The 144,179-nt window shown below is 42.0% G+C and overlaps 4 protein-coding genes and 1 non-coding gene across 8 annotated transcripts in view; 2 read left to right on the forward strand and 3 right to left on the reverse strand.

Annotated features, from left to right (window-relative positions):
• Positions 1 to 11,369: 11,369 nt before the first annotated feature.
• On the forward strand, positions 11,370 to 24,725 carry LOC138981687 (uncharacterized). The gene is made up of 8 exons (XM_070354703.1): positions 11,370 to 11,720; positions 12,021 to 12,100; positions 12,720 to 12,792; positions 13,097 to 13,255; positions 13,654 to 13,806; positions 14,284 to 14,354; positions 15,093 to 15,168; positions 17,083 to 24,725. The coding sequence occupies exons 1-8, from the start codon at positions 11,426 to 11,428 to the stop codon at positions 18,672 to 18,674; spliced, it is 2,499 nt and encodes an 832-aa protein (XP_070210804.1). The 5' UTR covers positions 11,370 to 11,425; the 3' UTR covers positions 18,675 to 24,725.
• A 2,134-nt stretch (positions 24,726 to 26,859) lies between these two features.
• Positions 26,860 to 74,911, reverse strand: LOC138981686 (vacuolar protein sorting-associated protein 41 homolog). The gene is made up of 27 exons (XM_070354702.1): positions 74,777 to 74,911; positions 72,666 to 72,752; positions 72,396 to 72,491; positions 71,303 to 71,386; positions 70,669 to 70,743; positions 69,690 to 69,824; positions 66,765 to 66,887; positions 66,223 to 66,284; positions 65,611 to 65,692; positions 64,809 to 64,875; positions 64,285 to 64,382; positions 63,903 to 64,035; positions 63,386 to 63,501; positions 62,593 to 62,649; positions 54,090 to 54,233; positions 52,732 to 52,824; positions 49,704 to 49,831; positions 47,794 to 47,841; positions 47,114 to 47,252; positions 46,764 to 46,814; positions 46,159 to 46,351; positions 39,468 to 39,608; positions 38,223 to 38,359; positions 37,552 to 37,651; positions 29,309 to 29,353; positions 28,150 to 28,226; positions 26,860 to 27,633 (listed from the first exon to the last, which is right to left on the reverse strand). Exons 1-27 carry the CDS (start codon positions 74,870 to 74,872, stop codon positions 27,571 to 27,573), a joined length of 2,670 nt encoding a protein of 889 aa, XP_070210803.1. The 5' UTR covers positions 74,873 to 74,911; the 3' UTR covers positions 26,860 to 27,570.
• Positions 35,478 to 35,596, reverse strand: LOC138983408 (5S ribosomal RNA). Its single transcript, XR_011461144.1, has one exon. It is a non-coding gene; the product is annotated as a 5S ribosomal RNA (ribosomal RNA).
• Positions 74,912 to 75,176: 265 nt separating the features above from the next.
• On the forward strand, positions 75,177 to 112,177 carry LOC138981688 (POU domain, class 6, transcription factor 1-like). Of its 2 annotated transcripts, none has more exons than XM_070354705.1 (10): positions 75,177 to 75,342; positions 78,962 to 79,138; positions 98,161 to 98,365; positions 98,902 to 99,054; positions 99,680 to 99,826; positions 100,563 to 100,732; positions 102,015 to 102,210; positions 102,467 to 102,638; positions 103,200 to 103,420; positions 104,459 to 112,177. In XM_070354705.1, exons 2-10 carry the CDS (start codon positions 79,040 to 79,042, stop codon positions 104,581 to 104,583), a joined length of 1,488 nt encoding a protein of 495 aa, XP_070210806.1. In that variant the 5' UTR covers positions 75,177 to 75,342; positions 78,962 to 79,039; the 3' UTR covers positions 104,584 to 112,177. The 2 variants fall into 2 exon arrangements, with proteins under 2 accessions (XP_070210806.1, XP_070210805.1); XM_070354704.1 differs by having other exon boundaries at positions 75,179 to 75,342; positions 102,461 to 102,638.
• A 3,457-nt stretch (positions 112,178 to 115,634) lies between these two features.
• Positions 115,635 to 144,179, reverse strand: part of LOC138981689 (E3 ubiquitin-protein ligase HECW2-like) — a 41,757-nt gene continuing 13,212 nt past the window's right edge. The window contains exons 5-28 of one of the 3 annotated variants that reach the window (XM_070354708.1): positions 143,142 to 143,305; positions 139,481 to 139,629; positions 137,005 to 137,102; positions 134,658 to 136,604; positions 132,746 to 132,826; positions 131,937 to 132,087; positions 131,523 to 131,608; positions 130,743 to 130,891; positions 130,036 to 130,118; positions 129,491 to 129,593; positions 128,567 to 128,725; positions 127,966 to 128,017; positions 127,488 to 127,668; positions 127,104 to 127,216; positions 126,252 to 126,375; positions 123,998 to 124,111; positions 123,369 to 123,521; positions 122,725 to 122,823; positions 122,078 to 122,210; positions 121,240 to 121,386; positions 120,454 to 120,568; positions 119,554 to 119,639; positions 119,057 to 119,169; positions 115,635 to 118,073 (exon numbers count right to left, since the gene is read on the reverse strand). In XM_070354708.1, coding sequence (XP_070210809.1) covers positions 117,962 to 118,073; positions 119,057 to 119,169; positions 119,554 to 119,639; positions 120,454 to 120,568; positions 121,240 to 121,386; positions 122,078 to 122,210; positions 122,725 to 122,823; positions 123,369 to 123,521; positions 123,998 to 124,111; positions 126,252 to 126,375; positions 127,104 to 127,216; positions 127,488 to 127,668; positions 127,966 to 128,017; positions 128,567 to 128,725; positions 129,491 to 129,593; positions 130,036 to 130,118; positions 130,743 to 130,891; positions 131,523 to 131,608; positions 131,937 to 132,087; positions 132,746 to 132,826; positions 134,658 to 136,604; positions 137,005 to 137,102; positions 139,481 to 139,629; positions 143,142 to 143,305 — 4,712 coding nt within the window. In that variant the 3' untranslated portion in view covers positions 115,635 to 117,961. Of the gene's footprint in view, positions 118,074 to 119,056; positions 119,170 to 119,553; positions 119,640 to 120,453; positions 120,569 to 121,239; positions 121,387 to 122,077; positions 122,211 to 122,724; positions 122,824 to 123,368; positions 123,522 to 123,997; positions 124,112 to 126,251; positions 126,376 to 127,103; positions 127,217 to 127,487; positions 127,669 to 127,965; positions 128,018 to 128,566; positions 128,726 to 129,490; positions 129,594 to 130,035; positions 130,119 to 130,742; positions 130,892 to 131,522; positions 131,609 to 131,936; positions 132,088 to 132,745; positions 132,830 to 134,657; positions 136,605 to 137,004; positions 137,103 to 139,480; positions 139,630 to 143,141; positions 143,306 to 144,179 lie in introns of all 3 variants that reach the window. The other 2 variants (XM_070354707.1, XM_070354706.1) reach the window with 2 other exon arrangements.

The following is a 144,179-nucleotide window of genomic DNA, read 5'->3' on the forward strand; positions in this document are numbered from 1 at the left end:
GACTCAAGTAACAAATGTAAAATTTGTAGTAAAACTTGTTAACTGGGATCAAATGGTAATTATATCATGTCAGTGTATTGCACGTGATGTTGCTGCCCCTCTCACAATGTAATAATGCTACAAAACGCGAGCCAACTCAAAGAAGTCGAGTTCCGTTGCAGCGGGTGATGAGAGAGGCGCATGGTGTGTATCCGTTCAAGTCAAGGACAGACGTTGGGTTGCTTCACAATGCCGTGGAACAGGCAAGTCTTTGTTTTAGCAGCTGTCACGAAAAACAGAAAAGAAATTGATAGTAATGACACTGGATGGTTGGATGTATGACTGCGTGTGCGACTGCAACACAAGTGTTGAACCTATTGGATCTGACAGTGGGCTTGACAGAAATAATGAAGCTCTGCTCTCTGGGCAGCCTGGTATTCCACCGTTAAATTGCTCTGTGTGCATGCTCGGTGTCACACTGAAAAATACAGCCCACGTGTGTTCTTCTTTCCGTAACAAATTATTGTTCTTTGGTTGGGACAGGTGCTGACCAGACTACCTGTGCTGAGAGAAAGAGCCGCGCAGACCCAGCAGATGTTTTATATGAACACTCTGTCCCGACTGGCGAAACGACGAACAAATAAAACTAAGAAAAAATAATTGCTATCATTACTCCAGAGCTTATGAAAACAGGCCTCTAAATGAGGAAGGTTGTGCTGATATGCAAGATAAGAGGAACGTACGTTGTGCTGATATGCAAGATAAGAGGAAGGTAAAGCTGTGCTGATGACCCTCTTAGTAGGCCTAGAGGAGTTTTTCAACAAATTGTTGACAGGTTCCGATGTGGTATGTTTTAAGCCAAAGCTCAAAAATCGACATTTTCTTGGGGGGGGGGGGGGGGGGGGGACATTAGCGACTGTGTTTCTACCTTGGAAATTGACACTTTGTCATAAATGTTTTGATTTAAATGCTTTGATACATTTTGTAAATACCTTTTGAAACAGGGAGAACTACTAATTTAGAACAGTAAACAGCGGGGTTTCTGTTCTTTCAGAATACTTTTTCCTTGTTGTATGAGTTTTTGTAACCTTTCATTTGCCTTCAATTCTTTTTACATTTAGTCAAGTTTTGACTAAATGTTTTAACATAGAGGGGGGAATCGAGACGAGGGTCGTGGTGTATGTGTGTCTGTCTGTCTGTCTGTCTGTCTGTCTGTCTGTCTGTCTGTGTGTGTAGAGCGATTCAGACTAAACTACTGGACCGATCTTTATGAAATTTGACATGAGAGTTCCTGGGTATGATATCCTCAGACATTTTTTTCATTTTTTTGATAAATGTCTTTGATGACGTCATATCCGGCTTTTCGTGAAAGTTGAGGCGGCACTGTCACGCTCTCATTTTTCAACCAAATTGGTTGAAATTTTGGTCAAGTAATCTCCGACGAAGCCCGGACTTCGGTATTGCATTTCAGCTTGGTGGCTTAACAATTAATTGAATGACTTTGGTCATTAAAAATCTGAAAATTGTAAAAAAAAAAACCAATTTTATAAAACGATCCAAATTTACGTTCATCTTATTCTCCATCATTTTCTGATTCCAAAAACATATAAATATGTTATATTTGGATTAAAAACAAGCTCTGAAAATTAAAAATATAAAAATTATGATCAAAATTAAATTTTCGAAATCAATTTAAAAACACTTTCATCTTATTCCTTGTCGGTTCCTGATTCCAAAAACATATAGATATGATATGTTTGGATTGAAAACACGCTCAGAAAGTTAAAACGAAGAGAGGTACAGAAAAGCGTGCTATCCTTCTCAGCGCAACTACTACCCCGCTCTTCTTGTCAATTTCACTGCCTTTGCCATGAGCGGTGGACTGACGATGCTACGAGTATACGGTCTTGCTGCGTTGCATTGCGTTCAGTTTCATTCTGTGAGTTCGACAGCTACTTGACTAAATGTTGTATTTTCGCCTTACGCGACTTGTTTTTATTGGCTCACGAAGTGTAGCCTATGCGATCGTAACTTTGTCTGTCTGTGCGTTTGTGCGTGTGTGCGTGTGTGTGTGCGTGTGTGTGTGTGTACAGTGCATTTGAGAAAACAGCGAGATTTCTGTTCTTTCAAAACAATTGTCCCTTGTTGCATGTGTTTTTATAACGTTTAATATGTCTTTCATTCTTTTTATATTTAGTCAAGTTTTGACTAAATATTTTAACATCGAGGGGGAATCGAAACGAGGGTCGTGGTGTATGTGTGTGTGTGTGTATGTGTGTGTGTGTGTGCGTGCGTGCGTGTAGAGCGATTCAGACTAAACTACTGGACCGATCTTTATGAAATTTGACATGAGAGTTCCTGGGTATGATATCCCCATACGTTTTTTTCATTTTTTTGATAAATGTCTTTGATGACGTCATATCCGGCTTTTCGTGAAAGTTGAGGCGGCACTGTCACGCCCTCATTTTTTAACCAAATTGGTTGAAATTTTGGTCAAGTAATGTTCGACGAAGCCCGGACTTCGGTATTGCATTTCAGCTTGGTGGCTTAAAATTTGATTAATGACTTTGGTCATTAAAAATCTGAAAATTGTAAAAAAAAAAATTTTTATAAAACTATCCAAATTTACGTTCATCTTATTCTCCATCATTTGCTGATTCCAAAAACATATAAATATGTTATATTTGGATTAAAAACAAGCTCTGAAAATTAAAAATATAAAAATTATGATCAAAATGTTTTTTTCGAAATCAATTTAAAAACACTTTCATCTTATTCCTTGTCGGTTCCTGATTCCAAAAACATATAGATATGATATGTTTGGATTGAAAACACGCTCAGAAAGTTAAAACGAAGAGAGGTACAGAAAAGCGTGCTATCCTTCTCAGCGCAACTACTACCCCGCTCTTCTTGTCAATTTCACTGCCTTTGCCATGAGCGGTGGACTGACGATGCTACGAATATACGGTCTTGCTGCGTTGCATTGCGTTCAGTTTCATTCTGTGAGTTCGACAGCTACTTGACTAAATATTGTATTTTCGCCTTACGCGACTTGTTTATGCATCATTTTATTCCCGATTTTCTTGAAGCAACGTACGACAATACTGTAAAAACGCAACCGAGATATGTGCCTACAAAATAGTCCATGATTTTTCTTGTTCGTTTTTACGATCACATATTTGTACAGGGTTGTACATAGGATAAGACCATCTTTCCACTTCGACACATACCAACACCGAGAGCCTGCATGCATTATAGGTTATTTTCCTCATGTCAGTTGATAATTTATTTCAGCAAAAACATCCAACTCTGTAGAGACAGTATCCAGGCTGTAGGGTGTAGGTGTGTGTCTAGGGGAAGGATGCTGTTATCTGTAGAGTGTAGGTGTGTGTCTAGGGGAAGGATGCTGTTATCTGTAGAGTGTAGGTGTGTGTCTAGGGGAAGGATGCTGTTATCTGTAGAGTGTAGGTGTGTGTCTAGGGGAAGGATGCTGTTATCTGTAGAGTGTAGGTGTGTGTCTAGGGGAAGGATGCTGTTATCTGTAGAGTGTAGGTGTGTGTCTAGGGGAAGGATGCTGTTATCTGTAGAGTGTAGGTGTGTGTCCAGGGGAAGGATGCTGTTATCTGTAGAGTGTAGGTGTGTGTCCAGGGGAAGGATGCTGTTATCTGTAGAGTGTAGGTGTGTGTCTAGGGGAAGGATGCTGTTATCTGTAGAGTGTAGGTGTGTGTCTAGGGGAAGGATGCTGTTATCTGTAGAGTGTAGGTGTGTGTCCAGGGGAAGGATGCTGTTATCTGTAGAGTGTAGGTGTGTGTCTAGGGGAAGGATGCTGTTATCTGTAGAGTGTAGGTGTGTGTCTAGGGGAAGGATGCTGTTATCTGTAGAGTGTAGGTGTGTGTCTAGGGGAAGGATGTTTTTATCTGTAGAGTGTAGGTGTGTGTCTAGGGGAAGGATGCTGTTATCTGTAGAGTGTAGGTGTGTGTCTAGGGGAAGGATGCTGTTATCTGTAGAGTGTAGGTGTGTGTCTAGGGGAAGGATGCTGTTATCTGTAGAGTGTAGGTGTGTGTGTCTAGGGTAAGGATGCTGTTATCTGTAGAGTGTAGGTGTGTGTCCAGGGGAAGGATGCTGTTATCACGATGCATCAAATTCTTGGTTTTGGATGCATTAATTTCCTGCATCAGTTGATACGATCCGCGTTCCGTAGTTATCCAGTGTAAACGCCTGGACAGATCTGTGGCGATGTTAAAGATGGAAGGTGTCATTAATGTCGAGTCATGCAGTCTTGTACCTTTCATTAAAAGTTGTAAGTGGGCCCATCAATACACAGGTAACGGCCTACTTTACTGATGCTTGCTCACTTCGGAGTTTGTCTGCAAAGAAAAATGGGAACTTTGTCAGACAATGTGAACCTACAGAGCATGGGTTTTAAAGCTTATAGATTTTTTTCTTCTGAATATTAACCTTTTTTTTGTTTGATCGTCAATCAGTCCAGTCGACTGGATTTTTTTCAGTCCAGTCGACTGTATGTGTGATTTTTTTTTATGGCTTCACTATATTCCGTTACAAAGGAAACTGTTCACTGTACCATGTTTAAACCTTTTCCTGAATGCGTTTTACAATAAACATATTCTTTGATGAGAAAGGGTTCATTGTTTTCAAAATTGTGTAAACTCTGTACATAGTTATGTACGCTTGTGTGTGTGTGTGTGTGTGTGTGTGTGTGTGTGTGTGTGTGTGTGTGTGTGTGTGTTTTGTTAAATGAAGGGTGAATTTTGTTTTGTCTTCCTTTGTTTTGTATTGCCATTTTGAGTTATCATTGTTTACTTATACTACTGATTCTAAATGTTGTTTTGGCGCACACACACACTGGAAATACGGACGGAAACACAGAGACAGAGACACACTGTTCACACACACACACACACACACATACACACACACACGCGCGCGCGCACGCACGCACACACACACCTACACTACACACACACAGGTCAACCTGATTTCTTTGCACATTTTCTGCGTTGAACACAACCATGTCTACATTCAAGTAAAACTGATCAGAAAATGAAAAGAATGCAGTGAAACTTATTTTGGGTGTGTTATATCAATTTCACTCTCATGCAAAATGTTGAATAACAAAATAACCCATTTTTAATTCAGTGAAGCTTCACATGATGGAATCCCATTGATTGAAAAATGGCCCGGGGCGACCAATCTTTCTTTTTTTTCAAACAGACTCCATCGGAACAAAACTGAGAAAAACGTTTGGCGATATCATCCGTAAGAAGTCACATAGCATTTACAAAGATTCATAAACCTGTCCAGTAGTTTCAGTTATCGGAATCCTTGTACACACTGACACACTGGCCGCGTGACACGCACACACACTGGTGCACACACCGTCTTTGGTCACTCTCGTTACCAAGCCTACACGGCAAAAAACATACAGTCAAACTTTGACACATTTTATAACAGTGAACGTTACATTACATCAGAGACATTCTATCTATGTCTCTGATTACATTCAGTCAATGTTTGACTGTAATGTAACGTTTATAAACACGGAGTTCATTCACACGCGCTCGTGGCGCCTCCGCACGCACTTTGCAGGTTGCTCGCCCTGACGTGATTTATACGGTAATTAAAATCGGCTCAGACAGAATCATTCGGTCAAACGAGTATATGAACGTTAGACATCAGAAAAAGTCCAGTGTCGATGACTTAAAGTAAAGTTGTACGGTGACGATACATGTACAAATTATTTTTATAAGGATCTTTCGACTGAGCTGTCTTCAGTTCATTTCTGTGGCAAGGGCGACAACGCTTGAAGACACATTGTGAGTTTTGTTTGAAGATGGCTGCCGTAGGTAAGGACAGTGATTTCGCAATGTGTTTTGTTGGTTTGGTTTGCTTTTGAAAACATGTAGCGGATACATTCAAATACAATGACGTCATACAGACAAATTGTAGCGGTATTTCGTAAGGTTATGATATTTGAACGTCTATGACGAATATTCCGTTCACTTTTTTCACTCATCGTTGGCCTAGTGTTCGGAAGGCAGCCTCAACAAACGCATCCATTCTGGCTCGCATGACTGAGATACTTGTGAATTTTGCCGACTGAAATGTGTTAATCTCACAGGATTTTTGAAACAGATACAGTCAGTCGACTTTTATTGCTTCTGTTTGTCTGGACAGCAGTTTAATGTTGTGTGGCCTTGTAAACAGGTATGTACGTATGACTTCTATTCTGGAGGTTACGTTTTTTCATGTTCGAGGGACTTGTTTCCTATCTACAGTTTTTGACGTTTGGAAATAAACAAGTCCCACTATTAACCATCATGCTCTTTCAAAGTTTTCTGACTGTGATCAGCACCATTGTGGAGGTTCAGACAAAATAGTTTTTTTTTAACAGAGGTAAATAACTACTGAACTTTGAACTTTATTTATTTATCGAGGGTAGTCTAACAGAATAAGCAATGTATACATGCTTTTTTTCATCCGGCACTCGCCCATTGAGGGTAACTCGATTAATAACAAGAAGAAATAGAAGTTAAGTTAATTACAATATTATTTATATAATTAACATGTCAAAAATTTAAAAAGACTGACACAATTGAAGAGAGTTTGGGAAAATTAGGGTGTAACATGGAGAAAGTCAAACTGTTCCACCAATGGCATGAGAAAGTTAACGGTTGGAATCATTCTTAAGTTTCTGGGGATGTGAAGTGCATTGTGCACATTTGATATGTTAATTGTTGATTTCTTGTTATAAAACATGGAATGGTTATTTTATCTAATACCATTTAAAGCCATATGTACTCGATGACTATACACGCTAATTGCTTTACCAACAGCTGGAGACATGCTAAATTAAGTTCCCTGCAAAATATTGTGGTCTAGGACCCCTTCAATGTTGAGATATGTTAATTTTCATTTTGATCTGGATCGTCCTATTTATAGATTTGCCAACAGAGGTAGCGTTGACGCAAGGGAAATAACTCCGCGTCTTTGTTTACATCCAAAGTTTTTGAGACTCTAAAACAAGCTGTAATGCATGTATATGGTCCGCGCATTGCGACATATCGTCATTACATGGTCTTATGGTGCGTTTGACATCGATTATGGGCAAACTACACTTTGTAAACACGGGAGCGCGTACATATGCCTTTAAGCTATCTAAACAATTATAGGGACTTAACCCTCTTGGCACTGCATCAATTTAAAAGCGTACACCAAAAATTGGTGTAAAAATGAGACTGCAAAACTGAAAATGGGTACGGTTTGTTTTTAATTGCAAGTGGTCTCATGATAACTTTAAACACAGAAAACTATATATCATTGGAAAGAAGAATCGTGGCTCATCGTGCCAAGAGGGTTAAGGATTCAAAAACTTTTATGTCACGATCGATGACAAACTTGAACTTTGAATTGTACTTTAACTCTTACACATTCTAACATTGATGTGTAAAAATGCTATACAAAGCAAAACTTAAGTACCAAAAGCAATATATATGCCTATTATCCACATTTTAATGCTTGCAGTTATGTTGCTTGACAAACATTGTTTTGAATAAAAACATAGACATGATATCACCTTCAACTCTTCCATAAGACTGAAGTGGTATTGTGAGTAGAATGTTTATAGATCAATTATCATATGACTATTGAGTAATTTAAGTCAGAGGGCAAGCAGGTTTCACTCAAACTTGTCAAGGATGAATTCAGATTGTATAATATGTTTTTCAATATTAGTTTATGACATAGACCTGCAGTGGGAAAAAGGTCACTTGAATTTGACATCAGAAAAAATGATTTCTTTAAAATACATGTATCATATATCTATATATATATATACGACTTGTGTCTGGTGTCTGTGTGTGTGTGTGTCTGTGTGTGTGTGTTCGCGATGCACGGCCAAAGTTCTCGATGGATCTGCTTCAAATTTGGTGGGCATATTCAGGTAGACCCCGGACACAACCTGGTTGATGAGAATTTTCAACACGTGCTCTCTGCGCGCAGCGCTGAACCGATTTTGGTTTTTCTGTTCATGTTCCCAGATCCATTCCCAGTAACTCTTCCTTATCTTCTCCAGTGTTTTGCGTTTATCTCCCTTCCTTCGTGTGGCGTGAATCCATATTCCCGTTATTATTTTTAGAAGGTCACTGTCCACAACGCTTTTATCCCGGCGAAGCTGGATATTCCCGTTACTATTTTTAGAAGGTCACTGTCCACAATGCTTTCATCCCGGCTAAGCCGGGTATTCCTCTACTTCTTCCCGGCGAAGCCGGGTATCATTCAGCTCTACTTCTTCCTGGCGAAGCCGGCTACCCGGCGAAGCGGGTATTCATCTAGTATATATATATATACTAGAATGAATACCCGCTATGCCGGGTACCCGGCTTCGCCGGGAAGAAGTAGAGCCAAATACCCGGCTTCGCCGAATACCCGGCTTCACCGGGTACCCGGCTTTGCCAGGTGAGTGGCGCACCGTTTGCCGGGTGAGTGGCGCACCGTACGCGATTGAAGCCACACGAAGGAAGGGAGATAAACGCGCAAAACACTGGAGAAGATAAGGAGCGCTGTGGACAGTGACCTTCTAAAAATAGTAACGGGAATATGGATTGAGCGTTGTGGACAGTGACCTTCTAAAAATAGTAACGGGAATATGGATTGACGCCACACGAAGGAAGGGAGATAAACGCAAAACACTGGAGAAGATAAGGAAGAGTTACTGGGAATGGATGAACAGAAAAACCAAAATCGGTTCAGCGCTGAGAGCACGTGTTGAAAATTTTCATCGACCAGATTGTGTCCGGGGTGTACCTGAATATGCCCACCACATTTGAAGCAGATCCATCGAGAACTTTGGCCGTGCATCGCGAACACACACACACACACACACACACACACACACACACACACACACACACACACAGACAGACTGACACAAGTCGCATATATATATAGATATATAAAAGCATGAATTGATGTACATGTGTTTAAACTAGATTAGTCAGTCACATGTGTACATGTTCTGTCAAGCTTGCTCATCAGTGGTCTAGGTCATCGACCACCAGGATGCATCTAGTTCAGTCCTTGTTGATGTGTCGGCATGGTGATCAATTAAGCCTTAGTGGATATCTGTTGACTGACAGCATTGTGATGCGCCAGCAGAGTGCATCCGACATCAGGGAATGGATTTCTACAGCTATTTTTATAATGATTAAAAATGATTTCAGGTTTTGACCTGTGATAATATGATTTTAAATGAGATTTTTGTCCACTTTGATTCATAGGCTTTTTCTGATAGCTACCAGCTATAGATTATCGAACAAACGAGAGGTAATATTGTTACGAATAATGTTGTGCAGAAAAAGATAGTAGTAGCATGTTGAAATAGACAGGTGATTTTACATGAGTGGATGTAACATGTTATTTAAGACGGCTTTTTAGTGTACACAGAGCAAGTGCACACCTTCCCTGATTGTTCATTTCCCCTGAGGCAAGTCACAGTAAACACAAGTGAAGGGGAAAAATCAATATTCAGCAGCAGACAGGTTATGGCTTAAATCTAAAGGCTTCTTTGAACTGATGTAAAATTGAACAACTTTTGTTGTTGTTTGTTTGTTTGGTTGGTTGGTTTATTTAACAACTTTTTTGAGTCACTATATACAACACAGGCATATATCTGTGACCGCAATTCACGCAGAAGATTTGAATTATCGTTTTTGTTGTTGCTGCTAAATCCTTTGAGATTAGAATGTGGGCAGAGAGTTTTTGTAATCTGATTAGGTGAACCCAATAATCTGATCTCCTGTTTGCAGTTGTGTAATGTGATGTCATCATTATTTGTGGTTTTGCAGCTTGTTAGGTAAACACCTTGGTAGCCAAACATAATTTACGGTACATTGTATCAAAGTACTGTTGTGGTTTTGCAATGTGCTTGATATATCCCTTATTAGCTAAACATAGAATCAGTATCAGCACAGTGTGTAGGGTGTTATGTTTTCTTCTTTGAACATTGCAACACTTAAGTGTTTTGCAATGCTGAGTATATGAATGGTACTGGAGGGTAGCATTACATTTATTTATGGCCGGTTGCTCTTGCGTGATTTGGGTCAGTAATCAAGCAGAGCAAGGTAAGGAAGGCCAGAAGGGATGTAATGAGGTGTTCAGCACATTTAATGTCCAGGGTTGTGTTTCAACTTTCATTCAACATAAATGGCAGATGAAGAGAGTTTCAAAGTTGAGGTCAAGTAGTTGGGGACGAAAAAAAAAGGACTGAAGGAAAGATTTGAAATGTTTGCATTTACCTTAACAATAAGTTGAATAACACTAATGCACATTGTAATTCAATCAAGTTGGCGTTTTAATGAAACAGATCCTGTGATTGGTCAGGATGCCCCAACTCATTAAAAATTACCGGTCAATAATTGTCGATAACCACTCGCTAAAAAATCCATTAAAAACCTGCTGGCGAGGCGCATTGATACAGCCTCAACTAGTCTCGGTTAGCTTTGAGGGTCATTTTACAAGTAGGAAATATGAAGGCCAACGAAATACCGAGACCATAAGGTATGCGAAGTGATGATGTCGAATACGTGACGTAAGTTGATGCATGAATTCTTCCGGACTACGTCAGTCAATTCCAAAGATCGCTTTTGTGATGAAAAGAATTTGTTTTAGAGTTTGCTGTCCAGAAACCCGTCAAAAAAGAAGGGAAAATGTGTGTGAAAGAAAACAAAACAGGAGCAGAGTGATACGATAGTAATACAGAGACATATTTCTTGGGACTTGACCCTTGCAGGTAGGTGGACTGAAAGTAGTGTGTGAACAGAACAGAACCAATTCTGTCTGTTTACAACCGCATGAAAGCAGGAAAGAGATCGTCGTCAGATTGAATTACAATAACATTAACATGCTTCCATTTGAAACTTCGAGGTCTTCATCGTGGATTGACGCCCTCCCAAAGTCTAATTGAAGCCCTCCGTCGCTTCGCTCTGTCGGGCTTCAATTAGCTTTTGTCGGGCGTCAATCCCCGTTGAAGACCTCGAAGTTTCAAATGGAAGCATGTTAATGTGTAATTAAACACAGTTCAGGCTAGTATGACTATGATGATCACCATTCCTTTGTTTGTACATGTATTGCCTGTTTGTTTGTTTTGACATCACCCTGGATTTCTCTGTTGTTGTCAGTTAATTGGAGGGCATTGTTATATTTTGTTTCAGCTCAAAATGAAATTGTTGAGTTAAAGTGAAAGTTTATTAACTTAAAAGTCTGTAAAGTCTTGTTGGAAATGTGAAATATATTTTTGGATGTTTTTCAGTTTATTTGTTTAAGTTTTTGCTTGCTCTCTGTCAGTGTGGATTTAACTCTTGTGAGGCAGTCTGATGGGCATGCTACAGCACATTTTATTTAAAGCTCCAAAATTATTATCAAACTAAAGATGTGTTTTTTCTTCAGAAATCCAGTACAGAATGAGGCTCAAGGGTCGATTATGACAGTTGGAGAAATGAGAACGGTTACCACCAGTCCTTCTGACGACTGTCTTACCATATCTGCCTGCCAGTGGCATTCTGTGAAATCCCGTCGTTATAAAAAGCAGGATGGTCATGGAAATGGCTTTCAGCTACCAAGGTCCCGGCACAAACACAGTGCTTGTTGTGTTGGAGAGTACTTGTATGTACTCTGTGGCAAGGAGGGAACCTCCCCACTCAAGGATGTGTGGAAATTTCATGTCCGTGAGTACATTGTCAGATACATGTTTATGACTCTGCTGTAAGTATCGTTGAGTGAAGCTTATGTGATTGTTCAGCTATGCTTCTATTACATAAATTGTCGCTGTCAATCACATTGAAATGGGGATTGGTTACATATGCATATATGCTCTCATTGAAGTATGCACACATGCATGTACTGACACACACACACACAGACGGATATAAAGTGACACACTCGTTAAGACTGCATACAATCCCAGTTGAGGTAGTAATGATAGCTATGATGAACGTGAACTGATGGGTATTACTGTGACTGTGCAGGCAAACAGAACTGGGAGAGGATTGAACTGCGAGGGGGAAGTTTGCCTTTCCTTCAGGGTCACACTGCCGTGGCCCACAAGGTACACACACATTTATACTGGAACCCCCTTTTAAGACTGCCCCCACCCCACCCCCTCTCCCCATTAAGACTCTGCTTTCACAGATTTGTTTGTTCGTATAATGCTTGTACCTCATTAATATACCCTACGTATATTTCAAACTTTGGGCGATCCTAAAAGGGCTGTTCTGCCGTATATGTGTGTAAAGATTTAGATTGATGTCATCCTAATTGATTGATCTGACACTTGCTCTATCAGTTTTGCTGTGAACTAGATAATGAAGTGGTGAAAAATCCGGGTGATGGTTATGTGTAAGAGTTGAGGCTTAGAGGAGGAGTATCTGGTGAGATTGAGATCTTAATCATGCTGATGGAAATCGTGTTGTCCTATTTAAGTGAAGACTGAATAGGGAGCTAGGGGTGTGTGTGTGCTTGTGTGTGTGTTTGAGTGAGCAGAGAAAGAGAGTGTATATCTCTGTGCATCAGAGTGTAACTCCAGTTTACATCACTCTCTGCATCAACATAGCATTCAAACATGAGTACTGCAGTATTGATAGACCCTGTGGCACCTCGTCCTTTGCTAGATGTGTGGGTCATGTTTGCTAGAGTGTAACACTGAACAATGACACTGATATTTGCAGAGGCTGATACTGATATTTGGAGGAACTTTCAGTGATACGCTTGGCGACGTTCAGCTGTGGACATACAATACAGGTGACTGACTATATTGTGCTCCTTGTTTTTTTATTGGCTTGAAGTAGATGAGACAAACAGATATTCAGTTCAAGAGATGATAGGTTTCATTTATTACATTTAAACAACTGTTTCAGCACAAAATCTCTTCTGCATAGTTTCATGTATTTCAATCATGTGCAATACAAGTCTGACATTTTGTAAAACTTAGCAAGTGATAACAATAATAGAAGGCATAGACTTCTTAACTGTGAGCCTAATTAAACGTGCTTTGGTGCGTTCAGTTGTGGAATTGAATATTTCGTTATGTTTCCATTTCCAACAGATCTGTGTCACCTGAGGGAGGTGTGGATTGAGCCGGGGGAAGCACAACCCTTGTGTCGTCGTGACCACTCAGCTGTGGTCTACAACAACCTCATGTATGTCTATGGGGGCTTTGTCGACTCCGCTGGAGCCAACCAAGAAATGTGGGCCTTCAGCATTGGTAAGCCAGTGGGAGGTTCGCTGGCACAAGCTGCCTGTCTGTCTCTGCATGTATGGTTTTGCCTGTCTCTCTTTCGCTCTTTGTCTGTTACTCTCTCATTCTTTGTCTGTTACTCTCATTCTCTCTTCTTCCAGTGGAATGACAGTGTCTGTGGTGCCTGTGAGCAACAGAGGTCAAGAAAACAACAAGAAAGAAGACTGAGGGGTTTATGATTCAGGGAAAACTTTATAGTAGAATCAATATGTTAACCCATAAATCTGTGCACAAAAAGTTTCAATTGCTGCTGTTCAGTACTTTATGGTGCAGTGCTGAAAGTGATAGAGGTTGGGAGAGATGTGAGTAAAGAGAGGGAGAGTGTGACAGGATGAAAGTGTCAACTGGTTTGTGTTTTTCATCAGATGAAGAGGAATGGACAGAGCTGACGACTCTTGGTCGCAACTTGCCGGGCCGACGATACGGCCACTCAGCGGTGGTGGCGGACAACGCCATGTGGCTTTACGGGGGGATGGCTGGCCTTAGTCCCCGCTCTGACCTCTGGAAGTTCAGCTTTTGTGAGTCACATATTTTACTTTTGAATTTTCAGTCTTATCTTGCAGCATTTTTCTAAATAACCTTCTTTGAAGTAAACAAAGTAGTTTTTTTCTGCAGCAGAATTAGTTGCTGGGGCTTAGTGTTTGTCCTCAAATAGCCCAGTGACGAATGAAAGAATGTTGATGAGCAGTGTGAGGGTTGAGGGGGGGGGGGGGGGGGTGGATGGGGTGACTGTACTTTAATATTGAGGGGGGGATGGTGGAGGGAGAGGACTATTTTTTAAATTTGTTCATTTTGTAAATGAGATGTTTTTGTGATTGTCTCTCTTCACCACTCACACTGTGTGTTGTTCATGTTTTCCTTGTTTATTCATCCTTTGCTGGATAAAGCATAGAATGTAAGACTTAACACCCTAATTCCTCACATATGTTATTTTTAAAATTTGCTTGTTGATGCAACAGATATAGTAAAATGGTATTATGATGTTAACGTTGCAGTGTTGCACCTATGGAGCAAAGTGAAAGTTCTGGGGTCCCCTCCTTCACTGTCTGGGCACGCAGCCTGTGTGGTGAGTCCTATTGCTGGCACTGCTTTATAGATCACTGCAATGTTGCCTGGATTTAGTCATCCTTTCTGGACTTTTTTTTATCCGCAAAATTGAAATGACTTGAGGCGTTCAGACATAGCATTAGTCAACACAACGACATCACAGTACAATACTGCATTGTAGATGCAACACAAACAACACAATATAACTTAGCTAAGTTTTAAAGCTGGTCCCCTTTTGTGGAATCATTAGGCAAAATTTAGAGTTTCGTTTTTGCTGTGGAAATTGGGAATCATACAGACTATTTTAATAATTAATGTGTAGAGTTTCAAAACACTAACTTCAAAACATGTTAGAAACTGATCATGTTCAATTCATTTTAGCTGATCTCGACCCCACCATAACCTTGAAACTTGACTAAGGCCAATCAGACTTGCATCATGTGTGGACGTTGTCAGACGCTAGAAATGTGTGACGTTCCAAGGCTCTATTTCATAGGCATTTGAGAAAATGTCAACTTGTAATTATTGGGTCTATGAACTATAACGCTTGTTACAGGATACATGTAATTGTCATTTTCATCGCGTTGGTGGCAGATATGAAAATAGAATAACTTCCCCACGTGGCAGCTATGTTTGTGGATGGTGTTAGACACCGTGTTAGACACCATATATCAACAGAGGGCTGAGTTTTGCCGCTGGTGTTTATGACATAAATATTGACAGCATAACGATTGTGACACCATGATTTTTTCCTCAGATACATCGGCAGATGGTGGTTGTAGGAGGCAATTGCCAAGGAAAACCAGTCAGCGATGTGTGGTGCTTCAGTTTTGGTGAGGAAACTCTGCTGTATCTTACATTTCAAACAGATCTGTGATAAGATATCGGCCTCCTAATCAGAAGGTCGTGAGTTCAACTCCCGGCCGCGGTGGAGATCTTTCCGATCTCCCAGGCCAGCTTATGTGCAGACCCCCTTTCGTGTGTACACGCAAGCACAAGACCAAGTGCACACGGAAAAGATCCAGTAATCCGTGTCAGAGTTCGGTAGGTTACAGAAACATGAAAATACCCAGCATGCCTCCCCCGAAATCGGCGTATGCTGCCTTAACCTTCGCCGGCACTCGTTATCGACTACACACGGACGCACTCGTGGGTCCGTGCGGACCCAGAAGGGTGTTTGATTGCAAATATCTCCTAAACGAGTTGGAATTCTTTAATGAGCTTTTAGAAATGCCTCAGACACCTAAAAAGCTATCATCTCCTAAAAGCTCATTAAATTTCAGTGATAATTAATTGATTATACACGGTATTTGGAACAATTAAAATATTATGGGTCTGCATGGCCCCACGAGTGCCACGGAAGGGTTAGCACAATTTTCCTTCTTTGAGAAGTATGGGTCCGCACGGACCCACGAGTGCCTCGGAAGGGTATACACGCTTTTCCTTCTTTGAGAAGTATGGGTCTGCACGGCCCCACGAGTGCCTCGGAAGGGTATACACGCTTTTCCTTCTTTGAGAAGTATGGGTCTGCACGGCCCCACGAGTGCCTCGGAAGGGTATACACGCTTTTCCTTCTTTGAAAAGTATGGGTCCGCACGTCCCCACGAATGCTTCCGTGTGTAGTCTAAATTTGACCATTAATTAATTAATTAATTATCACTGAAATTTAATGAGCTTTTAGGAGATGATAGCTTGTTGGGTGTCTGAGGCATTTCTAAAAGCTCATTAAAAAATTCCAACTCGTTTAAGAGATATTTGCAATCAAACACCCTTCTGGGTCCGCACGGACCCACGAGTGCCGGCGAAGGTTAATGGCGGGGTAAAAACGGTCATACACGTAAAAATCCACTCGTGCAAAAACATGAGTGAACGTGCGAGTGTCAGCCCATGAAGGTAGAAGAAGAAGTATCTGAGATTCACTCTTGCTAATTGGTATGACAAGACTGTGTTGCGTAAACTGGGATCTGCCCTATTGATTCTTCTTCTTCTTCTTCTTCTGCGTTCGTGGGCTGAAACTCCCATGTACACTTGTGTTTTTTGCACGTGTGGAATTTTACATGTATGATCGTTTTTACTCCACCATTTAGGCAGCCATACGCCGCTTTCGGGGATGCATGCTTGGTATTTTCGTGTTTCTATAGCCCACCCAACTCTGACATGGATTACAAGATCTTTTTCGTGCGCACTTGGTCTTGTGCTTGCGTGTACACACGAAAGGGGATAAGGCACTAGCAGGTCTGTACATAAGTTGACCTGGGAGATCGGAAAAATATCCACCCTTAACCCACCAGACACGGCCGGGATTCGAACTCACGACCTTCCACTTGGGAGGCCGGCGTCTTATCCACAAGGCAACTGCGCCCGTCAATTTAAAAATGATTTAGAGGAAGAAAACACATGCCTTGGTGCACAGATCTGTCTGTTTACCTTTGGCTCAACAGTCAGACTTTGATAGCTGTTTACTTCTTCTGATAAAATTGATTTGTATCAGTCCTGTAAAGGGAGCTAGGGAGGGAGAGAGAGAGAGAGTGTGTGTGTGTATGTATGTGTGTGTGTGTGTGTACTTACGTAGAACTGAAGAGTGCAAACGAGTTGCATGGCTAGCCTCAGTCCAACCTGTGAGAAAGCTACCATTTTGTGTGGTCTATAAGTGCCCATTCAGAGCCCATGAAGTAATACTGCCTTACTTTATATTGCAGTTCAATCCGTGATTTATGTTGTTAGGTCTTATCTGTCATTTTCCCCAGGCACAAGCACCTGGCAGAAGTTGACCAGCTCAGGAACGACGTTGCTGCCTCGCCTCAGCTTCCACTCGTGTGTGTCTTCCCACCCCGTGCAGCCTGGGTCACAGCCCACCCGTGGTATGACCCTCTCCACTCCCCACCTCAAACCAACGGCCAAACATCAGCTTCACCCGGATCATTTGGTGGTCAGGCCTCGCTCTAGTCCTGCCATGGCCAAGGAGGACAGCCAGCAGGAGTCTATATGCATGAGCACCTTCAGGTCCAGTGGGGGGGACACTCAGGTCATGGTGCTGCGGGAAGGGGGAGGGGAGGAGGTGTTCACCTTGAATTCTGAGGGTGTGGGGGGTGATGGTGGGCGTGATCGCACGGACTCCTGTGACGGGCTGGATGCCAGGATTCATGTCAGCCACAAGGAACCCCTGGTGTCTGCAATCACACAAAAAAATGGAATCTACAACTCTTGTGGGCCTTCCCCTGAGAACAAACACGGATACTCTGTGCTTGAAGGAGATGAGTGTCGTGAGGATACACCTGCTGTGTTGAACATGCCTGTTGTCACTGCATCGTCATGTAGTTCACCACAATGTCTTCATGCCACATCTACGCCTCGTGACACTTCCACAAAATCTCATTTGATGGACCTCTCTGATTCTCCAGTTCTGAAGATCTCAACTCGCAGAAAATCTGCTGAGACTCAAAATTCATTCATGCATGATTTGTTGTTGGAAGATTTAGAGACAGTTGATGTAAGGGGTATAGATGAGCTGAGAATTTCTTACCCATCTAAAAATCCATTCCTTCCGCTTCCAAATTTTGTTTGTGATGAAAGCAGTGGTGGCTTTGTGGCAACGGGACAACAATGGAGTCCGTGTACACAACAGGAAGAGAGCCATGGTCAGTGGCACAAGCCTGGTATCCATCAACACTGGCACAGCAGTGACGTCTTTCAGCTGAAGGATTTTAGAATGGGGTCTGTTGATACCATCTCTGAGATTGGTATGCAGTCAGAGTTGGCTGCTGGTCTGGCAAATCAACATCCTGTAGCCAGTGTTAAATCCCAGTCACACATGAATAACGGGACTAGACTTCGATCTGATATATCTCAGTATCAGAAGGGCACCCCTTCCTGTGGAAACTCTGTGTGTCAGCGAAACCAACAGAATCTGAACAGAAGGTCTCTTCAGTTTCAAAACTACCCTTCCTCCCCTGACAGTGGTGTAGGTTCTTTTGAAACAGAGACCTCTTTCATCCAGAAGAGGATGGAAGAGACGCTCTCTCCTAAGCAAACCAACACATCAAAAACCAAGCCAGGGATCTCCATCACACCTGCTGGGGACAGTTCAGCAGCTCAAACTTTCTCAGGAAAACCTTTCACTACTGGTCAGAACCTGTTGACACTTCCAGACTCCGAGTGGACATCAGAAGCTACGGGAAATAGGGACAGGGAGGCGGGACACCGTGGCTTGGACCAGAAAAATATTTGTGAAGAAGTTGAAGTTGGTGAGCCCTTTGTACTGGTGATAGGGGGGCGTATGGAGGACCATGGAAGCGTGCACCCCAAACCAATTGCAGTGTGGAAAGGAGTGTTTCTTTGAGTTGCATCCCAAAACCCATTGAAGTGTGGGATGTTTTGCACCCTAACCCCATTGCACTTGCAGTGTGGAATAGAGAGTGTACTTTGAGCCCTGCATGATGGAGCATAGAAGTGTGCACCCAACACGTGTTTCTGTGAGGAATAGAGAGTGTACTTTGAGACTTGCATGGTGGAGCATAGAAGTGTGCACCCAACACGTGTTTCTTCGAGGAATAGAGAGTGTACTTTGAGCCCTGCACGGTGGAGCATAGAAGTGTGCACCCAACACGTGTTTCTTCGAGGAATAGAGAGTGTACTTTGAGCCCTGCACGGTGGAGCGTGCACCCAACACGTGTTTCTGTGAGGAATAGAGAGTGTACTTTGAGCCCTGCATGGTGGAGCATAGAAGTGTGCACCCAACACGTGTTTCTTCGAGGAATAGAGAGTGTACTTTGAGCCCTGCATGGTGGAGCATAGAAGTGTGCACCCAAAATGTGTTTCTGTGAGGAATAGAGGGTGTACTTTGAGCCCTGCATGATAGAGCATAGAAGTGTGCACCCAACACGTGTTTCTGTGAGGAAGGGTGTGTGCTTGGTATTGCAGCATTTCTTTCTTTGCCTGGCCTTCTGGCTGTCCATATCTGATCTCAAAAGACATTACATTTATGTTACTTTGTGGATTGGAATTCAGATTCTTCGTGTGTCATATTTATCTATTATGAGTCAGATATATCCTCTGTAATTGTGATATTAATGAATGTAGAGGAATTTTTACAAAATGCAGGTGATATTCAAAAAGACCTGCAGATCCAGATATTTTAAAAAGCCACTGCAGATCCGAATCAGGATTAAAATGAAAGGAAAGTGGCAAAATAGAATTTGTTTTCTTGTGATGCAGATAAAATCTTGTCATTTGCATATAATGGAAATAACAGGTTTGAGCTTTGTGGTTGAGAAATGTTTTGAAGAATAAGGAATGTTATGAAGGTGCTGGATGTCATGAAACAATATTGCAGTTTGTACTTGTTGTTAAAGACCTCGGACACCGATTGACCCCCCAAAAAGATGTTGCTAATACTTTGCCTGTGATATTTTCAGAGTGTGTTGAAACAAGTGTGACATAATTAGAGAAATCAATCAGACAGACTTTATGATACAGAATGTTGAATATGATGACACGCCCATCAAATGGGTATCTGACCAATCAATTACAATCACAGGACCTATTTTGCAAGTGGTGTAAATTCATGGCTTACGTTTGATGTATTAATGTGATTCTATTTGAATTATTGTAACTTATCTTTCCGAAATGGATGGAAATAACAGAATTACATGATGTTTTCACAGTCTAAAATTTGATCAGTTTCTCAATTCGCATGAACATATTTCCTGGAGCATCCGACCGATTTTAACAAAATAATTACACAATGCAGAGTTCACACAAGCACATGTATATATATATATATATATAAAAAAATTAAAAAACAATTGACCGTGTCATTCTTTCACAGACCTGCAAAACCTGCCATTACCCCCATGTTGAAAAATGGCATCAGAAGAGGTAAAAGGGATTGTACTCTGAAAAATATGCATGTTGAGTGATATGTAAGTGCTGTTTTAAAGTGTTCACAATCTGCCATGTCCAAAAATAGAAAGTATACTCAAGCCATACATGTTACAATAATTCAAATAGAAACACATCATTAAACCAGGGTTCGTACAGGTCATGGAAAACCTGGAAAGTCATGGAATTTGATTTTTAATTTTCCAGGCCTGGAAAGTCATGGAATTTCAATTCAAGTCATGGAAAGTCATGGAATTTAACAAAAATAAGAAGAAAAAAAATTAACCAAACAAACCTTGTAGTCTTTCTATGAAAGTAGTGATCCAGTGAACGATACCTTCTGCCTGTGCTCAAACTCAGTGCAAAGCAAGCCAGTGTCAAAACTGGCAGTGACAAGACGTAACAAGTTTGCGTGTTCGGAAATGGCGACCTGTGGATCTAGCCATGGAAAATGTTATTGAGGCTCATGGAAAGTCATGGAATTTTGTTTCTAAAAACCAGTGGGGACCCTGTTAAACGTAAACCAGGGATTTACACCACTTGCAAATTAGGTCTTGTGATTGTAATTGATTAGTCAGATACCCTATTCAATTATCTAACCCTCGTTTATATGATTCTTGGCATGTCATATTCAAAATTCTGTATCATAAAGTCAGTCTGGTACATTTCTCTCATTTTTTCACACTTGTTTTAACACACTCTGAAAATATCACAGACAAAATATATATACATGTATTAGAAAGCCAATTTGTTTGGTCAATTGCTGTTGTATGTTTTTACATTTTTGGTTGTGCAGCTTGCATAGAAATGTTTACAACTAAGCATAATGAAACTGATGGTTAACAGTGCTTGATCATAATCACTTAATATTGCTAAATTCCATCCAATTATTCTGTGTCCTGATAATGTCTTATACCCTGCAATTTTCAGGGAGAAGATTTCTTTTTGTCCAAAGCATCTTAATTCATACAGGACTTGTTAAGTGATAGTACATGTACTGTGTGGAAATAGTAACGCAGCTTCCAGATTTCCTGTCATTTTCTGTGAAGGATTTCGCAAACAAGGGACAAAACAGGGTGACAAGCCCGACATGATGCAGTACATTATTGTGTATGTGTCAAATCAACCTTTTGGATAGTGTTTGTGTTTAAATAAAAAGAAAACACACCAGTAACCAGGTTAGGTAAGTTTAAATCAATATTTCGGCATGTAACTGCCTTCTTCAGGATGGTGTTTGTGTGTGTATATGCGTGCATGTGTGTTTGAAAACAAACTCTTAGATAGTGTGTGAGTGTGTGTTTCAGTGTTGTGTGTGTGACTGGTGTTTGATTGATGGGATAGGGTGGATGGGTGAGAGTGGTGCTCCTGATATTTGTTATTTTTTGAAATTGTAGCCTACCATTGACTTGCTTCATGACATTTCAAGATCGATCATGATTTTCATTGACATAATAATTGGTCGCTTTTTCTGAATCAAAAGTCATGCAAGACACACAATATTTCCTGTGCCTGAACAGTACTAACTGGATGTATGTTGCTGCAGCATTACTTTGATGCAGGGTGTTTTTTTCCCTGTACTCTTCTATTGTTCAGAACAAATCATTTTGTATCATTTATAACGATTTGCTTGTAACTTTCTTTCACCAGTTGATATCTTTTGTTCATTTAATTTATTTTTGTGTGTTTAAATGAGCTGTTGTGATTATGTTATTTTTGTTAAATATTTTGAACATTGATTTTGTAATCATTTAGATTTTGTGATATTTGTCTCTTCAGCAAAGTGTTTTTTTACAGTGTGTGATGTCTGTACAATTTTAGACTAATCTGAATAATCAGGATGAGTCTAACTTAATGAGCACTGAGCGTCAAATGCAAATTGACCAAGTTTTAGACAGATATCTGGGAATAGATAAACAGCTCTGTACACAGAAGGTGTAGCTCTGTTTGCATTCCCAACATAACTGATACATGCATTTATGTATAATTATCGTCTTTCCTGAGCTCTGGACAGTGATTTTTTAACGTTTACACAATAAAAGAGTCATGTACTAACTTTTTGTGCCATTGAAATATTATCAGGACTTTTGGTTTTAGCTGGGCATACGCTTAAAATTGCATTTTGTGGCCCAAGAAACTGTTTTTATCTAACTAAACAGAGCCTCATTTCTGCATTTTTAAGATGTAGTACATACATTTGATAAGGTTTCCACATGAGTGACATTTGATGACATTGCATGAGGTACCAAGAGGGATGGATTCAATATTTGTTGTGCCAAACAAAAAGTGACCCCCCGCGGGTTAGGGGGAAGAATTTACCCGATGCTCCCCAGCATGTCGTAAGAGGCGACTAACGGATTCTGTTTCTCCTTTTACCCTTGTTAAGTGTTTCTTGTATAGAATATAGTAAAGATTTTAGTCAAGCAGTATGTAAGAAATGTTAAGTCCTTTGTACTGGAAACTTGCATTCTCCCAGTAAGGTCATATATTGTACTACGTTGCAAGCCCCTGGAGCAATTTTTTGATTAGTGCTTTTGTGAACAAGAAACAATTAACAAGTGGCTCTATCCCATCCCCCCCCTCCCCCCCCCCCTTTCCCCGTCGCGATATAACCTTGAACGGTTGAAAACGACGTTAAACACCAAATAAAGAAAGAAAGAAACAAAAAGTGACCTTTACTTACTGTACAGGTCAAACACAATAATTCCATTTTCACAGAAAGTGAGTACTTCAATAGCTCATTAAATTTTCCTCTCATAGTGATAAGAAGTCAGTAGTTTGAACCCAAAACCAAAATGTCACTGCCCACTGCTTGGGAAACGCACTACACTCCTATTTTTGTGATTGTGCACTAGTCAAATAGTTGCCAGTATGTTATGAATATGGTTCTTTTTCCTTTTTTTTCCATCTCTTGAAAATGTGATCGGATATTTTTAGAGGTTTGAACAAGTTTTTGTGTATGATTTGAAATAATTTTGTTGTTACATCCTGTTGCAGATTATTTTTCACTATTGTTTCTTTATTTTGTATTTATCATTCAATTCCCCTGAATCAATTTGCTATTCTGGACTTGCCTTAACTGCAAACCTGCATGGCTTTTGCTTTGCAAAAGTTTGTTTTGTTTTGTTGGATGTTCTTTGTTTGTTTGTTGAACATTTGACATTCGACCCTAATGTTTCGGCCAACATATTAAGGTATATTTGTGGTATCTATGGAATATAGCAACTCATTTTAGTTGTCGGGGGTATGTTCTTTTTATTGTTATTTTGGGTATTTCTGTCAGGAAACATTTGTTTTATGGTACTTTTTATGCTTTTTTGTGATAGAAAGTATTTTTTCTGCATTTCTACATTAATATTCCAAATATACTGTGATGTTCTTTCCTTTGTTGTTTTGAACTTAACATGTGCCAACAATTGGTATTCTAAATATATGCCTTCGATTTTGGTCTTTATTTTCTCATCCTTCTTGATTTTGATATTATCCCCTCAGAGTCCCATACCCCTTTTTGTGGGTTGTCGCTCAAATGTTCCTTGGATCACTTCTGTTTATGGTACAGTAATATTAGAACAAATACTTTCAAAGGTTGAGCAATTATTTTTTTGCTGCATCTCATCGTTTCTCATACTTGATGCTTGTTTGATTTTTGTTACAAGCAAGTTACACAGTGTAACTCCTTTAGATACATGGTGACATCCTGTTTTTAAACTAAATGGGTGGGCGGTTCAACTGATCTAATGATTTATACTTGTGTATCATTTAAGTGTTTCCGCACAGTAATCAGCGTACCATTTCTACTGTTGTCTACTTTCCTCAAACAAAAAGCACATTACCAAAGTTACAGTAAAAATTGATCTACTGTTTCAGATAAAGCACTTCATTTCAACTGCGTTAGCATTTTATTTCAAATGTATCCATTGTACTTGTTATAACAATGTGTAGTGCTGATGATGGCAACAGATTTAATTTAGATTACATTGTGCATCAATCAAATGATTAAATTGTAGCTGAATAAATCATTCACAAAAATTGAAATTGCGTAACGCTGTAATGCTGATATTGCTAGCATTTAAAGGAAGTAATATATGTAATACTTTTGTTATCATTTCAGTGTTTGGTCCAGTTTGTGTTTGTCTGGTAACTATAGCTTTGTTTCAATCTGAAATGGTCCCAAATGTGCCAGTTGCATGTATCCAACAAACTCTTTGCACAGCACACCTATGTAATCACTTCGGATAGAGTCACTGCTCCTGTTGCTATCCATGGAACACAATTTGCCTCATTTCCTTTTGAAAACTACATGTTTTTTGTGCGTTAAGCTAAATAGTATAAAGTTACATCTGCTGAGTGCAGGGCTCTGTCAAGTTAGCTTCAAGTAGAATCTGTTGAAATGCCTATACTTTAGAGGAAAAAATCAGTTGAGTATGTTTTTGCAAGGCAATATGTTGATGGATTTAGATTTAAGATTGTTTCTATTTATTGTTATTGATCATGAATAATAATAATAATATGAGATTCGTTTTCAGTGGGTGCAGATGCAGAAACAGCTGTAAAAAAACTAAACACATATATTTAGCTGTAGAACTTTGTGATGCGGCCAGTTATAGTAAAACCAGAGACAGTGTATGTATGTCTCTGGTAAAACCAAGTATATTCCCGCTACCGTTTGAAACAAAGAGTTTCATTTTTCATCAAATAGTTTTTATGCAGTGTACCGGAGACCTAGGACACCCCCCAAAATCAGATTCACAAAAGTAAATTTGCAGACACTAAAATACACAAAAAATCAAAATAAGCAAGAGTGACTCCGTTTTTGATTGCAAATTGAAGAACAACTCATTTTCTACCCACACAAATTGATTTGGTTCAGCTGTTGTGCCTAGCAGTGTTGTTTTGCCATTTTGAAGAAGACAGGTGTCAGCCGCAAAAGGCCTGTTTTGGCATCATTTCTTGTGGGTAAAAACCCTGTTGTTTTGGAATGGCTTAAAATTATTGTATTGCTTTTAAATTTGACATGAGTATTGATAACACACTTGCTAAACAGTGTGTAAAATATCATGGCGTTTTGATGAGTTTTTTGGACGTACTGGAACTTTTCAGAAAAGTTTGATTAAATTGTAATAACTTTTTACAGTATAGTTGCAAAAATTCAGCATTTTGCACACTTCAACACAAATGAATATTACAATTGGGAATCAATTTTGGTACAAAAGCAACAACGTGCTTGGGTGGTATGGAAATGTGAACGCGAAACAACAATTACAAAAAGCAGGTCTTCCAACATCAAAACCAAGTTCAGCGCTGCAGACTTAACTGGCACGTCACTCATAGCGATAAAAAGTGTGCCTGTTCAATCTGCTGCGCTGGACTGGGTTTTGATGTTGGAAGACCTGTTTTTCATAATCGTTGTTTAGCGTTCACATTTCCATACCACCCAAGCGCGTTGTTGCTTTTGTACCAAAATTGATCCCTAATTGTAAAATTCATTTGTGTTGAAGTGTGCAAAATGCTGAATTTTTGCAACTATACTGATAACAGTTATTACAGTTTAATCAAACTTTTCTGAAAAGTTCCAGTTCGTCCAAAAAACTCATCAAAACGCCATGATGTTTTACACACTGTTTAAAAGTGTGTTATCAATACTCACGTCAAATTTAAAAGCAATACAATAATTAGCCATTGCTAAACTATGGGTTTTTTACCCACATAGCCCACAAGAAATGACGCCAAAACAGGCCTTTTACGGCTTCTGACGAGGCTGACACCTGTCTTCTTCAAAATGGCAAAACAACACTGCCAGACACAACAGCTGAACCAAATCAATTTGTGTGGGTAGAAAATGAGCTGTTCTTCAATTTGCAATCAAAAACCTTTCTGGCAATATACTTGGTTTTACTATAACAAAGTTCTACAGCTAAATGTATGTGTTTAGTTTTTGATGGCGATTAGTGTAGAAGTGTGTCTGCGTGCTTGTACATGTGTGTGCGTGTGGGAAGAGAGTCTGTATACACCTTTTGTCGATTAGATGTAAAAATGTGTCTGGCAAGCACACAATTTTTGAGTCACTTGAGAAAAAGTGACTCTATGTAATCGGTCAGTGTTAGTCTGGCCGGCCGGCCGTCCGTCCGTAGACACCACCTTAACGTTGGACTTTTCTCGGAAACTATCAAAGCGATCGGGCTCATATTTTGTTTAGTCGTGACCTCCAATGACCTCTACACTTTAACGATGGTTTCGTTGACCTTTGACCTTTTTCAAGGTCACAGGTCAGCGTCAAAGGAAAAATTAGACATTTTATATCTTTGACAAAGTTCATCGGATGTGATTGAAACTTTGTAGGATTATTCTTTACATCAAAGTATTTACATCTGTAGCCTTTTACGAACGTTATCAGAAAAACAAGGGAGATAACTAGCCTTTTCTGTTCGGCAACACACAACTTAACGTTGGGCTTTTCTCGGAAACTATAAAAGTGACCGGGCTCAAATTTTATGTGAACGTGACTCATTGTGTTGTGAATAGCAATTTCTTCCTGTCCATCTGATGCCTCATATAATATTCAGAACTGCGAAAGTGACTCGATCGAGCGTTTGCTCTTCTTGTAGTTTCTTCTTTCACATTGACCCCCACATTCAAATGGCCCCATACAAACTCAGCATACTTTATTGATATGGCATCCACTCATATGCACTTTCTGAATCGTCCAACACAAATATAATGCATCTATCATTTTCCTCATGCATTAACTCCATTTTCAAATCATTAACCAAACTTACCACACACAAAAAGCTCCCGCAATGAAAAAGAAAGCAAAGTGTCAGCAATCAGCAATATTAATATACATATGCCAAGTTTGACATGACAGTTTACCACCTCAGCCACCTCTTGTAACAATACATGACCACAAAAGCAAAAATATACACATTAACAATTTCAAACTTTTGTTTCAAGTACATTGCTTAATTTCACACTGAACACAGTGTTGAAACCAAGAGCATGGGCATCATTAACTGATCATGGTTATGCTAGAAATCAAAGCCAGTAATGACTAGGTACACGTGTGGTCAACGAAATAATTCTGAATGGAATCATCCCAACAGAAAACATGAACACCACGAGTATTAAACACTTTCAACAGCATTATGTGTTTAGTTACATCCCAGTTTATTGAAATAACTGTTCAGAGCATTCAAAACAAAAATGCTGTACATATCACAAACTGTCAGGCAGAAATCAAAGCAGCCACACGAAAAAAGACAATTTGATAGCACTCTCTGTCAGAGCTTAGTGTTAAAAAGAACTGGTGAAATGTTGAGACACATCAATCAAGGATTCACATTTGATGGAGGCAGAATGTGTTACATAAAATGCTGGCCTGATCCTGGGCTTCTCTTCTGGCTACTGCAGATGGTGCAGGATGTCTGTCAACACATCAAAAAGAACTATATTTCACTACATAAATCAAAAGCAAAGTAGCATTAACAAAACAAGACTTCTATAACAAAAACATCCAAGTGTCAGTCTCATTCTATAGATCTACAATGAAGAGGCATTCAGACATAAACTTAACACGCCTGTTGCATTATAAGGTACAGTTTATTGATTGTGTACACCAGTATTCATGGTGGGCAACAAACTGTCATTTTATAGTCTACATAGTAAAGGGAAATAAAGAACATTCTGTCACAAAATGCATGTCAAAAAGTGAAGTAACATTCACATAATAAATACAGCCAAAAATCCATGTAAAATATAACCCCTACTACTACCCCTCCACTTTTCTTCTGAACCAAATGTCAAGAGTTTACGTGATGGCTACCACCTTGTTCCAAGCATGCAAACACACACAATCACACACGCACACATGACCGCACGCACGCACACACACATGCACGCACGCACAAGCACACACAACGGCAACATAAAACAGTACAGACCACAGAAACTGGTAGGCAGTCCTCATGGAATGTGTGACGGCAATGGAAGACGACAAGGTTACTAGCGAACCGCACATCTGAAACACACAGATACCTGTGCTAGGAACAACAAACAAGATACAGATAGGTGAAACCTGAACAAACGTGCACACCTTTATGCATTATCCCTTTTCCTCTCAGAGCGCCCAATATCGCCCGCTCAAGCTCCCATAGGCAGTTGCCTGAAACATCTGTCTTACACAATGCTACTATGATGCATAATTATCTGTTTCCGTTTCTACTGGCTTCATGCCCGATTTGAGCCTTTATTTATTTCAGAAATCTTGCGATATTTACTTTGCAACGATTTTTTTCATTTTGAAATATACCATGTTGGGAATGAACTCTGTCAGGTTTGTATGGGTTGTGAAGCAGAGAATACATACCCTTGCTTTTAGTATGGGTTGTGAAGCAGAGAATACATACCCTTGCTTTTAGTATGGGTTGTGAAGCAGAGAATACATACCCTTGCTTTTAGTCAGACAAATAATCCACACCAGCTCTTTTGTACATGTGTTTCAGACACACCCCTCACTAGTTTGTTTGTTTGTTTGTTTGCTTAACGCCCAGCCGACCACGAAGGGCCATATCAGGGCGGTGCTGCTTTGACATATAACGTGCGCCACACACAAGACAGAAGTCGCAGCACAGGCTTCATGTCTCACCCAGTCACATTATTCTGACACCGGACCAACCAGTCCTAGCACTAACCCCATAATGCCAGACGCCAGGCGGAGCAGCCACTAGATTGCCAATTTTAAAGTCTTAGGTATGACCCGGCCGGGGTTCGAACCCACGACCTCCCGATCACGGGGCGGACGCCTTACCACTAGGCCAACCGTGCCGGTCCCTCACTAGTGACTGGCCCGTTGATTGTTTGCCTCACTAAAAACAAGGGTATTCACTCTTTCACTACCCATACAAACCGGAATTATTTTCAGAATGTATCTATTGGCAGAGTTATTGTTCATGCAACAAGAGGGAAAGGGTTAAGATGTACAAACAATATTTTCATGAAACAGAAAGATTTTCCTTCAAATTTGGTTAATTAAGGAGGTAATCTCTCTTTTGTTTATTGTGCATGTACAGATTTAAGCGAAAGGAAGATAAGCACATTTACCTTGAACCAGCACCTGCTGTGCACACACTGGACAGGTCTGTGAATCTGAAAAAAAACAAGCGTACCTTCAGTCTACTGCATTACAATCTTCAGTGATGAAGGAGTCTAAATAGATTTAATACTTCAACTTGAGTGTGTGTGGAGTAAAACTGACACTTTGATCTCTTTTTCGTGACTGTCCTCTGTAAAATCACATTTACTTAAATATCTTAACACGTACATGTATTTACATATTTGCTGTTATGTTATACTTTTGGTAACAATACCAAAGCAAACAATTATAACAATGTTTCACTCTACATGAACAGAATCAGCAAAAATGTAAGGCTTCTTTTTAAGCCTACTGTCTATATGATACTTACCGAGACAGTACTATTCTTGCACATTATCTATTATAGGCCGAAAAAATTGGACAAAACGCTGCGTGGGTACAATTATCTCCCATAACCATGCGCCACCGTGGATCCCAAGCACTGTCCGAGTGCTTCCCCCTTACAGGATGTAGGTGGCGCGTCCTCTTTCTTTATGAGCTGCAGACCCTCAAAAAGCCCATAACATATCAAGAGGGGAGGCGGGAGGGAAACTCTAATAGTACTGTCTCGGTAAGTATCATATAGACAGTAGGCTTAAAAAGAAGCCTTACAGTCAATATAACACTTACCTCGACAGTACTATTCTTGCACAGAATACCAGAGTGGTGTGAGGGTGATATGTAGAGTATTAAACTCCTTAATCAAAATCACTTAAATCCAAGGATTAAGATACCCAGGCAATTTTCGAACAGTACTACCGTAAAAGAAAATATACCCAAGAAACATACCTTAGACTGACGTGACCATGCTGGCAACCACTGCTGTGTGGTGAACTCAATGTCAAAGTCCAGGCCACTCAAAGCTTGAATACCACTGAGTCTACGGCAAGTGGCTAAAGCGATGAGGAACAATTAGTCTTAAAAATCAGCAACTTGATACTGATGCCTGCCAGGGGTTCAAACTCATTGCTACGCAGGAGTTTGAGGACCAGAAAGACATCCCCCTTGGGAAATGAAACCCGAGGTTTAGACACCGCTGCATTGCTAATACCCGAAAGGACATTAGCGATGAGGGAGGACCTGATCAAGTGTTCAGGTCTGCGACCAGTAGCGGCCGCAATCGTGGAAGCGATGGCAGATCTGTATCCAAGAAGAGTCTTAGAAGAAAGACTCTTCTTTTGATACACTTCCACCAGGAAGTTGACCAAGTCCTGTGTTGAGGGATAAAGCGGCTTTATCCCCTTGGACAAGGCGAAGGTGGCCCAAGCTCTCCAGCGTAAGTCGTAGAGCTGATTAGTTGATCGCCTCTTAGCGTTCAAGGAAAACTCTACTGAACTCTTGTGCAATCCTAGTGCAAGCAGTTTGGAGCGCACAAGAGCCATGCGGTCAAGCACAGACTCTCTGGACGTGGATGAGGGAGGCATGATCGAGGCTGGAGCAGACCTCCCCCGTCCAGATCCAGAGGTAGAGGGTCTACGTGGGTGAGACCGCGAAGATCTGGAAACCACGGAGCTGTTGGCCAGTAAGGCGCGACCAAAATCAGTCTTGGTCGTTCCTGCAGATATTTTGCCAGCACCCTCGGAATCAGAGATGTCGGGGGATAGGCGTAAGCATCGAGGAGCCTCCACAAGAGAGTGAATGCGTCCAAGTGGAACGCATTCATGTCTCGAAAGGGGCTGACGTACCTGGGAAGCCGAGCGCTGAATCGAGTTGCGAACAGATCGATCAGAGGACGGTCCCACCTTGCCAACAGACGCTGTAGAACGTTGTGAGCGATGGTCCATTCTGTGGAGAGAACCTGATCGCCCCGACTGAGAATGTCGGCCAGGGCGTTCAGTTTCCCCGGAACGAACTGGACTGACATCCGGACCTGATTGGTCTGGCACCAGAGCAGAATCTCCTCCGCCAACAGGGAGAGGGACCGAGAATTGGTGCCCCCCTGGTGGCGAAGGTAAGCTAAGCATGTGGTGTTGTTGTCCCCGTTGAAAATCAGAGGGGCCAAGGACAGGACGAATGGGAGGGCCCGAAACTCGAACACTGTGCCCTCCCAAACGAACCGGAGCAGATGTCGGTACCCCGGGGCCACCAGGATGTGGAAGTAAGCATCCTGGAGGTCCCAGACATGGCCCAATCGTTTGGCCGGATGGCCAACCGGACCGACGAAGGGGTTTCCATCTTGAACTTGCACCTGTGAAGGTACAAGTTCAAGGTGGAGAGGTCCAACACCGGCCTGAACCGGCCGTCCTTTTTGGGGACGGTGAACAGGCGGGAGCAGAACCCCGGAGAAGGCTGAGAAAGGGGGTAGACCGCCTTCTTCTCGACCAACGAGTTCACCTCGTCCTGAAGAGCCTGCCATCTGGCAGGGTCTCGAGGAGGGGGGAATGTCAAGGGTAGAGCGGACAATGGAGTTGTGACGACAGCGGTAGAGAAAACCCCGACCACACCACCGTCAAGAAAAACTGGTTGGAGACCAGTCTGCCCCACATGCCGCGGGCCCGAAAAAGGAAACCGACAGACGAAAGAGGGGCAACTTGAGGGGGCATCAACGTAGGGCCGGGACTCACTGAAAATTCTGCTGGCGGGCAGGCGCAGGCTTGCGACCACCCCCCCTGGTGGTGCTGCTTCCCCTTACCTGTCTGAGCACCCTTCGTCTTGCTTGGGAACGCGACAGGCGCCTAAGAGGAGGAAGAAGGAGGCAGTGAAACTGGCTTCTTCTTCTTCTTCTGAGGCTGGGAGCTGGAGGTGACTGTAGCACTTCTCTTACTCCCCGCCGCCGTCGCCGAAGCAGCGAGGCCAACCATCAGAGAATCAGTGTTCCTCTGGCGTGTGGACTCCACCACAGAACGAACAGTGTCCGGATGAAAGAGGGAAGAAGGCTGAGGAAACGTGTTCCTCAGACTCTTCCTCATATCCGGAGGCACTATAGAAGTAGGCAGAAAATGATCACGGAACAGGGCCAATAAAGTGGACCCGTGTTCCAATGGCCAATTCTGCCGCAGACGTCACGCACGATCGCACGGCATGCAAAGCCCGATCCACTCGAACCGTGTCAAGGACCCGAGTGGAATCGGACTCTGCCCGATCGGGAGGGTCCAACAGTGTGGACAGCGTGCTCATCCATGTCAAGGCCTGTGATTGGGCCTCGACTGTGGAAGAAACGGTGGCCTCAAGAATGTGGAACGAAGCAGAGCTCAGTTCCACCTTCTTGACCGAAGGCACCTCCCCAACGAACACATCACCGTCAGCCCCACCCTAAACACTCAAAGTCTGGAAAGGGAGAGTTCGAGAGTCAAAGGGAAAAGGGAGGGACGAAACAGATTGGACACGAGGAAACAGTGGAGGTGCGCCTCCCGAAGGAAAGCATGGCACTGAACCCGCGTCATCCCGAGGAACACAGGTCGCGTTTGCACGTGAATCTGTACTCCTCAGGCGATGTGCTGCCGCTTCCACCGTGGCACTAAGACTAGGGTGGAACGCGAATTGCCGGCGGCCGGATCGTTCATAAAACGAGCCGCCGGCAGACGCGGCGTGAGCCTCCCGCGCCCGGGCCGAAGCGGACTCAAAGGACGAGAGGGCGTCTCAGGGAAGGACGTCCTGAAACTGTTCAAACGTCCTTCTAGCTGTGCGAGGGCGAGCCTCCTGCCTCTCGTCCTCAGACCCCGGGTCCACGTCCTGTGTGTCAACACTAGACGACAGACGCTTAAGAGAGGCATCCGTGACGTCAAGACGCCGCGTGATGTCTGTCATGTACTGTTGGAAAGTACGAAGTATAGCTTCGGAAGTTCCATCAGAAACCGGCAAGGGTAGAGGATCAGTGTTAACCTCAGGGCGACCCTGATCCTCCTCCCTATCGTCCTCCGACTCACTCTCCTCTTCACTTCCCGACAACTCCTCAAAAGCAGGAGTGTAGGGAGCTTGAGGGGGAAGAGCCGAAAGCGATGAAGCAGGCTGTGAAGAAACGCCCACAGAAGCAAGAGGCCTCGAAGACCCCTGCCCCAAAGACGAAACGTCTCCAGCAGCCGAAGGGGGAGAAAAACAACAAACCTGGGACTGTTGGGTCAGCCCAGCCAACGAACCCCCGCCATTTATAGACTGAACAGGAACCCATCGGGTCTGATCAGAAAAGAAATGGTCCGGTCCGGTCGGGGGTGCCGATCCGGTCCGGTAGGGTGGTCCGGTGTTCCGGTCCGGTGGTCCGGTCCGGTCCCGTACCATCCGGAGGTCCCGTTCGGCACCGAACCATCGTACCCACAGAAGTGTTCGGGTGGTTAGGTCCAGACGTGGACATACCGTACCATCCGGACCCGTAGGTCCGGTGGTCCGGTATGGTCCGGTTCGGTGCCAGACCATCCAGACCAACAGAGGCGGTCGGGTGGTCCGGCACCGGACCATCCGGACCCGTAGGTCCGGTACCATCCGGAGGTCCCGTTCGGCACCGAACCATCCGTACCCACAGAAGTGTTCGGGTGGTTCGGTCCGGACGTGGACATACCGTACCATCCGGACCCGTAGGTCCGGTTCGGTGCCAGACCATCCGGACCAACAGAGGTGGTCGGGTGGTCCGATCCGGTCCGGTAGGGTGGTCCGGTGTTCCGGTCCGGTGGTCCGGTCCGGTCCCGTACCATCCGGAGGTCCCGTTCGGCACCGAACCATCCGTACCCACAGAAGTGTTCGGATGGTTCGGTCCGGACGTGGACATACCGTACCATCCGGACCCGTAAGTCCGGTGGTCCGGTATGGTCCGGTTCGGTGCCAGACCATCCGGACCAACAGAGGTGGTCGGGTGGTCCGGTCCGGACCGGACCACCGGTCCAGTACCGGACCATCCGGACCCGTAGGTCCGGTCCGGTCCCGTACCATCCGGAGGTCCTGTTCGGCACCGAACCACCCGTACCCACAGAAGTGTTCGGGTGGTTCGGTCCGGACGTGGACATACCGTACCATCCGGACCCGTAGGTCCGGTGGTCCGGTTCGGTGCCAGACCATCCGGACCAACAGAGGTGGTCGGGTGGTCCGGACCGATCCGGTAGGGTGGTCCGGTGTTCCGGTCCGGTGGTCCGGTACGGTCCCGTACCATCCGGAGGTCCCGTACGGCACCGAACCATCCATACCCACAGAAGTGTTCGGGTGGCTCGGTCCGGACGTGGACATACCGTACCATCCGGACACGTAGGTCCGGTGGTCCGGTATGGTCCGGTTCGGTGCCAGACCATCCGGACCAACAGAGGTGGTCGGGTGGTCCGGTTCGGACCGGACCACTGGTCCGGTACCGGACCATCCGAACCCGTAGGTTCGGTCCGGTCACGTACCATCCGGAGGTCCCGTTCGGCACCGAACCATCCGTACCCACAGAAGTGTTCGGGTGGCTCGGTCCGGACGTGGACATACCGTACCATCCGGACCCGTAGGTCCGGTATGGTCCGGTTCGGCCCCGACCGGACCACTGGTCCGGTACCGTACCATCCGGACCCGTAGGTCCGGGGGTCCGGCAAGGGCCAGAGGTACTGTCCCGCACCGGACCCTAAGGTCCGGTACGGTCCCGTACCATGGGTCCCGTCCGGACCAAACCCGGAGGTCAAGTCCAGTCGGGTGGGTCCGGTTCGATCCCGACCCGTAAGCCTGGAACGTTCCGGACCCTTGGTCCGGACCATCCGTCACCCGAACACCAGACGCTAAGGAATGGCGTGGGGTCAAGACGGTCCGGTCGGAGGTGTCGGTCTGAGCAACAGAAACAATGTTCCCGTCGCCCTGACCATTCGACAGAAGTACCACGTTCTGTCGAACACCTCCACGTCCAGTAACTAGTCGGCCGGAGCGTTTCAAGAGGGACAGCCACCAGTCACACGGACGTCAGAGGGAACCGTAGTAGCAGTGGTCGTAGGCACGAAGCCTGAAAACCCCTGCCCCCACAGGACCGCCCTGAACGGGGTCAATTCGCATCCCAACCCCAGCGGGGAGGGAATTCAGAGACCCCGTCATCTCCTCCGATCTCCCCCCCCAGGAGGCCGAAACTACTGTCGAAACAGCAGCAGACGACCCAGCGAGGGAGTTCAGAGGAGGACCCGTGTCCCTCCTGGCTTCCACAGCGGTGGAAACCGAGGAGGGCACAGGAGAGGCACCGGAAAAGGAAGATTTTAATGCCAACTGCACCCGGTGTTCCCAGGCGGTCACCCATCCAAGTACTAACCGGGCCCGACGTTGCTTAACTTCGGTGATCGGACGAGAACCGGTGTTTTCAACGTGGTATGGCCGTTGGCTGTCAAAACCTGAGTCTCTCCAGTAGCCCCTAGATCGGATTCACCAACCCCCAAAGAGGGTTGGGAATCGACCTGCCCCCGGATTCGAGCCAGGGAGGAGAAGGAAACCTTCCCCCCAGGCTTGAAACCGGGAGGAGCTGAAGCCTGAGACTGAGGGCCGGACAACGGCGTCGAAGGGGGGGAAGCCTGTTCCACTGAAGGAGAAGGAGAAAGAAGCTTTTTCTTTCCCCTCGACCTTCCCCGAACCTTCGACGGCGCAGCCCCGCCCGAAGTCCCAGGCTCAAGCCCAGCCTGTTTGAGCAAGCTCGCATTGAGCTTGCTCAAACAGGCTTTCTCCGCCCTCCCTCGCCGCAAACGCAAAGCGTTTGGGGAGGGAGAGTCGGAGCGCCGAAAGGTCCCCTTCTCCGTGCGCAAAACATGACGCCGGGCGCCCGGAGAAGGGTTGCCCCCGGCAGACTCTGGTTCCGTAGAACCAGAGCCCAAAACAGGACGAGACATCCTACCTCGCCCTGTACGTACCCTTAAAGACCGAGAATTAACAAAATTCAAAGAAAATTTAGGTCAATACTCAAGTGAATGCGGCGAAACGAGAAGCAGACGACCGGTCACCACGAAGTAGGACGGGAGGCACGCCGAGTCCGCCACACAACAACGGAGGCACAAGTTGAAGGAAACACAACGTAGCCTCAAGCCAGAAGTGGAATAACACACAATAATCCAACAGGTGATAATCCACACAGAAAAGAAGCCTCTTAGTCCAAAATAATCCGGGAGCGTAGCAGAAACACAGCCTACTGACACGCGCGAAAAAAGAAAGAGGACGCGCCACCTACATCCTGTAAGGGGGAAGCACTCGGACAGTGCTTGGGATCCACGGTGGCGCATGGTTATGGGAGATAATTGTACCCACGCAGTGTTTTGTCCAATTTTTTCGGCCTATAATAGATAATGTGCAAGAATAGTACTGTCGAGGTAAGTGTTATATTGACGGACACCACGCTTTGGGCGTAAGTTTGAATATGCCAACCTAACTGTTTAAAGGATTATTATTGGTTCCAAAACAATGATCTGCAAATATTGAGGCCATTCATCGTTTTCGAAGATGCATTTGAGTCAAAGCACGATAAACCAATGCCCAGTGGTGGTAATATAACAGCAAAGTTTATTAGAAAATGTTTAGTTGATCTTGATGTCCAGATTCCGAGTGCCTGTGATTTTTGGAAACGAAAACATAATGTAGATTTGGATAAGAGAAACTGGTTACTGGCCGTTAACAGCACAAAAGAAGAAAGATTACGTCTGCTGCACTGGAAACTATTACATAGAATATATCCAACCAATATTTTATTAAACAAAATGGGATTACGAACATCGAATAAGTGTGAAGTTTGTAATGAATTAGACACCCTTGAACATTTCTTTTTTAGTTGCCAAGAGGTGATGAAGGGTTGGAAAATATGTAAAGATTTTGTGTATAAGAAAATACATGTTGCCATCATTTTGAATGAAGAAAATGTATTTTTGGGTTATTTTAGGGAAAGTTTGAAAAGTGATTATATTTACTTTGTGAATTATTGTATTTTAATTACCAAAATGACCATTGGAAAATTTAGATATGGGAAAAAGTTAGATTTGGGTGTATTATTGGAAACTGAGCTGAACATTAGGAATAAATTTATGTTATGATTACTTTTATGTATTTATTTATTTAAACATATTAGTTTACTGATAAGGTTTATTGATATAAAAATGTACACATTTGACAGAGAAAAGAAAAGACCTATGAAGAAGGTTTGCTCCAAGCCACAAAAAAACAAAAAACAAAAAAAAATGATAAGGCAAAAAAGTAATTGTAGTAGCAAACCTGCATGCAACTGAGGTTTAAAAAAAAAAGAAAAAAGAAAGAAAAAAAAAAAGAAAAAAAAAAGGAGTATTATTGGTAACGCTAAACATACCTTCCAAAAAGATGGCTTTTCTTTGTGTTTTAACCAGGCGCTCCAACAGGTTGAAGCTGTCCGCCACCAGAATTTTGCGACAGCCCTCTCTCAAGGAAATCTGGTTGGAAAATAAAACAAGGATCTGCATTTGCATTATCATTCATCACAAGAAACCATGAAACACAAAGTGCCCAAACAAGCAAATGCTCAGACAACCCTTGCTCTTCCCCAAGATCTTATCTTGACACATTGCTTCGTGCACTAATAACAAAGGGAGAGACATTCCAAGTGCAGCGTAAGCTAGTCAATAGTCCTTTTCCATGAAGCGCCTCTATGGCCTGACCTATGCATGTACACAGTTTTAGAAACAGTGTCAAGTTCATCACACTTTCCATACACAAATATATGCCCTTTGAACATTTAAGAAACAATAACAATAACAAAACAGTTCTTGTCCTGTTAGAAGAAACAAATTGAACACCCAAAGGTGAGTGTTCATCTTTTCATCGTCATCATTATCTGTCTGTTGTGCATCTCGTTCATCCCCTTTATAGATGCATAGATCAGGGTTATAGTGAATGTTAAGTTTTGTCAATGATTAACGTTCCCCAAGCTAACATTTCTTGATGTTTGTAGCTTTAGACCATATTTGTCACCACACCTTTCTAGCTGAGGTGACACACACTGACCTGCAGGTTGTAGTCCTGCAGAATCTTGACCAGGGAGTCCCGCAGACCTGGGATGCTCAGCTTGTTCTGAATGCGGCTGATGATCTTGATGGGGTCGATGTCAGCTCCCACGTTGTGCAACAGTGCCGTGATGAAGTCTGAATAAAAGACATCATTCATCATAGGAGGGGGCAGATAACTCAGTCGGTAGTGGAACTGACTTTGAAACATAATTATTGTGTCTACATGGGCCACATGAACTTGGGCAGGGAAATAGCTCAGTGGGTAGCGTCGCTGGCTTCAAACCCAGTTTTTGCCATCAGCGTGAGTTCGATCCTAATGTTCGGCGAGGGATTTATATTCCCAGAGTCTTCTTCTTCTTCTTCGTTCATGGGCTGAAACTCCCATGTTCACTCATGTTTTTGCACGAGTGGGTTTTCACGTGTATGACTGTTTTTACCCCACCATTCAGGCAGCCATACGCTGCTTTCACGGACAGCATGCTGGGTATTTTTGTGTTTCTATAACCCACCGAACTCTGACATGAATTCCAGGATCTTTTCCGTGCGCACTTGGTCTTGTGCTTGCATGTACACACAAAGGGGGATAAGGCACTAGCAGGTCTGCACATACGTTAACCTGGGAGATCGGAAACATCTCCTCCCTTTACCCACAAGGCGCGGCCAGGAATCGAAGCTGCGACCTTCTCCATAGGAGGCCGATGTCTTATCAACTCGGCCAATGCGCCCGTTATTTCCCAGAGTCAACTTTGTGCAGACTCTCCTCGGTGTCTGAACACCCCTGTGTGCATGCATGCGCATGATAAAGAACCCAAGTTCACAGCACAAGTCTTGGGGCTTGGAAACATCTATAATGAGCATGCAGGAAAAAGAAAGAGAAAAAAATGGGTAATGTCTTAGTAAGAAAGCAGCTTGAATTTCCACGAGGGCAACCTCACAGGACTACATGAAATCTTATCCTTATGAGTGCATTTCAGTAACACTTACAGTCAGGCAACTCTCAAACTAAATGTGGAGAAACTTTCACATCAACCCCAAACCTGAAAGTGGACAAACTCATTTCAGCCACTCTTAAAAAGTATATCTAGGTGTACATACATTTTTTTTTTTACATTCTCCAAATATCTCAAAATTAAATCCCAAAATTAAGACAAAAAACAGATAGCTAGCAAAAGGCAGACGACAGAAAGCAAATCAAATCAAACAAAAGGAACAAAACAAAATGAAGATGCAGCAGAAAACTCACTGGGTTTGTCCATGGAGTATGTGATGAGGTTTTCCCACAGTTCTTCGTCGTTCTGTTCCTTGCAGAACTCGATAGCATGGTTGACATCTCCCAGCCCCTCCATGATCATCTTCAGTGCCTGTATCAGGTTCCCCATGCGACCTGTAAAACAACGACATGATGTTATTTTCCCTGCAGAGGCTGATAACAAATAAACTGGATAAACTAGTGACCTTTTTAGGCATTTACAGACCTGCCAACCCTTGTAAAGCCTCAAGTGTAGCAATTTCGATTTTTGTGTGGAATTTTCAGCGTAGCAAATGGTGTTCAAGTGTAACATTTTTCTCACATTTATTCCCACATCTGCATTTATATATAGAGAATACTACATGGCTTGCTGTGTCGTACCAGATTTACACGAGTTGTTTTTTTAAATATTGAACTGCGAGCGAAAGCGAGCTGTTCACTATTTGAAAAAGCAACGAGTGTAAATCTGGTACGACACAGCAAGCCATGTAGTATTCTGTTTATCCTACATACTGTACTTACGTGTATGAACCTCGATCTCTTCTGACGCCTCGTGCAATCTATTACGTCAAAGCAAAGAATCGTCACTCTGAAAGTGTGGCGTGACGTGTTAGTTCTAAAGATTCATCGAGGGTAATTAGCGAGCGCAATTTTTGTTTCTATAATGACGTTTGTCTCGGTGACTTTGGCATCATAAGCAGTGGAAAAACAGGTCCCTGCCAGACTTGCTTGACATGACCTCATTTACATGATATACACACGTGTGATTTGAACGATTATTATCTCACGGGTGTCTCTCTCACGTATGTAGGATAAATATATTTGTCAGTAAGTACTGGTGTCACATGACTGATGTGAACCAGTTGATTGGCTAATGGCGATGCGCTAAAACTGTTAGCGCACTCTTGGCGCTAACTTTTCCACAGAGCGTATTCTTCCGCCGTTTGCTAAGTGAGACTGTACTCTCATCCTCAGAATTAATAAATGACATGTAGCTTATATTCTCCACAATACCAAATGACCATAAATTTTCTGCTTCTCAATTAAAGCAGAAGTGTTTTTTTTCTGACAGATTGCATGTGCCTGTGCCACAGTTGCCACTGATCTAAAAATAGAACCCGCTGTGTCTAATTTTTCAGTTTCGACTTGCGAAGATTCTTCTCATAATTATGCCGTGCTAGTGGCATGTAGCTTATTATCCACATTACGAAATGATGAGTTAGTCAATCAATCAATCAATCAATATGAGGCTTATATCGCGCGTATTCCGTGGGTACAGTTCTAAGCGCAGGGATTTATTTATTTATATTTTTTATTTTTTCTATTTTATGCAATTTATATCGCGCACATATTCAAGGCGCAGGGATTTATTTATGCCGTGTGAGATGGAATTTTTTTACACAATACATCACGCATTCACATTGGCCAGCAGATCGCAGCCATTTCGGCGCATATCCTACTTTTCACGGCCTATTACAGTAGAACCCCTTATTTACGACTTTGGAAAAACCTTGAAAATTAGGTCGTAAAAAGGGGGGGTCTTAAAATGGGGGTTTGAGTTTGTGGCCCGGGCGGTCATGAATTTGGTTGCAGTGTACGTACTGTCATGTTTACACACAAACACACAGTTGCAGTTTACTGTCATATCAACACACACACACACACACACCCAAACACATTACAGCAGAACAACTTTAACTCAAATTTCAAAGAAAATTTACTCATGGCGTAATGCTCGCTCCCCGCTGAGTGAAGCACATTTGACATTGTGGCGCAACCAGTAAAATCCGAATGTCCTAACTCGATAGAAAGCATAACGACTTTTCTCCCGAATTATCTTTCCGCTCACATGAATGTTTCTTCGCCTTGCATCGCTAAACTTGTCCCATACACGATCGTTGAGGTTTTAGCACAGGCACCTCTCTTTGCGTACTTTCGCTTCACTGTCCTTCTCGCCATCTCGATAACACTGAGTCCTTATCATTGACGATACACAGGATTTGCGTCTTCCCGACTCCTAAGGAAGTCGCCGCGGATTGCCATTTCGCTCGATTAGCGATTACTTTATTAGCTCTCTACTCAAGAGTCGGCGCTTTTCTCTTTCTTTCGCGAATCTTCGTTTGTCAACAAGTCGTCGTGACAAGATAGCGTACAGAGGAAAACCGGATGTATTAGGATCTTGCGCGTGCGAGATTTCGGTTTTTTTTTCTTTCTCACGGTAGTTGCACGAGAGCCGCCATGTTGTGTTTTCGTCTGCTCGACTGAAAATGCGCGAAAGTCGTAATTCATCCCCAAAAGCTCGGTCGTAAGTCGCGTTTTGGGGTGAGTCGTTCACTGGGGGTTCATTATATAGTAGAACGCATCCGTGGTAGAAAAATCAGTCGTAAAAAGGGGGTGGTCGTAAACCGGGGGGTCGTTAAGGGGGAGTACTACTGTATTCAAAGTCACATGGGTATTTTGGTGGACATTTTTATCTATGCCTATACAATTTTGCCAGGAAAGACCCTTTTGTCAATCGTGGGATCTTTAACGTGCACACCCCAATGTAGTGTACACGAAGGGACCTCGGTTTTTCGTCTCATCCGAAAGACTAGCACTTGAACTCACCACCTAGGTTAGGAAAGGGGGGAGAAAATTGCTAACGCCCTGACCCAGGGTCGAACTCGCAACCTCTCGCTTCCGAGCGCAAGTGCGTTACCACTCGGCCACCCAGTTAGTATACAATTCCCAGTAGCTAACAGAAAACACAAGTGTTATTCCGATAACGTACCAGCTAGATCAGCATTTGGAATATACGTAGCAGACTACACTGAAATACGACTGCATCAGTTCAGTAAATGAATGGTTTCCGAATTATTATTTCAAGGCAAGAACAATCGGAATCGAAAACGTGTAGGGTTTAGAACGTTCTTACCATATATAAGACTTATTACCAGCCTGCCTCATGCGTGCAGACTCAGTGCAACGTGACGAGCAATTTTTGTTTTTGAAATGAGACTGCAGACGCAGTGGTTCGATTGCCACAGCCTAGCAGACGACATAAACCCCGCTCAGCAAATTAACATGTTGGGCAAATGTGAACGATAAAATGATGGGGATATTATACGTGTAGGGTTCAGAGCATTCTTACCGTTCATATTTAGTACCAGACTCCCCGATGAGTGAAGATACCACACGAGAAACATGCCACATTTATTTTGAAAATGTGCTAACCGTCGACCTTGGGGTTAGCCAATTCAAGGGGAGTCACTCTGCACAGTCAATCCGTCGAAGCTCGACTGGAGGTTTCGAATCGCAAATAACTAAGAACACAGTCCTTTCTCCGAGTTCAAATGAGGTCTCTCTGAAAGATCATCACTGTTTAGCTTAACGCTACACTGGAATTTACCAACAGAAATTAAAACAAGAGTTTGCGTGTGACGAAAGCACGACACACTTGAGACAGCCCACACAAAAGTAGATCTTCCACGACCTGACCACACAGTTATGCCTATTCAAATGCGCGTAGCAAAATGTGCGTGTTGTATCTTCTTTTTTCTCTGGCGGTACCGACAACATCGTTATTGAAACAATCCCAGTGCACTAAGGGATTTATAGAGCAAATCTCGAAAATAATTATTGAACTCAGCGATTTATTGTTTATCTCGATTTGCTCTATAAATCCCTTAACGCACTGGGTTGTCTCAATAACTTATATATGCCACCTTGCACAAGAATCGACACTTTTAATCAAGTTTCATAAGAAAGCAGGATCATAAAATGCCCATTTGAGAGTTTCTGGTGTGCCACTTTTCAGAGTAGACTATGTTTTATACTCCATTGTGTGACCGCCACACGGAGTGGGAAGCAGAAATGAGTACCAGTACTCACAAAAAAGAGGGAACTGTTGCATGCTTGTCATTATACTGGTTTCAACGAAGTAGTCTTTAGCTTGCCGTAGCAGCGTAGCAATTGCTCTTAAAACGTAGCATGCTACGCTGAAAGCATAGCAGGTGGCAGCTCTGCATTAAGTAGCTTTGGTGAAAACAAGGCCTTATTTTTTGTAAGGTCTTCTTTGGGGGATTTTTGACCCTTTATGCCAACCATACAGACCACTCTCATCTGAACAAAACAAGATCACTCTCAATGAACAAGGCCACTCTCAACAAACAAACAAAAAAGGCTCAACAACACTGACAAATGATTAAAGGACCCTAACAGGCTTTTTTTAGTGTCAAAAACACGTTCATTTGCGTTTTGGCGTGACTTAGGTAAACCAGGCATATGCATGCCGTAGGAAATTGTTTTCTCACCTTCCCTCACAGGGTTTAGTTTATTTCGGAATCGTGTTGGCGCCATAATCCGACAAATTTCGTGGCTGAAGCGAAGCGTTTTAAAGTAATTTTTTTTTACAAATCACGTTATTTACAAAGCACGTTAATGCTCCCAATAATTATTTGCTTGTCATCTCCAAAGTCAAGGCACAAAAACAAAATCCCTTGACTTTTGGGGTAGCGCGACTGTTTATGTTTAGAATTTTTTTTTCTTCATTTTTTCGTTATTAGATTGTCCCGTCGCTGGGAAATTCGGGTCACTTCCTCCCAGTGGAAAACTAGCAGCAACAGAGTCGCGCTACCCCATAGTCAAGGGATCTATGATATTTTTTTTTCTTTTCTTTATTGTCCCATCGCTGGGAAATTCGGGTCGCTTCCTCCTGGTGGAAAGCTAGCAACAACAGAGTCGCGCTACCCCATAGTCAATGAATCTATTAGATTTGTTTTCATTTCTTTGTTGTCCCAACACAGTCCACAACTTGGACACATACCACAACTTGGACACATTACCACGTCTTGGACACACCACAACTTGGACACATACCCCAACTTGGACACATACCACAACTTGGACACATTACCACATCTTGGACACATACCACAACTTGGACACATACCACAACTTGGACACATTACCACATCTTGGACACATTACCACATCTTGGACACATACCACAACTTGGACACATACCACATCTTGGACACATACCACAACTTGGACACATTCCACAACTTGGACACATTCCACAACTTGGACCACAAGCGCGACTCTGTTGCTGCTAGCCTTTAACTGGGAGGAAGCGATCCGAATTCGCCAGCGATATAGGACAATAAAGAAATGAAAAAAGAAAGAAAAACAAATCTAATGGATCCCTTGACTGGGGTAGCGCGATCGACTCTGTTGCTGTTAGCTTTCCACTGGGAGGAAGCGATCCGAATTTCTCAGCGATGGGACAATAGGCTGAATAGAGAAATGAATTTTTTATTTTTTATTTTAACATTTTTACAAATCGCGGTTTTAGGTTCGACGTAATTTGTAAAATATGTTTAAATTTTAACAAATCACGGGTTTGGTGTCATTGTGTAGACATACAGGCTGGGGGAGTGGCTTTGGAGCCGGCGAGCAGATAGCTGTACTGTATCAGCGTCTGTTGCTAGAGATCGTTCTTACTGCGGTGTCCAAGTTGAGACGGAAGTGTCCCATCTATCTGGGTTGATAATCGGGGATTAATGTAGAGTTGTATCCTCTTAGTCAGGTTTGAGGCACAAAGTTTACGAGGAAAAACCATTCTCTCTCAAGGGTGGAAGTCAAATGTCTGCCAGACTCAGCAAATAGATTAGGCAGCCCATGATCACTGTTGAGATTGTAGTTGAAGTTCTATCGGATTTGTTGTTGGTTATGTTGTTGAAGACGTATATGTTCTCGAATTTGAGTTGATGTTGTTGTTGTTGTCGTCGTCGTAGATGAAATCAAGGTTGTTACGTGTCAAATCAATCGTGTTCCACCTACTGTTTATCAGTGTAAAGCTGTTGTTGGTGGTGTTGTTGACATTGTAGTTGTTCTTGGTTTTTGAGTTGTTGTCAGTGTTGTTGTCGTCGTTGTAGTTGTTGCCCAATGTTGTACTGTGTTGTGGTTGTTGTTGTTTTTGTTATTGTTGATACAGTTTCGCTGGTTTCTCAACAATGCTGTTGTGGTTGTAGTTGTTGAGGTTGTTGTTATTGTTGATGTAGTTTCGCTGGTTTCTCAACAATGGTGTTGTTGTTATTGTTATTGTTATTGTTGATGGAGTTTCGCTGGTTTCTCACACAATGGTGTTGTTGTTGTTGTTGTTATTGTTATTGTTGATGTAGTTTCGCTGGTTTCTCAACAATAGTGTTGTTGTTGTTGTTGTTGTTGTTGTTGTTGTTGTTGTTGTTGTTGTTGTTTCTTTGTTTTTGGGTCCAGCCGATTCATTTTCACAGCCCATTCCTGCTTGAGCCTTGAGTCGGATGGAAACAAATGAAAACTCAAGCCTGAGTCCTTTTTTTGCAACTCCGAACATACGGCAGCAGCACACTCTCTCGGCATGATGTCGGGAGTACGCGCGCATCCACGGCTGCAGCAAAGACGCAGACCGAGCGTCGCTACTTTCGCTTCCGATTCCTGCTTGTGACGTCACAGCCAACGGCCGCGGGGATTTTGAAGTCTCGCGTAGCAGACGAATTTGGCCGCTTTTTGAGCATGCATTTTGTGTAAATTTAGACTGATGCAACACAAAACCTGTGATTTACTGTTCGGTTTTTGCATCTTTAGATGCTTACCTATATCATCAAATCAACCCCAACTGCTTTATCTGACCTTAAAAAGAGCCTTTAAAGAACACAACTCTAACCTAGCAAAAAAACCTGCTCCTTGACGAACCCTCTCCTTTCACAGATCTCCAGAGCTTTCTGCAGAGGGTAGGACTCGCTGCGACGCAGAAAGGACAGGAGCTTGGTGCGATCGTACTCTGCATACAGCTCCACCATCATCCCACCGTAGTCGTGAGCCGCGTGGTTGTCCTTGGCAAACAGCTGGTCCAGGTACTGATGAGAAAAGACGACAAAGGTAAAGCCACAGCTGAGGACACATAAAAAGGATAGAGAAGAATGGGGGACTGGGAAAGATCCCAAAGCTGGTGGAAGTCATTAATAGGGATTATATTCATCCCTTAAAAAGAGACGGCAATTCAAAACACAAAGGTTTTGTCATTTTAAATTTCAGTTTTCTAGTGTTTGTGATTACAGAAAAATCAACTGTTCTCGGGTTCTTTTCCCTCAGCTGCTATAAATGAGCAAATGCTACAAATGACGTTTTATACAAAGTAATAAATCTCTGACAAGCTACTATAGATACGAATTTTCTAACAGGATGCTAGTGGTCATACTGTGACTTTTGAAATAAAAATGTACAACTGAAAGGAAGGTAGAGCTTTACTAAAACCAGGTGTTCACTCACCACATACAACAAATCTTTCCTCTTTGACAGCTGGGATACAACTTTCTCTACCTGAAAAAATAAGCATATCAGACATTAAAGGCACATGACTCACCATCTCAGATCTAGCAAGGCTTTCACACGGGATACGGCTATTTCTCCACTTGGACACATACCTAAAATCAACAGCGTGACTGCTTTCTGTGCAGGGGGGGACATCATTTTAGGAATTCATTTTTCAAAAAGCTACTAGTGGCTTTTTTAAGATTGGTCATTTAATAAAACCACACTCACGATCAAACACCAACCGTTCCATTCTTGCAATGACCAGGCTTTATGATTATAGACAGTTGAGACAGTAAGCAACTGACCAGTATCTTATCCATGTTGTCCAGCAGCAGTTTTGTGGCCTGCTCACTGTCCAGAGCCATGAGCGGTCTGATCTGGTCGCTGAGTGCCCGGTACAGTGAGTGCTTTTGAATCAGGTTGAACACGTCCTTGTTCTTCAGCCTGTGCAATATGCCACAACACATGATTATTACAGTCCCCTCTGTTCAAGACCCCCGATTTAAGACTTCGTCTTTCCTTAGATCTTGTTTTTTGTGTGTGTTTTTTTCAGTTTGTAACCTCTGTAAATTTACATCTATTTCAAGGCTCCTTCTTTTCAAGATCTGTTTTTCTCTGATTTGTTGAGGTTTTTAAAAGGGGGGGGGGGGGGGGGGGGGGGGGGGGGAGGGGTATGAATGGGTTTTTTCAGAAGGGGCAGTAATGAATTCATACTCACATAGTTTTTGGATAAAACGTTTCACCACCTACACAAGATACTTTGATGTAATTGTATATTTGTGAGAATGACTGTGTGTGTGTGTGGTGTGTGTGTGTGTGTGTGTGTGTGTGTGTGTGTGTGTGTATGTGTGACTCTATGTTAGCGTCTGTCTGTATGTTAGTGTTTGTCTGTCCGTCCGTCCATCTGTCCGTCAGTCCGCCTGTCCGTCAGTCCGCCTGTCTGTCTGTGTCTGTGTATGCACACACCTTTTGTGCATGCACTCACCTGAGATAGATGGCCAGGGCTTTGTCAAAGGCTTTCTGGTACGCGTACCTGTTTCGACATTGATATAATCATCGTCAACTCCCCTTTCATGAAAAATATATCAACCTCTCCAACTCAAAATCCATCATCAAATTAGAAACACATTACTTTTATGTGCAACGCGACTTAACTTCTAAATTTACTAGAGCATCTTCATCCAAAACCATATTTTAATATCAAATGATAAATTAAACACTGTTTCATCGGCAATGCTCCTTCCCTAGTTTTCTTTATGTACACACACAGACGCACACCCATCCACACCTGTCGCCGTAGGTGCAGTTCCCTTTGTTCCACTGTAGGCAGAACGGTATTCCCTTCGCGTTAGTCCGACGCTTGTTCGGTGCCGCCACGTTGGTACCAGGTTGCTGGCGCTGTTGTCCTGTCCCTATGGGCTTCTCCCGCAACGCCACCACTGACAGGTGAGGAGTATCGGCCCCCCATCGATGGCCGGTCGCCGCCTACAGACTCCTGTACTCGTCGTCGTACATGAGTACAGAAGCCCACGTGTATCTGCACGCCAGCTCCGACACCTTCACCGTGTAAGCAATGTAATCAAACACTGACTCTTCGGTGTCCAACTCTCCGTTTTTGATGAGTTCCGCCATTATTCGGCCGTTGGCCGCCATCCACATAGCTGGGCTCACTCTTTCGAGCTTTTGTTTTTGCCCTGCCATTTTCAGAGATATCCCTCCACCCAGGTCGATCTCTTCACTCTCCCTTGCCGCTGATGAAATAAAATCCACCACCCTAAGGGCTGACTCACCTGAGTCTTTTCTCCTGGCTGTCAGGTACACGCTTGGGTCCAGGTCGACCCTGTCCGACCGGGGCTGTTTGCCTTGACCCTGGACAGGCTGTAGCAGATCATCCAAAGTCATTCGGCTCTGCTTTTGTTTCTGAGCTGGAGCCCCTAGGGGGACACCGATTGTTGGTCCACACAAAGGCCCGCCACCATTGTCTTCTTGTATCTCTTTCACTGCTTTCTTCAAAAGCAGAAAGTCTGCCTTGCACAACCGCAGGTCTTTCAAGTCCTGGTTTTCAATCAAGCAAAGGCACTTATGGGCCTTTTGGCCAAGCAAGCCTTCTTTTTTCAATGCAGCTTGCACATCCTCTCCAATTTCGTGTTTCTCTATCCACTCGGATAGCGAAAACTCCATGCCGAATTGAAATTGCTGCTTTGCTGTAGCGCGGCTGGCGACTGAGTGACCTACAACTAACCCTCAGTTCCCTCCAGTTCCAGAGTTTCACCCTCCCTTCCTCAGTGACTACTTTCTCACGCCCACGCATACCCACCATCCGCACTCTACCTGCCCTCCCCTCCCCGCCGCTACCCCTGCTAGCCGTCAACTGTCAGATTTCCTAATGCTTCCGTTCCCATCCCTCTCCCCTAGATCTTACCCCCCCCTCCTCTGACCGTGAGAACTCTTACAGCTAAACTGCAATTTTACAAATTTTCACATTGACAGCAATTTCATTCTTACACTGTTTTCTGTAACAGTCTAACATTTTCCCTTTTCCACAGCACAGTGAGTACAAGATTGCTGTAAACCAGAGGCTTGGGGGTCTGGTAGTTCAGTTGTAGATCCTCAGGTCACAGGTTCAAATCCAGACCGGGACGGACATGTGTCAACTTTATGTAATGACTCAGAGACTGTATCCATCTCCCACCCCCTTGTCACCCCAGTGGCACGTAAAACACCGCAGTAATTCTGCCAGAAGTGCAGGTTGCTGGTCACACCAGCTGCCGCAAGCTTTCCACTGGAAGGAAGGGCCCCGAATTTCTCAGCAACAGGATAATAAAGTATGAAATGAAACCAAACAAAATGCCCCAAGCAAAGTAAATTAAGGCCATAAAAGACCTGGCAACTCACAGCTGGCCCAGACTCTGGATGAGCAGTTCCTGGTCAGGGTCTCTGTCCAGGCGACTGACCACGGTGTTGATCATCACCTCCTTGTTGTACAGCTCGTGGGGCCACGTCTTGATCAGCTGGTAGAATTGCTGCATGCACAACAACAACACACAATATACTGTGGAACCCCCCCAAAAAGACTCCCTCCATTTTAAGACATTGCTTTTTCACATTTCTGTTCATAACCTCTGCAAACTAACCCCCATTTTAAGACTCCGTCCTTTTTAAGACGTCATTTACTCAGATTTTTGGAGGTCTTAAAAGGAAGGTTCAACCGTACACTGGTTGGTACCTGCGATGAAAGGACACCCTTGGGACCAGCCAAATGTCCCAACATTGCAGGTGGCCTCTCTTGACAGGTATATATTGGTCAAGAAAATGGGTAAAGAGACAAGAGAGTGTCCTTTCTTGGGAGGACAGGAAGGAGGAATATTCTGACGCTCATCACATAAGAACTGCCACAAACATATTCTTCATCACTGTTACCATCGCTGTGAAATTCAGACAGCCGTAAGATATCCCTTGAGACCTGAGCAATTTAACAGTACAGTGGAGTCCGGGTACAACGAATCTCAAGGGAGATACATTTTAGTTCGTTATATCAGTAATTCGCTGTAGAGTTTTCAACCCTAAATGGCCTCAAGACAAGTTTTCCCACTCACCTTCAAATAATCGTCCCATCGATCTTTCCTTGGAGAGTACAATCTCTGCATGTTTTCAACAGCTTCATAATATAATCCATAGAGAGGCATAGTTCAAATGTTCACTTTACTGTAATTTTAGAAGTAAAATTTAAAAAGTCGTGTAAAAGCATGTACCGTATTTTCCGGGTCATAAGGCACGACTTTTTTCCTCCTCGAGTGTATCAAAATACGAAAAAAATCAAAGAGACCGCCTGAGTACCAGTCAAACAACTTGTGATAATGCATGTTTCAGCTACTAGGTACTACCCTGGCCATGTTTCCTCTCAAGACATCAAAGAGACCGCCCCATAGGTTAAACTCGGTCACTGACCCCAGTGCAGGAAGTGTTTCCTCTTTCAGACTATATGACAGGGGAACCACCTCTCATAGCTAAAACTGGCCATTGACCCCTGAGAAGAAGGTCAGTGTCAAGGCATCACAATTGACCTGCCTTTGATCTCGCGGCACACACAGAGCACACATATTTCCACTCTGTATTCTTCCTTTGATGTGCATCTTGAACACACGGCCAGTACCGCAAAAGCAAAGCTGGAGTCCAGTCTGGACGAAACTGCTATCAAGAACGCAGAATTGATTTTTTCTGAGTTTTTGTTTTGCCGTAAGCGCCGTGTTGAGCTAAAACTGAAGTTGCGGCACAATTTCGCTTCTCGCACATCTGATGCTTGTTGACATGCATCAACGAAGGGGCCTCACTCTGGAAGAGTTTCCTGCTCCGATAAACATGGCGCTTACGGCACACAAAAAAACTCAGAAAAAATCAATTCTGCGTTCTTGATAGCAGTTTCGTCCAGACTGGACTCCAGCTTTTGCTTTTCTTATTTTTCTCTATCGTCCAAGCCCATAAAATCGAACAAAGCGGATTGCGTTTGGATTTCCCTCTTTCAGATGACTGAGATTGCCCCCCTTGGATCGTTCCGTATCAAGGCCAGTTACACGGTACTGGCCGTGTGTTCAAGATGTTTGATGTGCGGCTTATTTTCATTCTTCGACCGTTTGTTACCGGTATACTTTTACTTGTGTTTGTGTATTTTTGTCTTTGGAGAGAATTATTGACATCAGTTCGTTGTAGCCTTGTGACTTTTAGAGACAAAACGGTTCTGGGGCGATGAAAAGGTGTTTGTTATAAGAGGGGTTCGTTATGCAAATGAGTTCAAAAGGTTCGTTGTAGCCGGAAAGTAACAAGTAAGAAATAGAAGGCTGTCTGCCGGGAAATCAATGGCAATTCGTTAAAAGCGGGATTTCGTTATACCCAGGTTCGTTATAGCTGGACTCCACTGTATATTCAATTCATGTACTTTTCATTCTATATGAGTACCGTATTTGACGGATTACAAGACGCACCGTTTTATAAGCCGCACCCCCGACTTTAAAAATAAAAATTGGGACGAGCCACGTATAGGCCGCGTCACTAAAGTAGCCGCCGTCGAAAAAAATATAATCAGATCGTGTCAATCAATCAAAACAACCAGGCAAACGAAAGTACGGTATTTGGCGAAATCGGCTCCGAGAATAAACAAGTGAAACAAAGAAGAAAAGTTAAAAAGTTTGAAGAAAAATATCACACACACAATTTGTAACCAACACACACATGTACAAAGGTGTCAGTCAGTCAGATTCTGCTGCGGAGAAGCCAGAAAAGTCACTTTCCTCGCTGTCGGACACAAACAGCGACATGATCGCTTCATCCAGAACTGAAGAAGTTGAAGTCGAGGCCGAGCAGGTGACGTCATCATCGGAGCTTGAATCGGTCCCGCTCGTGTCGTCTGCTGTAGGTGCTGCGATGATCTCTGCTCTCAGTTCGGTCTCCAACTCAGGCCATTTCGCGTTTCTTCCTCGGAAAGCCTTCCTGTTTTTCTTGCATCTCGAGAGTTGCTGGCGGACGGATCGCCATCGTTGCACCATGGATTCATTTATTCCAAGCTCAAAAGCAGCGCGCCTATTGCCCTTGTCATCGGCCAGTGCAATCGCCTTCAGTTTGAACGCTGCATCGTACGCGATTCTTTTGGTTTTCGGCATCGTAAATCCAGTACAGTTGTGTCAGTGCAGTGCAAAAGCAAACGGATACAAACGAATACGGGGACAAAGACAGCTCAGTTTCTTCGGACCAAATCGAGGTGAATTTAGTTCATTGGGTGAATGGTATTCAAGTTTAGGTAATGTTTTAGCCGCATCTTTTTATAAGCCGCAATGCGATTTAAAAAAAAAAAGTCGCGGCTTGTAGTCCATCAAATACGGTATGTACAAAATTGATAGATTTTGGTTTGAAAGAGGAAATAAATACTGACCGCGTAGTCTGACTGCAAGAAGTCGAAGAGCACCATTTCATAGATAGAGGGGCTCAAGACCGGGTCTTGTGTAGGAATGCACATCGAGATGGCCTGAAAAGAGAGTCATCAGCTGCATAATACAGAGTAGCGTAAGAATTATCAACACTCTTGCATCTGAATTGTAATATTTGTGAGTCATAATATTTATGAGTCGTAGCAGAGAAAGCGTCTGATACCGGTTACATGAACAAAATCTTGGACTTGTGTTATTGAACACAAATTCCAAGCTCAGTACATACTTCTGAATATCATTGCTTTTCAGTTGTGAATGCTATCAGCTTTTGATCTACAAGGAATTACTGCACAAAGGGCATGCATCTCTGTACTTAATTTCTCTTCTTCAGGGGACATATTTCTGTTGATTATATATAACAGGTAATACAGTTTTATTGTATTGTATTGCATTGTATTGTACTACTGCTTACTAACACTTTCAATTCAACATACAGTGGTACATGCAACGAAAGTACAGGCTTTAGACCAACCATTACATGTTCGCTTTCCTAAATATAACAGATGATGGGACAACAGAAGGTGTCCATTATTGGGAGGTAGCCTATTATCAGAGGGGCCTCACATCGCAGGTAATGTTTTACACTCATACTGTAGTACCAGATTGTGTCAGCACACATTTGTGCAATAGCAAAATATGTTTAACAAGAAGAGCAAACGCTCGATCGAGTCACTTTCGCAGTTCTGAATATTATATGAGGCATCAGATGGACAGGAAGAAATTGCTATTCACAACACAATGAGTCACGTTCACATAAAATTTGAGCCCGGTCACTTTTATAGTTTCCGAGAAAAGCCCAACGTTAAGTTGTGTGTTGCCGAACAGAAAAGGCTAGTTATCTCCCTTGTTTTTCTGATAACGTTCGTAAAAGGCTACAGATGTAAATACTTTGATGTAAAGAATAATCCTACAAAGTTTCAATCACATCCGATGAACTTTGTCAAAGATATAAAATGTCTAATTTTTCCTTTGACGCTGACCTGTGACCTTGAAAAAGGTCAAAGGTCAACGAAACCATCGTTAAAGTGTAGAGGTCATTGGAGGTCACGACTAAACAAAATATGAGCCCGATCGCTTTGATAGTTTCCGAGAAAAGTCCAACGTTAAGGTGGTGTCTACGGACGGCCGGCCGGACGGCCGGCCGGCCGGACAGACTAACACTGACCGATTACATAGAGTCACTTTTTCTCAAGTGACTCAAAAATGAAACTGAATTTAAACTGAAAAACATATGTTTCAACCAAACATGTTGACTGCCTGCCACACACAGTAAATAGCACCAAGGAAAGGAGTGGTGACCCACCCTGAGCTGTCCGATCTTGGCAAATTTGTAGACCTCCTCCTCCCACAGGTCCTTCCTCTTGCCCAGGATCTTGGGACACATCTTGACCGCCTCCGCAAAGTGGGCCTCCTCCAGCAGGTAGTCCAGGTACGCTCGCCCAATGGCCTGCACAAACATTCACACAACCTCCCTCACTCTTTTTTCCCCCCATCATTTTACAAATACCCTCGATGACTTTTTTTAATCCGTTTACAAACAAGCAGCATCTGGCATTCTCAAACTCTCCGCTTCCCTATCTGGTAGCAAGCTGCAAGATGCAAAAAGTAAAAGAAAGTTGTCAAATTCTGTAAAAAGTCATTGCTAGTCACAAGTGCTGAATGACTTCAGTGGCATTTCCCTTTAAGACTCCCCTCATTTCAGAATTCACCTACCGTTTAAGACCTTGCTTTCTCAGTTTTTCCCCTTCAAATCATCTGTGAATTTACGTCCATTTTAAGAATCTCCCCCTCTTTTAAGACCTGAATTTTTCAGTTTTGAAGATGTTAAAAGGGGGGATAACTGTAGCTAGGTGAGAAGGGCTGTACACATGATGAAGATGTTAAAAGGGGGAATAACTGTAGCAAGGTGAGAAGGGCTGTACACATGATGAAGATGCTAAAAGGGGGGATAACTGTAGCAAGGTGAGAAGGGATGTACACATGATGAAGATGCTAAAAGGGGGGATAACTGTAGCTAGGTGACAAGGGCTGTACACATGATGAAGATGTTAAAAGGGGGGATCACTGTAGCAAGGTGAGAAGGGCTGTACACATGATGAAGATGTTAAAAGGGAGGATAACTGTAGCAAGGTGAGAAGGGCTGTACACATGATGAAGATGTTAAAAGGGGGGATAACTGTAGCTAGGTGAGAAGGGCTGTACACATGCTGAAGATGTTAAAAGGGGGGATCACAGTAGCTAGGTGAGAAGGGCTGTACACATGATGAAGATGTTAAAAGGGGGTATCACTGTAGCAAGGTGAGAAGGGCTGTACACATGATGAAGATGCTAAAAGGGGAGATCACTGTAGCAAGGTGAGAAGGGCTGTACACATGATGAAGATGTTAAAAGGGGAGATCACTGTAGCTAGGTGAGAAGGGCTGTACACATGATGAAGATGTTAAAAGGGGGGATAACTGTAGCAAGGTGAGAAGGGATGTACACATGATGAAGATGTTAAAAGGGGGGATCACTGTAGCAAGGTGAGAAGGGCTGTACACATGATGAAGATGTTAAAAGGGGGTATCACTGTAGCAAGGTGAGAAGGGCTGTACACATGATGAAGATGTTAAAAGGGGGTATCACTGTAGCAAGGTGAGAAGGCCTGTACACATGATGAAGATGTTAAAAGGGGGTATCACTGTAGCAAGGTGAGAAGGCCTGTACACATGATGAAGATGTTAAAAGGGGGGATAACTGTAGCTAGGTGACAAGGGCTGTACACATGATGAAGATGTTAAAAGGGGGGATCACTGTAGCAAGGTGAGAAGGGCTGTACACATGATGACGATGTTAAAAGGGGGGATCACTGTAGCAAGGTGAGAAGGGCTGTACACATGATGAAGATGCTAAAAGGGGAGATCACTGTAGCAAGGTGAGAAGGGCTGTACACATGATGAAGATGTTAAAAGGGGAGATCACTGTAGCTAGGTGAGAAGGGCTGTACACATGATGAAGATGTTAAAAGGGGGGATCACTGTAGCAAGGTGAGAAGGGCTGTACACATGATGAAGATGCTAAAAGGGGGGAACACTGTAGCTAGGTGAGAAGGGCTGTACACATGATGAAGATGTTAAAAGGGGGGATCACTGTAGCAAGGTGAGAAGGGCTGTACACATGATGAAGATGTTAAAAGGGGGGATCACAGTAGCTAGGTGAGAAGGGCTGTACACATGATGAAGATGTTAAAAGGGGGTATCACTGTAGCAAGGTGACAAGGGCTGTACACATGATGAAGATGTTAAAAGGGGGAATAACTGTAGCAAGGTGAGAAGGGCTGTACACATGATGAAGATGTTAAAAGGGAGGATAACTGTAGCAAGGTGAGAAGGGCTGTACACATGATGAAGATGTTAAAAGGGGGGATAACTGTAGCAAGGTGAGAAGGGCAGTACACATGATGAAGATGTTAAAAGGGGGTATCACTGTAGCTAGGTGAGAAGGGCTGTACACATGATGAAGATGCTAAAAGGGGGGAACACTGTAGCAAGGTGAGAAGGGCTGTACACATGATGAAGATGTTAAAAGGGGGTATCACTGTAGCAAGGTGAGAAGGCCTGTACACATGATGAAGATGTTAAAAGGGGGGATAACTGTAGCTAGGTGAGAAGGCCTGTACACATGATGAAGATGTTAAAAGGGGGGATAACTGTAGCTAGGTGAGAAGGGCTGTACACATGATGAAGATGTTAAAAGGGGGGATCACTGTAGCAAGGTGAGAAGGGCTGTACACATGATGAAGATGCTAAAAGGGGGGATCACTGTAGCTAGGTGAGAAGGGCTGTACACATGATGAAGATGCTAAAAGGGGAGATCACTGTAGCAAGGTGAGAAGGGATGTACACATGATGAAGATGTTAAAAGGGGGGATCACTGTAGCTAGGTGAGAAGGGCTGTACACATGATGAAGATGTTAAAAGGGGGTATCACTGTAGCAAGGTGAGAAGGGCTGTACACATGATGAAGATGCTAAAAGGGGGGAACACTGTAGCAAGGTGAGAAGGGCTGTACACATGATGAACATGTTAAAAGGGGGGATCACTGTAGCAAGGTGAGAAGGGCTGTACACATGATGAAGATGTGAAAAGGGGGTATCACTGTAGCAAGGTGAGAAGGGCTGTACACATGATGAAGATGTGAAAAGGGGGTATCACTGTAGCAAGGTGAGAAGGGCTGTACACATGATGAAGATGTTAAAAGGGGGTATCACTGTAGCAAGGTGAGAAGGCCTGTACACATGATGAAGATGTTAAAAGGGGGTATCACTGTAGCAAGGTGAGAAGGCCTGTACACATGATGAAGATGTTAAAAGGGGGGATCACTGTAGCAAGGTGAGAAAGGCTGTACACATGATGAAGATGCTAAAAGGGGGGATCACTGTAGCTAGGTGAGAAGGGCTGTACACATGATGAAGATGCTAAAAGGGGAGATCACTGTAGCAAGGTGAGAAGGGCTGTACACATGATGAAGATGTTAAAAGGGGAGATCACTGTAGCTAGGTGAGAAGGGCTGTACACATGATGAAGATGCTAAAAGGGGGGATCACTGTAGCTAGGTGAGAAGGGCTGTACACATGATGAAGATGCTAAAAGGGGAGATCACTGTAGCAAGGTGAGAAGGGCTGTACACATGATGAAGATGTTAAAAGGGGAGATCACTGTAGCTAGGTGAGAAGGGCTGTACACATGATGAAGATGTTAAAAGGGGGGATCACTGTAGCAAGGTGAGAAGGGCTGTACACATGATGAAGATGCTAAAAGGGGGGAACACTGTAGCTAGGTGAGAAGGGCTGTACACATGATGAAGATGTTAAAAGGGGGGATCACTGTAGCAAGGTGAGAAGGGCTGTACACATGATGAAGATGCTAAAAGGGGGGATCACTGTAGCAAGGTGAGAAGGGCTGTACACATGATGAAGATGTGAAAAGGGGGTATCACTGTAGCAAGGTGAGAAGGGCTGTACACATGATGAAGATGTTAAAAGGGGGGATAACTGTAGCAAGGTGAGAAGGGCTGTACACATGATGAAGATGTTAAAAGGGGGGATAACTGTAGCAAGGTGAGAAGGGCTGTACACATGATGAAGATGCTAAAAGGGGGGAACACTGTAGCTAGGTGAGAAGGGCTGTACACATGATGAAGATGTTAAAAGGGGGGATCACTGTAGCAAGGTGAGAAGGGCTGTACACATGATGAAGATGCTAAAAGGGGGGATCACTGTAGCTAGGTGAGAAGGGCTGTACACATGATGAAGATGTTAAAAGGGGGTATCACTGTAGCAAGGTGAGAAGGGATGTACACATGATGAAGATGTTAAAAGGGGGGATAACTGTAGCAAGGTGAGAAGGGCTGTACACATGATGAAGATGTTAAAAGGGGGGATCACTGTAGCAAGGTGAGAAGGGATGTACACATGATGAAGATGTTAAAAGGGGGGATAACTGTAGAAAGGTGAGAAGGGATGTACACATGATGAAGATGTTAAAAGGGGGGATAACTGTAGCAAGGTGAGAAGGGCTGTACACATGATGAAGATGCTAAAAGGGGGGAACACTGTAGCAAGGTGAGAAGGGCTGTACACATGATGAACATGTTAAAAGGGGGTATCACTGTAGCAAGGTGAGAAGGCCTGTACACATGATGAAGATGTTAAAAGGGGGGATAACTGTAGCTAGGTGAGAAGGCCTGTACACATGATGAAGATGTTAAAAGGGGGGATAACTGTAGCTAGGTGAGAAGGGCTGTACACATGATGAAGATGTTAAAAGGGGGGATCACTGTAGCAAGGTGAGAAGGGCTGTACACATGATGAAGATGCTAAAAGGGGGGATCACTGTAGCTAGGTGAGAAGGGCTGTACACATGATGAAGATGCTAAAAGGGGAGATCACTGTAGCAAGGTGAGAAGGGCTGTACACATGATGAAGATGTTAAAAGGGGAGATCACTGTAGCTAGGTGAGAAGGGCTGTACACATGATGAAGATGTTAAAAGGGGGGATCACTGTAGCAAGGTGAGAAGGGCTGTACACATGATGAAGATGCTAAAAGGGGGGAACACTGTAGCTAGGTGAGAAGGGCTGTACACATGATGAAGATGTTAAAAGGGGGGATCACTGTAGCAAGGTGAGAAGGGCTGTACACATGATGAAGATGCTAAAAGGGGGGATCACTGTAGCTAGGTGAGAAGGGCTGTACACATGATGAAGATGTTAAAAGGGGGTATCACTGTAGCAAGGTGAGAAGGGCTGTACACATGATGAAGATGTTAAAAGGGGGTATCACTGTAGCAAGGTGAGAAGGCCTGTACACATGATGAAGATGTTAAAAGGGGGTATCACTGTAGCAAGGTGAGAAGGCCTGTACACATGATGAAGATGTTAAAAGGGGGGATCACTGTAGCAAGGTGAGAAAGGCTGTACACATGATGAAGATGCTAAAAGGGGGGATCACTGTAGCTAGGTGAGAAGGGCTGTACACATGATGAAGATGCTAAAAGGGGAGATCACTGTAGCAAGGTGAGAAGGGCTGTACACATGATGAAGATGTTAAAAGGGGAGATCACTGTAGCTAGGTGAGAAGGGCTGTACACATGATGAAGATGTTAAAAGGGGGGATCACTGTAGCAAGGTGAGAAGGGCTGTACACATGATGAAGATGCTAAAAGGGGGGAACACTGTAGCTAGGTGAGAAGGGCTGTACACATGATGAAGATGTTAAAAGGGGGGATCACTGTAGCAAGGTGAGAAGGGCTGTACACATGATGAAGATGCTAAAAGGGGGGATCACTGTAGCTAGGTGAGAAGGGCTGTACACATGATGAAGATGTTAAAAGGGGGGATAACTGTAGCAAGGTGAGAAGGGATGTACACATGATGAAGATGTTAAAAGGGGGGATAACTGTAGAAAGGTGAGAAGGGATGTACACATGATGAAGATGCTAAAAGGGGGGATCACTGTAGCAAGGTGAGAAGGGCTGTACACATGATGAAGATGTTAAAAGGGGGGATAACTGTAGCAAGGTGAGAAGGGCAGTAGACATGATGAAGATGTTAAAAGGGGGTATCACTGTAGCTAGGTGAGAAGGGCTGTACACATGATGAAGATGCTAAAAGGGGGGAACACTGTAGCAAGGTGAGAAGGGCTGTACACATGATGAAGATGTTAAAAGGGGGTATCACTGTAGCAAGGTGAGAAGGGCTGTACACATGATGAAGATGTTAAAAGGGGGGATAACTGTAGCTAGGTGAGAAGGGCTGTACACATGCTGAAGATGTTAAAAGGGGGTATCACTGTAGCTAGGTGAGAAGGGCTGTACACATGCTGAAGATGTTAAAAGGGGGGATCACAGTAGCTAGGTGAGAAGGGCTGTACACATGATGAAGATGTTAAAAGGGGGTATCACTGTAGCTAGGTGAGAAGGGTTGTACACATGATGAAGATGTTAAAAGGGGGGAACACTGTAGGAAGGTGAGAAGGGCTGTACACATGATGAAGATGTTAAAAGGGGGTATCACTGTAGCAAGGTGAGAAGGGCTGTACACATGATGAAGATGTTAAAAGGGGGTATCACTGTAGCTAGGTGAGAAGGGCTGTACACATGATGAAGATGTCAAAAGGGGGTATCACTGTAGCTAGGTGAGAAGGGCTGTACACATGATGAAGATGTTAAAAGGGGGTATCACTGTAGCTAGGTGAGAAGGGCTGTACACATGATGAAGATGTTAAAAGGGGGGATAACTGTAGCTAGGTTAGAAGGGCTGTACACATGATGAAGATGTTAAAAGGGGGTATCACTGTAGCAAGGTGACAAAGGCTGTACACATGATGAAGATGCTAAAAGGGGGGATCACTGTAGCTAGGTGAGAAGGGATGTACACATGATGAAGATGTTAAAAGGGGGGATAACTGTAGCAAGGTGAGAAGGGATGTACACATGATGAAGATGTTAAAAGGGGGGATCACTGTAGCAAGGTGAGAAGGGATGTACACATGATGAAGATGTTAAAAGGGGGTATCACTGTAGCTAGGTGAGAAGGGCTGTACACATGATGAAGATGTTAAAAGGGGGGATCACTGTAGCAAGGTGAGAAGGGCTGTACACATGATGAAGATGTTAAAAGGGGGTATCACTGTAGCTAGGTGAGAAGGGCTGTACACATGATGAAGATGCTAAAAGGGGGGATCACTGTAGCTAGGTGAGAAGGGCTGTACACATGATGAAGATGTCAAAAGGGGGTATCACTGTAGCTAGGTGAGAAGGGCTGTACACATGATGAAGATGTTAAAAGGGGGTATCACTGTAGCTAGGTGAGAAGGGCTGTACACATGATGAAGATGCTAAAAGGGGGGATAACTGTAGCTAGGTGAGAAGGGCTGTACACATGATGAAGATGCTAAAAGGGGGGATAACTGTAGCAAGGTGAGAAGGGATGTACACATGATGAAGATGCTAAAAGGGGGGATAACTGTAGCTAGGTGACAAGGGCTGTACACATGATGAAGATGTCAAAAGGGGGTATCACTGTAGCTAGGTGAGAAGGGCTGTACACATGATGAAGATGTCAAAAGGGGGTATCACTGTAGCTAGGTGAGAAGGGCTGTACACATGATGAAGATGTTAAAAGGGGGTATCACTGTAGCTAGGTGAGAAGGGCTGTACACATGATGAAGATGTTAAAAGGGGGTATCACTGTAGCTAGGTGAGAAGGGCTGTACACATGATGAAGATGCTAAAAGGGGGTATCACTGACACTGTAGCTAGGTGAGAAGGGCTGTACACATGATGAAGATGTCAAAAGGGGGTATCACTGTAGCTAGGTGAGAAGGGCTGTACACATGATGAAGATGTTAAAAGGGGGTATCACTGTAGCTAGGTGAGAAGGGCTGTACACATGATGAAGATGTCAAAAGGGGGTATCACTGTAGCTAGGTGAGAAGGGCTGTACACATGATGAAGATGTTAAAAGGGGGGATAACTGTAGCAAGGTGAGAAGGGATGTACACATGATGAAGATGTTAAAAGGGGGGATAACTGTAGCAAGGTGAGAAGGGATGTACACATGATGAAGATGTTAAAAGGGGGTATCACTGTAGCAAGGTGAGAAGGGATGTACACATGATGAAGATGTTAAAAGGGGGGATCACTGTAGCTAGGTGAGAAGGGCTGTACACATGATGAAGATGTTAAAAGGGGGTATCACTGTAGCAAGGTGAGAAGGGCTGTACACATGATGAAGATGCTAAAAGGGGGTATCACTGACACTGTAGCTAGGTGAGAAGGGCTGTACACATGATGAAGATGTGAAAAGGGGGTATCACTGTAGCAAGGTGAGAAGGGCTGTACACATGATGAAGATGTTAAAAGGGGGTATCACTGTAGCAAGGTGAGAAGGGCTGTACACATGATTAAGATGTTAAAAGGGGGGATCACTGTAGCAAGGTGAGAAGGGCTGTACACACGATGAAGATGTTAAAAGGGGGGAATCACTGTAGCAAGGTGAGAAGGGCTGTACACATGATGAAGATGTTAAAAGGGGGTATCACTGTAGCAAGGTGAGAAGGGCTGTACACATGATGAACATGTTAAAAGGGGGTATCACTGTAGCAAGGTGACAAGGGCTGGACACATGATGAAAATGCACAGAAAATTGTGACTTTGTCACAAATATTCAATGACTATTTTCATTTGCATAAAATGTTACACCCATCACCACTGTATACAAATTACTACCACAGAGAGATTCATCAACATCAAAGCTAAAACTTACTTCATATGAATGTGTTTTCAGCTCCTTTTCATGGTCAGAAGCACAGGCCATTGCTTCCTGAAAAGAAGATTAATACAGAATAACTTTATGTAAAAACATCTCCTTCCAAGAGATATGTTTTTCTAAAGCATAGCGTTTATCTTCATTTCCACTGTTTCAAATAAAACAAGTGTTCTGGAAACGTGTGTGCATAGAGACATAGCTAGTCAAACAAACAAATAGACAGACACATACAAAAACATGTATAAATGTACAGACACAAAAAACATACACATAAAATAGATGCAAAGACAGACACACACACACATTAAGTACATGAGATAAACCAAGTGTTTTGAAAATGATTGAAGTGTTATGAAAAATAAGTGTTAATAGAGACACTGCAAGACAGATAGACAGATAGACAGACAAGCACACAAATACAAAACACATGCACAGACAGAGAGACAGACAACACAGCCACACACTGACTAAATGAGATCAAATGAAAACAGGTGGGTTACGGGTGGAGATTTTTTCTATCTCCCAGGTCAACTTATGTGCAGACCTGCTAGTGACTTATCCCCCTTCATGTGTACATGACGCAATTACACGACCAAGTACAAAGGAAAAAGATCCTATAATTCATGTCAAATACTCAGCATGCATCCCCCTGTATCAGAGTATGACAGCCTAAATGGTTGGGTAAAAATGTCCATACATGTAAAAGCTCATTCATGCCAAGGAGTGTATCTTGGAGTTGCAGCACACGAGCACAGAAGAAGGGAAGAAGAAGAATGTAAGTGGCTGTTACCTCGTATCGTTCATGATCCATCAGCCAGGTGATGTGGTCATCCCTGTCTCGCAGCCTGGCTACAACCACGTCTTTGGGGCTCACAATGAAGAACAAATTCTCCTCCGGCATGCACTCTGCAAAACAGTAATATTACAGATTAAACAACTGACTCATGCTACCTTAACCCTGACAGAGTACAAGTAAAGACCTCATTTGCTTTCAGCTGTAGCTTTCGTAGGGAATATGATGGGACATGTTTACTTTTACATTCAATAGAATCAAACATAAAAGCACACAAAAGCACACACACATACACACATACACACACATACACACAAACAAATACATTACATCCACAGGAAATTATGTACCACATACATACTGATCAACTCATTTGAAAGCATGATCCAATGTCACTGAGAATATCAAATTTGTATGGGTAAAGAAATTCATAGACATTACCACATCTAAGATCATTTATATCACTGTCTGCAACACAGGGAGTAAGACAAGGTAAACAATTTGGCTTGCATACCTAGATGATAATCACTGATGCGATACTCCTCAAAACCTCGTATGGACAGAGCATCATTAGAGACCTCCTCATGCTTGTGCATGCCTGGGTCCAAAATTTGCAGATGAGGCCTCTTGCACACCATGCGTCCACCCTAAATGTGTAGCAAAAAGAAAAACACTGCAGTATGCACATGTTACTTCTGCCCCCATGACAGCATGCACAATGACACAGCCTTTGTGATATAGCACAGCATAATGCAAAACAATGATAATATAGTGACCCCTTAAAACTTACACACTCTTGCCCGTACACACAAACACACACACACATGCGCATGCATGTATGCACGCACACTCATACACACACACAATGCTCTAACACGCACAGAGCAAATACACACCTCCTGCTGCATACCATCCAGATCGTAGGAAAGGATGACCAAGTTCTCGCCCATGGGAGCGATCCCACACACGTAGAAATCTGTCTTGAACATGCATGCTGAAAAATATGCACCAGTACTTTCTAGTATTCATCATGCAAAAACCACACTCATTGTTCCAACCCTGAATTGCAGGTACTGCATGAAGTTAAGGGATGATGGTTATTTACTTGTTTTGCTTTGCAGAAAGGTTTTTTTCCCCTCACACACAAACAGACAAAGACACACATGCACGCACACTCATGCACACTTTGTCACACACACACACACACACACACCCACACACACACACACACCCACACACACACACACACACACACACACACACACACACACACACACACACACACACACACACACACACACACACACACACACACACACACACACACACACACACACACACACACACACACACACACACACACACACACACACACACACACTTCAAATGTTCTTTCTAGCTGAAAAGCATCCTGACTCACTGATTTCAACGTAGCGCTTTGGCAAGTCCTGGGCTTCCTGTCTTCTGTGTTCTTTCACAACACACACCTGTAGACAATTAATATCAGGGACAGCCTTCAATAACAAGCCACTGTGGGGGAAACACAACACACACCTGTAGACAATTAATATCAGGGACAGCCTTCAATAACAAGCCACTGTGGGGGAAACACAACACACACCTGTAGACAATTAATATCAGGGACAGCCTTCAATAACAAGCCACTGTGGGGGAAACACAACACACACCTGTAGACAATTAATATCAGGGACAGCCTTCAATAACAAGCCACTGTGGGGGAAACACAACACAAACAAAGCAAACTGGATTCACCTTGACAATTTGGCTCGAAAAACAGATTTACAGTATTTCTTCTCTTCTTTTTCTATTCTATATTCATTTGCCGAAAGAGCTCTTTGGGTCAAAAGTTCAAGTGAAAATGTGCATGTTGAACCAAATGTTAAGGTGAATCCAGTTTCCATTGTGTCTGTTCTTTGTTCAGTGTAAGCCTGCTAAACTGTAGATATGTTATTGTTCAGGCTTAGTCATAATTAACATTTTTGAACATAGCGTAAAGGAATTGTGCTTAAACTAAATGGAAGAGGCGAGTTACTAAAAACAAAAGTGATTTGCACAAAAACTAATATTTAAAATATAAGTTACTCATACAGGCCATACAGTCAATGCCTGTTTGAGGGTTTGAAATGTAATTATACTACATAGTGTTTGCATTGTAAAAATTCTAACAAGAGCCATTGTGTGATTCAAAATCATTTTCTAACCTTTACTCTGTCCGCCCAACCAACCAGCAAAGTCCTATCATCTTTCCAAAACAGTTGACACACATACAGCTCCGGTCGCTCACTGAAAAACACCCATCACAGGAAAAGACAGCTCAAACACATGTACAAGAAACTGCACTCACTCCAATCACACACATGAACCCATGCAAGCACGCTCGCTCGCACACACACACATACACATACAAAGAGCTTACTGCCTGTACTGAGATACAAGCATTCTTATATTTGATTGCTGACACTCGTGTCTATGCACTGCAGTAAAAACCAATGTATGCCACCATTCTCTTATACCTAGACAGAAATGTATCTATATTCTTGTTAACCACAGAAATAAAAAGTTATCATCATCACAGATCTGGACCACACAATAACAATAACAATAACAGCACTTTATTGTCCATTAAAATATTACATAAAAATGGAAATTTTTCTTCGGCACACCCTGTCTGCCTGTAAACGATTATAACAACAATTGTATAGGACGACACACATAAAACATAAAAGGGATACAATCAAATATGATATTGCACTGCTCTTAGCTTGTTAAAAACTTGTCATTTGAATCACCGCAAGCGGACGACATGCACCTACCTGTGATCCTTGTCAATACGTGTGATGAGGCATCGGCTGCTTGTGTCCCACACTCTCACACCCTTGAAAAGCATTAATTCTCTGATAAGAATAATATTGAAGTAAGCCCCTAGCCCAACAACCGAAATCAACAATTCAAAAAAAAGGTGCAGCTGTACAGCCTACATACTGTGTTCATACTCAAGAGACTGTATGGAAGATCTCCAGCCTCAAAAAGCACTGCATTTTAAGTGCAAGCTCTCTTATCCTCAAACATTCAGAAGCTAGAAAGGGGGTAAGTATTGCAGTATTAATTAAAAAAATAACAAAGAAAAGAATTCACAAGTCTTAACAATAGTAGGTCCACTACATGTTTTCACTTGTTGTAACAGTAGATACTACACTGCCTGCCCTGAAGGCCTTCCTCAGACTCTTAACACACAAACACACACTCACACACATACAAACACACACACACACACTTTCTCTCCCCCTCTCTTGACACACCCAAACACACACACACACACACACACAAACACGCACACATAAACACAAAGACTCACCATGTTATTTGCCCAGGCTAAAAACTCTCCCCTCCAGTTAATGTTGCGTACAGGTCCTTCGCCCTGATGGATGGTGGTTGTCTTGTTGCTCCTGAACAGCCCGCTCTTCTCATTCAGAACCAGCTGAGTTGGAGAAAGGCAATAGCACAGAATGGTTACACTTTGAAACAAAACAATACTTTCCACCTTAGATCTCAGCTTACAAATATCACAGATTTTAAATGAAAAAAGAAATTGTCTTTGGAGTAAAATAAAATGTCCATTTTGCAAAACCAGAAAATATTCATGGTTTTTATTAAAATTGTGTGTGCCCATTTGGGATAAAATGTTCACAGTTACAGTGTTGCTAACAGTAACAGGTTTTGCATATATATTCTGTGCAAAAAAAGTATCGCATAGTTAGTTTGATGTTTATTGACATTTCATTCTTTCGAACAAACAAGACATAAGTCTGACAGAAAAGTTTTTCAGCCTTTTCGATAGCACAGATGCATGTCTTTATTTGCTGGACTTTGCAGTTATTCATTGAGCGTGACCTTCACACAAACCAAGGTCAAAGTCAGTAACGAGTATGGCTTCCACGTGAGTCAATTACAGCCTGGCATCTCCTTGGCATGGAAGCAATGAGTCTTCGCAAAGTCTGTTGGGGAATGTTGTCCCACTCTTGCTGTAAGGCCTGGAAGAGTTGTCTCCTGTTGGGAGGGGCGTTAACTCTCGCATTGAGCTTTCTTCCCAGTTCATCCCATGCGTGTTCAATTGGGTTCAAATCTGGGGAGAGAGAGGGCCAGGGCAGAGTGTTCACGTTGTTGGCGGCCAGGAAGTTTGTGGTGAGTCTGGCGGTGTGGGGTCTGGCGTTATCATGCTGGAACTGAGCCCGTGGCGCGGCCAGGAGGGGCAGGGCGTGTGGCTGCAGAATATCCTGCACGTAGTGCTGGGCGTTCAGGCGGCCTGGAACTTCCACAAGCTGGCTCCTGCCAGTGTTGGTGATGGCCCCCTACACCATCACGCCCCAACCACCATGAGGAGGCGCCTCATCTACGCACTGCTGGTGGTAGCGCTCTCCTTGCCTCCTGTACACCCTCCTCCTGCTGTCGTGATGTTGCAGGAGAAAATAAGACTCATCGTTGAAGACAACGTGGTGCCAGTTGTTGGCAAGGGTTCACAGGAGGTGCTGGTTCGCCCACTGCATCCTGGCCTGGCAATGGCGGCGAGTCAGGACGTTGCCCCGGAGTGGCCTGTAAGCGTGTAGACCAGTTGTATGCAGGCGGTTCCGGACGGTCTGCACGGAGATGCGGCGGCCACCAGGCAGTGCCCTAGCGGTCACCGAGGCTGACTGGAACCGATGCCTGAAATGGGTGATACGGATGTAGCGATCTTGCACCTGTGTCGTCACTCTAGGTCGTCCTGACCTTGGTGCGGGAGCTGACGACCCAGTTTGTTGAAAACGGTGCCAGAGGCGAGAGATGGTGCTCTGGGACACCCGCAGGGCTCTAGCAACCTCGGATTGGCTCTGGCCTGCTTGAAGGCGGCCAAGGGCGTTCTCTCGTACTGAAGCGTTGAGTTGTGACATTTTTCATTTCCTCAGGGAATGGCCGCATCAGTCAGAATTGCTTCGCTTTTTATTGCCCAAGTTGGCACCTGAGCTCAGCTAACCTTACGCGAAATTTCGAGTGAAATCTCAAAAAAACGTGCTGTACAGGAGCACAAAACAACAACATGTGCGTTTTGGCCTCAAAATGCACATCTTGCACGTGCGCGGTGAATTTTGCTCACTCAATCGACTATCGGGTTCAACTGAACTGCAAAAGCTAGTTTCGAGGCGTTCCAATCAGAATGTTTGTCTGGAACTTACAACTATTCACCTATGCAATACTTTTTTTGCACAGTGTATATATATATGTAACACTCAGTTCGGGCTCCAGTAAGGCAAATTATGTCCGGTCAAACATAACTAATAATCAAAATATTGAAGAAGACATTATTGAGCAGGAAAAGTAGAATAAGAAGAGCAAACGCTCGATCGAGTCACTTTCGCAGTTCTGAATATTATATGAGGCATCAGATGGACAGGAAGAAATTGCTATTCACAACACAATGAGTCACGTTCACATAAAATTTGAGCCCGGTCACTTTTATAGTTTCCGAGAAAAGCCCAACGTTAAGTTGTGTGTTGCCGAACAGAAAAGGCTAGTTATCTCCCTTGTTTTTCTGATAACGTTCGTAAAAGGCTACAGATGTAAATACTTTGATGTAAAGAATAATCCTACAAAGTTTCAATCACATCCGATGAACTTTGTCAAAGATATAAAATGTCTAATTTTTCCTTTGACGCTGACCTGTGACCTTGAAAAAGGTCAAAGGTCAACGAAACCATCGTTAAAGTGTAGAGGTCATTGGAGGTCACGACTAAACAAAATATGAGCCCGATCGCTTTGATAGTTTCCGAGAAAAGTCCAACGTTAAGTTGTGTGTTGCCGAACAGAAAAGGCTAGTTATCTCCCTTGTTTTTCTGATAACGTTCGTAAAAGGCTACAGATGTAAATACTTTGATGTAAAGAATAATCCTACAAAGTTTCAATCACATCCGATGAACTTTGTCAAAGATATAAAATGTCTAATTTTTCCTTTGACGCTGACCTGTGACCTTGAAAAAGGTCAAAGGTCAACGAAACCATCGTTAAAGTGTAGAGGTCATTGGAGGTCACGACTAAACAAAATATGAGCCCGATCGCTTTGATAGTTTCCGAGAAAAGTCCAACGTTAAGGTGGTGTCTACGGACGGCCGGCCGGCCGGCCGGACAGACTAACACTGACCGATTACATAGTCACTTTTTCTCAAGTGACTCAATAATATTACGAAAAAACCCACCTCAAAACAAAGAAGATCAATATTGTATATGTATATATTTGAACTATTTCTCATACCTTCTCTTCACCGATGACAAACTGACGTCCCCTTCCCTGCTTGGTGAAGAAAGGGTCGATGCCAACAGACTTAACGGGACGATCAAAGGACACAGTCTGGTTCAGCTCTGTGCCGTACAGCCCTGCAATAATCACCTGTAGAAAAAGACCAAAACACACACACATGCAGCTTACCATGTAACTAATTTACACAAGAAAATCAACACACAACTAGCTCAGATTGGCTCCTTACAGCTATCATGGAATGGTGAATCAAAATACAGGAAAGGTTAGTTGTTTGAACATTAACTGATTAAGGTCATAGACAAAACAAAACATTCACTACTATGCCAACTTACTGATCACTGAAGTGGATAGACAAAACAAATAATTATGAGATAATAAACAAGAATGAATTAAGCTCAGTTAGGTGTTATTTTTCAATTTCAAGATGGTGAGGTGAGTCAAAGAAGAAACTTTGAAAGTCAAAGTCAATTTCGTGTTGTTATTAGTTGTTTTTTCTCATGGAATGAAATAAGCAAGAACCAACTAAACACACACCAAGCTCAGCAGCATCGATTCTATGATTATCTTACACCATGACAGAATCAGCTGAATAGTTGATCCATGATGTTTATCACAGTACAGCTATGATTATCTTACAGTTACACCATGACAGAATCAGCTGAATACTTGATACATGCTGTTCGTCGCAGTGCAGCTATAAATGTCCCCAACTCCACAAACAATCAAGTCTATTCCCAATACAGTGGGTGATGAAAGAACACTCTTGGGATCAGCCATAAGTGTACCTGCATTGCATTTGCAGTGTCCTTTTCACAACAGTTATATCTTGGTCTAGAAAACAGAAGAAGGAACAAGAGAAGGTGTCCTTTATCAGAGGTACCACTGTATTAATTTTTCATCAACACTTTAATCTACCTTTCTCAGCAATTAAACCTGACCACCCCAACCTCTTCAGTGGGGATGGGATTCTAACCTTTCCATCATCGGAACAACTGGCCAGGTACTCTCCTTTGTCATCAATGCTGATCTGATTCACGGTGGTTGTGTGCTGCAAAATATTGAAACACAAACTTTTGGATCAAAAACACAGTTCTATGCCGCAAAGCATAACAGTAAAAGAGTCGGTACCTCAAATTATATGATGATGTGCGAGTTCTTATAATACAGTAAAACTGGAACTTTTCCTAAACATGTTACATGTTGGAAGCGACAACATTTTAGAGATAAGTCACAGTACCTTTCACCATCAATCTTTGTCTCTTGTGTATCATGATTGTCCACTTTAAAGATCGATATGTCAAAGTTCTTCTGATTGTTTCATTTTGTCTATAATTAAATGTTCCATAACTTGAACTTTTCTTTGTGTTTTTTAATTCTTGATTTCGGAACGTTAGCAGTCTATCTGTTTTAGATTTGTCCTGAAAGGTCTCCACAAACAGCCGCGTACACAACTCAAAAAATATTCATAATAACCAGGAGAAAATCAAGCATATTGACAATATGTATTATCAAAGCATACATATGGTATGCACATACACACAGAATGCAGAAATGGGTTCACATGCACATGTATACACATGCACACACACATACGAAATGATACTTACAGCCATGATCTCTTTGTCACGGATATTGTTGCCAGTGTGGTCTAAGATGAAGATCATTCCCCAGTGTGTGCCCAATGCAAGGAACTGAATGCAAGACACATTTAGAAAAAAAAAGGGTGTTGTATGAATTTGGCATTTGGGAAACAATACAATTAAACAAAAAAAGACCAAAAATAGAATATAGCACACAGCACTAAGACAGTTAAAGCCTTGTTTTTTTAGATTACTGCCTTTCACGCCTGGTGGCGTGTAGGGCAGCGACAAAGGAAAAGCCTTGTTGATGGTAAAAAAAAAAAGTCGCGTAAAACAAAATTAATACTTTTAGTCAAACTCACAGAATGAAACTGAATGCACTGCAATTTGTTTTCACCAAGACAATAGGTTTGTCCATACAAGAAAGCGCTGACACATTCAAAGTGACCTGGTGATCGCTTGAAGTGACAGCCAGCATAGCTCAGTAGTGCTTGCGCATAACAGGAAAGTGTGCTTTTCTTTATTATGTTTGAACTTTCTGAGCTTGTTTTTAATCCAAACAAAACATATCCATATATTTTTGGATTCAGGTAACATTTGGCAAAGAATAAGATTAAATCATATTTGAATCTATTACTAATTTTTTTTAATTTCAGAATTTTCAGATTTTTGATGACCAAACTCGGGAAAAAATTGGTCTGGGGATATCACCTGAAAGAATTTTTATGTAATGTTTCATGAAGATTGGTACAATTGTTTTCTTGGAATCGCTCTACCCACACACACACATACATACACCAACGCTCTCATCTCGGTTCCCAGTCTATGTTAAAATATAGAAATTTAGGCAGTTAGAAACAAACTGAAGAGTAACAGCTGAAGCATCAGCCATTAAATATTATGCAAGTGGCTTGACAAGCATAATTCGAGGGGCCCTCTAATGACAGAACACCTTCCAACCACGGCCACCTTTGTTTGTAGACCCTGCCTTACATGGAAAAAGACATGAGCAGTAAAAAGAGATCTCTATAATTTCAATATTCCTGGCAATTTTAAAATAAATATTATCACAAAGTGAAACAAAACAATTGACCATTGAAAGGGTCAGAAAAATGTTTACCTTTGTGTGGACAGCGATACAGCTGGCAGCATCCTTGCTCAGTATTGCAGTCAGGTCGTTGGCAATGCGCTCATACTTCAGTTTTGGCTCTACTTCCTGTGGGGAAAAATCAAAACATTACACCTTACTTTGCTGGTAACTAAAAGTATAAACTTTATATACGAAAGTGTTGCCTTATCAATATCACTCACACTTTAATACAATGAATATGAAGGAAAACAAAGTTAAAGTAGTTTTTTAGTGTGCTGAATTGCAATGATTCGTTTTTACCTCTTCTGATTCACTTTCGTCTTCATCATCCATTTCATCCTCATCCTCCTCTTCTTCCATCTCCTTTGTATCTTCTCTTCCTTCCATCTGAAACAAAAAGATGCTACACATACCAAAGTGTATTGCACAGCAAATTTCAACAGAAGATAGAAACAGCATAAACAACTGAGTGATAATAATCAAATATGTGCCTGAAAGAAGCACCAAATAACCCAGAGAAGGCATATTATTGAAACACAGTTAGGTCATGTTAAACTTCAATTGTGACAACAAATATTGTCTAGCTTTTCTTTTATGATCATCCATCAGTTGTTTTCTGTCAATCTGTTTGCCAAAGTCTTTTGACCATACAAGCAATACTTGCAAAGTGTACAGACCCTGCACATTTCAAGTATAACCTGTGTTAGAGACTTAATCTGACTGTACCTCCAGCATCTCGGCTATCAGTGTAGCTGATTGGCTCTTTTGGGACATGATATGAAGCTATTTTTTCCCTCTGTTTCTGCATTAATATTTTGGGTGATGGGTGTCAAAAGAGGGGGTATCATGAAAAATCCAGGTATAGTTTGTGGTGGACAACAAGTTTCATTTCACCCTCAATTTAAATTTGTCATTAAAAAATAACTAGTGCTTATTCAATATCGTTCCCAGAATGAGATGATAATGTTGAGGTCTGATTTGGACATGGAGTGAAAAACATATGTACGGGCTAAAATAAATGTGTCGGATCTGATGAGAAGACCTTCATGTCAAAACCATCAAATGGTTGACAGAACAAGGGTCTGACACTCTGAGTGCTTATAACCAGTGTGCTTATAACCCGGTCAGAACAACACGTCAGAGCAAATAAGTATGCATCAGTGACCAAAGACCGAGGCCTGAGAATAACACTGCTTATTAGCAAAACACACAGGTTATAAGCACTCGGAGTGTATACAGGGGTCAGAATCTTGTATACTCCAGCGTTAACTTCCGGTCATGAAGTGAATTTGCCATTCGACACCACTTTGGATAGAAACGCAGAGCAGTTGATTATAACTTACAAAGAAACGAAAACAATCTGATGCTGCACAGCCTTTGCTGTAACGTAGATTACATTCTCATGATGTACTTAAATTAAAAGACCAGACACTGAACCGCATCAACGTTGCGCATATGCCTTATCGGCCCTGCAACATATAAATCCAGATCCAGATCACTCCGAGCGTCATTCGACGCCATTTTGCGGAAGTCCATACGTCGGACTGATTTTTCATTGGCTACTTCCTTAGGGGGCATTTCATTGGTTACAGATTTGTAACAGAGCTTTTCATTGTCGGAGTGTATACAGACCCATCGATCCTGTATACACTCGGAGTGCATATAGCCTTTGCCTTAGCTAAACTGTTTGTTATTCAAATTGGCTCAGTTTTTCTGCATTTTAATTGTGTCCATGTGTAACTTACAAAACATCGCATTTTGCCCATTTAAAAGCGGCACTGGTGAGCAAATAAGTGCAATGATTGGTGTACATAAAGTTAGAAATACCCAAATCTCTGACCACCGTTCACCTTTTCCCAAAACACATTGAATTTATGTGGTTTAGGTGACACAGATAAAGGTATTGTCTTTACGCTGATGTAACATGTTATTGGAGACTTTCTGCTTCATGATTTTATTCTCTTGTGCTGAAACTGAAAGCAGTTCCTTCTTCTTCTTCTTCTACATACAGAGGGAATCCCTATACAGCGCAATTATCCTTAGCTAGACTATATCATCGATATATCTTAATCAAGTTAATGGTGTGACATAACATTTTTTATCGTACGTACGGAAGAGAGCGCACTTTGTCATGTCCTACATTATGCGACAAGTACCCAACCCTGAATGTACAATACTATGCTGACCAGTGTAGTTTCGTTTGACCAGTGACAGATCATAGAGCTCTGTGAGTGCGATATATATTTCGATTTTTTTCTCTTCTTTCCTTTTACTGACATCTAAAAAGCTGTTTTAAAAATATTTAATCAAACAGAAATCAGCCCTCTGTAAACTTTATCATAAAAGCTTTAATTAAGCGCTTTCATCACAAAACATTAGTACTTCGCTAACTGTTTTCTGTGGACACACACCTTTGAAGACTGCGCCGCCATTTTGATCGTCTTCCAAGTCACATGACATGCTGCACAAAGCTTAAATTTATAATCTGTGCAAAATTCAGGCAACATACTTTTAATTCTACGGTTAGTGAGTCCCGCAGACTATGGCTTTGCATTAGAGAATTAGTTGCATGCTTTACATTAAGCAAAAAGTAAATTTGCAGAAAGAAACATCATTGTTTTATTTTTAGTCAAAGGGAGCCACAAAAACACAATTGTTGTAAATAATAGTTGACCATAAAAAAACAAACGGGGTGTGTAATTTGCAAGAACATTTTATTTAAACACCAAAACAATTAGCAGAATACAAAAATACTAACAACGTAAGTTCTAATGACGCACTTGATGCCGAATCTCCAATAATGGTGAAAGAATTTTAAAACGAAATGACTGCTCCCTCAGTTTGGCTCGAGAATCTTGAAATTGGACCCTACAGTCTGTGCCCAAAAATAGAAAACATCCTTCCGCTTGGAAGCCATTTGTAGGTTGGCTTCATTGTTATCATCGTTGGAGTCTCCTCGTTTGGGTCAAGTTCGGTGGTAAGTAGGAGGTACAGTTCTAAATTTATGTATGGATATCAACGATTATCATAATTTATTAAAACCTGCGTCTGTTCTGGAAGATTGCCTGGCGATCCATGATTTTCACTGGTTCTAGCGATCCATGGAAGCAGACGAGAACGAAGATGATCGTTGGTTTTGTTCTGCGACAGTGAATTCTGAATATTTTCCTGACTTTACTGTCTTCATCGGTAAGTGAGTGATGCCGGCATTGTGACACAGATAAATAAAACTGTATTTATTAGCATAATTTATCAATAAGATGCTGTGACTCGCTGCGATCACTGCCATTTTCCGAGTGCAACGATCAATAGTGCGAAGGAAATCCTAAGCACAGCAGTAGAACGTATTCTGCTGTTTATCAGCAGTACGTTCTAATAGCAACTTTTTTTTACACCTCTGCGATTTGAAGTGAACCGCTTCTTATATATTCGCTGTGCTGTGCCATGTGACATTTCCACATGACATGCAAAGTAGCGTGATTATCATAATAGCTGCTAAATACATTATTTTTAGGATGCACCGTTTTCTCCATAATCATGCATTATATAACTTTTCTTCATTGAGAATGTTTGATTGAACTTTGAAGTAAATAATACAATTTGACAAAGTTAGGTTGTACACATATTTTCCTTTTATGGTCTCAAACATTACAGTTAATTACTAAATTGGATATGGTAGACCATTTGTTTTGTACATTTTTATTTATTGCATAAAATTATTTTCAAGAAATGTATTTAATTATTTTCTTTTGTTCTTTTGATTTTTAATAGTATATATTATTACATATATATATATGAATCATGATACTAACTCAGTCACAGTGAAATCATTTAAATATGTTTGCGACAATGCAAGGCATTTTTTTAATTAAGTTTTTTATTACTGATTTCACACACATCATATTTAAGTGTTTTTATTTAACTAATAACAAAATACTTACCAAATGATGCACCATAACCAGTCTGAGACACTCAGAGTGTTAAGCACATATAATAATTATTATTTGGCAAACAGTATACATCTGTAAAATGTATCCTATAATTTAGTTTTTAAAGTGATAAGATTTTTAACTTGATTTTGGTATATTTTTTTGTTTATAATACATAAAATTAATTCATGCCAAAAGATCAAAAGAAGTTATGTCTGAAATGCAAAAATATGATTAATATTTTATGAGCTTTTGACTAGATTTGTCTTATTCTTACTCTTAGTCTTTGGTCTCAGAGTCAGATGAGATCTGATTATTTGACTGTATACATTTTTCATTATGATTTTTTTTTTAAAGTCAAATTATAACTTAGAGAAACTGGAAGTAAACTAACTTTTATTGCTGGCATATATTTACATTTCTTGTATGAACATTATTTTTGTTGACAGTCTGTACAGGTTTCTCCTACTTGTACCCCATGGGTATAAAAAAAACAACCTTGTATTTGACATTAATGCTAAGCACCTGACCTAGTGTTTTTGTTAGAGAAAAAGTAATGTTTTCCATTAATAATGAATGGAGACAGGCAGAGTAATATTATTTCCCTTGGTCATGACATGGGCCTCCCAATGGCTGTTGAAACAGTCGGTTGCTATGGCAACTCTGGTAGGCATTTATTGATTTTTCTCCTAATAGAGATTATTTTGGGCCAGCACTGTCCTGAAGGGACTGGCTGGCTGCATAAATGGAGGCTGCTGTGCTACTGCTGGACAGAATGTGAGAAGGAATTTGCAATAGCTGAGACTGTGAGTGTGAGAGACACAAGCAGGCAGACACACAGTCTCTGATCTGTAAAACAAACTTACTTAAATAAGGGTTGCCCTGAACATGTTTACAGCTCAGTTCTTCTCTGGTTGTTACACGTGTTTGTTCAGCAGATTAAATTTTAAGGTCCTTATTTGGTGGCTATCTCAATATCTGTCTGTTAGTCTGTCCTATGCCCACCCCCACCCCACCCCCCTCTCCAAATAAAATAAAAGCCTTAGATCTAGCTCACTCAACTACCCAGTTCCCGTTTGTATACTCTTTCTGTGTACCAATCAAATTCTAATTTTTATTACAAGTTGGACAGTTAGTGTGAATCTATCTGGATAGAGTGCACTCTGTTTAGAAATTAGATGTGAATTTTAGTGAAATTAGTATCTGAAAACATGTGACAGACGTAGATTGATAGTAATTCAAGACGGGTGCAGTGGCGTGGTGGTAAGACGTCGGCCTCCTTATCGAGAGGTCGTGAGTTCGAATCCCAGTCTGGTGGGTTAAGAGTGGAGATTTTTCCGATCTCACAGGTCAACTTATGTGCAGACTTGCCCGTGACTTAACCCCCTTCGTGTGTACACGCAAGCACAAGACCAAGTGCGCACGGAAAAGATCTTGTAATCCATGTCAGAGTTCGGTGGGTTATAGAAACACAAAAATACCCAGCATGCCTTTCCCAAAATCGGCGTATGCTGCCTGAATGGCGGGGTAAAAACGGTCATACACGTAAAAAATCCGCTCGTGCTAAACACATGCGTGAATCTTTTTGCTAGGTTTATTTTCAAAGATATTTTCAATAAGAGTACAATAATAGTAACTAATCCGTGTTTTTAAGCATACAACATCAGACAATATTTTATGTTTCTATTTAAGCATGCTACCTTCAGATGAATACATGTAGTAACGCCAGATGTGTTGATGAAGAATTTCGGTTTGGTGGTATATAATATGCTGATAGCCCACTTTCCTCCATACCTCGCTTTGCTCCTGAGACATGTCCCCAGGGAAAGGCTGTTGTATGAAGCTATTGATTGCATTACACATGCTTGATTGCTGCATGCATGTATCCGGCCCAGCAAGTGCATGGATTTATAAGCATGGTTATAGTGGTGGAGCACACTCCGCCCCATTCTGGTTCCCTCCCAGTCCCACAGTCATCAGCTCTCAAGTCCTCCTTCAGCTGCCGGCATACATTATGTCTTCAGAGGTTTCTACCCATTAATTTGTTTACCTCCCCTTTGAGACAGCGTCCTATTGATTTCCCCCTTGTCCTCTAATCACACAGGCCTAGCCAGCCCTGCACACTGTACAGTACTGGTTGCTGTGCTAAGGCATGCCGCTCAGATTCAGATTTAGGCCTGATGAATTTGTGGCCAATAACTGATGACAGAGTATCGGGTGGCAATCTGGGGACCCTGTGTAGCTCTGCCAAGGCTGGGTTAGTGCTGCGTGCGTATGCCAGGCTCTACAGCTTGCTGCTGCTGTGTCGTGCTGCACGGTGCCGGGCTACCAGGCGACAGCATTGGCACGAGCACCCTCAGACAGCCACTCCCCTGCTCCTTCCGCCAGCCTCAATTGGATATTACAATGTCGGCCTCTTCTACCCATTATAATAATCACTCGCGTCTATAAAATATTCACATTAGTCACCAGCAAAAATCAATAAGCCTCAGAAAAGTTTGTTTGGGGTGATCCGATGGAAGTTTAAGTTTTCCAGATTGGGGTGTTGTTGTGTGAAAAAGGTGGCCCCAAAGCACCAGAAAACGGTACTTTTGCAGCCTCTCCACCGCCACGATCAATGAAAAGCAATGTTATTGGCAGCCGGGTCTTTTCTCTTGCTGTGAGCAGGCAGCCACGAGTTGATGCCCGGGCTGCGTCGGACATAAACCTGTAGCTTCCACTCCTGTCGGGCCTCCTTGCTCCACCATGGACACAGACTCCAATGACGGAACCAGTCCAGAGACTCTGAATGGCGAAACGAAGCCGGATGCAGCCAAGCTTGCCCAGACCGCCATCATCAAGCAGGTAGGTGTCTTCCTGATGCGCACTTTCTCCATCTTGTTTCTCTGCCTGCCGCTGCCAGTCTCTCTTTCTCGTGGCAACCGCAAGACCTCGTGTTTCCACGCAGGTACATAATAGCATCTTATGCAGGTAATAATGATCTCTCATTAACAAATCTATGTTAATCATATGAAATGAGGTGGCTTCACTTTCCTGTATGGCTACTGGTGCCTGTTGAAGCCAGGAAAATGTATTTGGTGCCCAGAGAAGTGGATTTGGATGGAGGGTGTAGTTTTGGGGGACAGACTGGACGTGGAGAGATGGAAGCTAAGTGTGCAGAAAGTGAAAGCTTGTTGGTTGTTGCGGAAGAGCTTTTTGTTTGCAGGTGAGCTCGTTTTCAGTGGCCTTCTTATGAAGAATTGAAAATGCAGATGGAACAGCAGAGTAGTTGCTGTGAGTTTGAAATATAAAAAGTACTGTAAGACATTTTTTATCTGTTCAACAAAAGCTACAGTAATCTGTTACTGTTAGTAAATATAGACAGAATGATCATGATTAAAGGAAAAATATCTTTCTTCTAATACTGACTCACTTTTAGAAGGCCGAGCTGCTTTGATGAACTAGAAGTGTCCATGGCATTGATTTTGTTTTGTGTGTTTGACACAGAGAGGCATTACATGGATGGAGAGAGTGCATTTGGCATGAATGGTTTATTGATATTTGGCGGGCACACATTTCACATGCAAGCCTAATCAGGTTGTCCATTGATTTTTGTCTGGGAGGGTAGGTGGCTGAGAGTAGAATTGTTTGTAACTGACATGTTGCCACCTCCTCCAGCAAGGAGTAGTGCACTTGTCACATTTTCAGCTTCTTTTTTTTCTTATGCATTTTATTTCCTTGCTGTGTCAAGTATGTGTGTGTGTTCTTGGGTGGGATGGAGAAGATGATTTAAACTTTTGCACTGAAACATTTGTGTATATATATATATACTGTACTTGCAGATACGCAGACACACATAAATTCACACACTGTTTCTGTTCCTTGTTTTCTCCTCTGCATTCCCACGGTTAAAGGCTAAAGAAACTGAGATAGCAAAGTTTTGTTATAATAGATATATGTATCCCTCCTATTCCTAGTCTTACTCTGTTAGATGTTAAAAAAGTCAAAATAAATAAAAAATAAATGTAATACTAAAGGATGAATATCTTGAGGCCTTGTTCATCCCTCCATCCTAGTTTTGCAACTGAACATTCACTTCCAGCCGATGGCTTTGGTCTTAACCTGAAAATGTGATACATTATGTACTTTAAAAAGTACTATGCATTATATTTGTGATACTTGAACAAAATAAATTTTGGTGCAAAATCTTGAAGTAGTGTTAACGTTTATTACAACAACAATGACAAAGGGGATATCAACCAAAGAGAATAGGGCTAGGAGGTTTCTACTTCTACATCAGTACCTGTAACTAATCAGCACCCCCCGCGGGTTGGGGGGAAAAATTTACCCGATGCTCCCCAGCATGTCGTAAGAGGCGACTAACGGATTCTGTTTCTCCTTTTACCCTTGTTAAGTGTTTCTTGTATAGAATATAGTCAATGTTTGTAAAGATTTTAGTCAAGCAGTATGTAAGAAATGTTAAGTCCTTTGTACTGGAAACTTGCATTCTCCCAGTAAGGTCATATATTGTACTACGTTGCAAGCCCCTGGAGCAATTTTTTGATTAGTGCTTTTGTGAACAAGAAACAATTAACAAGTGGCTCTATCCCATCCCCCCCTTTCCCCGTCGCGATATAACCTTGAACGGTTGAAAACGACGTTAAACACCAAATAAAGAAAGAAAGAAAGAACTAATCAGCAGACCACGTTTCATCCAGTGGTATTGACCTTGAACAGAAGTGAATTCCTGGCACAATCTTCATGTCATGATAATGCATTGTATGTACTTAATTTACTGAAAAACTTCTATTACTATTGGACTAGAAGTACAACACCGGATGAACAGATTGTAGATGGACACCAAAGAAAAACAACATTGGCCCTAAGTGGTTGGCTTGGGGCCCTGACATAAAGGGGAGATCTATAGAACTAAAACCAAAGAATGTATGCCTAATATACACACCGTTTATTTCATCATATAGATCTATAAATGTAGTTAGTTGCTGAAGAAGTCAAAAATATTGCAGTTATCGCATTTCACAGATGTAGAGGTTACATGCCGAGCCTCAGTGATTATTGATAATAATGGTCGAAAAGCGAGCTTTTTCATGACCGCGAACTGAGACCATTATTTTTAATATTCACTAAGACGAGGTATGTAACCTCTTTTATTCCCCCCTCTGCTTCTTTACCTCTATAAACTTGTAGAGCTAGTTATTTTTCGATAATGACCCAGCAACCAAACAAATAACCAGCCAGCAACAGCCTGAATCCTCGATAGTGCAATGGGTTGAGAAGCTGTTCTGTTTCGGTACTACTTTTGCGACTGAAAAGTTCCGAACGCTCTATACGTACGAAGTATACATCTCTGGAGCAAACAATACAAACATACCGCATTTAAATTAACAACTACAGGCCTGAACACATGAATCTCCATATAAAATCCATGAGTTCGGTTGTTTTCTGAATCTAGATCTGCCGTGCACAAACGTTAATCACAAGCAAATTCCCAAGGCAAGTAACTCATACTTTGTCTAGCGACAAGAGTGGTTCCCCTTCTTTTCACTCAGTTTCTTCGACAACACTGACTGCAATCCGACGGTCAGTTTTCAACAATATTTCATTTTATAAACAGATCACACGCAACCAAATGCACACATCTCATCAATTTAAACAACATAAAGCGGTTTCATACACTATTTTCCCCAGAAAACTGAACTTCATACAGTAATTAACGTTGGAACACGGGTGCAAAAGTTCGTCTGCTAGTCCCATTTGACGAAAGAACATTATCCTAAGCGATACTAAAACATAAACAGAACACACAATATTTGCCTTTACCGCCACAGCAGAATAACAGCATATCTGTGTACTTGATTTTAGTTCAAAACAGGGAAACTGACAAGAAGTGTTAACAGAATGGAATGATTTGCACGGAACTATACAACCGGGCATTAATCGATCGCCTGCGCAGGTTGACTGGTTGAGTGATTCGGATTCGATCAAACTAACGCACAAAAGCTCCTGTTTTCTTTGAATAACTGAAGAAAGGAGGAATAAAGAGGTTACACACCTCGTCTCAGTTCGCGGTCATGAAAAAGCTCGCTAAAGCTCGCATTTTTCATGATCCGCTAACTTCGACCATTATTTTTGATAATCACTGAGACTCGGCATATAACCTCTACTTATTCCTCCTTTCTTCAGTTATTCAAAGAAAAGAGGAGTTTTGGTGCGAAAGTTTGATCGAATCCTATTCACCCAGACGATTGAATAATGCGCGGTTGTATAGTTCCGTGAAAATCATTCAATTCTGTTAACACTTCTTGTCAGTTTCCCTGTTTTGGACTAAAATCAAGTACACAGTTATGTTGTTATTCTGCTGTGGCGGTAAAGGCAGATAGTGTGTGTTCTGTTCATGTTTTGGTATCGCTCAGGAAATGTTCTTTCCTCGAATGTGACTAGCAGACGAAGTTTTACACCCGTGTTCCAACGTTAAAAACTTTATGTAATTCAGTTTTCTGGGGCAAAATAGTGTATGAAACTGCTGCATGTTCTTTAAATTGATTAGATGTTTGCATTTGATTGCGTGTGATCTGTTTATAAAATGAAATATTGTTAAAAACTGACCGTCGGATTGCAGTCTCTTGTCGATGCAGCCAAAATCTGAAAGGGGAACCACTCGTGTCGCTAGACAAAGTATGAGAGTTACTTGCCTTGGAATCTTGCTAGCGATAAACGATTGTGCACGGCAGATCTGAATTCAGAAAACAACCGAACTCATGGATTTTATATTGAGATTCATGTGTTCAAGCCTGTAGTAGCTGGTTTAAATCCGGTATGGTTGTATTGTTTGCTCCAGAAATGTATATTTTGTACATTAGAGTGTTCTGAACTTTTGAGTCGCAAAAAGTAGATCCACAATGTGTACATTCTCTACCCATGAGCTATCGAGGATTCAGGCCCGTTGTTGGGTAAGTGATTTTGGTTGTTGGGTAAGTTACCGAAAAATAACTAGCCCTACAAGTTTACAGAGAGAAAGAAGCAGAGGGGGAATAAACACTGATCTCATACCTCTGAAGATGGCAAGCAGAAAGAGAACTGGTTGTCCATTCACAATGGTGACTGAGCCCTTCTTGTGGATTTACAGTTTATATTTGTGTGCCTAGTGAACATTAACAAGTGTGTAGCATTGTGAAGGCTTTCAGCCAAGGGTAGCAGGAAAAGCATTTATAGTTCAGGGTAGTTTCGGCAATGAAATTGCATGGGAACTGCGGAAAGGGATTAGCTATCCATTACCTCTGAAATCTAATTTGGTAAGACTAAGACTAAGAGTATGCTTTCCTTGACAGTGCTTCACTTGACCTGCCCAACCATTCCCAAAATACCTTAAAATTGACAGATTCCCTGTCTTCTTGTATTGTTTTATTGCAAAGAATCTGTATAACTATCTTCATAAGAAGTTTACAGTGAACTGCTTAACATTGTAAGTATTTTATGAAACAACCTTTCCAAATTACAAAATAAAGGAATAGGAGATGACGTTAAAGCTGATAGTTACTTCCACAATCTACCAAAGTAATTACGTCCCATGAAACCATTAAGATGTCATCATTAGGTGTTTTCTTTGGATTAGAATAGCACCAACAGTATGTAAACTGGCAAAGAAATGGAAGCAAAATATGTTTCTTTTTTAAAGGTTTTACATTAGTGTCTACCACTGACTGTTATGCGCTCTATCAACATTATTACTCAGAAAAATGTCAACAGTAAATCTATAGCATTCACACCTATAAAATAAATACACCTTTTCCTCCAAAGATGCTCCCGGAATCGTTCAAGGTCGAAAAGGCTTGTGCTTACATTCCAATTACATTGTACATTCCAGAGGAGCACCCTCTACATACATTCCATTTTCAAAGCCACCCGGTACAGCTGGCATGCATCTAATTCTGGGAGCTCCAGAACTTGGCAGAGTTCTGGAATTTCCCACTCCTGGAACGAAAATCTAAAAAGAAGCCTGCATTTTGTCTGCAAGTGGCATGCATAGCATGACTTCTCACCCTTTGTGCTAGCCTGTCAACTGTAAAACGTCAGGGACTCTTGGAAGTTCAGTAGCTGTTTCTACTATTCTAGCAATGTTTCGATTTGAAAATGCGGTCTTGATCTTCCTAGCTACTTTGCTAAGAACAAACGAAACGAAGCCCCGAGGTTATGCAACCTCTGCACACTTCAGGTGTTGTTGAAAACAGATCACTGTGCAATTGAAGTTGACTGAAACTACTGATCCAAAGTAATCCTGCACTCTGACAGTTTCAGTCTGCCTTCTTGTTTGTTACAGAGCATTGACAAAGGCGTTTGAGCTTTCTCTGTGACTTAATTATTATTTCTTTGTTCTTCTGTCCGATGAATCCTTCCCAGCTGTCACGCTCTCTGCTACACCCTTCTTCCAGCTGTATTTGAACCCAATTGTAACTCTTATTTCAGTCACTCTTCTTTAAATGCTGCACCCCTTCCTTCGCACGCACACACACAGACGAGCAGACAGAAAGAAAGAATAACAGACACACGCGAGCTGACTGACAGGCGCAGACACGAAACACACACACACGCAGACAGAAAGGCACACACTGACATACGCGCGCACACACGATTCAATCTTTAGTTCGGTCGATCTTCTGTCGTTCGACCGTCATTTTAAGTTGTATCATAAGTGTTTGTCTGTCTTCTTAAAAGATCATTAGGGTGACGTACTAGTTAATGTAACGGTTTTTTTGTGTCAATAATAAACGTTCCATGAACCTACAATTCTTGTTATTTGGTTCGACCTTCTGTTTTCAATGTCAAGAGACACCTTCTTGCATGCCGTGGTTCGTGGAATGACAGCGGGCAGAGTGGTATAACTTCTACAAGTGCCCCTTTTCACCACACTGCGTCTTGGAAAACGGCTATCAACATTTATGCACCGGTTCTCAATAAAACGATGAGATGAAAGAAAGGTCACCGGGTCAAGAGAACAATAGGTTGGCTGTAGTGATTTTGGAGTATTTAATATGACCGTGAATTTATATCGAACTGTGACCTGGACACGCGAATAGCAGAGGTTGAGACGTGACCATTATAAAATCGTCAGTGGCTCTCAAAGGCGTGCGAATAGAGGCATTTGATATGTGAAGGTCTTGAAGGGGTATAAGTAGTGCGGTCGCAGTAATCCTTCAATTCGGCTCCTTCATATAAAATGTACGTTGTTACTGGTATTCATGACAGCCCTACGAGAGAGGGAGAGATAGGGCGGTTAGTGCAGATAGGTGTTTTTCCTTTGATTCACTCTGCTTTCGCGTTTGTATTTGTGCCTGTGACAAAAGTTAGTTTTTACTGGGCATTTGATCATGCAAAAATGACCAGACGAAAATGAATGTGAACGCTAAATTTAACTCCTTTTCGTTGTCTTTTGCATGCATAGAACGTGCCTTCAAGCTGATATAACCAAATGCACAAATAGTTGTTTAGCATTGTGTGTGACACTTTCTTCAAGGAAATGTAACTGGAGGATGGTTCTCCCTCTGCAGAAAATACACACCAAGTTACGCTTCTTGTGCTGTTCTATTCCATTTTGCAAGCAATTTAAACCAGTGTTGAGATTATATACAAAAACAAAACAAAAACAAGAAAAGTTAGATTTATTGTAATGAAAAAAATATACTGGTAATGTCGTTTGTGACAGGGATATGAAAACGTCAACTTTTGTCATAACGTCATCGCCGTTATAGTTCGTATAGCCTCCCCCCAGTCTTCCTGTCCCGTATTTTTCTCATTAGACGGGACTGGCAGTTTGCTTCCTATCCCTTCGATTTCTGCTAACCCTCACGTTCTCTTTTGTTGCTGTCTGCTTCATACTTCTACCGAGATTCGATTTCTCGGTCCAGTCACGTAAACAGGCCCCGCCCCTCACTTCTTTGTTTGAGATTCTGCGTGAGGTGTTGCGCAACTAGTGGCATATGGTTTTCGCGTGGCCCCCCGACACAATCAGTGGCCAACTGTTGGTCAGCTCGGTGTCCCTTCTGTGTATTGATCCAACACACGTCCCGACCGTCTGCCTTGATGCCATTATTTATTCATGGGACACACTCTTTGCGCTTCTACTGGCTTTTGTGCAAACCTAGAATTTTACGAAGAGTTAGTGATGGATTGGATGATATTACATCGCGCGGTTGAATGAGTTTTGCGTGTGGAGATTATATGCACCGTTGTTAGTGAACAATTAGGGGCCGTGTTTCCTGGCGTTATTGTGAAACACTGAATGACTGCTAGATGGAGGGGTGGGTCAGATAGGCTACACATTCTGCGTTCTGTGAAACACACACATACACACGCACGCACGCACATACACACGCATAGTTGCACTAGTCTGATTAGAAGATCAACTTTTTCAGAACAAAACTCCTTTTAAGACATGAGCAGCACTGGGTAGGACTGCAAAGCAAACAGAAAGCCGCGTCTGGAATGCTCCCTGCTTTTTGCACGGAATAATTGATGTCTGCCTCAGTCTGCCCCGTTTGGGGTGATTCAAATTCAAGTCGGACAGAGTAGAGAGAGGGTTTGGTGTAATATAAAGGGAGTTGGTCCATTGCCGACAGAAGAAAGTGGGAAAGAAATCAATGCGGTGTGGATGCCGGTAGATTGCCTGCTTCCTCACGCCGCGCTCTCCACGCCTTCCCATAGAGTGCTGTGGCAGGCCATGGCGTGAGAGAGAGGGGGAAAGAGAGGAGAGAGAGAAAGACTGGTGATGGCAGAAAATCGTTATTCGAGATTCCAGTACCCGGCGCTTCGTGCCCCCAGCTGCCCTATTGATCCCCGCTGCCTTTGTAGCTCTGTAATCACTTCTAGCGTCTATCAATAACCCCCACCCCCACTCGTGGGGTCTATGTGTAATCGTTTGGAATACACTGTCTTAGTCACATTTTTTCCCCGTTGACATAACCCAACTTCCGTTGTGATTCTGAAAGAAGGGGTAGACTATATTCTCATTTCTATACTGGATTGTCTGCTTTTACACCCACCGTGGCTTTTGAATGAATGAAGATTTTTTTGTAATGGCACTTTTTCTTACAACTCTTAATGAAGTCATCTTCTCAAGTCCAAGGTCATAGGGTGGGCTTGAATTGAGAGTGAGTGTGATGGTATGTCTTTACACAAAAGTTGGATGATGATACGGCAGTTATATTCTTCGTCTTCTCCTGCTTCTGCTTCTTCTTCTTCTTCCATAATTATAGCACTGAGAGTCTTCACTTAGACCATTACTAGCGCTTCAAGGACAAGGTCGCTATATATACACGCACACATATACATACCCTCGATTACTTTTGAACCTCTGCTATTCATTTTGCAAAACATGGTATGTTTCTACATCTCGAAAGGAAGATTTCAGCATTGTTTTGCCGTACTTCTAGACATGACTTGATGGTTACTGAACTTCGTGCAAGTGACACCAACAACAAAAACAACAGCTGGAAGCATAAGATTGAAATTGAAATTAATGTTTCGATGTCGTTCGCCCGTACGTTGTATAATACATATTGTGCAAACTTTGTCAGGCTAAACAAACACAGGAATTATATCTTTAAAGTCGTCAGTATAGCAGCAGTGTCCAACGTTCTGGCCCCCTCTCCTTTTGCGTGCCTAGGCTAAGGTTCTATCTCGCAGGCTATATGTCGCTGAAGCGTGTCGGCGGCAGGGTAACCTGATTGAAATGATTCACATCAACGCCTATCATACTAGAAGTATTTCATCCACTTGTGCATCAACCATATCGCAGGTAAAGTGAGTGGAGTGAGAGGTTAAACAGGCTTGGTAACGGTACCCGGACTGAGTCACAGGTGACAGTCACCTGCAAGAGTGCCATTGATTGGCGAACACTGACTCACTTCTGTGACAATTATCACTGTTAGACTGAGTATGGAACATGAGAAAGGGGTAATGTGTATGGGGCACCCGCAGTTTAATTGATTTCCGTTTGTGTGTGACAGGAAGCTTATGGTTCTGTAGCCCTTTTCGTGCAATATGTACAAAGTTGAGGTTTATGCCTTTTCCTTTTTTGCTAGCCTTGGCAGCGGCGAAACTGTTTGGTGATAGTGCTAATCATTTTCTGTTTTCAGTGTTAGTTTAGTGATGATGGCATTATAGTTTGTATGTAATCCGTAGTCTTCAAAAGAGAGATGCATCAGTAACGCTTGCTTTGTATCGAGTTTTATCTGTATTTTTTTTTATATATATTTGTGGAAGTGAGATGGCTCGCTGCAGTGTTGTTAGCCTTTCAAAGGAAAACTCGTAGCGCCGGCGTGTGCCGCATGTAAAGACGGTAAAGTAACACGAGACTTGCTGGCCTTGCGGGGGGTTGCTTAGCAACTGGAACAATAAGTGTCGCTTGATTGTGGCAAGTGGCAGGGTTCTTGAGGCTCTAGCCAGAAGAAAATGAATCGATAATGTTCGTGCTTGTGCATCGTCATCAAAGCGACGACCCTCCTCCTTTAAGATATAACAGTGAAGACACAGGCAAAGACCAGATTAACGTCTCGGACAAGAGAGTTAAGCTTTAACAGATACAGTTCGATAGGGCTGTCAAGTTGTTGTTTTCGTAATGACTGAAAGTAAGACGCACGGCATACAAAAGGTGTCTGTTCATGGGAAAAAAGAACGGTTTTAAAACATAGGGTTATGCTCACAAACACACACTGTCACACTTTTTTGGTGTAGATTTCAAGGTCATGATTGACACGTTTCCTTCCAGCACTTGCTCGCGTTTGAGAGAGTTTTGTTTTTTGCTGTAGCTGCGCTGAATTTGCGAAAGAACTTGGTGTTGGTTTTCTCAGGTTTCTTGCTGAGTTAGGTCGTTTGAAGCGAACTTTTGAAGTTCCGTGGCGTACAACCGTCACCAGTTTTACTCACAGACAAATTGCAAACAAATATTTGACAGATGTGCGTATACACACTCTAACTCCCCCCCCCCCCCCCTTTTCGCTTTTCGTATCGGCAAAAGAGCCTCAGGCGGAAGAGAAAACATACTGCAGCTACAGCGAAAATAGATGAAAGTCCACTTCACATGGCGTGGTTACAGTTAAGAGAATGTATGTATACATTGTCCACTGAGGACCGGTAGCGGTTTGAAACGCCTTATTTCGCTTTGTTGCCTCTGAATGTTGTTGCAACGATAAAAATAGCAGATATAGCATCAATTCATCAGACTAGTTTTGAAACTGGACGAAACAATGGTTCAAAATTGACGGTCGTCCGAGGCAGCACTCTGTTATCGCTGGTTCCCTTCTACATTGTAGCGCCAAGGACAGAAAGGTGTTCAGGCGGACCAAAAGAGTTTTGATAATCACAATCATTCAGCCTACTCAGCGTGATGGAAATAGGTTTTGTGAAAAAGGGAAAAACTTCTTTTGTTGTACAGTGTAACTCTGAATTTATATTCGTGTAGAATAACATGGGGACATGCCTGTCTCGAGCGCATCATTGTTACATTTCACGAAAAAAATGTACAGCAAAAGTACCTTATCCTTTAAAAACAACAACTTTCTCTCAACGAAACCACCATTTCATAAAACATGTTGGAGATTGGCTGTGTCAAGGAACAATTTCGCTGTGGGCATGCATCACCGGCAACTGTTGTCCATTTTGCAAGCTGAAAATTGCGAGAGAGGGCTGCTTCTGCCGCTGCTGTACATGTCTGCTATCGAGTTCTAAGCCTGCGGAAATAAGATTGCGGGACGTTGCATGCATAATGAGAGTGGAAAAGAGAGTGGTGCGTATCTCTGGGGGAATCGGTGGGTGCGGGTCTTGTTGGTATGCCGATGGCTGGATAGAGCAGCACATCGATCTGCGAGTCACCTGCTGAAACTGGCGCCAAACACATATGTACAGTAACAGGGTTGTATCAGTTGTTGAAAACTTGCAAGATGACAAACGGGAGAGATTATGAACTGAGTGGGTTTTGTTCTGTTGAAAGTGGTTGGAATTTAGACGCATGTTTGCAAGAACACATACATACACACATACACTCTCTCTCTCTCTCTCTCTCTCTCTCTCTCTCTCTCTCTCTCTCTCTCTCTCTCTCTCTCTCTCTCTCATACGCGAGAAAAACATATCTGATAATCTTTACTTTCTGGAGAACAAAAAGAAAAGTTATACAAAACTTCAAAAGTGACACAACAGTTTTATGCTCGCCATTTCTTATCCAAAGAAGTATCTGTATCCACTTCATTCCTGTGGAAATGGGAAAGCTAATGTCCTTGGCTTCAACCTCATCTGTGTGTACACTAGTGCTCTATGAATATGGAAATCACATCAGTGTGTTCACTGCAGCCGGGTCTGCCAGAAGTGAAGGAAACAGTGTACATCCATTTTGCACCATTTCCCTTTCGCCCCCAAATTTGTGTTGATGCGCCCCATGGAGTTGTTATGCAGATCTCAATCCGATGACAACAAAATAATGTGTGTAATATGTGTACAGGTTGCTCGGTCACGTGCACAAACATAAAAGAGTAGCCTTTCTATGTATGTGGGGCATGTGACACAGTTTTTGGTAAGAAAGAAGACAGAGAAGTGTAAGCATAGCCACTGGGTGCCAACTTGTTTATCTCGGAACCAATGTCAGGTGCATGTGGACATTCAGGGAACGACGCTTTCCACCATCAGAATGGCAAATTATTTTTCTGAGTAACATGTGAAAACAGAGGTCTTGTTGTCATACTCCCTCAATTTTTAATAGATCCGACGTTTATACGGTACATTACATTACTTTACATTACGTTTATAATAAAAAAGAAAACACACCAGTAACCAGGTTAGGTACGTTTATATCTATAATCAATATTTCGGCACGTTACTGCCTTCTTTGGGATGGTAAGCTTTTGGAAAGAATGGAATGACAGCACGTGACATACAGTGTCATGAATTTTGATGATGATTAATGACGTCATATTGTTTCTTGCGTGTTCTTTCTTTCTCACACACACACACACACACACACACACACACACACAATACACAAGCATACACACAAACACCACACACACACATATCAATCAATCAATATGAGGCTTATATCACGCGTATTCCGTGGGTACAGTTCTAAGCGCAGGGATTTATTTATTTAAAAAAAAAAAAATTTTTAATTTATATCGCGCAAATATTCAAGGCGCAGGGATTTATTTATGCCGTGTGAGATGGAATGTTTTTACACAATACATCACGCATTCACATTGGCCAGCAGATCGCAGCCATTTCGGCGCATATCCTACTTTTCACGGCCTATTATTCCAAGTCACACGGGTATTTTGGTGGACATTTTTATCTATGCCTATACACTTTTGCCAGGAAAAACCCTTTTGTCAATCGTGGGATCTTTAACGTGCACACCCCAATGTAGTGTACACGAAGGGACCTCGGTTTTTCGTCTCATCCGAAAGACTAGCACTTGAACCCACCACCTAGGTTAGGAAAGGGGGGAGAAAATTGCTAACGCCCTGACCCAGGGTCGAACTCGCAACCTCTCGCTTCCGAGCGCAAGTGCGTTACCACTTGGCCACCCAGTCCACATACACACACATACACACACACACAATACACACGCATACACACAATACACACGCATACACACACACACTCACACTCACACACACACGCGCGCGCGCTCACACGTATATGGAAAGCCGTTTGGCTCATAACCATTACACGTGTAAAAAATGATTAGTACACGTGTAATAAATAATTAATACACGTGTAATTAATGATTAATACACGTGTAATAAAAATGTCATACACGTGTTCGAAATGATTAAATACACGCGTAATAAACATTTCTTACACGTGCATGAAATATTTATTGCACGTGTATTTAATCATTTCTTACACGTGTATGAAATATTTATTACACGTGTATTTAATCATTATGCTATTCCATAGCATAAAAAAAAAGATAAATTGCACGGGCAATAAGAAATAAATACACGTGTATTAATAATTTATTACACGGCTTTGGCTCATAACCATTACACGTGTAAAAAATGATTAGTACACGTGTAATAAATAATTAATACATGTGTAATTAATGATTAATACACGTGTAATAAAAATGTCATACACGTGTACGAAATGATTAAATACACGCGTAATAAATATTTATTACACGTGTATTTAATCATTATGCTATTCCATAGCATAAGAAAAAAGATAAATTACACGTGCAATAAGAAATAAATACACGTGTATTAATCATTTATTACACGTGTATTTATGATTTATTACACGTGTAATGGTTATGAGCTAAACGGCTTTCCATACTCGTACGCGCGTACGGGTACACACCCCCACACACACATATATATATGCATATTCACTGTCCATTTCTCTCTCTCTCTCTCTCTCTCTCTGTCTCTCTCTCTCTCTCTCTCTCTCTCTCTCTCTCTCTCTCTCTCTCTCTCTCTCTCTCTCTCTCTTATTATGTTTATAAGGCAGAAACGTGCCGAAATATTGATTATAGATATAAACGTACCTAACCTGGTTACTGGTGTGTTTTCTTTTTATTTAAAGGTACATTACAAAGTCAGAATATGCATTGATTGCCATGAGACTGTAGTGTGTGTGTGTGTGTGTGTGTGTGTGTGTGTATGTGTGTGTGTGTGTGTGTGTGTGTGTGTGTGTGTGTTTCTTCTTTTTCTTTCAATAGTAAACGCCTACCATTGTTGATCATGAAGATACAGTATGACCTAATTGTTGCCAGAGTAAACGGACACCACCCGAAGAAGGGAGTGAAGAAGAGAGTACAATTCTATGGGGAAATCTGAGAACAGACATTAAAAGAGCGGTGAGGCTAGCAGGGAGGCCGGATCTTTGCAGCCAGACAGGCGACCTTTGGCAATATGGGCCCAAAGAGGGATCAATTTCTGGTCATTGCAATCACTAGGCTGTAAATCAGGTCAGGGCTCGGGCCGCTCTTCACAGCTGATCAATACAGGGGCAGGGGGTCTCACGCGGCTTGCTGGTCCTCTTCGAAATAAGAGGGGTGGCGGTACATGTAGTGCTGTGTCTGGAGGGGGGGGGGGTGTGTGTGTGTGTGGTGTGGTTTGGTTCCCTGGAAGTGTTCTTGATTGACCCAAGTCAGGGAACACAGATGAAAAAAAAGAATTGTCCAAGTCCTTTTGGCACTTGATTCGGGAGAACAACAGCTTCAGTACTTCAGGTTTGTGTCCGTTTTCTGCACTGGCTAGAGAAGTGACAAACTGGGAGGGGGGTGAAGGGGAGAGGTGGTTTGTGGTCTGGCTGGCTAGAGTAGTGACAAGGGGTGAAGGGGAGAGGTGGTTTGTGGTCTGGCTGGCTAGAGTAGTGACAAGGGGTGAAGGGGAGAGGTGGTCTGGCTGGCTAGAGTAGTGACAAGGGGTGAAGGGGAGAGGTGGTTTGTGGTCTGGCTGGCTAGAGTAGTGACAATGGGTGAAGGGGAGAGGTGGTCTGGCTGGCTAGAGTAGTGACAAGGGGTGAAGGGGAGAGGTGGTTTGTGGTCTGGCTGGCTAGAGTAGTGACAAGGGGTGAAGGGGAGAGGTGGTTTGTGGTCTGGCTGATCCTGAAAGTGTTCTTGATTGACTCAAGTCCTGTTGAATCTCTTTGGCACTTGGTTGGGGAGAATCAGTTTTTGTGTCCTGTGTTTGTCTTGAGTACTGAAGAACTACCCCAGCTTTACATGCTGAGAGCCTCACAGATTGACACATGCATGCATGCACCATGACACACATTTATACCCAAAGAAAAAAGGTTACTTTTAACAAAATATTTCTGCATACACATTCACAATTCTCTGCGGAAGTGGGAGAGTGTGGTGGGTTGTTAGGTTTGTACTGAGGGAGTGAGGTAACAGCTTGTATGTATGACGGCTGACTAGTGCCAAAACCTAGGGTTACCATTTTCACGTGAAAATTAGTAATTAATAGTGTTATTTACTAATTTTCATTTTTGCCTCGTTTTCGGTCACAGTAGTCGGACTTTAAGAGTCCGCACTGAGAGGCTTCAACGTCCGGCAAACATCACTCTCACACTATTTCTGAAATATCTTTTAATAGAAGGCCTTATCGAGCAAGTTATCCGACAGGAAGATGCATGTCACCGTTTTCTGCAATAGCGCTTTCCTTAACGTTGTTTTGGGTATCTTAGAAAAGAATAATCGACCCCGAAAACTTTCGAATCGAAGCTGTTTGTAGCAGACGGACTTTTGATCGGCTGTGGTCTCACACTTTCACAGATATCTTTCAATATAATTCCTTATTCGACAAGTTGTCGGGCAGACAGCCGTACCTCGTATTTGTTTCCACTACCACACTCATAAATTTGCTCTGTAGTGTATTAGTGAAGGACAATCAATCCGAAAATGTTCGAACCGAGAGAGGAAAATGGCGGCCGGCCGGACATGTGCTAAAGGTCCGACCACTAGCAGACGGATCTCTTTGGTCGAGACTCGCACACTTTCACAAATATCTTTCGATAGAATTTGTTATTCAACAAGTTGTCGGACAGACAGTTGTATGTCATGGTTATCTACACATGCGCTCAGCTCTTATTGTTAATTTGCATCGGATTAAAGAACTATGGACCAGAAAAGTTTTGAATAGAAGGATGTTTTGGTCTGGCCAGTGTAACAGTCGCGCATGCGCATTGAGCCCCCACAGTCACAAGGCACATGAAAAATAGTAATTAACGCGTGAAAATTACTCATTTTTAGTTTTGGTGCTAGTAAGCCATCAGGAAGCGAGCCAAAACTGAAAATTAGTTATTAACACGTGAACATTAGTAACTAACACGTGAAAATACTATTTCACGTCATAATTGTAATTTTCTCATGAAAATTAGTAACTTTCACGGGTTAATTACTAATTTTTAGTTTTGGCGCTAGTAAGCCGTCATATGTATGTGTGCATGTGTTTAGAAACCATTATCACAACTTCTGTTTTAAAATAGAAATTCCTCTACTCGTTAGTAAAAAAAGCCCAACACACCTTATTCCAGGTTTTGTATGATTTAATGGTTGCGTCACTAGCAGTGGTATTTAATCACCAGCATTTAATCAAGCATCGAGGCTCCTTATCAATTGTAGCCAAAAATGGCAAGAAGCAAGGGTATTTGGTTTGTTTACTCATTGATACAGGAAATCGATGGTGGTTTTCCGATGCCATGGCTGACAACCTTTTTGGTAGTTTTCATTTGTTGCCAACATTCTGTATTTTGACCTTGCTAGCGGCTGTCTGATGCAGTTTGTGTGTGTGTTTGTGTGTGCATGCATGCTAGTGTTTGTGTGCATGCATGTGTGTGTGTGTGTGTGTGTGTGTGTGTGTGTGTGTGTGTGCATGCGTTTGTGTGAGTGTGTGTGTGTGTGTGTGTTTGGATGTAAAACAAGAGGCGAAGCCTTCAAGGCTCACGTAAGAAATCAACAATCAGTAACACAAACTCAATCACTCCGTCACACATACACACACACACTAAGCATAGGTGACACGGTGCAAGAGTGCGAGACACTAGATCTAGATCTGTCTGTCTGTAGCCTACTTACGGGAACACGACTGCCAGATGGCCAGATCGACACTGTGCTTTCGACAGCGCTTCCTCGCGCAGACACTGGAAACACGCTGTGCAGATTAACCTGTAGGAAATCTCCTTTGGTATCTTCTTTATCTATTTTTCTGGAGCTACGAAACCGAACAATGTAAAATCGTCTTCTCCGAATCGGCGAACTGCAGCTCAGTGATAACTGTATCTATACCACAATCCTTCACGCGATCTGACCTAACCTTGACCCCTGACCTGGTCTACATACCACACACGACACAAACCAGTCACCTGTTTTTACCCCCCCAAAACCCCCCACCACCCGTTTTCTTTGGATACACACTTTAACTACATACGTGCCGACGAAATGTTGATCATTGCTTCAATACTTTGAAGCTGTTGCTTAAATAATAACCAGGTAAAATTAGTATTTCGGTGTTCAGTCAAATGTTAAAGTTTCTACCACAGACATACATACATACATACGCACGCACGCACGCACGCACAGACAGACAAAAGTTAGCATCGCATAGGCTACACTTACGTGAGCCAAAAAACTATTTCAAGCAATTGCTTTATGGTAAATGTAAACCTGTCAGGTTTGTTGAGGTTGCAAAGAATCTTTATGTGATTGGCTCATAGACTTTTTTTAATCCTATGCTGGGAGTTGGTGAGTTGCTGGCTTCTCCTCTCGAACTTAAAGATGAAATGCAACATCACCAGTTGTGTGTGTTACGTTAGTCTGTTTGTGTGTGTGTATGCGTGCGTGAGTTTGTGTGTGTGTGTGCCCAGCGATGTTTTTGTGATAAAAACAAATGGCAGAACTGTCTTCTGAAAGCAAGTACAACTGGAGTCTACCTTTGAAAAGATTATATTTAACTTTTTAAGCTTTTATTATTTGCAAGAAAAGGCAGTATATTTATTTATTATTCAGAGTATCACCAACAGTTTGTCTTTCCTTCAATAAAACATGTTCCTTTCAGTTTAAAGTTACTAAACTTGTTACGTCCAGGTGCACGGAGCTCCTAGGGCTTTTAGTCATGGATCAGGCACCTGTCCGTTTAAAACAAATACCAAGTTTCATTGACTTGCATGCAAGGAGTCAAAAACTGCAAATGTTTTACAAATAAATTTGAGCAGGAACGAAGCTTTTGACTGTTTATATTGTAATCTGCGACAAAAACACAAATGGTTGCTTCAGCAATACTGTGACCCCTGCACTGCATCTTTAACATAAGGCACCTTGAGGCTTTAGCCAGTTATGATAGTGCTGATGCCTGGATGACTTTGTTCCATTACTACACCCGTTGGTACGAGTGATGTTGGGTAAAGTTATTGTAGTGAACTGGTGCACTATTGTGAGATCAAGGACCATCCTAGTAGTAGTACTAGTAGTAGGGACTGGAAGTGGTTTCCATAAGCTTCGCGGCTTTTTTAAGCGTCCCATCTCATTATCAAATTTATTGTAGGTCAATCATATTTAACATAATCAAAATCGTTTCCTCAATGTCAATCATCATACAATCAAGTTTTTCTTTGTCAAACAGATTCTTAAAGGAGATAATGTTATGTGCACTTTTAACATCAGACAGTGTTGTTCCATGATGGTGCAACTCTGTTAGAAAAGGAATGTTTTCGAATATTGGTTTTACTAAATTCAATAAAGATTTTGTCCGTATTTGTTTTCGTTGCAACAGTGGTAGACTTCTTGAAGAAAGACTCGACTTTGACATTATCTGAAAAATGTTATAAGTCTGTATGAAGTCGCCTCTGAGCCCTCTCGATTTAAGGGTCGGGAGATGTTCAGTTCATATTGTACATCACACCCTTGGTCAGCCCGGGAGCAAGTATGACCGCAACTCTGACAGCTCTGGCGTCATCATTTAGCAACAGCATAACTCAGCCCTGACGTCACTCCATTTACTTGTCAAATGAAACAATAACTTAGTTACGGGGAGAAAAGCAAGGCAATGTGTGCACTGGTGCAAAAGAGAGAAGCAGTGGAAGAACGACTCGTAACATTTTCTTGATCTTGTGGTTGGTAGTACAGGTACACATACATGTAGTACAGTGCTACCTGCGATGTGTAGCCCCTCCGATGAGAGGACACCTACCTTTGTGTACAACAGTCTGCGAGAAAGCTAGAAGTAGAATGGATGGGACTGAAAGGGTTAAGAGTGTTGTAGCCTCACAGATGGTGAACCTGATCCACAAAAGTGATGACAAGTTTGAGGAGAAGAATTAACTGATGAAGGTAGCCAGAGTTGTTTTGTACTCACCTGGTGTTGTTTTGTGTGCAGGATGTTATGCTATCAGCCACCTCCACGCAGTCCCCTCTGGCCCCTGTCTCCTCCGTCTTCACCATGCCCTCCGTGTCTCTGCCCCACGCCTCCATCGCCGGCGCCGGAGCTCTGGGACTGGCCGACCAGCTCTTCATGTCTGTTCCCTCCGTAGCCGACACCGCCACCTCTCCCTCTGCCACTGATGCCAAGTCAGACATCAACGGTGGGTGTTGGTTAAACTTGACAATGTTGGCTGATACGGGCATGACCTTAGTTTAAGAAGACATGCTTCTTTCCAGAATAATAGTGCTGCTTGCAGTTATTATCAGTCAGCATCTTGCTAAGCTTGCCAAAAGAAAAACAAGAAGAGAAAAACAAGAAAAACATGAAGAGTTGTTAAAGAGTTGGACAACTTGGAGTGTTTAACACCAAATGTGTAGGTTGGGGGAGACTGGGAAGGAGGGATAATGACAGGCAGTAGGTATGTGGTATCTGTTCAGATATTATTCCAACCTAAACCAAGTGTACTTTTAGCAGGCTGGAGAATTCTTTGATCAGCAATTTTCCGAGAAAAGTGACTTTCTTCCCGAGAATAAAAGGATATGGTCCTGAGAAGAAAATTTTCTTCCAAGAAAGTCATCAAAGAGCGATCCTATTATATTTTATATTTTTACTCAGCTGTTCTCCAGCCTGATTAAACAGACTAACGTTTCATAATATTTGTTTAGAAATTCTGAGCATTTACCTGTACACTTTCAGGTGTGTTACCCACCTTAACGAGCCAGACCCAGCTGCTGGGTCAACCCCAGGTGGCGTCTCAGTTCTTCCTCAACCAGCAGGCGGCTGTGGCCGGGGCCGGCTCTGGTAGCCCCTCTGTGCCTGTCCAGCAAATCCTCATACCTGTCTCTACTGGTATGATCATTGTTTGCCCCACACTTCCCAGTCTTGTTGCTTGTAGTTCAAGGCCTACTGTTAATATGTACAATGGAACCACCCTCTTGAGAACTAAGAAAGTCAGAAAAACAGATTTTTAAATTTGAAAAGGAGGGAGTGTTAGAATGAAGATAAATGTACAGAGGTTATAAATAGAACATTTGAAAATGCGAGGTCTTAAAAGTGGGGAAGTGGTAAATGGGGTAGGCATCTTACTTGGGGATTCCACTGTATGTACCCTGGGTATAGGCCACACATTTGTCATCTATCATGACATACAGACATTTTGGCTGTGAGCCTGATCCCTCTACACATTTGTGGAGGAATAAGCGGGTAAATGTATGCACACAATCAAAGAGAGAGATTGAGTGGATGAACAGCTCGGCACACATGGCCACATGTGCATACATGCAGACAATAACACACACAGCATGTATTCGGACACACAAGCACACATCCTGACATGCCCTCGCATTCATAAACACACTCGCTCACTCGTGCACTCTGTCAAATGCAACATACCTCTCTCTCTGTCTTTCTGGTCATTGCTGTCATATTTTGACCAATGGTCTCACAAATGTGTTCATATGGGTGTATTTGACAGGTAACGGCACCCAGCAGTTTATCAGTATCCCTGTCTCATTGGGGCCAGGCGGCAACCAGCAAATCCAGCTCTTGAGCACCTCTAATGGCCAGATCATCGCAACCAACCTTGCTAGTCTTCAAGCGTTGACGCAACCTCTCAATTTGGGTAAGGGCAGGCTGCTACAATACTTAAAGGATAGGTCTGTGTGAAAAAAAGGTTGTGGTGAATTGTGTGGACCTCCACAGGTTGTGTTGTGCAGGCAGCTGAACAATCTGCAGCTTTATCTATAGCTTTCAGCTGTTCAAGGCTCCTAAACAACAGTGACAGTAACTATCTTTTGTACATGCTTTTTAACTCATCTGAGTAAGCAAGAGAGTCTTTGTAATGAGCAGTGTTAGGCCAGCCAGCCAGCCATCTGTCTATAGAAACAAAGTTACTGTTTAGGTTTTCCCAGATGTTGTTGAAGTAAGAGTTTTGAAACTTGACACAGTTCTAGGGTTTGATGATCTTCAGACATGATGCAAACATGGTTGACCTACGTCAGATTTCAGGGTCACAGCAGTCACAATAACATTAAAATAAAGTTATTAATTTCTTGACTGTTTTTAAAGCTAGAGCTTTGAAATTTGACACACATTTAGGGTTGGATGATGTCCAAACATGTCCCAGGTCTGGTTGACCTTAGTCAAAGTTCAAGGTCAAATTGGGATCATGTGTATGTCAACAAAGTGAAATTATTATTTTCTTGTTATGTTCTACCATGAGAGGATTGTGTATTTGTTTGTTTGTATTTGCATGATTTATTTTTCAAATTAAAGGTTGTAAGAAAAGGCCCAGCCTTAAATCTTAATCCTTGGTAAATGAAGTTCAGTTCAGTTCAGTTCAGTTCAATGTTTTCCAGCGGCCAACAGTTTGAGCAGTCGCGACAGCAACAGTAACTCCAGTAGCAGCAACAGCAACCACCATCACACATCTGCAGCGGCCACCTCACTGGCCAGTCAGCTGGCTGCAGCCCTCCCACCACTGCTGACCGCAAATAGCCAGGGCCAGTTACTGGCTGTCAGTCCACAGGTAAGACTGCTGGTCACTTTTCACCACGGTCGCTTGAGGCTTTCCTACACTGTAGGCGGTAAGGGCAAGCTTGTTTCTGTCCAAGGCAGACATCTCCTTTTCATGTGTACCTATGAGACGAGCAATCATTCCCACAAGAAACCATCAGAAAGAGAAGCGTTACTGACGCTGTACAGATAATTTTTGATCAGCCTTTTGTAGTCAGTTGTCATTTAGCACCTTTTGAATGCACTGACTCAACATTTGTTAGCAGACAGTGGTCTTCTTAGACAGTTTTCTGACATTTCTACATTAAGTATCAATGGAGTGCCATGCAATGAATATTGAACAGTATCTGTATTAGAAATTGCAGATGCCAATAATGTAAGCGCTCTAGTTTTACTTCACCTTTTTGACTCACATGCGAAGCAAAAGTGAGTCTATGTACTCACCCGAGTCGTCCGTCCGGACGTCCGTCCGGAAAACTTTAACGTTGGATATTTCTTGGACACTATTCAGTCTATCAGTACCAAATTTGGCAAGATGGTGTATGATGACAAGGCCCCAAAAAACATACATAGCATCTTGACCTTGCTTCAAGGTCAAGGTCGCAGGGGCCATAAATGTTGTCTAAAAAACAGCTATTTTTCACATTTTTTCCATTTTCTCTGAAGTTTTTGAGATTGAATACCTCACCTATATATGATATATAGGGCAAAGTAATCCCCATCTTTTGATACCAGTTTGGTTTACCTTGCTTCAAGGTCAAGGTCACAGGAGCTCTTCAAAGTTGGATTGTATACATATTTTGAAGTGACCTTGACCCTGAACTATGGAAGATAACTGTTTCAAACTTAAAAATTATGTGGGGCACATGTTATGCTTTCATCATGAGACACATTCGGTCACATATGATCAAGGTCAAGGTCACTTTGACCCTTATGAAATGTGACCAAAATAAGGTAGTGAACCACTAAAAGTGACCATATCTCATGGTAGAAAGAGCCAATAAGCACCATTGTACTTCCTATGTCTTGAATTAACAGCTTTGTGTTGCATGACCTTGGATGACTTGACCTTGGGTCAAGGTCACATGTATTTTGGTAGGAAAAATGTGTAAAATATTGTTTTTCTGTTTTATTGTAAAATTATTCTGAAAGAAAGATCAAGGTCTGTTCAGCATGTGAGTCGTGTGGGCTTTGCTCTTCTTGTTCCTGATTGTTCCTGTAGATAGGATTGTTTTGTTTTGTTGATAAGTAAACGGGTTCCATTATCTAACCTTTCTTGTTTTTCGTTTGTGCAGCTGATTGGGCAGATGTCCTTATCGCAAGTGAACGCAGCCAACCGCTCTTCCTCCTCATCCTCCAATCACAATCACACCAGTGCAGTGTTGCAGTCTTCGCTGACATCTGCAGCAGTGGCAGCAGCGCACAACAAACTCAGCACCTCCGCCCCCACCGTTAATGGACTTCCACCTAATGTCAGTCAGCTCTTGCCAAGTGAGTTGCCTGTTCACTTTGATAGGATTTATTTCACAGTTGGAAGGCTGGAGAGAGTAGCATAGAGGGAGAGAAAATAACACAGAAAATCGGTGTGTCTGAGTTTGCAGTGGAAATAAACACACATTTTCATGATTTGATTTGCAAGAAAAACCTTAGCTTGTATACATGTTAACAGTTTTTATTCATAATGAGAGTTCTCCTTTTTTTTTTTTTTTCCGCAACAAAAAGTTTTCACACTTATTTTCAGACACAGTGGGTAACTGTACCGAGAGCACGACAGTTGACGGCATCAACTTAGACGAAATCAAGGAATTCGCAAGACAGTTCAAGATCCGACGGTTGTCACTGGGGTTAACACAGACACAAGTGGGGCAGGCATTGAGTGCCACAGAGGGGCCAGCCTACAGCCAGTCGGCCATCTGCAGGTCAGGAGAAAATCATTTGTTTGGAGATGTTTTTAGTTTTAAGCAGTGAGCTGATGTAAATATCCTTTGGTTAAGCCTTGTCCATCCATATATGGTGAGTTGAAGTTTCTCAGGGGAACCTTCTTCTGTTGTCAATTTTGTCCCTCTGAATACCTGTGTGTTATTTCAACTACAGCGGGAATAACCCCACACCCCCACCCGCCACCAATTAAGACCTTTGTGTTCCAGATTTTCTGTCAGTGCGGCCTGTACATTTATTTCCATTTTGAGACTCCCTCCATTTTATGTCTTAAAAGGGGGATTCCACTGTCCCTGTTTTTAGTCAGGTGTTTGCTTTCTGTCAAGGATGGTAATACACAATGCAATCAGGATTTTTTAAGAAATATGAAACCTAACTTTGAATAACATGCTTATGACACTTCAGGTTGAAGGCCTAAGACTATGCTAATGGTATTTTGCCAATAGTCCTGAGGTTGTTATTGTCATTCTTTACTCTATAATTGGACTGCAGCACCTGAAAAAATGAAATGATATTTCTAACAATAATTATATTCTTTTCAGGTTTGAGAAATTGGACATTACGCCAAAGAGCGCTCAGAAGATCAAGCCAGTGTTAGAGCGGTGGATGAGCGAGGCGGAAGAGCGTTACAAGAATGGTGTGCAGAATCTCACAGACTTTATCGGCAGTGAGCCCTCTAAGAAGCGCAAACGACGGACCTCTTTCACCCCCCAGGCGCTAGAGGTGCTGAATCAGTACTTTGAGAGGAACACCCACCCATCAGGTACGCAGCCTCATCTTGCTTGCATTGGTCTCTTTGCAGACATAGGCGGGTAACCTGTTTGAGTCACGTCTCTACTAGTCTCATTGGGTACTCGCATGCAGGAGTGATTAAAATAAAAATTTCTGAAGCCCATAGTTGAATAATATTAACATTTTCACTTTGAAGCCCATAAAGTCAGAACTATCATTCTGAAGCCCATAGATGAATAAAGTCAAAATCATTTTGAAGCCCATATTTGAATACAAATCAAAAGTTGTCCTTCTAAAGCCCATTTTTTATTTGAAAGGTTGTCATTCTGAAGCCCATATTTTATTTGTAAAAGTTATCTTAAGCCAATAGTTTGTGATTCTGAAGCAAATACTTTGAATAAAGTCAAAATTGTCATCAAGACATGAGAAAAAGATTTCATTGCAAACATGTGCAATGCATTGGGAATATTCTTTGGCTTAGGGATCTGAGATACATTACATTCAGACTCCACAGAATACAATGTGCTCAACATATATCACACACACACACACACACACACACACACACACACACACACACACACACACACACACACACACACACACACACACACACACACACACACACACACAAATGCCATTTATAAAACATTGGAGACTGAAGCTTAGTTGAATATATCAAAGTTTTTGTTCTAAAGCCTACAGTTAAAAAGCAACAAAATTGTTGTTCTAAAGCCTACAGTTGAATAGCAACAACATTGTTGTTCTAAAGCCTTCAGTTGAATAGCAACAACATTGTTGTTCTAAAGCCTACAGTTGAATAGCAACAACATTGTTGTTCTAAAGCCTACAGTTGAAAAGCAACAAAATTGTTGTTCTTAAGCCTACAGTTGAATAGCAACAACATTGTTGTTCTTAAGCCTACAGTTGAATAGCAACAACATTGTTGTTCTAAAGACTACAGTTGAATTGTGATTGACGACGATTAGCTGGACGTTATCTCTTGTACCATGTAGGTTATCTTTTGGGGTTGTTTGACTCACACATAATTCCCACGTTTGTGTTATAGGTACAGAAATGACAGAGCTGTCAGAACGCCTGAACTACGATCGCGAGGTGATTCGAGTGTGGTTCTGCAACAAACGACAAGCACTGAAAAACACCATCAAGAAGTTAAAACAAGAGGGCCCCTGATGGCTTGACCGGCGTCTATTCCTGCTTTCTGCCTGCGTCAACATGTCCCAACACTCGGCCATCAATCTCTCTACCAACCAGATCTGCTTCGCTTTTACCTAAACATTTATTTCTGGATTCTTCTATAAGTGGATCAAGGAATCATCGGGTCTGTGAATCTCCGCTGTACAGTACAACAGGTCAAGAGTCAACAAACTTTTTAATGTTTTCTCGTGCTAAAAACTTTATAGAAAGATCTGAAATAATGGAAGTTGATAGGAACAGAAATGTTCATTGCCGCCTCATAAGAGGAAACAACACATAAATAAGGAACTACCTGAGATAAGTGCATGTCGGGGTCCATCTCAATGTTATTGTTCTTTTGAAACATTAGCAGTCAGTTGAACAAAAGTTTGTAGGACAATTGTTTAATGTGGCAGTTGTATTTGCCGCAATGGCAGTGAACATTGAAAGTCACAGGATTTCTATTTGAAATATGATTCAAAGAAATCCAAACAAGCAAGGCAAAAAAGTCTTTTGGGGGAAAGAAAGGTACTGACATTTGATAGTCATAGAAAAGGATCACCTTGATTAAAAAAAAATTTTTTTAAATGAACTGAACAAAATATAATTAACAGAACTTAGAATTAGCAAAGCAGGAAGGAAATTAACTGACATTGGATTATCATAAACTTTGTGTATTGGAAGTCAAGTTTTGCATAGTTTTGATAAAACCCAAAATGGTAAAACTAAAAGAAATGATTTGTACCTGAAGAAAAGTAAAAAAGAATAATTTGTATCTGAAGTACGCCTTTGGCAGGTACAGTAAGCCAGTGTTCCATTTGGAAGAAACTTGCATAGTTTTTACATAGTTTTGATTGCTGTCTCAGGGCTTTTGCTGTTTAGACTTTTCCACTTTAAACATTTGCTTCCTCGCCTTTCTCAGTACCCTGTAAATGCTGTTCCCCACTTACGCCCCAACCCCTGTCCCCTTTCCCTATTTTGCTACAAACTTTTTTTCCATTTCCGTTTCTGTTGAATGATTATCACTTGAATTGAATGTTAAAAATGTTTACAATATTTACATCAGCATCCATGTGCTGGTCGTTACCTCAATTGGTTTTAAAATGTTACGTTTTCTTGATTTGAGTTGTACAGTTTGCTGACAATGTCTTGCCCTCTTGAAAGGGTGTTGGGCAGTCAGCTAGGCGCGATGTCCACGCTGTCATGATGCGTTTATTTCAAACACTGCCCTCGTGATTCCCCGTATGGATTTACCCAGCCCCTCTCTCTGCTGTTGTGTACGTACATATATGTGTGTGTTGTTTGTGTACAGCAATGTTTCTGCCTTGTCTGCCCCAGGGACAGGAGAAAGGGAACTGATTGTATATTAGAAGTTGATAACTTATCGGTGCATGTTCTTGTTAAAACATTTTGTCCAATGTTTTGACTATAATTTCCTTTAATTTATTGCAAGGGCACAGGGGTTGTGCAAGGAATGAGAGAATGTTCAAGTTGTTTTAATTTGTGCGTTTAATTTCTCTTTGTCTCTTTTTACAAGTTTGAATATTTAGCCTCATGCATTATGTTTTCAGTGTTGTGCATAATTAATATTCATTTATCTAATATGTGCTGAAAAACACAAACTGATTTCCAGTTGGATATTGCAAGTGCACAAAATTGAATGACACAGTGGAAGTGGAGAAGCAGCGCTATAGCAAGTATATCATGTGTTCATGTTACTTTGTGTCAATTACATTTTTTTTTCTCAAGTTTTAGGCAGTATTGTGAGTGTGATATGCTCCCTCTCTTTCTCCCTCTCTTTTTTTAAAGTTTTGCCCAGATACATTTCTTGCCAGTGTCATGTTTTTGCGCGCGAATTATATAAGCTTTACAAATCTAGTCCGCAAGAAATGAAGAAAGTATTATATATTATCACATGCATATGTTGTTTGTTTAAAAAAAAATCAAATTCCAGTTCTGAAACTGCCATCTGCTTAGTCAAGACAGATTTTGTGGAGTTGTCATAATCTAATGAGTACTTACATTGGTTTAGTGTAAAAGAGGCCTTTATTGTACTTTGTTTATTCTTTTTGGTTGTTTTAAGTATATCTCTAGTTTCTGTTTGTTAGTTAGTTTGTTATAGAATGGCATAACTGCAGTTTGTGTTTTGTTGACTTCTGTATTTTCACATGTGCTGAAGTCTTTGCAGGGTAACAATTCATAACATGATTGCATTTTGCATGACAGTTTCTCCTAAATATATGTAGAAAAGTATGGATTTGGTTCAAAGTGCAGCGAACTAGCAAATGCTTTAATTGAACAAAGCGTCGAACGCTGAAGAAGAATTGAACAAAGCAAAGCGGATGTTGCAAGGAAATCCTCTGGAGGTAAAACAAATCAAACGTTTCTGTATCATGCTTGTGCAACATCTCACACATAAACAATGGTGGATAAGGTTTTTTCTCTCTCTATAGAGCTTTTGTTAAGCAGTAGATATGGTTTATTTTTAGTAGTGATGCTAATTTTGGCCATCTGGGACAGAGATCATGTGAGATCCTTACTAAGAATTCAAAGTAGCACTTAAAGTTAAAATGATGATCACGCACCAGAACTGCCCATCTTTGCTTAACAGATATTGATATTTGAATCTGAATTGTTTTTGTACAGTAAAAGTAGAGATCACTCACCATTGTGGTTTCCTTATCCTTCAGTGAGCATATGTTTATGCTTGCCTATAATTTTGCCTCAGAAGTGTTCCACTTTTTTCACTAATGGTTTTGCTGGGTCCAAGAATATACAAAGCATAATTGAGCCACAATTTCTTTTTCAAGAAAGAACAACAAAATCTTTTATGTTTGCTCAGAGTAGAAAATGGTATGTGTAAGCATGTTTAGCTGAGTTGTTTCATCTTTTATGTTAGTGCTGACTGTGGACTTAAATGGTGTGTGGTTGTATTGCGGATTGAGATGTGAATTGTTTGGAAGTCAGTTTTTCATTTAAAATCTGGTATGTAGATATTTTCTTCATGTGAACATATCGTCGAGAGTGTTTTGTTTATCAGAGGATGAGGTAAGTTTGCAAAGCGAGTTAGCATCTTGCTTTCCTTTGATCTGCTTTTGAAAAAAGAGACTTAACTTTGTTTGCAATTGTGTCATATTATATCTCAATGTCCTTGGTATGCAAAATACAAAGTGTTGATTTTGTATAGCAGATTTTACAATAACAAGAAAATAATTTAATTTTTAATTGTATTGTAGCCTGATTTCTTGCAATGTGCATGATTCTTGTGCTTTTTTGTGTGCTTTGAATTATTTTTTACGCAATATTTGTTCACGTTTTTTTGTCAAAAGTCCAGACTGTTAGCTTCAGTCTTGAAGGTGCATTTAAACTTGAGATGACCGCGTGTTCAAAAAAAGAGACAAGGGTTTGAATTAAGAAATCAAAATCACAGTGTCATTCTCTTGTGGAAAAACTGGTCAGTGACAGCTGTAGCTGTTATTATCATTGTAGTTATTATTCTCTCCGTTGAATCACTGAGAAGTCATACTGTATTTTATTTAATTCTCAGTAGGGCTATAGCTTGTAGATGAAAACAGCAAAGAGCCAGACTTCTGGCAGCTGGCCAGAAATTTTGCGAACTGCCCAATCTTACAGGTACGTATCCTGGCTCCCACGTGATCTGATCATTCTGCCATGCCAACCAGTTATATTTAGTGAATACACTATAATTACACAGGAAAAATCCGTCAAACAAAACATCAACTGGTAAATATAACAGGTTGTCCATTGACAGTTTTAATACATTGAGTGTTTTAATACTGTCAATTTGTGGAAAACGCAATCCTCACTTATGGTGTGCAACGAAATATTTGAGAGACATCTTCATAGGAGACATGCTGTGTCTGCAGCTTTTAGTTGGAATCATAAAGAATTGTTTAAATCTTTGAAATATGTGCTCTTGTCTGCTTTCATGACAAGTTGCATGGAAAAGGAAAAAGCTCATTGAAGCAATAAGCTAAAAGTGAAACGTGTGACATAAAATCCCAATCAAGAGGCTTTTGCCACATAGTAGAGAATGGATCTTGCAAAAAAGAAGAACAAATTGAGTAGGAAAGAGCCACGCTTCTGTTTCCGTACACTTAGACCAGGATACTATAGACGGGGGAAAAAGTTTGCAAAATTAGTTTGCCAAAATGGCCGATTAACAGCATAATGTTCCTTACTATGTCAGTTAGTTTTCTCAGAAGACCAAAATTAGCGTACTGCTTTGTCATATAATGAAAGTTATCCATAAGTTTGTTGTGTTTTTGGTCAAGTTTTATGTTGAAGAATTGTAGTTTTCAGTGTTCCCCATTACTGACTGCATTGGTTATGTTTTTAATATGTATTAAGGCAAACGTTTTTTTACATGACATTTTGCAACTGTACATAGTTAATGTTCCTTTATTGACAGTTAAATATTTGCTAAACTGCCATCATGTCCACCCCCCGCGGGTTAGGGGGAAGAATTTACCCGATGCTCCCCAGCATGTCGTAAAAGGCGACTAACGGATTCTGTTTTTCCTTTTACCCTTGTTAAGTGTTTCTTGTATAGAATATAGTCAATGTTTGTAAAGATTTTAGTCAAGCAGTATGTAAGAAATGTTAAGTCCTTTGTACTGGAAACTTGCATTCTCCCAGTAAGGTCATATATTGTACTACGTTGCAAGCCCCTGGAGCAATTTTTTGATTAGTGCTTTTGTGAACAAGAAACAATTAACAAGTGGCTCTATCCCACCCTTTCCCCGTCGCGATATAACCTTGAACGGTTGAAAACGACGTTAAACACCAAATAAAGAAAAGATGCCATCATGTCCCATTTATGTTTGTCGCTTTAATGTACAGTAGGTTGTGAAGTATTTTCAGTTTTGTGAAAAATAGGGCTTTTATAGTTGGATGACAGCATTGATATCTGTGTGTCAGAGAGAGAGAGAGAGAGAGAGAGAGAATCAATGCTGTTGTGTGGTTGTGAATGTGTATTTTTAGTCATTACTGTGAGATTTTGAGTTTTGACCAGTGTTTTTCACTTTTTTATTTTTAGTGTGTAATTTATCTGAAACAGGTCAAAACCCTTTTCTTGTATATTTGCTTGTGTAATTTATTATCAGCATTTCAACTACGCCAATCATTTTACTTGAAATCATTCAGTGAGGCAGCTTATTCACTCTCCCCTCATATGTTCATTCATCCCAGTCAGTGTCTGCACTTCCTTCCAAGCGTAAGTTATGGCCATGTCAGTTGCTGTCATGCACAAAGACTTGCATTTGGTTCTTGTTTTATGTGTGTTTGCGTGAGAATCTCAGCAAATTGACAATGATGGTCTTTTTTTCATCTGAGCGTTTTTTCGTTGTTTTCCTTGCATTCTCTGTCTGAAGGACAAGAATTTTGTCAAAATCAAAATGAATCTCAGAAGTTCTACATTAAGTCAGCACAAGTTCTGTTTCTTGTTGTGTTTTTTTCCTTCTCGTGTTTTTGCTCAGATGCTTCGTAACTGGGTTGAATACAGGGTCCAGAGAAACCAGTAGTTGGTTTATGCGTGTACCTTGCATTCCTAACATTTGCCTGTGAAGTGTAATGGATTCGAATAGATTGCTTTCAGGAGTACCTGCTGACATTTTTCAGATTCAGAAGTGAGAGATTATGTATTATGAGGATGCGTTTTCAGTGTTTACAATGTTAAGTAGGCATTGCAAAATCTTCTAGCCCAGATCACATCAAAATTTGATGTGAAATTACAGATATATGTTACCCTTGAAGTTATTGAATGTTTTCGCCCATACGATTATTACATGCATGTAATATGTTAGGGTTTTATGATATTAGACAATGTTCCCACCAACACTTACCTGCACGTGCAAGATCATTTGAGCTGGGTTGGTGAAGTGAATTGTTTGCTGTTCACACGAATTGATACAGTTTTAGGAATTGTTGATCAACAGCCCACTGAGGCTCAAGTTGTGACAAATGAAGCACTTACTTTTTGTCTGCTCCCCGAAAGATAGAGAGAGAAAATTACTGTGTATATTATACATATATATAACACGCATGATATAGGGAATGACTGTCACACATTTTTCCTCCGTTTTCTCACTTCAAAATGTACTGTGCTGTTTTTATTGCAACAGTGTCAGAGATGTCGCTAGTAGAACACTGGCCAGTATGACAGGAATTTTATTTTATATTTTAATTAAAGAGTTGAGAGTATCAAATTGTGTGAAAGTGCTTGATTTAGGACCAAGAAAGAAGCATGTTCCATTCATTTGAATTATCTGTTGGTACCCAGGACTCGTTATGTGTTATGTGCATTGAGAAATTATCTTGGCTCGGCCAGTTCCTCACCTTTGTGGGAGAAAAATGGCTGGTTTGGTTGTCATAGAGAATCCTGTAACCTACGAAACACTTATCTGACGATTTTGAGTCTGCAGGCAGGCAGCAAGTTAAAAGCAATACTGTAATAAAGATAAGATTTGAAGATCCCCTCCTTCCTGCGTAAATGGTAATTTGAGCCACCACAGATTATGTGCAAGCTGTCAAATAGGGGTATGAGGATCCTTTCACTTGAACACATACCAAACATTGTGTGCCCTGGCTGCTTTCTCTTCATAGCCAGTATTTTGGCAGTCTGCAACATTAATTCGACTTGAGTTCAGCTCTGCACAGGAAGCAGGCAGTCTGTTGATTTTTGGTATGTGTCCAAGTTGAAGGACACACACACACACACACACACACACACACACACACACACTCAAAAACACACACACACGCACGCACACACACACACACACACAAACACACACACACACACACACACACACACGCACGCACACACACACACACACACACACACACACACACACACACACACACGCACGCACACACACACACACACACACACACACACACACACACACACGCGCGAGCTCGCTCAGATCCCACGTGAAAGCCTGGACAGAACTTTGATGGTGTACAGAAACGTTTACATGCGAAGAAATCTACTTCCTAACGAAAGTAAAGAGAAAAAGAAAATGATCTGGTGTCTGTCAGCTGTGTTGAAAGTGTATGTAGCTAGTTCATGTGCTGACCAACTTGTTTCTGCTGACAATTAGTGATGGTCCTTGCCCTGTTGTTGTTGTTGTCGTGCAGTGCTGGGCAGTGTGGTCACGTTGGTCTTCTGGTGGTGCTTCTGGCTTTCACAGCAACTTTAACAATACTGGGCAATTTCTCATTGGAGCGATTACCTCCATCTTCAGCCTCTTCCACTCCACCTATTGCGTGCGACAGTATGATAGTTCAACTTGGCTTTATATGCAACTGATTATGTTTCCATACTGAACGATTTGAGGGAACTGGGGTAGTAAATTGAGCAGACAGACTGGACCACACTGTTCCCAATTGTTGACGCTGTTCAGTGCTGAATAATGTTTATGTGCTTGTTTGTTTTTTCAATGTCAACCCCTCACCCATTGTAGACCCATGCTGATATTATGTTGTTTTGCTCTGTTGGAGCAATTGTCTGTTTAACTTAAAGACCTGAGTGATGAGGCAAGTGCAATATTAAAGCTGTCAAAATGTCTTCTGTGCTGTGGTTTGTGTGTGTGCGAGAGAGAGAGAGAGGGTGCTAATCAGACAGAAAATGAATGACGAGTCTGCTGAGTGAAGGGCACCATCTCTACAGTTCATGCAAACTCTCATCCACTTATCAACACCCAAACTCGCAGTCACATGAAATTGCATATCTCTTTCTTGCATGTAAAGACATTAGAAAATAAATCCTCTGTACACTTCTTAAAAGAGTGAGCAGACAAAAAAGAGAAAAGAAGAGCACAGGCAGATTAAGTTGAATCGTTGTGACCTGTCCAGCTTGGCCGACCGACCGCGCGCACAATGCAGACGTGAGGTTTTGGCATCAGCTGTCAGTCCAGGTTATCAAAACCACAAATAAATAAATGACATGGAACGATCAGTTTACATCCCTGTCTACATACTTTTACAGTACGCAAGCCAAAACAAATGGATTTAACATCGGACATGATGGATGAATCATAAGCCACAAGCCCAAGACATCTATTCCATGTCTCTTTATGCATTCCATGTGAGATCTGTTTCAAGAATAGTCATCCATGGGCCAGTGACACAAGCTTATGTATGTACAGGATGTGACTACAGATTGAGGGAACTAAGTTACACAAACAGTCTAGATCTACCACACAAACACCACATGCTATCTACAAATACAGTAATAAGACACAAGAAACTAGATCACAAACATCTGGTTCTAGCACATGAAAGTGTATATATGCAAAAGAACAGCACTCTTCACTCACACTGGTAAGCTTGGTGCTTCACAAGAAATGAACACACGAATGGCTACATATGCGAACAGTAGTGAACACTCGCACAAGTACAGGCATCAACTTCAAGAAAAAAGTACAAACCAAGGGCCACATATTTAGTAAAACAAATATTTTAAAATGATCCTAAATCTAGGATATTGATAATCTTAGTTTTTTTTATAAACTGATAATTACACAGAATAATTTGTATGGCTGATTGGTGATAACTAATATTATTACAGATGTATGTCTTTGCTGTCATCAAATGGTTCAAGCTTATATCAACACATGTGTGTTAATAATCAGAGTTCAGAAACAGTTAGCCCATCAAAATTGTAAAATATGCTGTGTCACTTCGCACAACACTGCGGCCACCTCTCCCCACCATTCTTCCATCTAAAATATACACACACACACACACACACACGCACACATACACAAATACACACACTCACTCACACACACACACACATCTGCACATGCAAAGTGAGCAAGTAGCTTGGAAAAAGTAACCTCACTCTGAACAAATTTCAACCCCCAACATGAATAAAAAAAAGATACATGCACTACTCTGAGGACCATCCAATAATTGAAACGGTCCCTTTTTTCAGTTCTGAGTTACAAAAGGTGAGCGCATAGAGGCTTCAAACACTGTTCTCAACGCATTAAATTTCCACAGAAGAGAGCGTCAAAGTAGTGTCTGTACCATGAATATTTGCCTTCCTGAACTGAGATTTCTGACACAAACAATAATGACCACACAAAAAAAGAACAAGAAGCTGAAGAAATTGTCGTTTGTTCAAATGTCAGAAAGGCAGTTATAAATGAACACAAGTTAATCTCTCATGTATCCACACAAGTGCTGAACATTTCATGCCAATCTCAAACTGAGCATGCATACTGTGGAAAGAAAAAAAAAATGATATAAAATTTCAATACTGGATGTTGTTTTACCTCACTAATCAATTTCTGAATAAGTGAAATTGCAAAAAAACTAAACAAAACACAAATATTTTTTCCAGTGAGCTGACATGTAGATTATGAGCGGGTTTACTATTTGCTGTTGCCTTTGGTGTAAATTATGGCATTTCATAAATGTTTAGTCTTGTAAAAAGAACAATAAAGATGTTCTTTCCCTTGCCTTATTGTGCATAAAAAAACAACAGTACAGAAGGGAATGGTTGTTAAATGAGCGGTTTTGTCCTGCTAAAGTATACGGAAGTGTACAACTGTACAAGTTACATTTTTTTAAAAAGGACGATTATGTGGAGTGTGAATCAGGTACAAAGAACGTGTCCAAAATATTCACTGCATCTTTTCATTTCAATTTGCCTCAGCCCTGCTTTCATTGTCCGAGAACAGATCTGTTTTTGTTGTACCCAGCTTGGTCTGAAGCGTCTTCATAAAACACTGACACAATATTAAAGGTGGTCGTCTACATTTTTGCTTTTTTTCAACAATCTTATGGTTAGATTTCGTTAAAAAGTTATGTCAGATGATGAATGAACCATGGGGAAAAAAGTTATAGAAAAAAAAAATATGTAAAAAAAGATTTTATTTTTGGGTAGCGTGACTCACGCTTCCAATATTTTGTTTTCTGTTTGCTGAGAACATGTGCTTTGCCTAAAAATACTGACCAATCAAATTCATGTCACTATGCTTATAGTCACGCCCAAACAAGTACAGCAACACTGGAGCGCTGTCCACGCTTTTTTTTTAAACGCACGAAATGCACGGGATTTGAGAGGAGTTTTGCGCTTGGCATTTTCCAAATAAGGATATCCTTCTCTACGCTGGAATACTACAATGAATTTTCAAACGGCTACACTGGCTTTGTCTTTCCTGATCGAAAGGGGGTGTATTGTTGATAATTGTAGATAATAGACTCGGCATTATAATGGTCAAATGGCGATTTCGGTATAAAAATGTAGACAAGGACCTTTAAACACACACTATTTCTTAAGAAATAAAAGAAAATTGTAAACAAATTAATGCAGAATTCTTTTCATGGTTTTATTGTACTTCTCTGAACCTTTTGCTCAAAAGCACAAGCAGACAGCAAATGCTTAAGCACACAAATAAGTATTTTATCAACAGATCTGCTTTCATAATCCGCGAAGTACATCCAAGACACTTGTCCAACACATTTAATTCAGAATCTGGGCAAAACAATCATTTTTACGTGCAGAGAAAATGAAACGAACGCATAGAATTAAACCCAAACACACATGTATACACTAAAATAACAACTGCTGCCTAACAACTTATGCGATAGTTCACAACACGTATGACTATAGAACAAGAGCTTACACATAATTGCTCTTTTCAAACTGGTATAAGATGACAAATCAAAACAACCAAGGTAATGCAACAACATCAGACTCAATCCTAATTATCACTAGGCTACACTGATATGCAGTGTTTTTCAAAATGGTCATAAAGTGACAGCTATCTAGAACGATAGACTGCATCCAGCTTCACAATCATCCAAAATAATACAACATGGGCAGACACTGGCACTAAGAAATATTTTATAAAGCTCTCAATAAATCTCCTTTGGTAGTGGAATACTGGATAAAGCTGGATTTGTAACTGCTATCATTGTAAATCATGACATTAACTTTGCTCAACCACCCCCCCTCCCCCCCACCCTAACTTACCCACCCACCCATCCAAACACGCACCCCCCCCCCCCCCACCTCAATTTTTATCCCTTACCCATTGAATTGCATGTAAGAAGTGGTGACAAGCAAAGAAAAGCAAGCCAATACTAGTTGTCCATACCCATGCAGACACAACTGACTGAGGTACATGTTGCTGTGGGAGTTACCACAGGAAATATTCAGAACATCTCAAAGAACAAACCTTGGCATCCAAATAAACCCAAAGAGACATCTTCTATTTTGTTCTTGAACTTATCACAGATACAGCAAAAATGTACACAAACACCAGACACAGAATCAAGGAAGATGCATGAGAAGTTAAAAGGGGAACAAAATAAGGGAAAAAAGACTGTGCAGCATTTCTGGACTACCATTTTTCTTCACGTTCACAGGGTTAAAAAGATGACAAAACAAAGAGTAACTGTGCCACTGCAAATGTTTCTCAACCAACAAATGACAACTTGCCCCTATGCGGAAAAATGGAAAAATGTTTTAGTGACAACAACATCATGCCCGCTGCAACAACACTCATCACTTTTAGAAATACTCACTGCAAAGTAGAATGCATGTGTAAGGCAAACCAAGAACACTGTCACCACTTTTCTTCACTTACACTGTCGTAAATAACCATCAGCACACACGCACATCACAACTACAATTCAATGCATTACAAAAATTGTCACAAGTTATAACTGCACGTGGCAATGTCCTTTCGCAGAATATTCTGGAGTTATAATGAAGGTAACATGGTAGAAAATGTTCCATTTCCGTTGCCTTCATTTCAAACAGCACAGACACAAAACATAACATTAACAACAAGAAAAAAAAATTCATTTTTCAGTATCCTATTTTGAGAGAAAAATGTTTCCATTCATTTTGATTTTGTGAGAAAAATTTTTTCATTCAATCTCTTGATAAGAAACAAACAAAGTTCATTTGGAACAATGAGATAAATACATAAAAACAGATGTAGATTAAAACTGTTTGTAAGACACCGCCATCCCCTAACAAGACTTTAGGAGAAAAAGGACAGAACACTTGTGGACTTCTCAAACAATAAAGATTCACAGACTCAAAGTCAAAATAGCAACCATTGATTCATGCACAAATAAAGCAGCTGCAACTGAAAAATTGCGGGTTAGTGCAGCTGAAATTTCCTTGTGCAAAAAGTGTTTTTAATTCTCTGTAACCTTTTCTGCTCTTCAGTTTTCACAACATGAAGAACTTCAACCCAAAATGTATTGAGTGACTTATTACATTTAATGACATCCAGAATAGATTAAACAACAACAACAACAACCATCAATATGCTAGGAGAGTAAACCACAAATATTGCAGCAATACGGCTTGATATTTCACGTCATTCTTCTTTCTTTATTATCTTAAAATAACTCGATGAAATTCGTGGATTACTATCTGTCTTGTCAACCTTGCATCAACGTTCACTGTTATCTTAAAACCTACTTTCTAATCGTGCAGGAGAAATACACGATGGGAAGTAAAACAGACAGCAAAGTCCAACACAGGCACAAGGTAGTGGGCTTCGCTTTCAAAACTCTGCACTCTTTTGGATGTGCATATCACACAATAGCTTGCAAGATGAAGTGTTCAACCAAAGCAGTGATGCACCGACAACTGTGGCTATGATACTACTGGTGATGCATTGATGATACAACTGGTGATGCATTCCATATCTCCCTGGCGGATGCCCGTAATTATAAGAGGGGCATGTCCTTCTTGATGGTAGAAATGTAAGGATGATGACGATGTCACTGATGAGCAATCCCTTGTTATGGTGAACAGGTTGCTGATGTCCCCTTCATGCTGGCAATGAGTCAAACACTGAAGATTCAAACAGCGCACAAAAACAATTCTCATACAGCATGGTCTGTTCTGTACTGCAGCCACCAAAAGCAATTCTTACATCATGTTACAGAACACACTGTATTGTACTGAGCAGCCACAAATATGCTTCATAGATCATGCGTTCTAGATCAGGGCACAAAACGTTGCTTTGTTCGATCAGGTTATGAAGAACATAGTGTGTTCAACTGAATAATATTTGTGGCTGCTCAGTTGAACACACTATGTTGAACATATTATGATTTACAGCTCATGTGTCCAATACAGAGGCAATGCAAGATGTATGTTACTGTCACACAACCTCTTTCCTGTATTGATGATAATGGGAATGATTCCTTCTATGCTACCACTGGAGGCATACCCGATCCACACTACCCAATGGTTTGCCACGGGTAGCGGTAATGAGGACAAGAGATGCCAGAACAAGGCAGCACAGCATGACGGTGGATGTGAAATGACTGGTTGTTAAAGATGAGTGATGGTATGGGCGTGCAGGAATCACTCTATGCCGAAGGTTGAGGTCTCCTCCACTGCCATGGTCAGCTTCTCAGACAACATGTCCGATGACGTGTAGGGAGGGAGGTCCAGTCGGTTGAAACAGGTGTGGGCTCTGCAAATGGTGTACACACACAATCAACTTGGAGAGTCATTTCAATAGAAATTTCAGCCTGAAAATACCCATAAACTCATAACTTTTTCTCTGTAATCATCATACATGATTAAGTTGTTGCTTTTTAATAGTCAGCAGCCACACATAAGGCGACTGCTCATCAATTCCTCTGTGCATGTTTTAAATGTTATGTTTGTCTGAGCCGATTTGTGCTTTAAGGCAACAATGAATGGATGTTTTGTTAGTGATTGATAATGTCTTGAGCGTGCTGTGGAGGTGATTGATAATGTCTTGAGCGTGCTGTGGAGGTGATTGATAATGTTTTGAGCGTGCTGTGGAGGTGATTGATAATGTCTTGAGCGTGCTGTGGAGGTGATTGATAATGTCTTGAGCGTGCTGTGGAGGTGATTGATAATGTCTTGAGCGTGCTGTGGAGGTGATTGATAATGTCTTGAGCGTGCTGTGGAGGTGATTGATAATGTCTTGAGCGTGCTGTGGAGGTGAAGGATAATGTCTTGAGCGTGCTGTGGAGGTGAAGGATAATGTCTTGAGCGTGCTGTGGAGGTGATTGATAATGTCTTGAGCGTGCTGTGGAGGTGATTGATAATGTCTTGAGCGTGCTGTGGAGGTGAAGGATAATGTCTTGAGCGTGCTGTGGAGGTGATTGATATTGTCTTGAGCGTGCTGTGGAGGTGATTGATAATGTCTTGAGCGTGCTGTGGAGGTGATTGATAATGTCTTGAGCGTGCTGTGGAGGTGATTGATAATGTCTTGAGCATGCTGTGGAGGTGATTGATAATGTCTTGAGCGTGCTGTGGGGGTGAAGGAGGAGAAGGCATTTGGGAATTACATTTTGTTTTGTGATAAGCTTATTCTTGCATCTCAAAGGGCATTTATATGCTGAAAATCTACCATAGTTCTAAGCACCTCAGAATACTTTTTAAAACAAAGCGCCATACAAAAACAACAACAAATCCACTGACCTGGGTAAACTGGTAGTCTTGCCCCATTTTTCGATGCAGAATTTGCGTGGTCCATTGCTCCCTCGCAGAGAAGAAAAGCCTTCGTACGGTATACTGGATGTGCCGGTCACAAACTGAAACAACAGATCATCAAATCTGGAAATGGAGTGCACAATGGGAGATAAACACTTTCACTGAATAACATTGATCAAGTTCATCATTCTAACACAACTCCTACACTTATTCAGGTCTCTCCTCTACTTCACCCAAGGCCCATATGATGCATGTTTAACGACGAGGAGAGAGATCTTTATACTCAATGCTGCTTTTATAATGTAAGAGTAACCCTTTTCTTCTATGCAGCAGAGAGAAAGATCAGTTTCATCTGGATATTTATTTAAAATTACCAAAGAAAGACCACAAAAATGTAACACCTAAATGTCTGCAACCGTTGACAACAGTGTGCTCCTGACAAGGAAAATCACAGAAATGTGGGAAATATTTTGCTTCTGCAATACCTGTAGTAGTCGGAGTTGTCGCTCATTGTCAAACTTTTCAATCGCCTCCCAGAACCACTGGATCACTTGATGTTGGTCATGATAACCTGAAAGTACAAATGACAAAATAAGTTAATTAAAATACTAAACATGATCACAGGCAAATTGAGAGAGAACAACTTATGGGGAAAAAATATCAGAAAATATCAATGTTGACTCAGTGTCTTGAAGAGTTCACAAAGATAAGATGTATCTTTCCCTCTTTCAGTGCTCATTTTCTTACAAGGGTTCAGCTGGCATTTCTTCCTACTAGACAGTACTGATATGGAGCTAAACCCATACATATCAAAGATCATATTTGTGGAGGTATACACACACAGTCACAAACAGGACTGGACACAGTTTTACACACACGCACACACACACACACACACAGAAACACAGTCTCTGTCTCTCTCTCTTTCTTTCTTTCTTTATTTATTTGGTGTTTAACGTCGTTTTCAACCACGAAGGTTATATCGCGACGGGGAAAGGGGGGAGAGGGGATAGAGCCACTTGTCAATTGTTTCTTGTTCACAAAAGCACTAATCAAAAATTTGCTCCAGGGGCTTGCAACGTAGTACAATATATGACCTTACTGGGAGAATGCAAGTTTCCAGTACAAAGGACTTAACATTTCTTACATACTGCTTGACTAAAATCTTTACAAACATTGACTATATTCTATACAAGAAACACTTAACAAGGGTAAAAGGAGAAACAGAATCCGTTAGTCGCCTCTTACGACATGCTGGGGAGCATCGGGTAAATTCTTCCCCCTAACCCGCGGGGGGTTGTCTCTCTCTCCTCCTCACACAAAAACACACACGCATGCACGCAATGTGTCTGATTTGAGAGATTTCACAGTGGGAGGAAGCTGACCTGATCTGTAGTCAGTGTTGGACCTCCAGTCGGCTATATCGATCTCCACCGTGCCGGCTAACACCAGCTCCAGCTCCCGTGCATCAAAAATTGACACTAGCCGGCTGTCCAGCACCTGAACAAAGTAACACACACACACCCCTTAGCATGCAGTTCTTTCTCGCTTATTTAGGAAGTAAGAGTTACAACTTAAATAAACTAAAAATACTAGAGGGAAGCCTCTTAAACATACTGTTCTTTCTCACTTATTTAGGAGCTAAGTGGTAAATTTTAAACAAGGTAAGTGTTGCTACTGCACGAAAACCAAGTTACCAAGTAAGCAGGTGAAGGGAGGTAATCCCGAAGCCTTCTCATGTGACACATTCACTTGTAATTCATTTTCACACATAAGTTGCTGCTTATCTATTTGATAAGGGCATGTTTTGTGTACTTGTGGGAAACAATAAAAACAAGTTTCTTTCAAAATGGTGGGGAATAAATAAAATGAAAGGCAAACAATAAGTAATACAAAAAGGCTTTGTTACATCACAGAAGCAATAACTATCTAACGGAAAACGATACAGTCAGGGCAACCAGAACAGTGGTAAAGTGGAATCCCCCTTTTTCTAAGATGTATACAAATCTAAGAAATCAGGTCTGAAAAAGGAGGAACTCTTAACAAGGAGCAAAATGTACACGTTATTCACAGAACATGTGGAAAACAAGGGTCTAAAAAGGGGGTTCCCTGGTACCAATACAACAAGGAAAGCGCACCATTGCAGGCAAATGAGTGCAAGATTGACTGACCTCATGGAATCCTTTGATGAGACTGTCAGTTTGCTCTGTGACGCCCCTCTCCAGTCTCCACTTGACCATACGATCCAGGTATTCTTTCTTGTTGCGTTCTGTCACTGCAATATTCTTTCCGTTGGGTTTCAGTTCCCTCTCTGTCACCTAAAACACACCAATGGAGCAAGTTTCATAAGAGTTGCTTACTGGCATACAGGTTCTTGTGTGACGCTGTGTTCTGGTGATTGCAAGGATGAAAGTTGAGAAAATGGAAAATCAGGAGAAAAAATGGCAGCCACCAAGTCTCGGCATGTTGGAGTCTAGGGGGTAAAATTCCCAGAAAGTTAGAGCATTTGAGTGATTTTTGACACAATTTTGAGCTATCACATCCAAGAATCTAAAAGTTACCATCTGACTTTTTATTCAAAATCCGGAAACTTATCCAGGAACTAAATCAAAATCTGAAGTAAAGATTTCTGGGTGGGAACTTTCATCCCTGCTATAGACAAGCGTGTGTGGTATGTGCATTGTGTTGTTCATGGGCTGAAACTCCCACGTAGGCTCATGATTTTATATGTGCATGACCGTTTTCCCCCTTCCATTCCTCTGTTGTTCGAGGGATGCATGCTAGGTATTTTCATGTATCTATAACCCACCGAACTCGAACATGGACTACATAATCTTTTCCATGCATACTTGGGTGTTTTCGTGTACACACAAAGATAAGGCACTAGCAGGTCTGCACATAAGATGACCTAGGAGATTCATGCACTCAACCTTCCACATAGGAGGCCGACTTCTTATCCACTAAGCTATTGCGTCTGCCTTACACGTGTATGAGTTTGTGCATCCTTACCTGTCCAAACACTTCTTCGCTGACTGAAAAGGTGAGATCGAGTTCCACCTCTGATATGTCGTTCTCTTTTATCCACATCAGACTCTGGTGGAATCCTGTGTCGATGGTTTCAACATCATCCAGCGACAGGTGCCTGCTTACACACAGTCATGTTTTACAAAATAATTAAAATGCCTTTTAAACTTATGTATAGCTGAATCTTAACCTTCCTCCAATTTCACATGCTCTAATACTGAAATCAGAAAATACGCATCAGATCCGGATGACATTTAACAAACAAACAAAACTTTAACAAAGCAAAAACTAAATGAAGTCACATGGTAATCCATATAACATGAAAAAAATCCCACCCATGATTTCGTCTTCAATGTAATAACATTTAAATACAACTTCACAGAGGAATACATGCTTACCAACATCAACATTAATCTGATAGCAAGACGTGCCCCAAACCCAGAAAGTTCTCAAAATAGTATTCGACTACATGGATAAACACTGAGAAATAAAATCCCACAACAAAGTTACATGAAAACCCAGCACAAAGACACAAAAGTTGGTATGCACAAAGCAACAGAGGAGAGGAGCTGTTTGGTACGCTATGGCTACAGAGCTGCAACTTAACACACAAAAGGGATATTGTCCCTTACACTCTAAGCAGAGCTTTGTAGAAAGGGCGGGTGAAGAATGCATCCAACAGGTACTGGTGAACAAGAGCCAGGCCAAGGACTCGACCAGAGAAACGAAACCTGAAATCACACAAAAAATTTGTAATTCCAAGGCTGCAGTTATACAGTATCAGTGTCGCACACTCACCAGTAATTCATGTAGCAACAAAATATCCTCTCACTCTTTCTTGCTTATTGTCCTCGGCATTAACATTGCTATCATCGTGAGCGTTACTGTCCGCCACTTCATAACGGTTGTTATTATATTACTGTATTTTCACATGTTATTCTTATGAACATCATGCAAGTTTTGTTAGCTTGCCCATTGCTTTTTCTTTGTTTGTTGGAATTGTTGGTAATTTACCGATGTCATTTGATTTTGGCATTTGATGTAAGGACAGGAAGTAGGAAAAGATGTATCTCGTTAAACCTCTATTCTTTTAAAATAATTTTTTATTGTCATAATGCTCCCAGATCCTCTGATGCTTACTAAGAAAACAATGGCCACACAGCCCTTGTCCAAACTTTTTCAACACTCTGTTTATTACTCATCAATGTGAAAACACACTGATACTCGCTCTAAGGTAAACCTGATTTGATTTAGTGATTTTGCTGGGTCAACTCACCACTCGTGTGCATTTTCCACGAAAGCAGAGAGTGGGCTGATCTGCACGGTGTAGCTGTCGTTGGCGGAGTACTCGAACAGTCCGTAGTACGGGTTGAACAGCTCACGGGACAGCAAGAAGAAAAACTCCCTGGACGGACCACCATAGTCCAGCCTGGGAAACAACGTTAGCATCAAGTATGATATTAAGGTCATTCAAGAAACTTTTCAGATATTGATTTGCATGCCTGGTATTTTGTCAGGGAAGTGATTGAACAATGAAGGAACTTTAATAAAGCTATAAATGTCTTTGTGCATGATCTGCTGTTTTTGTACCAAATAGACAAAGGTTGCAGCATGAAGCTTGTTGCTGGGGTAAAGGGTATGCCAGTTCCTTTATCCCTAATTGCTTCTGCTAGAATGACCTTACGTTTTCAAAGTTAGTACAGACATGAAAGAAGGCAAATAGTTTGTTTGGTACAGCGCCCCAAGCAACTAAACTGTTAGCCGATTCTGTATCCACTTAACATCCAATTGCTATTCTGATCATTTTATCAATCAAAAAAACAACCAAACAAACAGACATCAAATACCTGGTTACTAACCAGAAGTAGAAATAAATTCAAACCAGAAAAACACACAAATACTGACCCTTCTTCCCCCGCAAAAGTGATGTAAAGCTTGTTCTTCTGCAGTTCCTTCTTGGGCGTGGACATGATCTTGTTAAAGGCATCTTCCAGCACGTGGTCCCTTCGCACTGTCAGTCTGTCAAACAGCATGTGTCATCAGAAATACGCACAGAGAATGTATGAAACCATGACAACATAACGAAGCATTATCTTAGAGAATGTGCTAATCTAATAAGAATTCATCTTACAGATTGCCGATCTTGACAAAAAAACACAAGAAAAGCAAATGCTTTATACAACTCTCCTTCGTCATGTCCATTAGGGGGTTTTGTAGGTCTTAAAAAGAGGATTCCACTACCGCTGTGACCCCCAAATTTGAAGAGGGTCAACCAAATTGGGGTCACTTCGTGAGATCATCAAACTCTAAGAGTGTGCAAAGTTTCAGAGGTCTAGCTTAAAAAACTTCCAAGATAAGGCCAAAAAAAATAATAGGTGTGGTTACGGTAACATAGCCCAAAAAAATAGGGTAGGAAGGTAGGCAATCACTTTTTTTTTTTTAACTTTTTTTTCTAATGTGTACAAATTAAACCTACTTGACAGGGAAATAAGTGTGCGACTCGGGCGCTTTCGCTTACATTGCGTTTTCTGCACTCGTGTTCCTGGTTTTTTGTGTGTTGTTTTGACAAATGTAATAAAAAGTTATAGGGTCGGCCCCTAAAAATAGGGTAGGTCGGGTTACCGTAACCACACCTATTTTTTTTTAGGCCTAACCTCAACGTTAAGTTTTTTGTCCGGCCGGCCATACAACTGGACACATGAATTCTAATACTCAGGCGAGTCAAAAAACAGTCAAATGTGCAACACAAAACTGCACTCAACAACCAACATCATACCAAGAAGTCCAAAGTGGGATAAAACATTGAAAGTGATTCTCTACAGTCTGTTTTAGAACATAAAACAATACCTGGATTTACCCCTAACTAAGCATTATAAAAACAAGTTGCGTGAATCGATATAAAAACATGATTTAGTCAATCTGTAGGTATCAAACTTTAAGATGAACACCGAAAGATAGTCATCGCCACTTCATTCAGATAGTCTCGGCTAACCATACCTGAAGACCGAGACGGGTCACACTCGTCTCCGTGAAGCATGCAAACTTAGTATATGCTTAACCTATTTACTGTAATTCTGGGAACGTTTTTAAAGTAAAAATAACATACCTATATATTTTTGAATTCAGGAGAACATGAGACATACAATGCAATCATGTTAGAATCGATAGGTGAACATTCGTTTTTAATTTGTTTGTTTGTTTGTTTATTTGTTGCTTAACGTCCAGCCGACTACGCAGAGCCATATCAGGACGAGGAAGGGGGGGATGAAGGGGGCCACTTGTCAAGCGATTCCTGTTTACAAATGCACTAACCCATTACTTGTGTCCCAGCAGGCTTTAGTAAAACTAAATTAATACCTACTGGAAGATTACCAGTTTCCAGTATGTTAAAATAGGCTTAACCTATCTACTGCTGGACTTACATCAGAACACTAACAGATTAAACTATACATGAATCGCGAGACAAGCGGCAAGAGAAGAGATTTTTGGAAAAAATACAGGTGAATGAGCAAGAAGGCAGAAAAAAGAAAAGAATTCATGAAGAAAAAGAGAGCATGACAGGAAAGAGGAACCAAAAATCTACCTAACAGCAAACTAGAAAGCTCCTGCGGTTCCAAAAACAGGAGGGGCCTTTAATTTCATAACCGCAGTGCCCCACTGCGGGATTCATTTTTAATGAAAACTTCAATTAGCAAACTAAATAATTAATGTTTAAGCTTCTGAGCTGAAATGCAATACCAAAGTGCGGACTGAGTCAAAGATTCCTTGACCAAAATTTCAATGGATTTCATCGAAAAATGAGGTTACAGTGCTGTCATCGAAAAAAAGAACAAAAAAGTCTGGGAATATCATACCCAGGAATTCTTATGTAAAGTTTCATGAAGATCGGTCCAGTAGTTTTCTCTGAATCGCTCAACACATACACACACACACACAGATACACATACACCACGACCCTAGTCTCGATTCCCCGTCTATGTTAAAACACTTAGTCAAAACTTGACTTAATGTAAAAAGAAGAAGAAAATATCCATGCAGCGAAATAAAGCATGTGATGTCACAGAAGTACAATCTGCTTTTAAGTCACCATTTGGTTGGCACTATATTGCTTTCCTCGGCAAATCATGGATCCCAGGGGAGTTATGAAGCCTGTGCTTACCTTAACTTGCCAGGCCCCTGACCGTATCCCTTGGACTCCAGTTTCCTGTAGAAATTCCTGAGTTTGGCTTGGAAGTCTCTTTTATATGGTGCTGGCACACGCACTGGACCTCGCTGCACTGCTGCTGCAGATACAACACAAACACAAAGTGGTTAGAGGACTGAGAGTTGTAAGTCACTTTGCTAAGGCTGATGCTTCCAATGAAAAGAGGCCATAGGCAGAACATGCTAAAAAAAAAAAGACTATTTTTTCATCTCCAGAAAGTCACTCCTGTTCGCTGAGTCGCTTGTTCATTTTAATGCTTGTTTTTTTCTCCGGTGGCAGAAGATTGGTTTCGCATAAGTCTCACTTTCTCTTGTTGCACATGTTGTATGCATTTAGAGCGCTAATGTCCCTTTGTTTCTGAGATCTTGCAATATCAGGGCGCTTATTTTCAATATTTTGTTTATAACAATGTGTTCTTTTTTCTCATTGGCTATTCACACCAATGTCTGATTTATAACCCCCCTCCCCCCATCTCCACCCGTACCCCAGAAAAAAGGGGGTGGAAAAGTAGTACAACAAAACAGACTCTTCACAGGGCTCTCCACACAGAAAGGCTCTCATTTTGGGAAATGCATTCATGTCCAATTGTACAATTTGTGAATTTTACAGGCAATGTCAGAGAAATCGTGGCAATATCACACATGAACTTTTTAGAAGTCTGTGTACACCTTGACAATGCAACTGAGCAGATAACAATTGAGAGTTCTTTATTCTCATTCTCTAACTTCTTTTTGTTGAGATTTTGGGGTGTACTCATAAGGTATTTGCCTGTTAGGCAGAGAAAGAGAGCATGGTGTCATCTATTACCTGGCGATCCTTGTGGAGATTCTTGGCTGATGAGTTCCTGAGTGATAGTTGGTGGTCGTGGCACATTGGACGATCCCGTAGGTACGTACGACATGATCTCATTTTCAAATTGGCTGCAAGTGCACATAAATCCCAATCACTTGACAGAAACACACAAGACAAACACACATATACATAACACCTTACTGACTCACACACAAGGCATACAATGTTGCACACAGACACATGCTCAGACTCACACAGCGCATCTAATCTTTAGTGATATTACAAACACACGCACGCACACACACACAAACACAAGCAAGCACACTTGAACGCATAGTGAAAATTAATTTGGACATGAATTTTTTTTTTTCCAGAAAGAATCATGAAGTGAGAACTGACCTGAGGAGCAGAATGAGATCAATGTCGTTGGAAAGGCGATCCAAAACCTGAGTACCATGGGAGATGATCTTGTGCACCTTTTCCCTCAGCGCAGAGTTGATGGAGTACTGTGGAGCCTTCTCCTTCAGTTGCTCATCCACGTTGGGTTGTCGCAAGAACAGCACCACCTTTTCATTGTAAGCTGGAAGAATTGAACAAGAAAGTTTACACTTCTACTAGTGTGCTGAACCATCAAGCTTCATATTCTCAGTTCCAAAATAAAACTCTTCTTATGTAGATCATGTACTCAGGTTTACTTACTTGTGTTGATGTGATTTCACTTGATTCATCAATACTCTGAACACGCAATTTTAAAGAGAGCCGTTTAGATTAGCACACAGAGTGAGTGGAAGGATCCTAATTGGAGATGTCTACTGTTTTGCTGACAGTGTCATGTTTGATGACAGCTATTGACAAAAGCACAGAGAAAAAAACTAACCTGTCGGGATGGCACCATGATTTTCCACAGGTTGTCGTGGCGGAGGTACAGGCTGCAAAACATTACGCTAAGGGTCAAATTCCGATTGCACAGAATGGCAGGTGCATCACAATATGCAAGTTCATCACAGAATGGAAAAAAGATCACTCATCCGAGAACAGCAAAAACCCTGATGAAAACTAGCAAAGTGAAAGTTCAGGGTGAACATTTCTAGCGGCAGGACAAATAGAAGCTTATACTCTTCAAAATGTCCAGTAAGTTTGGGGGAAATCAAGTTTTTAAAAAGCTGATATTTTTGTCAAAAGTACTTTTCATTGCTGCAAATGTCTTGCCTATCTCCTTTGACTCTCGCTATCCTGAGACTGAAGAAACAATGCTAAGCTTAAATCATTTTCTGTTCATTATCTAATAATCAATTATTTTTGTCCGAAAATCACGAAGTTGATGTATTAAGTTAATGTTAACTTTTCTTGTTTTCTGATTACTGTCAACGACACACAAATTTCAGTCGGCTTTACATACAAATCTGCACCAATTCAGAAAAGTTAGAAGAGTGTGATTTTTCAATGAAGCTATGGCTATGGCTTCATCGACTACTCACAGCGTCCGACACCGGGTGGTCAGCAGCAGCTCTGGCTACTCTGTTGGGTCCCCTGGCCACTGGTGTCTGCAGGAAGTCAGGGTTGATCAGGGGAACCTCCACAGGTAGACGTGGGTCAATGAACGTTGTGGCACGCATTATGTGGTCAATGAAGAATGGCTGCAATTACACAGTACAATTTACAAACATGGCTACAATTACACAGCACAATTTACAAACATGGCTGCAATTACACAGCACAATTTACAAACATGGCTACAATTACACAGCACAATTTACAAACATGGCTACAATTACACAGCACAATTTACAAACATGGCTACAATTACACAGCACAATTTACAAACATGGCTGCAATTACACAGCACAATTTACAAACATGGCTGCAATTACACAGCACAATTTACAAACTTGGCTGCAATTACACAGCACAATTTACAAACATGGCTACAATTACACAGCACAATTTACAAACATGGCTACAATTACACAGCACAATTTACAAACATGGCTACAATTACACAGCACAATTTACAAACATGGCTGCAATTACACAGCACAATTTACAAACATGGCTACAATTACACAGCACAATTTACAAACATGGCTGCAATTACACAGCACAATTTACAAACATGGCTACAATTACACAGCACAATTTACAAACATGGCTGCAATTACACAGCACAATTTACAAACATGGCTACAATTACACAGCACAATTTACAAACATGGCTACAGTGAGACCCTTCTTTTAAGACCTTTAAAATTCTTAGAAAACCAGGTCATAAAAGAGAGGTAATCTTAAAACTGGAGGTGAATATCTAGACATTATGAACACACACCTGAGAGACAGACAAAACGAGTGAGTGAGTGAGTGAGTGAGAAACAGGTAGTTAAATTACACAAGAAAACTCCTCTGACCTTTCCAGCTCTATCGAACTTCATCTCCCAGCGAGAAGGCAGCTCCATCTGGGTGTCAGTGAACAAGTTGACAAAGGAAACCAGGTCACGATTGTGTTGGTACCTACACAAATTAGGCACATGCTCTTCATTTCCATCAATATTTTGAAAACAGAAATAGTTGTACAAAGGACACACACAGAAGAAAAGCAAACTGAATATGAAGAGATAGGGTTTACTGGAAATATTTGGATTTGGTATTTTACTAGGAGAAATCTGAAAATGCTGGGGACAAAGTCAGCGACCAGTCATGCCTACAGACTGATAATAATATTTTGTTTTGATAGATTTCCACGTGTATAATTCAAATTATATTACGTTGATTTGACAGTGTGACTGCTCATTATGTTGGCCAGAATTCGTACTTGAAAAGATATGCCGGTTTGAAAAATGGCTGGCACGATCACTGATATGGAAAATGAAGTCACAATAATGCACCTAAGTTAGCTAGAGTTAAATCTCCTGACATTTGCCTAGCTGCAAAAATGAAAGAAACATGCATTTACCTTTCAAAAGTACGAGGATCACGCCTGATTTTTGTGATCATGTGTTTCAGAGTTCCATTTTTGTTGTACTCTACCATGGCCACCTGTTTCACACAACAGACAACATTGTTATTTTATTTCCTGTTCAAATACATCAGCTTCAACACTTCAAATATATATATAATAAAAGAAAGATAACATCAGACAAAGTATAAAGACGAAAACCTTTCACTAATGCTAAACTGAACATCACAGTATCCTGCGGAAAAATCTCACAAACTGACAAAACAAAAGCTTCAAATGCAGCAGGACCATGTCTTTTTTTTCAAATGCCAATGTAAAGTTTGAAGTACATAGTATGTCTGCATTCATCTGAGGGTTTTTACACAGCAAACTGATCACCCGTAAGAGAACTGTTGGAAGGATTCTGTCATGTAATGTCTACACATCAAGAGGTTTCCTACATAATTATACTAATAGTTTGAATGTAAGAAAGCCAGTCAAGGACTTATACACAGTGTACATCAGTTAGCCTGGCAGTGTGAGGGGGTGTCACCACTCCAGACAAAACAGACAAGAGGAGTCAAATCAGGTTTGATCTGGCTTCATCGTTACACATTCATGCACATGCAGTCCACCCCATCTACAATCTGAAAGAATCAGCCTTTGTTGAAGGCAATAACCAAGGGTACAAGCTTCAAATCAAATCACTCAAAATGTAAAGTGACCTCGTTGCCCTGCAGCATGGGGAAGAAATCGGGTCGTGTCAGGAAGCGAACAGCAGGTAGCCGATACACTGAGCGATCGGAGTCACTGGGGGGTGCTGCTGCTGTCTCACTGGTCTGTCTCGCAGGGGTCTCGGGTTGCTGAGGTGAGGCTGTAAATCAACACACACATGATGCTCACATATTCTTCAACCCATAAATAGGTGTTGAATATAAATATGCGTTGTGTTTGTGTATCTACTCTGTGCTGAGATTAGACTTACGATCTCACCTCACCTAATGCTACATAACTGTGACAGCGTTTGGGAAAAGATTACATGAGTACCACGACGCACATTCGAGTGACGTGCTAAAAACTCCCGGCAGGTGATGATTCACTGACGTATACATTCTGAGAATTTTAACTCCACATACCAAATGGTTTTGTGAAATTACAAACACTGAAGACGTTATTTTGGTTACAATTTTAAGTCCACGTGTACTATTTCTGTAAATCCTGTACATGAGTTGAACTCATAGAAATGGGGGTTCCAGGCCCCTGTGTGTGGAGAAGATTGACATTTCTAAGGTGAGAAAAATAGAATGAATCTGTTTATGCACGATACTCGGCATTCTTTGCTCTAGTTCATGGCATTAAAAACTCTTTTTGTCAAAAAATTCCAATGTCACTTTTTTCAATCACTTTCACAAATAGTATGACGACAAATTAACACCAATAAGTCTCAGTAAAAAAAAATCACAGTTTAACAGCAAACAAAAAATACAAAAAGCTTAAGTATTTACCTGTGTAGCTGTTGGCAGGGGCAGCAGAGGCAGGGTCTGGCTCCAACTGTCGACTCTGTGTGATTGTGCGCCTGATGCTCTGATACCTGACAAAAGGCACAAAATATACCAAATGAAACAATGTGCACAAACCAGAGAAGCAGTTCCTTTCAAAACCTGCAGCCAGACCCTATATGCACACTGAAGTAGCTCCTTCACATGATCACTGTAATTCCATCCTCTTCAACAGCATAAGGTGGAGAAAACTTCTCCAGACACCATCTTAAAACTAAATTTCTAGTATTTTAGTGAATTTTACAATATTTTCTATGCCAAAATACCAGAAAAGAAGACTCAAAATAAAGCTAGTGCAATTGTGTTATGCCTTGGTTTGACCGATTGGCGGTTTACAAAACAATGAGTATGATCACTGACCTGCGATCCAGCTGCTGTCTCTGTTCAGAGCTGAGTGTAGGCCTACGCTGCACTGTCTGTGTGCCCACCTGAGGCCTCTGCCAGGTAGTGGTGCGGTTTACATGGTCGATGTAGAAAATGCGCCCGTGGCTATCCACTCTAGCCTCCCAACCTGTTCACATAACTCTCATGTGACTGAAAAGGTCTCTTGGGGAAAAAAAAGGGGGGGGGGGGGATGCTTTATAGGAAATGGAATTTTGATGTTATGTCATTGAATCTCAAAGTTTACATGGTATACTAAAAGATCAAGTGACTGAGACAAATCACACAATATATCATTTTAAGCCTTTACTCAATGATCTATTAAATCTGAAGTGCCAAAGAAAAATTCAAAACAAATATCAAAATCTTGAAAAACATTGTGAAGGGATTGGACTAATATAGTAATAAGGTTCTTTGCTCAACAGAGGTTTTTGTTTTCACTTGGAATGGGCATACCTGACTACCTGAGTTTTGCTAACACTTTTTGTCTCGCTGCTTCACAGACCAGGTAATCATCTGGGTATATGTTCTTGATGACAGTCACGTTGTTAGCAACATTCATGAAAGGCACACAGCAAAAACATGCATACACTTCTAGACAAGCAACATCTAGCAGGGTAGGTGTCACTTCAGAGAAAAGCCCAGATTTCACCATAGACAAGTTGTGGTTTCCCTTGAATTAAATGTAAAGTGGCACTGTATCACAGTGTATGCTTGCCAACAGATCTGTGGTGGTAACCACTGACTGTAATCTGTTTGAACAGTGAGTGTGATGACTAAGGACTGACCTGAGGGGAGAGGGTCATCGGATCCTTCCACACGGTGATACTTGGGGCGTCGTGCAGGAACTTTAGGTAAAGGCGCTTCCCCTGCTGAGTTTCAAGAGAGCATGCATTAGTATTTTCTTATCATATGTCCAGGGATGTTGATAGAATTGATTTCCTTAAGCAAATCGGGCAAAATGGCCATGAAACTTTCATCAATTTCAGAAGTTTAAGGCAGACCTTCACGACACCTTTCACTCAACATAAAGAGTTTGACAGATCTGCCAAAATGACGGTAAGTTTTTCAGAGATTTGAAAGAAGTGTCAACATTTTTTCTGACTGCCAACACCCCAAACAACATCCCTAGATATTTCAAAGCACTTTTGGCTTTTTCAGATCAAGGTTTCTCTTCAGGTGGCAGAAAACTGTTATTGCTTCAAGTTCAATGTCTGTGTATTGTTGTTTTTATTTTCAAGTTGCGTAAATTGTTCAAGATGCAGTAGTAGTAGTAGTGTTAACAAAAGCTTCTCGAAATCTTCAGTGACACTTTCAATTTCACTTTCAATAACAGAATGTTCTGTAAAAACTAAATACTGTTCACTGATGTGTGTTTGTGTGTGTGCACATGTTCCCCACAATCTCTTTACCACCTGAGGGAACACTTTCAAAACAGTTTCTTTACTTTCTTTATTTGGTGTTTAACGTCGTTTTCAACCACGAAGGTTATATCGCGACAGGGAAAGGGGGGGAGAAGGGATAGAGCCACTTGTTAATTGTTTCTTGTTCACAAAAGCACTAATCAAAAAATTGCTCCAGGGGCTTGCAACGTAGTACAATCTATGACCTTACTGGGAGAATGCAAGTTTCCAGTACAAAGGACTTAACATTTCTTACATATACTGCTTGACTAAAATCTTTACAAACATTGACTATATTCTATACAAGAAACACCTAACAAGGGTAAAAAGAGAAACAGAATCCGTTAGTCGCCTCTTACGACATGCTGGGGAGCATCGGGTAAATTCTTCCCCCTAACCCGCGGGGGGTTTCAAAACAGTTCTTTAGAGTTCAAAACAGTTAATTTGTCTTGTTCCTTATAGTGACTTATGTGGAAAAGTGTTATTGTTTGCAGCTGTGCAAAGGTATGTTTTCGAAACCAACTGAAAATTGCAATGCACATTCATAGTATGATAAAAACAAAGCTAGCTGTTAGAGCCTACTCGTTGCACTGGGAATTGTAAAGAGTATAAACGTACACCTTTCAGCAAATCCACCTGACTGAGGCATGCAATGTTAGTCTCAAACAACATTCACTGATTCAGAGGAATGCAAGGATGAAAAGTGACTTCCACTGCTGTCAATCAATTCATCAAGCAAATTCAACATGCACTTTTTATTAGATGCCTGTTTTACTTGTGGCAAGACTGGGCATTTTCACAACACACCCCGAAACCTCAAGGAGCTGGATAAACTCGCATTAATTTTGGTTTGTCATTAGTAAAAAGTCTTCAGCTTTTCCTGTGCCAGGAAGAACCTTTTTGTCATTGCAAATTAAGCAGTGTTGTTCCTAGCCTCAGAGGACAAAAGGTCAGCTGAACCTGGATTGAAAATGTGTCTAAATTTCCTGGTTTTGTCCGTTTGGTAGAAAAATTGATGGTCAGAAGACCTCCTACATGTCAAAACAATCGGACAGTCGACCAGCCAGGGATCAGACCGAAGCGCGAGATAAAAAAATAAAATAATGCATAAGTGACAGAAGACCAAGTCCTGGGAACAACACTGATCAAGTGCCTAGCTTATGGCTGTATTTTCCTGTACAATCAAATTATTTATGAACAAGGTAAAGAAACTTTACACACTGCTAAAGCAGTTGACCAATGTGAATACATGTACATTATATGTATGAGCTGACACTGTACAAGACGTGAAACTTACTGGAAGAGCGACTGTGCGAGGGTCCTGACGGTGCAGGTGGAGGTCGTGATGATGCAGGCACGGGCGGAGGAGGGGCAGTATCCTCTCGACTGTGACCCCCTCCACCAGTACCCCCAGTTCTTACCCTCGCATCCATCCCATCCCCCGGAGATACGGCGGTTTGAGGTGAGTGGGGGGAGGCGGCCATGGGGGACTGTGATTGTGCTGCACTGGGAGATGCGGCAGCAGAGACGACTGTCACATCTGCCAGTACTTCACACTCCGTGCAGGGCACTCGGCGATCGTCCATCCCATCGTGGGAGTGAGAGTGAGGGATGTCTTGCCGAGGACTGTCTGATCGCTCGATCTGCCGCCGAGTCCAGATCTGGAGCTGCTGGTTGATCTGCTGCCATTGCTGCTGACGCTCCTCCTCCGACAGCATGCGTGCCCGAGGCTGTAGACGTGGAGGTATGGAAGCCGTGCTGCCTGGTTCTGGTTGAGCCGCAGCATCCACACTGCGCCCTTTGTGTCGCCTCAGATCGGTGTGGTTGTGTGCAGAGGACGGAGTTTGTTCACTGACGCTGGAGACTAGAGGGGCAGGCCGGGGCTCAACGGCTCCCACGCGAGTCAATTTGGGGTGGGGGCGAGCTGGAGGAGTGATTCCACCAGTGTCAACAGCGTGCAAGTTCTGAGAGTGGTCTACCAGCACGGGCAGAGAATTGCGCTCCCTAGCATGATTGGTCAAGCCCAGGTTGTGAGCCAGAAGGGGGTCTCTGCCCCTGGTCCGTTCCACTTCTGCTACACTATGCCGCGACTGAGGCTGCTGCCCAGCCAAGGGCGGTCGCCACACTGACACATCTTCGCTGCTGGTGGTGGGAGAGTCTACACAGTTTACAGACGATGAGAAGCCTTCAGCACTGCTGCCCCCACTCCTCTCCCCATCCATCACTTGTGGCCCTGGAACCGCCCCCGGACTGTGACTGCCCCCGCTCATGTGGATGGGGCTGTATGTGCGCGGGGGTAGAGGGGGAGGGGGCAGCTCCAGTGAGTGTGACCTTTCCGGCAGTGATGTAGTCTCTGTCACTGGTCGCTTTCTGTGAGTTTTGTCAGTGTTGTTGCGAGGTGGGAGAGGAGGTGCGTCCTTGCCACGCCGATGATTTCTGGGTGGCAGGGGAGGGGCAGGCTGTTCTTTGTAGGTCCTGGGAGGCAGGCTGGGAGGATCTGGTGTATCACCTCCTGACACCTCACCATCTCCAGACTCAGTCCCTGCATCTTGTTCATCGTTCACCATCACAGCCCCCTCCTTCCCACCGGTCACAACCTGGTCACCAGAGGCACTAACACACTCAGTGTGCTGAACACTATTGCCTCTGCTGTGTGGAGACTTGGCCCGACAAGCATCATCCTCCACCTGTCCATTGGAGGGTGGGGTGGCCACATGCTCCATGTGCCGCAGCAACTCGGCAATCTCTCCGGACTCACTCCCCACCAGCTGCTGCCCCGCGTTACTGGGGTTTGCCTCCACTGGAGGGATTGAGCCCCCAGAATTCTCACCGTTTGAAATTAGAGACATAGACGTTCCCGAGTCGGAGCTGTCCCCAGCGACTCCATTGTTGTCGGTGCTGGTGACGGCATTGCCAGCACTACTGACACTTGGCACGGTCACTAGCCTGGGCGGGCTGACCGTCCCCAGTCCTGCCTTCTTAATTTCTGTTTCAGCACCAGATGATTTACTCCTTGGCAGCGGAGGCAGAGGATGATCAGGAGCTTCCATGTTTTCCTCTGTAATCCCAGAGTCTCGCGTGAAGATGCGTCCTGGCGGCGACAAACCTGGGTCGGTGTGTCGATGTCTGGATCCTGAAGCACGGGTATGGGTGGGCTCGGCCCCCAGCTCCAGCTGAGTCGGTAGAGATGTCTTGCGATGGTGGTTCTTCTTCTTCTTCCGCTCCTCTTGTTCATTTTTCACACCTGTAACCACAGTGCTGGCTGTCTTAAAGACATGTACAAGACTAACAAAGCACAATCACTCTATTACACAGACATCCACAAGACAAAAAAAGCACAATCACTCTATTAGACGAAAACAGTTGCCAGCAAGGACACAAGCAATACACAAAGTGTGCATGGTTTACAGTTATGTATTCCAATCCCTTGACTTCAGTTTGCATCACTTTCCTCCAAGCAGAATAAAGAATGTGTAGAGAAACACTTCCTGGTTTAACATAATCAACCTCAAATTCTAGACTGATTAGCACACAAAGTACAATTTAAATTCAGGGCAAATCTGTGCTATACAATATATAACATTCAAGAGATGTTACTTGTGCAATATTCAGCCTGTACATGAAAGCTCACAAATGAAACTTACCACCCAAGACTAATTCCATTCCTGACTTAAATGTGATGGTGCCGCTGACACTGTCTGAAGGGTTTCTTCGATTCAGATCCATGTGAAATTGGGAGCAGCTGAAAACAAAAGTTTGCTTGCAAATATTTGTTATCTTCAAGTTTTGTTTACAGTTGTTATCTTCAGTCACACTCCTGTAGACCTCCAGATCATGGAAGTCAGCAGCTCCACTTCAGCAAAACTTTCTTCTCCTTTTGATAAACAGATGTGGAGCAGGCTATGTAATACTCAGCAGTATGTTAGTGCAAACGTTATGAGAATATGAGACATTAACAAAGAGGTTGACTTGATTATGAGTTTGAAAGGCATTTTCAATTTACATTATCATTGTAAAAAAACAAAAACGGCAAGCAATCCTGTGAATTTGCTGGCACTGAAGAGGAGAAATAAAGGCACATACGCTTCTGCAGGCACCATGCTCTTTGCTTTCATAAATACTGCCAACCTATTATCTTCTGCAGGCACCATGCTCTTTGCTTTCATAAATACTGCCAACCTATTATCTTGTCAGCTTCCATCCCCTGGCTTCAAGTTTCTTGATACACTTTCTCATGACTAGGAAGTACAGCAATCATTTCCTGCAATAATGATACTACAGTGGCACCTGCAATGGCAGGCCCCTCTGATCAGAGGACACCTCCTCAATAGACACTTTCTGTTGTTCCTTCATCCACTATCTCTGTGACAAATGGATTTGTACATAGTTCAGTCTAAAAAGTGTTTGACAAATGTGTACAGATTGGCTTGCCATACTTTTGGTGCATGGCTTGATTGCGTGGTGGAAGGGTCACCGGTTGAAATGGGGTGATCTGATTTTGCAAACTATATTTTCATTGGTTACTGGGTTTTAGGGCTGACCAATGAGAGAGGAGATTGCTAACAGGGAGGTAGCCATATTGGTTTGTGTTTAAGCAGAACATTACCGGCAGTTGGGGAAGACAGACGTCTCTGTTCATGTCTCCACGTTTTCAGAATGTTGCTCAAGTGACATTGAGGTCGAATGTTATACGACTCATGTTTTGGATGAATCATGACTTTGTGTGATTCAATGCTGTGAATATACAGGTATTTATTGAATTGTACTTTGTTCAGTAATGTTGACCTGTGAAATGACTGTGAGAATAATGTTGAGAAGTGTGAGCTGTTGTCAGCCATTTTGGAAAGGAATGTTGTATGTTCTTTCATAATGGAGTAATTTGTAAATGAGCTGTTGTAATACTGTAACAGCATAAGCTCAGGCATGAAAACTGAAAAAAATAAAAATACTGAAAAAAAAATTCGAAGGCGCATAGCGCCAAGTTTCGCATGCGCAAGCGCCAAGACTTCTAGGGGGGTCCGGGGGCATGCTCCCCCGGAAATTTGTTTTTTCAAGGGTGCAATTTGGGGCTATCTGAGCCTTAAAATTGGATTCAAACATGGCCCCAAAACTATTTTACTATAACTATGACTAGGGAAAAAAAAAAGAAAAAAAAAGAAAAAAAAAATACGGAAAAGAAAAACAAATACGGTTTATTTTTTTCAAAAATATGGAAAATACGGAGAATTTTCATGCCTGAAGCTGTTTGACGGATGAATGAATAGTATTGAGTAAGAGTGGAATTATTATTTTGTGGAGAAGTTTATCTAAGAATTGAGTGGTTGAGACTTACGGTAGCATAAACTTTTTACACAGCACCCCGGTGGGAGAGAGGATGCCCTCGGCTGCGGGGAAGATAGAAGAAGACTGGCATCCCCTCCTTGGCGCCACGGATCGTTTGATTGTGGGCGCAAGGTTGTAATGCAGCGCAGGAATTCTGGGACCCGGTGGAACCCCACCCCATATCACCATGAGCGTTATTGTCATTGGCGTGATATTGGATCCAGCAATGAACCCGCTGAATTGTGAGTAGTCACTGTAGTGTGAATTACCACTGGAGAATACGTAACATGTGAAATGTGCGTAACGAGATCCTGTGTTTAACAGGAAACATGATTAACAGAAGGATTGTGTGAAACAAGTGACGACGTCAGCGAGAACAGGATTATTCTTCCACGTGCTACATAAGCTATTGATATTATTATTACAGTGAATGCAAGAGATTGTTGATTGTATGAGAGATATTATATTTGTATTTTGTTGCGTTGTTTAAATATAGGTACGAGGGCAAAGGGCAGTAATCGTGTTTCAGTCTTTGTGCCTAGTTTGAGTGTTGTGTTTGTGTGAGACGAAGTGAGTTAGTAAACAGAGTAGAACACGCATTTTTTCTGATAAGAGTAATTAATACACACAGACACTTTCACGTTAAAAACCCTTCGTAACAATCTCTACCAAAACTTATGTGCAGGCCTCCAATGTAGGGAAACTTTTGGTGACCCGAAGGGTATCCTTTTGTCAAGGTTGCCACTTTTTGAGCAGTTCTGTTGTCTCGTGATATATTTCAACTTGCCACAGGCTTACCCTTGATCTTGAACCACTTTGTCCACGATGCGTTGTACAGCAATGATGACCTTGCCCAGAAAGCGACTCATGGTAGGACGACTCTTGGAGAATTTGTCCTTGACCTCCAGCTCGATGAGGTCAGACAGGTATGCCTCCAGCGTAAAGGTCTGCAGCAACACAAACACAGATATAGCAGTCAATGACACCAGAATCAAACCAAGACAGCTTACTTCTTGGATTGTATAATAAGTTTGAATATTGTTCAATCAGGTTTAAAAATAGTTTCCGGTTTCTGAATGACACCAGTGTGTAGCAAAACTTGTTGGTGTTTATCTCAATCACCAGACTCAACCATGTGCACACCCAGAAGCCTGTTGTCTAATGCACAGTTAGTTTGTGTACAGTTCGCGGTATATGTGTGTGTGTGTGTGTGTGTGTTTGTGTGTGTGTATGTGCATGTGTGTGTGTATGTGCGTGTGTGCGTTTTTCCTAATCTTTTTATATAATTTATTTGTTCTTTAATTTTTTTATTATTTAAAAAAAAATATATTATTATTTTTTTTTATATATTTTTTATATATATATATTTTTTTTCCTATTTATTTTTACCCTTATTAATGTAAAATAAACAGAAAATCAGATAGACCATGTCTGCATTAACAAGAAATTCAGAAGATCCCTGCAGGACGTCAGAGTGAGAAGAGGCGCAGACGTGGCATCAGACCACCACCTATTAGTGGCAAGCCTAAAGCTGAAGCTAAAGAGGAACCAGACAGACGCGTCAGACCGGAGAGTCAAGTACAACATCAGGCTTCTAAAAGACCCCAAGACAAAAGAACAGTTTAGTCTGACGTTGAAAAACCGGTTTGAAGTGCTTCAGGAACTCTTGGAAGAAGAAGACAGTGTATCTAACAGGTGGCAGAAGGTGAAAGAGACGTTACGATCCTCATGTCAACAAGTAGTGGGACCAAACAAACCGCAACAGAAAGAGTGGATCACGCCAGAGACCTTGACTAAGATACAAGATAGGCAGAGGAAGAAGGCGACAGTCAATAACAGCAGGACAAGAGCAGCAAAGGCCAAGGCTCAAGGAGAATATGCAGAAGCAAACAGGGAAGTGAAGAAGAGCATTCGCAAGGATAAGATAGACTATGTGGAAGGACTGGCAGCTGAAGCAGAGCAGGCAGCGTATAGTGGCAACATGAAACAGCTGTATGACACCACCAAGCGACTCTCTGGAAAATTCAGCAAACCAGAAAGACCAGTAAAAGATAAGCAGGGGAACACTATTCACACTCTAGAGGAGCAGTTGAACAGGTGGGCCCAACACTTTGAAGATCTCTTGAATCGACCATCACCCCCAAGTCCCCCAGCCATTGAACCAGCAGATGTGGATCTACCAGTCAACTGTGAGAAACCAACCAGAGAAGAGATCAGGAAGGCCATCACCCTACTAAAGAATGGAAAGGCTGCTGGACCCGACGACATCCCTGCAGAAGCATTGAAAGCAGACATAGATGCGTCAGTAGAGATGCTGTACCCACTCTTTGAGAGAATCTGGGATGAAGAAGATGTGCCGACGGACTGGAAGGAAGGTTACCTGGTTAAACTTCCAAAGAAGGGAGACCTCAGCAACTGCAGCAACTACAGAGGTATCACGCTCCTATCTGTGCCAGGCAAGGTCTTCAACCGAGTCCTCTTGGAAAAAATGAAGAATATTGTTGACTCACAGCTGCGAGATGAACAGGCGGGCTTCCGGCAGAACAGATCCTGCACAGACCAGATTGCAACACTTCGCATCATAGTCGAGCAGTCCCTAGAATGGAAGTCACCGCTGTATATCAATTTCGTCGACTATGAGAAAGCTTTCGACAGCGTGGATAGAGAAACCCTCTGGAAGCTCCTCAGGCACTACGGTATCCCAGCCAAGATAGCCAACCTGATCAGGAATTCTTACCACGGCATGTCCTGCAGAGTCATCCATGGAGGGCAGCTCACAGACAGATTTCAAGTGCGGACAGGAGTTCGACAGGGATGTTTGTTATCCCCCTTTCTCTTTATACTTGTGATCGACTGGCTCATGAAAGAATCCACCAACAACCGGAGGAATGGAATCCAGTGGACTCTATGGAGCCAACTTGATGACCTGGATTTCGCCGACGACCTCGCACTCCTTTCCCATAACCAACAACAAATGCAAGAAAAGACAGACATTCTGACTGCCACATCGTCACAAGTGGGCCTCAATATCCACAAGGACAAGACCAAGATCTTGAAGATCAACACCACCAGTAAAGAGCCCATCACCCTAAGTGGAAGTCCCCTTGAAGAAGTGCAGTCCTTCACATACCTTGGCAGCATTATCGACCAGCAGGGAGGCACAGATGCGGACGTCAAGGCAAGGATCGGCAAAGCAAGGGCCGCCTTCATCCAGCTCAAGAACATCTGGAACTCCAGACAACTGTCTCTAACCACGAAAATCCGACTGTTCAACTCTAACGTAAAGTCGGTGTTACTATACGGAGCAGAGACCTGGAGAACGACCAAGACTACCATCAGAAAAGTCCAGACCTTCATCAACAGCTGCCTCAGGAGGGTCCTCAAGATCCGCTGGCCCGAAACCATCAGCAATGCCGACCTCTGGGAAAGGACCTGCCAACTTTCGGCAGAAGAACTAATCAGGAAAAGGAGATGGGGATGGATTGGACACACCCTCCGCAAACCACCAACCAACATCACCAGACAAGCGCTGAGGTGGAACCCCCAGGGCAAGCGAAAGAGAGGCCGTCCAAGAAACACCTGGCGACGCGACCTGGAGGCCGACACCAGAAAGATGGGCTACACCTGGAGTCAGATAGAAAAGATGGCCCAGGACAGAGGACTCTGGAGAGCTGTTGTTGGCGGCCCATACCCTGACAGGAGTGACGGGCATTGATTGATTGATTGATAATGTAAAATACAGTTAGTTTGTGTGCGTGTGCCCGTGACATCCTATAACCACTACTCTCCCCTTCATTTTTTTTCATTGCCAGAGTTCCTTCCCTTTTGTGTTTCCCTCCATCTTCTTTTCCAACTTTGTCCGTGTTGGTTATGCTTCTTGTTGTCCTTTGTTTTTGTTACCAAAGGAAGCTTTTATAAGAGAAAATTCATATTATTGTGCTGTCCTTGTATCGGTGAGTACATCATTCTGTTGTTTTTCAACTTTGTTCATCTCACCACAGTCACTTTGTTATTTCGATTTTAATTCATAATAGTCTAGTTATACCCATGGTACATTCAGTAGCTATATCTACAGAAAGTTTACTTTCCATCTCTTTTCCTTGCAAAGGATGCATGCATCTGCATGATGTACTCTGAGATAATATGTCGAGACTAACTGCTACAGTGGAACCCGCCTTTTAAGACCTCAACAAATCTGAGGGAATTACATCTTTAAAAGGAGGGTGTCTTAAATAAAAAATAAATGTACAGAAGTTATGAACAGAGAATCTGAGACTGAAGAAAAAAACAGTCTCAAAAACTGAGAAGTCTTTAATGGAGGAGAGGGGGGGTTGTCGTGTGTGTGTGTGTGTCTGAAAAGGGGGTTCCGCTATATGACTGGAACAAGGTACCAATACTGAAGAGTAAGAGAACCTGCAGAGAGAGCAGAGTTGAAAAGCAGAAATCCTCTCCAACATACCTCATTGTCCCAGACAGGGTTGGTGGTGCTTGGACAAACAGAGGACCGCAGCTCTCGGTGGTGGTGTGGCTGAGGGAATTGGGATTTACTTGGAACAACCGTCAACTTTACGTATGGGTCCGGATTGAAAAACACTCCCTTCTTCAGGTTGCAGGCCTCTAGGTCTAAAACAGAAGAAAACACCACTGAGCACAGAATGGTCACAAAGTTAAAAAAAATAGCCATCCATTTTCTTTAGTTCACATCTAAATTTGTGTTACTTACCAGTTTGTTTGTTTTTCTTTCCAATCAACACATACGTACATACATGCACATTCCCTCTCTGTCTCTCTCTCACAAGCACACACACGCTTTCACATGAATCGAACCATTATCCTTCCAAAGGACAGACCTTCAAGTTCAACACATATCATATGCATAAAAATGATCATCAATACAATTAAAGCTAAGCGTAAGCCAACATATAAAATAACTTCCATAAAATAACTAACTTCATTCTCTTACCTAAAGGAAAATTCAGGTTTTCATGTTGTCAAACACTCAAAGAATGACAACAACAAGTCACAACAACCCTGACAACCCCTAAACATTGAAAACAAAGATCGTCTGTTGTCTTTAGGCCAAGACAAAAACAAAAAAAAACTATCACAAAAAAAGTCCACTATGCAACAACAGGAATGTAATCTCCTTCCTGGATAAAACAAGACTACACACAGGAGACTGAGCCTGCATGTAAAGAGGGCTGTGGTCCAAAACACAGTACACTTTTTAAGTTTCTGTGTCTCAAGCTATCTGCACCAACTTAATCTAGTTACTGTGCCTGCACAAATGTATTGAACTACTTAACATGGTCACTCAAAAGTAGAATAAACAGATATTTCACGTTATATGAAACACTGCAATCATAAGTACAAATGCATACAGCTAGCTTCTTCTCTTGATTAACTTTGAGTGTTTTGTACTCAATACATGCCTATGCTTCTTGTTCAAACTGACAGTGGGAGAAGTTCTCTACACAGCATTGTTTTGTACTAAGTC

Source organism: Littorina saxatilis, linkage group LG12 (assembly GCF_037325665.1).
Source record: "Littorina saxatilis isolate snail1 linkage group LG12, US_GU_Lsax_2.0, whole genome shotgun sequence".
Classification (NCBI taxonomy): domain Eukaryota; kingdom Metazoa; phylum Mollusca; class Gastropoda; order Littorinimorpha; family Littorinidae; genus Littorina; species Littorina saxatilis.

Excerpts from the sequence above, each read along its gene's own strand:
- LOC138981687 (XM_070354703.1), top strand. The coding sequence starts at position 11,426 with ATGTGTTTTTTCTTCAGAAATCCAGTACAGAATGAGGCTCAAGGGTCG. Across the intron at positions 13,256-13,653 it reads AATGTGGGCCTTCAGCATTG|ATGAAGAGGAATGGACAGAG; the intron begins GTAAGCCAGTGG and ends GTTTTTCATCAG. Across the intron at positions 14,355-15,092 it reads CTGGGCACGCAGCCTGTGTG|ATACATCGGCAGATGGTGGT; the intron begins GTGAGTCCTATT and ends TTTTTTCCTCAG.
- LOC138981688 (XM_070354704.1), top strand. The coding sequence starts at position 79,040 with ATGGACACAGACTCCAATGACGGAACCAGTCCAGAGACTCTGAATGGC. Across the intron at positions 99,055-99,679 it reads CCTCATACCTGTCTCTACTG|GTAACGGCACCCAGCAGTTT; the intron begins GTATGATCATTG and ends TGTATTTGACAG. Across the intron at positions 102,639-103,199 it reads AGCCAGTCGGCCATCTGCAG|GTTTGAGAAATTGGACATTA; the intron begins GTCAGGAGAAAA and ends TATTCTTTTCAG.
- LOC138981686 (XM_070354702.1), bottom strand. The coding sequence starts at position 74,872 with ATGTTGCCTGAATTTTGCACAGATTATAAATTTAAGCTTTGTGCAGCA. Across the intron at positions 47,842-49,703 it reads ATCCAGAGTCTGGGCCAGCT|GTACGCGTACCAGAAAGCCT; the intron begins GTGAGTTGCCAG and ends ATGTCGAAACAG. Across the intron at positions 28,227-29,308 it reads ACAGCAGGTGCTGGTTCAAG|ATGTGCGGTTCGCTAGTAAC; the intron begins GTAAATGTGCTT and ends TGTGTGTTTCAG.